General features: G+C 36.8%; 3 protein-coding genes and 3 non-coding genes across 6 annotated transcripts; 1 reads left to right on the top strand and 5 right to left on the bottom strand.

Annotated features, from left to right (window-relative positions):
* The first annotated feature begins 50,345 nt into the window (after positions 1 to 50,345).
* Positions 50,346 to 60,285, top strand: ASB17 (ankyrin repeat and SOCS box containing 17). Its single transcript, XM_016216768.2, has 3 exons — positions 50,346 to 50,746; positions 57,595 to 57,874; positions 60,079 to 60,285. The coding sequence occupies exons 1-3, from the start codon at positions 50,346 to 50,348 to the stop codon at positions 60,283 to 60,285; spliced, it is 888 nt and encodes a 295-aa protein (XP_016072254.1).
* Positions 60,286 to 66,757: 6,472 nt separating this feature from the next.
* On the bottom strand, positions 66,758 to 119,465 carry MSH4 (mutS homolog 4). Its single transcript, XM_016216766.2, has 20 exons — positions 119,231 to 119,465; positions 114,559 to 114,741; positions 110,220 to 110,380; positions 108,857 to 108,967; positions 106,935 to 107,050; positions 105,888 to 106,061; positions 103,835 to 104,007; positions 101,075 to 101,142; positions 98,874 to 98,948; positions 96,172 to 96,236; positions 94,357 to 94,526; positions 92,328 to 92,464; positions 91,223 to 91,326; positions 90,065 to 90,189; positions 88,136 to 88,336; positions 84,729 to 84,847; positions 83,272 to 83,400; positions 72,900 to 73,074; positions 71,451 to 71,539; positions 66,758 to 66,949 (listed from the first exon to the last, which is right to left on the bottom strand). The coding sequence occupies exons 1-20, from the start codon at positions 119,463 to 119,465 to the stop codon at positions 66,758 to 66,760; spliced, it is 2,802 nt and encodes a 933-aa protein (XP_016072252.2).
* Positions 119,466 to 121,916: 2,451 nt separating this feature from the next.
* RABGGTB (Rab geranylgeranyltransferase subunit beta) lies at positions 121,917 to 129,297 on the bottom strand. Its single transcript, XM_016216810.2, has 7 exons — positions 128,468 to 129,297; positions 127,449 to 127,646; positions 126,793 to 126,898; positions 125,927 to 125,979; positions 125,733 to 125,843; positions 124,848 to 124,973; positions 121,917 to 122,228 (listed from the first exon to the last, which is right to left on the bottom strand). The coding sequence occupies exons 2-7, from the start codon at positions 127,635 to 127,637 to the stop codon at positions 121,932 to 121,934; spliced, it is 882 nt and encodes a 293-aa protein (XP_016072296.2). The 5' UTR covers positions 127,638 to 127,646; positions 128,468 to 129,297; the 3' UTR covers positions 121,917 to 121,931.
* On the bottom strand, positions 127,243 to 127,314 carry LOC148092456 (small nucleolar RNA SNORD45). Its single transcript, XR_015715092.1, has one exon. It is a non-coding gene; the product is annotated as a small nucleolar RNA SNORD45 (small nucleolar RNA).
* Positions 128,074 to 128,156, bottom strand: LOC148092455 (small nucleolar RNA SNORD45). The gene has a single exon (XR_015715093.1). It is a non-coding gene; the product is annotated as a small nucleolar RNA SNORD45 (small nucleolar RNA).
* LOC148092454 (small nucleolar RNA SNORD45) lies at positions 128,688 to 128,766 on the bottom strand. Its single transcript, XR_015715095.1, has one exon. It is a non-coding gene; the product is annotated as a small nucleolar RNA SNORD45 (small nucleolar RNA).
* Positions 129,298 to 144,179: the final 14,882 nt, after the last annotated feature.

Below are 144,179 nucleotides of genomic sequence, written 5' to 3'. Positions count from 1 at the left end.
TGAAAAGTATTTAGAACAGCGCCTGCAGATTCTGCATAACCAAGAAATGATATACATACATAGGTCACAGTAAGAGTTACGAATATTGAATAGCAAGCTGCTCTATGGTCCATGGAATATTAATAAGGAGAAACTAAAGCACTAAGAAGCTCTCTCTCCTCCCCAGTGAGACAGAGGAGAGGTTTAAATGTGCTGTAGGTTATGAGGAACTTATGAAAGAATAAATTATATCCTTATATTCTAGGTTGGCAATTGTGACCTCGATTATACTTCTAGCCCTCTCTTTCCTCCAGGGGTTAAAATTTGCAGCTGTCACCTGAAGCTTTTGCACAAATGCCAATTTCGGTCTGCACACCTTATCTAAGGCATTTAGTATGAATACCTTATCTAAGTGTCAGATCCATTAGAACAGTATTTCTTTACATTATTAGAGGGGGATGTTTCAGGGAGCAGCCCCAGTTATGCATACTCACCAATACCCCCCCCAGGGCTGCTGCCAGGCACACCACGCAGACAGAGGGCACATCACACGGATCTACGTGGAGGTAGAAAAGAAAAGGCATCCGAGGCTTTCCCAGGTTAAAAATGACAGAACACTGTCTGGACAAAAAAGGCATTTCAATTCTTTTCATTTTGCAATAATTAAAATATTTTGAATGCATTGGTGTGTGTAAACTTTTGTCTAGTGAGTCAGGGCTAAATCTTCTGGATGAATATTTAAAACATGTAAAAAAATTCTTTTGTGAATAATCAGTTCTGGGCAGCTCTATACACAGAACATTTTAAATATAAGTCAAAACCAAAACCAAACTAAGCACTCAGCATTCCTTCTCCCAGAAAACTCTTCTGGGTGGCTACGTGACATGAAATCTGCTACTGGTGAGGTTTTGTACTCTAGTAGGTATGAATTTAAGACAAAAGAAAAGACCAATGCATAAAAGTTTTCCTGGCTTCATTTAGCACAAACATTATTTCAACATGGGTCTGACGGAAACATGCCAAAGGCTATCTTTTGCCACCTTGACAGAGTATACCACAAGGACTTCAGCCAGGTTCCGTTTTTTAAAATTTGAGATATAGCTGGCCAGTGTGGCCCAGTTGGCTGAAACATCATCTCACGCATGGGAAGGTGTCAGGTTCGATCCCTAGTCAGGGCACATACCCTGCTTTGGGGTTCAATCCCTGTTCCTGGCGCATGCAGGAGGCAGGCGACTGATGTTTCTCTCTCACATTGATGTTTCTTTCTCTCTCCCTCTCCTTTTCTCTCTCTCTAAAATCAATTTTAAAAAATGTATGATATGTTGGGGTATCCTCTTAAAAAATAAAAAAGAAAAAAGAAATTGATATATAATTGGCATAAAACATTATTTACACATATATACACACATATATATGCACATATATATATGCACATAACTAATATGTATAACATAACTAATATATAATATATACAACTAATCTGCTATAACACTATAATGCTATATATATATCAGGTGTACAATATAATGATTTGATATTTGTATATGCCATGAAATGATCAGCACAATAAGTCTGGTTAACATCCATCCCCACACATAGTTATAGAATTTTTTTCCTATGATGAAGACTTTTAAGATCTACTTTCTTAACAACTTTCAAAACACAGTATTTTTACCTATAGTCACCACGTTGTACATTACATCCCCATGACATTTATTTTATAACTGAAAGTCTGTGCCTTTTGACCACCTTTGCCCGTTTTACCCACCCCTGCATCCTACCTCTGCCAACCACCAATCTCTTGTCTGTAACTATGAGTTAATTTTTTTTTGTTTGTTTTCTTGGGTTTTTTTTAGATTCCACATATAAGTGAGATCATACAGTATTTGTCTTTCTCTGTCTGACTGATTTCACTTAGCATAATGCCCTCAAGGTCCTCATGTTTTCAAAAATGGCAAGATCTCATTCTTTTCAGACAGGTTGCATCTTGATTACACTGTCAGGTTGAAATTCTAAGAAGGGCCAAAGATTTGACAGCCCTCAAAATAATCCACCTGGTCATACTGCCCAAAACATAGGAAGATTGGCTGACACTATACCTACCCTGGAACCCCCTTAAGTTTGAAGGTTGGCATACCACAACTGTACATTTTCCCAAGCCCCTTTTCATCTACTAACAAAAGCTTTTATATACAAGAAAGAAAGAAAATCTTGCTAATGCTAGTTCAGTAGAAGGAAAAGAAAAAGGCTTGAGACAAGCATCCTTAACAACATAAACAGTAAAATCAGTAAAATATCATTTTGAAAGTTGCCTTTGAAAGCTGTACATCTTAATATAACTATACTGATATTTTTTATAGATGTAACCTGCCCACAAAACAGAAATTTCAGAGATCTATAAGAGCATTATCATTTGAGCAAAAGCCACAACCAACCAAGTGCAGGGACTATAAAACCCTAACTGATAATTAATACAACTGAATTCACAGAGGTTCCCCTTGCTCCAAGCAGAGACACACTTTTGAAAGAAACTGAAAGGGAGAATTATTGAAAGAAAGGAAATCAGTCTGGTCAGTATGTCAGCTCAAATTATGTAAATAGGAAAGTAAACTCTTAAATCCCCAGTCACATCTTTAGTTACATGAACAGGATAAACGGGGAAGTGTGAGGGCCCGTCCATTTTCCTTTGTTCAGCTTCAAACCCAGTTCCTAACCCCGAAGCATATGCAGCCGCTGGATTATCTTGCATTGTTCCATCCCTCTCTCTCTCAGTCCCTCTTTCTACCCCTGTGTCTCTGTCTCTCACTATCTCCGTGTGTGACTCTCTCCTCCCCTCCTCTCCCACTCGCCATCTCTCTCTTTCCAGAAATATCATCTGAATTAGTCAGAATTAAGTGATTCCTGGTCAGTATCAGATACAGATTTCAGTAAGGAAATCAGCTATAAATCAAAGTTTGGGGAATGGGGGGGGGATTAAGTGATCGTGACCATAAATTCTGAGGCGCTATGATTTTTCAAATGAAAAATTCCCCAGAACTGTTCCACGGCCCACCAGGTTAAGTTGCAGTTTCCCTAAATAGACTCCTTTATATACAGCCTTTCTTCCAACCAAACCAGGAATTATTTGCTCTTCAAGTCACAGTCTGGTGTGGGCTATGAGTATATAGAGAAGAATAAAATATCAGAATAAACTTTTAATCAAAAATATCAGCCCTGTGTATGCAAAGACAGTGGTTCTAGAGGATGTGTCCTCCCAAATCCTCTGGGAGCCTGCGCAGTGTGTCACTGCTCTAGATATTTCTCTCTCTCTTTTTAATATGTCTTTATTGATTTCAGAGAGAGGAAGGGAGAGGGAGAAAGAGAGAGAAACATCAATGATGAGAGTCATTGATCAGCTGCCTCCTGCACGCCCCCTACTGGGGATCCAGCCCACAACCCGGGCATGTGCCCTGACCTTGAATTGAACTGTGACCTCCTGGTTCATCGGTTGACACTCAACCACTGAGCCAAGCCAGCCAGACTGCTCTAGGTATTTCTGAAACTCCTTCATCATTCTCTTTAATGATTGCAGCAGATCCATATCTTTAGTTTGATTGAAGCTGCATTTTATGTTTGAAATCCATCAAACATAAAATCATTTAGAGTTAAATTTAGTGATTGAAATTAGGTAAACATTATTTGAGGTTGAAACAAAATATGACTATAAAGTTCCAGCCAGAATTTGTCATTCATCTTCTACTCCTTCCAATGTCTAATATTCTACTAAGCACAGCACACGTTCAAAAAATGCTAGTAGGAATAATAATAATAATAATAATAATAATAATAATAATAGATTTCATTGCTTGATTCATTAACTAGTTCTGAAGACTATTCTGAGAGCTTTAGAATAATCAGTGTCTCTCTAGGTATCTACTTTGAGTGAAATAGCACTAATTTTATATGTGTATATTTGTTTTTAAAAAATCTCCTTACTTTACAGAGAAATTCTGAATATGTAGCCATTGATTGGGTTTGGCCATTTGCAACAGTTTGACTTATCTAGCCTAGTTTCTATTCAGGTATTCTGGCACTCCTTTTAATGATTCAAACAAACAAACTTGAACCAACAAACTAATCTATGATTTCCATTTTTATCTACGAGAGCATTTGGCAAACTTTTTCGATAGAGGACTAGACAGTAAATATTTTAGACTCTGTGGGCTAAGCAGCAAAATTAAGAATATTATATATTATTAAGACATTCAAAATTGAGCATATTTTTTTATTATACAGATCTGCAAATGACAAGAATAAAATTCTTCTTTGGAGGGTAATATTTCACTTAACTGGAGTCATAGTTCATGCTTCCTGTCATTAAATTGACTGCAAATGTTCATTTGTAAAAACCATTCTTAGCTAGTGGGCTATACAAAACAGTCATTGGGCTAGATTTGGCCCGAGGGCCACAATTTGCCAACCCATTGGCTATGGTCACTTTTCATCACAGGGGCTGATTTAGCTCTCTAAGAAGTGGAAGGAACTTGCTATGGTCTGAATGTTTGTGTTTCCCCAATATTTATATGTTGAAATCTAAACACTCAAAGGTGATGGAATTAGTAGGTGGGGCCTTTGGGAGATGATTACGTTATGATGGTGGAGCCCTCAAGAATGAGATTAGTGCTCTTTTAAGAGACCCCAGACCTCCCCAGCACCTTTAGCCATGTGAGGATAGAAAAGGCCTGTCACCTGGAAGAAGGACCTAACTGATCACCCTCTTCTTAGACTTCCAGCCTCCAGAACTTTGAGAAATAAATTTCTGTTGTTTATAAGCCTCCTAGTCTGTGATATTTTGTTATAGCAGCCTGAACAGACTAAGACAAACCAGTCTGCATTTAATCTCAGTAAAGGCAAGAACCATTATCCTGGAAGTCCAGTAACCTTGACTGTTTCCAAGACCATCTCCTGGGTACTCTAGGACAGAGAGGGATTGGAGGGAGGTTAAGACACCTAGGAAGGGACTGGCTCTGAACACTGTGCTCAAATTTAGTATATTTCACTGAAATCAAGTTGGACCTTACAAGCAATGATTTAATTTAATTGGCAATTTTTTTTCTTTCACTGTGCAAATAAAACAATGGGAGACTTAAAATCAATGGCATGTTAGCTTCTATAAAACATGGTAATATTTCTCATTCAAAGCTGCAATTCATCTCCCCCTGGAATCTCTTCATCTCTGCCTGAGTAACTGCTTTTCTTATTAGAGCTTATGTTCTGCTTCCTTCTGTTGCCACAGAAATAGGCCCCTTTTGAAGTGCTGTCCCAGCGAAGGCCTTGGATGAACATCAAGACTCCATCAATTTTGGATTACATGGTAGCTGGGTGTGCCAGGGCCTTATTCTGGGGTAAACTTCCTTGTAAAATTAGAGTTTACCTCTAAAAAAAATTTTTTTTAAATTCCTTTCCTTTCCAAATGACAGGAGGGAGAGAATTCTTGAAGGTTAGCGCATGGAGCGTGTAACCTCTCTCCTGGATTAGCTTCCCTGGAGGGGGAAGCCAGCCTGCCTCGGGGTTGGCACAGCGCCCTGTTCCCTTGACAACTGCTTCTCCAAATTTGATGCCAAGCGCCACCTGGTGTCCGCATCCACAAAGCACAACAGACAGGCCACTGCTGAAGGGAGTCAGAAGGACACGCAAAAGCTGGAATGTCATGGACAGAACCAGGTAGTCAGGCTCAGGCCAGGCGAGGGACTGTAACCGTGCATTTGCTTTACCATGTGGCATATGAAGGCCATTTACGGGTGAGCATAATGTAACATAACAATCTCGATATAAATAAAATGGTTACTGTCGATGGGGCATCAAATAGAAATCAGATGTCCTTGGTATTAATTCTGGCTTTGCTCTTAATCAGTAGGTTGTCTGTTACGTGGCAAGCACTGTGTTAGGTACTAGGGCCTAGGATTGTGCTAAATGCTACGTTATTTCATTCTAACTTTATACTAACCTGTGAGGTAGACATTAAAATTTTATCAGGAAACTGGACTCAAGGAGGTTTTGTCTAAAGTAAGGAGGTTTCCGTGGCTCAGGGTGTCTGCCTCTCCTTTCTATTACCTGCGCAGGGAAGTGTCCTTTGGGGCAGAACTCAGAGGTTTAACACTGTAAGGGGCCTAATCCTCTTAGTCAAGGGGCGTGAAAGCAGAAGACAAGAGAAAGGAAAGCAGGAAAAAGCCTTATCAGAGGTCTCATCAAGGGCTAAAATCCTCATTTTTAGGAGTGAAAGTGTTTACTCATAGGCAAGGCTCTCCTGAAGTTATTATAAAAGTTTGCTACCAATCTTCTTTTGGCGATCTCCTGGCCTCACTGAGAATTAACTGATTTCCCGGTAAAAGTCAGGGTTCCCAGAGCTATTTGCACCACTCTGTGGCTGTCTGAACTCTCCATCTTTGTGCAAATGCCAAGAATTGCATCACATCACTGCGGCACCAGCCTCACCATTCGTGCAGCCCTCTCAGCCATCAATCTCCCCAGCACCACTCACAGAAAGGGGCTTGAGCCAGAGACGAATCACAAACATAAGGAAAGAAAAATGTATAAACATATGGAGGAAATAAAGCTCTCCTGGAAAGGGGCAGAATTTATTTTCACTCTCCGGGACCTGTCCCCCAGACTTGCAAGCCTCCACCTTCTTGAAAAAGCATCTGGAAGCTCAGAATTATTTTCATCTGGCATACCCATGAACTATGACTCTGAGAGTTTGTATCTATCTCCTTAGGACTTTTGAGAGCACTATAGGAAGAGCATTTTCTCTCATTCCTTACCATCTTCACTCTCAAGAGGTTTAGGATGAGTTTAGGCAGACCCGTGAAGAAATAATAATAATAATTTGAATCCCAGGAAAGCTTTGGAGTAAATGAGATCATGTCTATGAAAATTACGTGTAGCTGGAGAGTCCTGTGCATGTGTCAGGTTCAGTCAGGGAGGCAGAGTTCTGAATTACGGGAATAAATGATTCAGTGGAGGCGTCAGGCTTTACATGAAATATGGGAGTAACTGGGGAAGTGAGGGTCTGGAAGAGGCAATAAGAGAATGAAGCTCTGGCCCAGGTGGATAAGTTATTCCACCTCTCTTCCCCTTGATCTCCTCACCTCAGTGGTGAGGAATGGAGTCTCTAGAACCTTACTGCCTGTGTTCAAATCCTCCATCTGCCGTTTACTAGCTGAATAGCCCTGGACAAGTTACTTCACTTCTCCTGTATCTCATTTGATTTGTAAAATAAAGATAAAAACAGCTCCGGATAGGGTTGCTGTGAGAATTACACAAGATGACCCTTAGAACAGTTCCTGGAACAGGCATGCGTTCAGTAAATGCGGCAATCTTCACCATCAGGGGAACACAGTGAGGACCAAGTGGTGCTGAGCACGTAGTAAGTGCTCAGCAAACACAAAATATGTGCTATGATGATTTAGGATGCCAAGTCAGAGACATTGTACGGACAATGTGGGCAGACTGGAGGTCAAAAATGCCAGGACATGTTAGGGACACCACGTAGTATGGCTAGAGGACAGGTTCCAAGGGGGCTGATGGAAACAGGATTGGAGAGATATGTCAAATCTAAAGCAGGAAACACCTGACTGTCATGTAAACAATAAAGAGCCACTGTATGCTCTGGAGACTGAAAAAATGGAAGATGTGGTTTTTGTTTTTTTTAAATATATCGTTATTGATCTCAGAGAGAGGAAGGGAGAAGGAGAGAGAGACAGAAACATCAATGACAAGAGAGAGCTGTTGATCAGCTGCCTCCTGCACACCCCCTGCTGGGGATCGAACCTCGATCTCCTGGATCATAGGTCAATGCTCAACCGCTGAGCCACACTGGCCAGGCAGAAGATGTGGTTTTTAAAGCTTATCTGTCACTGCTTTTGTCGACTAGAATGGGAGAGGTGGGGTAGGGAATCATACCTACAGGGAGAAAGTCCAATTCGAAAGTTCCTGCATTAAACTAAAGGCAAGCAGTAATGGGGACCTGGACCATGACAGTCGGGGTGGAAGTGAGGAGTGGAGTAAAGATATGTCGCGTGGCACTGCAACTACTGGATATTGGATGCAACGAAGAGGAGGGGTCTAAGGTGATTTTTAGTTTAAGTAAAATAAGCTTTAATGGAAGGTGAGTGTTTAGCAAGTACAGATGAACCACTAAGATGACGAGGTGTGGTCTGGAGCACAGAAGAAATGTCAGGGCAGGAGATAATGACATAGGAGTCACCTGGTGAGAGAGTCGAGGTGGAAGACTGCCCGTCGCAATTTAAAATGTGTGTGTGTGGGGGGGATCAAGAAATAAAAATTAAAAAGAAAGGAAAAAATAAAAGAAAACCCTAACTATAGTATTAACAAATCTTATTTAACAATGTCTGTGTGTAAAAGTGTAAACAAATATAGACAGAACATTATGATCAATTAAGTTTTATTCAAGGAGCTGAAGGATGGCTGAACACTAGAAAGCCTATTAGTATAAGTTACCATATTACCAATTAAAATGAGAAAAAACAAATTACCATTTCAATAAATGCAGAAAATACAGTTGATAGAATTCCATATCTATTCATTGTTTGTTTTTGCTTTAAAAACCCTCTTAGGAAACTAGGAATAAAAGAAATTTCTTAACGTTGATTGGTAAAGAAGTATCTACCAAACTCTAGAGCAAATACTCTACTCAAAATTCAGAAGTTTTCATAGATTTGGCAATATGATTTTAAAATGTATATGGGAGAACAAAAAACCAAAAATGATAGAAATTTTGAAGAAGAAAGAGATTTGTCATACCTAATACCAATATTTATTATCCATCTGTGGTAATTAAGACAGCGTGATATTCACCAGAGATAAACAGAAGATCAATGGAACAAAACAGAGGCCCCAGCAACTGGCCCATGCATATCTAGGACACGTGTAGTGTAGATCAGTAGCTGAGAATAAACTATTAAAAAATAAACCATGCTAGAACAATTGTATTTTCCATATGGAGAAAAAGGAAAGTGTACCTCTACCTCACTATAAACAAAAATAAATTCTAAGTGATTAAAACTGAAAATTTTAGAAGTAAACAAAAAAGATTTTTAATATATTGACCACAGGTATTTGTGATTCTCACACAAAACACAAAAATCATAAACCATGAAGGAAAATATTAATAAACTTAAATGTATTAAAAATTGCAATTCTATCCCATCCAGGAGTGGCTCAGCGGTTGAGCATCGACCTAGGATCCAGGAGATCACAGTTCGATTCCTGGTCAGGGCACATGCCCGGGTTGTGGGCTCCATCCCCAGTGAGGGGCGTGCAGGAGGCAGCTGATCAGTGACTCTCTCATCACTGATGTTTCTATCTCTCTCTCCCTCACCCTTCCTATCACTGAAATCAATAAATATATGTTTAAAAAATTGCAATTCTAGTAAATTGCATAGAATAAAAATGAAAAGACTAGGCATATATATCTGTAAAGCATATAACTATAAAGGGTGGTGCTCATAATATTAAAAGACATACAAATTGATATGGGAAAAGATAACTCAAAAAATGAACCAATATGAACAGACAATTCTTAAAAAAGGATATCCAATGGCCAATAACATTATCAAAAGCAGCTCACATATAACCAGATGTTGAGCAACTGGAGCAGGAATCCCCACTCGGGGTGGATCTGTACATCAGCAGGACCCCTTGTAGAACAACTGCTATTTCTAGTGGACCTGAATGTGAGCTCATGCTTCACACAGCAATTTCACTGCTATGTGTAGAGCTCAAAAGGCAAGCAAGGCATTGCTCCCTGGGGCATTTGGAAATTTGTCAACTGTCACCTAACCCCAAACTATAAAATATACCACCACTCATAAAAATTCCAGAAATTAGCAATTTTGTCTAGAGAAACATGAATGCAATGGGTTGTATACATTTATCTATATAAAAGGATAACATTACTTTCTTTCTTTGTGATCTCCTAGCAGATTGCCTATGATGCACATCACATTCTGGTTTAATGTTTAATCAATAATAAAACTGTTTTATTTCTTAAAAAAAAAAAAAGCAGCTCAGACTCACTAGTAATCAGAGAAATGCAAATTAAAATCATAAGATACCTTCATATGCTCATGAAAAATAAAAATAAAAATTCAACAATTGCAAATGTGATGAGGTCATGGAGCAGCTGTAACTTTCATTGCACTGCAAGTGGGACTATACATTAGTACATCCACTTTGGAAAACAGTTTGGCATTGTCTAGTAAATCTGAAGAAACACATACCCTACTCAGTTATGCATACATACCCGAAAGAAGCTCTTGCACATGTGCACCAGGATACATGTATCCAAAAGTTCATAGCAATACTGCTGTGTGTTTTATGTCTTACTGATTTCAGAGAGAGGAAGGGAGAGGAAGAGAGAGAGAGAGACGTCAATGATGAGTCATTAATTGGCTGCCTCCTGCACACCCCTACTGGGAATTGAGCCCGAAACCCGGGAATGTGCCCTGACAGGGATCGAACCTGGATCTCCTGGATCATAGGTCAACGCTCTGCCGCTGAGCCACTCTGGCCGGACAGCAATACTGTTTTTAATAGTCAAAAACTTGGAAATCACCCAAATGTGTTTCAAGAGAAAAATAGGCAAAACTTCAGCTTCCTGCAAAAATATGAATGAAAATCTCAAACATAATGGTGTGGGGACGAATTAACCTTACCCAAATTGGTGTCTGGCCTTTGCCTTTGGCTAGTGGGAGTTAAACGCTAGGCCCTTGGAATGTCGCACCTGATAGAAGCTCTTTGCCTGGGGAGCCTTGGCCACCAGACAATCTAACAGTGTAATTTAAGGTGGGGATTTTGGACCATGCAGTATACACTTGACCTCTGGAGGGGCTGCAGAGTAGAGGCCAGCCTCGTGGGCAATCAAACACAGAGTCCCAATAAAAACTCTGGACACCAAGGCTTGGGGGAGCTTTCCAGGGTGGCAATATTCCATGTGCATTATCACACATTGTTGCCGGGAAAGTAACATAGTCTATGACTCCAGGGTGTGGTAGCTTCCTGGATTCTGCTGTATAAATTTCTTCCCTTGGCTGATTTTAATCTGTATCCATTCCTTAAAATATTCATAAATGTGAGTATAACAGGTTTCAATGAACTCAGAGAATCTTTTAGTGAATTATCAAATGTCAGAATAGTTTTGGGAACCCCCTCAACTTGCAATTGGTGTCAGAAGTGCAAAGTCTTGTGGACTCTACCCTTCTCCCCAATTTTACAATGATGTTCAGGGAAAGAAGCAAGTTACGTACATATGTTCAATATAACACCATTTATTAAAAAAAGTCCCCAAACAGGTAAAACAACGAAGGTCTTGCGTCTCCTTGTGCAGGTCATACATTGCACAGATTTCAAGAGCACTTTCTCCATCATAACCTTTGTAAACAGTGTTTCCCTAGACTCTTGCGAGTATCTGCTGCTCAAGTGAACAAGGAAGTATAATAAACCTTTTTAGTAGCAGCATAAAACATTCATGAGAAACAATAACTCCCACTGACAACTGGTTACCTCTCTGGTGGGAAAAGAGGGGAAAGCAATCCAGAAGGCTTGCACCGGGGATTCCACCTACAGCTGTACTCGTTTATTTCTTAAGCTCAGTTGAGTTCATGGGTGGTTTTTATATATATTATTCTCTATACGTTTTCACATGTATGAAATATTTCATTTAAAAAATGCGTATGTAAGGGACAAAATGAAAAAAAATCTGGGGGGTGGGAGTGGGGGTGGGGTAAGATCAGGGATACAGATATAAGGAGAAAACTAGCAGAGTACGCCATCAGAGAAATCAAAATACGAGCTTTAAATAGGACACAATGTTCAACAGTGCCACAAGGAGCTGAGGGTGAAAAGAAGGGATTTCTGGATTTGGCAATTTGATCATTTTGATCTTTCAAAACACAGTTGCAACAGAGCAGTGAGGGTGACATCCGATTGAAAAGGTTAAGGAGGGAGTAGGAAGTGATGACATGGAAACTGTGAGTGTTGACGCCACTGGAAGTTCAGCAGTAAAAGAGAGGAGGTGGGACAAGAACTGTTGCTGCAAAGAATATTGAAGTCAAGAGTCTGCTGTAGACAGAATGCTTGTGTCCCCCAAAATCCATCTGCTGAGTTCCCAATGCCCAAGGTGATGATATTAGGAGGTGGGGCCTTTAGGAGGTGATTAGGTCATGGAAGTGGAGCCCTCAGGAATGGGATCAGTGCCCTTATAAAAGGGACCTCATAGAGCTCCCTCATCCCCTTTCACCACATTAAAAAAATATGTGCTGTACGAACGGACACTATAAGAAACAAAAGAAACACATGTGTCCCCAGTTTGTGATGTGTGACATGTCGGTTAGCAATAGAGGTGTCGATAGGGCATTGCCTTGTGACCCTGTGATGAATGGCAGCAGCCAGATGAAGGCCATGGGCCACGTCACGACTCTGCAGCTTCCCTCACGTTATGATGAGTGGTGCAGAGGAGAGAATCCTAGATGGAAGCTACACAGTATTATTCGCTTCTCTCCTCCTACTTAGGTAGAAAAGGAAAGGGAAGAATCAACAATGTATTTTAGGGGGACCCCAATTAGGCTATATAACCATGAGCTGAATTCTGGTTTCGAACTAGCAGGCAGCCCCAGAGATACTAAATTTAAGCCTCTGGACCCAGGGAGGTTTCATGGATCTCAAAACCCTTTGGGGAGGGAGGCTTCAAAGTGAAGACATTATGAGCTGGAGCCTAGCCTTTGATTTTCTAGCAATTAAGGTAGTTAATTGTGACAGGAGCAATTATGCTTTACTTCTTATATGGACCAGTGACCATCTGCCTTTCCCAAATGATTCCTTCCAGCTTTATACCTTCCAAACAGTGTCCTTAGGCTCAGGTTGTGTGAATAAACTTGCTAAACCTCACCCTCGGAGCCCTAGCTGGAGCCCTCGAGCCTGTCACCTTTGACCACAAGCAGCCTGATCTGTTTATACTAATGCAATATAAAATATTATCACTGATATGCCCCAATGAATTAAATATTATAAAGAATGGCTAACACATCTATCCGCAGGGTTTTAATGGATGGGTTTGCGTGGTGGTGGCCTTCACCTCTGCCGTGGATGTGCTGCTTAGATTTCTGCCTCCAGGACTGCAGCACTGGCTTCCCCAGCGGCTGGGAGTGTGGCAGCTCAGAGTTCTCGGTGGGGTTTGCCCTCTGCTGAAGAGAATCACCTGACTCAAGGTCACTGCCTTCCTTGAGGACAGTCTACAGGCAATGACTATTCAGTGATGGGAGATGGGAATGAAGTCCTGGCACCCTCTCCCCAATTCTAATCAAACATGTACTGTTATTCCAGCTCCAGAGCTCCTGTAAGCTCAACAACAGAGGCCTCCGTTTTGATGGGTCGAAGTTTAACGTCCTGTCCCTTTCTACCCTGGAGGTGCTGATCCCGGGAGCTCACCCAACAAGCCTCCTGCATGCAAATCTCCATCTCCGAGTCAGCGTCCCGGAACCCACCTATGATAAGCTCCCTTTCACACAAAGCTCATCTCCTCTGGACACATGTGGAAATATAACTAAGCGTAGCCTTACTATCTCAGATGAATCTCATTTCAACGTCCATTTCCCACAGGCTATTCAGGTCCTGATTCCTTCTAAGTCTTTTTTCTCACATAGGTCAGGAGGTCTGTCTGTTTTAATCAACTGGATGTCTTTAGTGAGGTGGAGAAAACAAGTGCTACACACTATGCCTCCCCAGTGCATAGTTCACTTTGGAGGGAAAGCTCCAGAGGGCAGAGGCCTTTGTTCCCTGTCATGTACCAGTGCCCACAGTAGTGGCTAGCATGTGGCAAATGTCCAATTAGTTATTTGTTTGAAAGACTAAACGAATGAATGAGGTCATAGTAACACGATCCTGCCGGTGTGGACTTCAGCATTGACAAATGCTGAGCAGTACGTCTGAGCTCGCTTGTTGTTGAGCAAGCAGCTGCTGCTGACCCATATGGTGCTGGGAAAATTAGAAAAGGAGCCCCTTTCTCAGGACACCTACACCCACCTCTCAGAAAATTGCCCTACCACATGGACTTGTTAGAATAAGACACTTTACTGCCATCTGCCCCCAAACAATAACTGCCCAGATCTATAGCACCTCCGAGGTGGGCAATGTCTTCCTCAGTGTGGTGCTTTGTGCACCACACAACCTGCACAGCCACATGTGGCCGCTCTGCCACATGAACATCTATAAGTAGATTCTATATTCTGACAGTTAGACTCTAACTCACGTTTGTTTTTAATTCCTCACTCAGCTACCATTTGCCAAATTAGAGATAATGGCCAGAGTCTCAGAGTGTTTGCTGGACAATGGTCTCGGCCTCGCCAGGCTCCCCACTCGGCATGGCCTATTTTTTCAGAGAGCTCTCTTTCCACTCTTTGATGGAGAGCTATTTTCAAGAGCCATACAATTTCCTGACATTCTTCTTTGCTTGTTAAAGGCAGATTCTCTTGAGAAGTACAGTATCTTAAGTACTTAAAAAACACTGTGAATGCCATCGCCTCCCGTCTGAAACAGGCTTCCTTTCTCAGCAGCAATCTTCCCCTCTGCCCTGCTTTTCGTGGCCTGTTTGACGCCCTTTGGCCCAGACAGATGAAACAACTGGTCCGGAAAAGGTCACATTCAGTAGGCCAAAATAATATATATTTCTACATTCCCAGTGAAAAGAAAGGCAAATTGAAAGATAACATTAACCAATCTATCTCTGAGGCTCTTGAGAAAGGGACACTGGAAATGTGAAATCATGAATAGTCTTTGATCAGGGAAGCCCAGATGCCAATAGACAACCCAACTGAGTTTCTTTCTGTCTAGTTCTTTGCAAACAAAGGCCAGGAGAAAACAAAACAAAAAGATTGTAACAGGCCATCCTGCTGTAATAGAGTGTAACAAAGCCAAGGCAAATCTGACAGGAACCAAAACTCTAGTTGGCCTAATTACTGAATCGAACAGGATTTGGGTGTATAAGTAGGTCACTGCAAACAAATACCAACTTTACTTTGATAATCAGCTCAGTTCACTGGACACAACAGCTACATTAAATTTTAATACCCCTGGCAGTCAGACCTAAGTTGTTCCCACATTTGAGAACCCATTGCATTTTGTTTTTTCTTCTGTTGGAATATTTAATATGTTACATTGAATTTTCAGCTCACTCACCCACATTTTTCCCACTAGGTTGTGTTTCCTTGAGACAAGACCACATCTTGCACTATTCCCAGTGGGAGTATAATGCCAGGCACATCATGGGTGTCCACAATGCTCTGTGGGAGTTAGCTAGATATCGCTGTGGAATGAATGTTCATCTCCCCCAAATCTATATGTTGAAGCTTTAATTCCCAATGTGATGGTATTTGGAGATAGGGCCTTTGAGAAGTAATCAGGTTTAGATGAGGTCATGAGAGTGGACCCCCATGATGGGACTGGTGCCCTTAGAGTAAAGAGATTGGAGCTCTCTTTGCCATATATGAGGATACATCAAGAAAGCAGCCATCTGAAAACCAGAAAGAGGACCCTCACCAGAACACAGCAATGCTGGCACCCTGATCTCGAACTTCCACCCTCCAGAACTGTGAGAGATAAACATTTGTTGTTTAAACTTCGGTGTCTGTGGTATTTTTGCTACAGCAACTCAGGACAAACCAGATGTTTTTCCACTAGTGCAGAGGAATTAGACTCCCTTCTTTATTGTGAAATCCTGCTTCTGGGTAATAAAGGAAGAAGTGTCTTTAGCAGCACCCGGAAGGCTCAAAGGACAATGCCCATAACATGCTTTTCCCCTCATGGTGTTATTAATACATTTATAGACTTTCATTTCTCCTGAATTTGCTGAAATTCACCCATTTCTCACAAATCTTTTGTGCATTGTCCTATAATGAACGGCTCAAGCAATGAAGTGCTGGTGCCTAGAGGGAGTCTGTGACCCACAATTACTAGGCATGAGACAAATGGAGAGAGTTTTCATAACTGCTACACGAAGTAGGTGTTTAGTGATGCCACTCAGTCATGGTGCCACCCAAGTGGGGACTCTCAGAAAGAGATCCTGCCAACCAGAGGGCTTGTAAAATCCTCTGTTGTCCCATCACACTCAAGGATGATCCAGCAGAGGGACCGCAGACCCCACTGCAGAGAATATCTGACATGCAAAAACGGATGCGGTTTCCAAAACACTCCAGTATAGAACACTGTGGTCAGGAATGTAGCACACATCACAACTAACATTTGAGAGCATTTACCATAGTCCAGGCACTTTGCGAGGGGCTTGACAAGCACTTATCCTCAGAGCCACTCAGGGATGGAGGCACTCTTATTATCTCCATTTTATATATAAGGAAATGGAGGCCTATTTAACAGGGATATAATTTATCTAAGGTCACATAGAAAGTAAGAACAAAGCCAGAACTGACCTCTACTCTGTCTGCTGGGACTCTGTACTTTCAGCAATTAGCAGAAACTAAGTGCAATCAACAATGCATAACCCTACCCATTTAAGTTAGTCTTGATCTACTTTAGCCAATGAAATGACATAATACACTTTATGGCAGAAGCACTTAAGATCCGGAGTACAATTCCCCACTTCTCTCCCACAGCAAAGCCTGAAGCTCCACGTTGAGATGACAGCATCATCCAGCGCCCACTTCAGATATGGGACCAAGGATGCTAATAGAGAAGGACCGGCCTCCCAGAGACCAAGCCAAGGGCTGAGGAGATCCATGGGCTGGAAGATTCTCCTAAAAGTGAGAATGGAGCTCAGTACAGGAACATTCTCCACCTCCAAGGCAGGGAACTGCCACATGGGAGCGAGTTTTCAGAATGCTCCAGACCAATTACTGCTACGTGTCTCCCATTCTTCCTCTTACAGAATGTGAATGTTTATTAAAGTTACCCCGTCCCTGTTCTATTAGGAGGGCAAGGGGTAGGGGCAGATTACTTGTCTTTTTAGTTCACAGTGTTTCATGGGCATTTGGGGTTGTTTTGCAGAATGCTATGGTCTGAATGTTTGTGTCCCTTGAAAGTTCATATGCTGAAACCCTAACTACCAAATTGATGGTGTTTGGAGGTGGGGCCTTTAGGAAGTGATAGGTCATGAAGGTAAAGCCCTCATAAATGGAATTAGTGCCCTTAGAAAAGAGGCCCAAGAAAGTTCCCTTACCTCACCCACAATGTGAGGACACAGTAAAAAGATGCCATTTGTGAGCTAGGAAATGTGCCCTTAGCAGACACAAAACTGCCAGTGTCTTGGTCTTGGACTTCCCAGCATCCAGAACTGAAAAATAAATTTCCGTTGCTTATCCACTACTTAATTCTCCGGTATCTTATCTATAGCAGCTGAACAGACTAAGACAACAGGGGATCGGGAGCATGTTCTGCACGTAGGGGAGAAAAGAGAACCTAATATTTGATTATTAGATTATGGTAGGCATTACAAGCACTCCCAATATTTCTCTTCTCCTTTCCTTCTGGGAATATTAGAGGATTGTGCTTCCTTGTCTCTCGAAGCTAGACATAACAAATGGCTTGCTTTGGCCAGTGGAATGTGAGCAGAAGTGATGACTCACTCCTGAGCAGACGAGTTTAAGATCCAGTACATGATCATTCATGCTTATTTCCCCTGTCACAGCAAACCCTGAAACCTCAAACTGAAACAGCAACGTTGTGAGATTATAAAACTTCCACCACCCTGGGCCCCTGGATGACCATTGATGAACATTGTCCCCTGTGAACACAAGCTAGACATGTAATATTAGGGAAAAAACTCAAAACTTTGTTGTTTTAAATACAGAGAGTTTGGAGGTTTTGTTAGCATACCCCTAACCTATCCTGATAGTACCCTAAAACTTAGCTTGAAGGGAATCCTGAAATTAGAAGTTAATATCCCAGTTCAGACTACACTGCACAGGAGAAGAGCAGTTGGAGACATACAGAAGAGAGCCAGAAATGAACCCAAACTCTTTGTTAGCCAAACGAATCAGCACCTGCTGCTTGGTGAAGAAGAGATGAAATAGACACTCTCACGGTTATTGTAGACGCACATTTATAGTAAAAGACATAGAATTTATGGAGTCAGTCATTAGGGGGAAAAACAACAACAACCTTTATTCATCTTCAAAAAGAACTGAGTTAAAAATCCCCAGAGAGGACAACCAGGCAAGGAATGTCCAGAATAGCAGTATTAATCATAATGCAGTTTGCAAACACTTTACATCAGCATCACTAGGGTCTGTGTTAAAACTCCAAATCTCTGGGCTCCACTGTTAAAATCCACTGCTATCACAAATTCTGTTTCAAGGAGCCTTATTTATTTCTGTCCTGGTATGCCACATAATATGCTTTGACTTTTCTTAGAGTTACATAACTCCCAGCCAAGTAATCCAACAATGGCTTTCAGTCAATAAGCACTCAAGACCATTAAGAATTCCTTAGGCGTTAATGCCTAAGCTAATACTAAAAACTGAATTATAACCATCTGGCCTTTGAACGGGCATTCTTGGTGGGCTTAGAGAGGGAAATACCCATAATTACCAATGAAATTGGTATTTGAAATATCTTTTGGTATTCTTGTCAAGAATTTTAAACACCAACCATGTTTTTAATTTTAAGCATTATGTTGGGTGTTAGGTAGACAAAGATGATGGTCTCATCTCTCAAGGAATTCCATGGCACGTAAACAAATATAGTCAGTTCTCATTATTCTCCATTGTTTTGGTCCATAGAGGGTGGAAGGAAGCTGCCAGCGAGGAAGTAATGCTGTAGAAAAGACTCAGTCTTTTCTATAAGACAGGATTTGGACTTACAGATAAACAAGAAGAGGGCATAGTCCAGAAACAGGGATATGTATGTAGGAAGAATAGGGGACTGAACAGGCTGGAGAAGGCTATCCTGACAGGCCTTGTATTCCACGCTAAGGAGGTTAGATTTTATCCTTTGTAATTATCAAAGAATGATATCCTGGTTAATTGAGTAGACACTAACAATTCGCATTTCCCTTCTATTTGTCACATTGCTACCCTACCACAAAGTACCGGGAGACTGTCAAGGATTATCTTCAGAATGATAATTGTTTACCCCATCCTTTTTGTAATTTCTCCTGTTTAAATTTCACTTCCTAAACATGGCTTTCCTGAAAGCTGAACATTATGATTTATTCACTGGGTAATTTCACATTTAGGAGACAATGTTTTGGCAATGTTTTGATTAGATGGGAATCCAAAACAGGAAAAATGACATGAATCAATATCTGTTTAATCCTCAGACAACTACAACTCAATCAAATAAAGCCAGTCAAAGGGGCTATGATGTCTACCACATATCAGTAGTTTGCTTTTGACTAAACCGGGAGTGAGTTTCTGTGCACCTGGAGTAAACGAGTTCAATTCAAACCAATTTAAAGCCTGGACAGGTTAACCGGCCTGCAGATGGAGTGGAATTTGTGTTACTAAGGGGACCCCGTGGATGTTGGTAGTGTAGTTTTAAGTGCCTGGAGTCCTTTGGTTGCACTGCTAGCCTTAGACAGTGTTCAGCCACGCCTGCCTTTCATTCACCACATGGAATTGCCACAGTTGCTCAGGTGCCCAGCTGTGGTCACCAGATAGCAATTCAGGTCACTATCATCCATCACCTCTTTTATTACTGTAGTTCCTTAATTGTCCTTCTTTATGCTAGTTTCACTTTCTCTCCCATCCATTCTCCACACTCCTGCCACAGTGATCGTTTTTAAGTGGTAAAGCCAACACATCACTCTGCAGCTTGAAAATCTTCACACCTTCCTTAACGTGGTTGCAAGGCCCAGCTTGCTCAGGTTTCCCTTAACTCTCTCATGAATCTCATCTTCACACTCTGATTGAACTATACTGGCTCATTTAATTAACATTTGCCTTCTAAACCATGACCTGTCCTGCCTCAGGGCCTTTGCACATGCTGCTCCTTCAGCCCAGAACATTTTTCTCCATTCTCCACCACAAATTCCTACTTATTTATTCTGTCTGATGTTAGACATTACCTCTCCCAGAAAGCTTTCCCTGACCATCCCATTACTCCCTCTGCCCCACTGGGAGTCCCACCATTCCCTGTATATTTCTCTTAACAAAGCACAGATCATCTTGTATTTTCCTTTCCTATATACTTGACTATCTTCCCAGGTTAGACTGTGAGCTTTACCAGAGCAGGGACTGTTACCTCTTATCCCTTGTATTTAAAGAGCCAACACAGTGCCAACACTGTGTTCGTTAATATTTGTTGAATGTTTAAGTAAATGAATAATACTAGTTTCTTCCTTTGAGGAGACAAAACACAGGATTTAGAATCTGGAAAAATGGGTGTGAGTTCCAGTTCTACCAGCTACTGGTGCATGATCATGGGCAAGTCATAATCTTTCTGAGTCCCAATTCTTATCTGCAGAATAAGGAAGACAATGACATCTATCTCACGAAATTATAACAGTGGCTGGCAAAAGCATGCATAATGAGACACTGTGAGCTACATTTCTTAAACATGTTAATCATTACATATACAGAAGATATACATTTTTATTGCTCAGAAGATTAATTTTTTTAAGCACTAATTTCATTTAAAGAGTTTAATTTGGTGATGTGGGTGCAATTTTATCCTATAAATAAAAATCATTTTACTGTGACTAGATTAGGATATTAGGACTCTCATGAAATGCAGCAGGACATTGGAAATAATTTTTTTTAAAGGCTAAATAGAGGGAAGCTGTTGTCAACTCTAAGCTTCCAGGAGTCACTGAAAAATACACTTTGCAAAAAAAAACCACCCAACTCTATCCAGTATTTCTAAAAGAAAGAAAAATGGCTCATGAAAACTTCATTTGCTGACACTAAAACAATAATTTATAGCCAACCCATTTTCTTTGTGGTCAAGAGGAAAACTGGACATTGCAGATGCTCTCAGGACATGCAGATGATGGGCATTCTACTCTTTAGCTCATTCAACCATACAGAGCTTTCAGCTCATTCCTTCCACAGACCCTGCACAGAAAGCTGTGTAGGCAATAGCTCAAGGCAGCTAAGGGGGGTTATTCTTATTGAAAACAGACACTGTTGGCTTTCAGATCACTTCCAAATCTACTTCTTTTTTCAGTTTTTAGATCAGCAGTCATTGTTAAAGTTAGAACAACTCACTGGTTTATCAACATATGACCTACCATTGAACTCCAACATGAAACAACCAAGTTGTTCAAATAAAACAGGGACCTACTCGAACCAATTCCTGTTCCTAGACCTCAACTGTAAATCAAAGTCACTGCAGCAGGTGAATTTTTTTTCAGTTGCTCTTTTTACTGAATTACAAAGATAATGGCTGACAGCCTAGAAAATATTTCTTCAATTGTTTCCTCTGAGCTCTGATAATGAGGTGGGCAGGCCCTTGGTTCCCCAGTCGTTTTAGGATTATCTCTGCATATCTATGCTGCTTCATCTCTCCTTGGGTACTTGCCCCTGTGCTCTCAGAGGACAAACCATCCATCTTTCTCCAAAGCGTATCCTTTCCTAGGAGCCTTGTGCTACTTTGTCTCTAGGGAGGAAGAGAGAATCAAAAAACTTGTAGATTAATTGACCTTGATCCCACACTATACCTCCTTCAGTAGCATCTTCAATAGCTTCATGGGTCCTTATTTGATACCTTGAAACATGCCCCAGCTTTCCCTACCTTAATATAAAAAAAAAAAAGTGCCATGCAGCCAATTCATTTCAACCGATGCTTAGAACTTAGATATGTTCAAAGAACAATGATGGCATCATGGGGAGCATCAAAGAAATAAGATAGTCTCTTCCCCAAAGGACCTTCTGATCTGGGCCAGGAGATGAGACACATACGCCATGTGAAGAACTTTAACTTTATTACATCATTTAATTCTCACAGCAATCCTACGAGGTAATGCTATTTATTACTACTCTTCTCATTGTAGATAGACTAGGAAACCAAGGCAAGACAAGCTTACACCTCTTTCCCATGGTCAAACTATTAGCAAGTGACGGAGCCTGGGCTCAGACCTAAGCAGTCTGGTTCTTAATCACTGCTCTCTGTAATCTCCCAGGAATTTAAACACACTTCATACGGTTGTTAAAACAGGCAAACACCTGCCAAGGACAGCTTGTTGGTATGCTTTAGAAGACTTGGCTCACCAGCATGAGCAGATCTTCAGCAAGCACCTTTCCACACCAGGGGGAGGGGAGCCAGGATGGGTGTGATCAGGAAAGTGACCCAGCAGCCCCTTCAGTGTTGAGTGTGAGACACTGACAGACGGCAACCAGCCACTATTGGTGCTCATGGTCTCACTACTGCCCTGTGCAGGAAACACCCCTCCTGATGGGTGTTTTCATTGGTTCTACTACAGCCTAAAATGTTTTCTTTTATAACTGTGATGCAGTGGTTACTTGGCAAAGGTAGAGAAACCGAATTGTGTGGCACCATTTCTGAGATGATGCAGTTTCTAAGGGTTACCCAGGCGACAACAACCCACCTTCACAGATGGATACCCCTCCTCTTGGCTCCCATAACACCCTTTGTGCCCCCTTCCCTGCGTTATAATTTTCTGTGTCTCTGTCTGTGTCGCTTACAGGATGCTAAATTCCTTGGGCGCGTCGGGACAAGGTATTCCTCGTGAATCCACCACCAGCTCATACACAAAAGGCTATTCGTTGTATATTATCTTGTACTCTTTCACTGCTGCCTCTTTGGAGCATGGTTCATTTCCTCAGTTAAACCATATACCTTAAATGGAGGAGAGTTTTGATTAAGCTGAGCTCCGATGAAGTCAGGAGCCCAAGAGGACTGCCCAAGGGGAACACAGAAGGCATTGCGAGTAGAGATAATAGCACTGATATACGGGTAGAGAAGAAAGCACTGGTGTAACTTAGGTAAGGGTGATCGGCATTGTGCTCAGTGTGGTTGGAACAGACAGACTATATCAAGCAGAAAATGAGACAGGAACAAGGCTGTTCTTACCATCTAAGAAAGCAGAGAGGGAGCCTGTTTTCTACATGTTGTGAATTGAACTACTCCAGGAAGGTGTCTCTGACTGCAGTAAATGCCTCCTCCATGCCATTGATGCCTAAAATTAAAGCCTTTCAAATAATAAAGCTTAGTAAGTTATGAAGGGGATTGGTAAACAGAGCACAATAATTCTTATAGTCTTTGTATCTCAGTGCCTATGAGTTTATCACAATCTTTGCTGAGAACACAAAATGTGAAGATGAAAACACATGAGGTTTTGGGGTGAAAAATAGGAGGCCCGGTGGCAGAGTAGTAAAAATATGCACATAACTAATTCCATAGTTCTGCCTGGAGTCCTGCCCTATCAATGAGGCTGGGGGTTTGTGGGACAGTCTTCAAAGACCATTTATTCCCTGCAAGGCTGTATTTTAGTTACACATTGCAAAATCTAGTTTGTTAAGTCAAGACTCCTTTTACCAACATTTCCCCACACTCCACAAAAAAGGAGGCAAATACCCCAGTGCTGAGTAACTCAAAGGGGATAAATCTTTTATTTCTATCACATAGCACAGAGAAAGGAAGTACACTTAAATGATTTCTACTTTGTCTCAACTGCTTTTGACCTTACATTAGACCTGCTAGGAGCCTTTTTTAAAAAGGCACTTCAAGGACAATGGAGTTCAGATCCGGTTTTTCTTTCTCTGGACAATATTTATTAAGAACTGAAACGACAGAGACACTGTCAATTTCTCATTTTGGTTGACCTTGCCATTTTCTAAAGACATCAGCAGGAATAAGGTATATCTCTGCCAAAGGTAATATTATTTTTGCAATAGGATATGTTGGAGAAATTAACTGTCTAGTGACTTACAGTTTTTCATCTTTATATTACAAAACCAAGGAAAAGAATAGAGAATAATACTGGCCAAATATATCCTCATTTAAAGTCCACTCTGGCACTCTCACTCTCAAGTTTTCTAAACGAACAAAGGTTTATGTTAACAAACTAATAATAATCCTTCCATAATACTACCAGCACAACTAGTCATATAAACAATACTAGCTATCATGGGTCTATGTGCCAAGCAGAGATACATTCTTTGGTATTCATTTTTTAAAAATTTAATTCTCACAAAAACCACATATTCCAAACCTTGTTCTCTCCTTTAAACACTGTCTTTGTTCAGTCAGACACTTGGAGCAGAGTCCCTGTCACTTAGAGTTGTGTGTGACAAGAAGTTGCATCGCCTCTCTTTTCCCTGATCAGAAACCAGAATAAGTCACAGAACTTACTACACAGGTGGGAGGGTTAGTTTCATGTGTTAACTCGTCTGGGCCACAGGGTGTCCAGATATCTGGTTAAATATTATTCTGGGTGTGTCTGTGAGGGTGTTTTGAGAACAAATTATCATTTGAATGGACAGGTTGAGTAAAGCACATTGCCTTACCTGATACTGGTGGGTCTCATCCAGGCCTGAGTAGACCAAGGGGGCTGACCCTTCCTGTGTAAAAGAGGCTTCCTCCCGCACAACTGCTTTCAAACTAGGACAGCACTTTTTCCTGCCTTCAGACTCCGACTAAAACATGGGCTCTCCGGCCTGTCCAGTAACCCTGCAGATCTTAGGACTTGTCAGCCTCCATAACCACGTGAGCCAATTCCTTACCATCTCACTCTCTTTCGCATATATATGGTGGGGCAAAAATAAGTTTACAGTTGTTCATATAGAAAATAACACAATAATTAATAAATAATAATAGAAGAATAAACTCCGTGTTTCACATACTCTCAATTGCAAACCTACTTTTGCCATACCCTCTCTCTCTCTATATATATGATGAAATCAATTTCCATCATAGATGTGTGTGTGTGTGTGTGTGTGTGTGTATTCCTATTTCTCTGGAGAACACTGACTAATATAATAGTGTAGTAAGATCTAAATGAGGCAAAGAAATGAAGTATTTACTGAGTACAATGCCTAGCACATAGTAGCACAAACTACTGTGCAACTGCCTCTCAGTAATAGTCATGACACACAAAATGTTTTAACCTTTTTATGAAGTGAAAACATCCCAGGGTTGTCCTCATGGACTCAGATCACAGAATGAACATGACAGTATCGATCCTTCTTGCTTACCATTCATTTCATATGCCTTTGCTGGTTGAAGTATTTGTTTTAAAGAAACTACAGATTGGGTGATTTGAAGATCTATCTTGGGTTAGTTATTAAATCAATGCTATCAACGTTGGTTTATTACAGCATCAGGAATTTAGAGGCCAACTACCTCTTTTTTCCTTGACTTTTCTCATATAAAGATATTTCAGTCCTTCATCTTTTGAAGTGGTATTTTTTTGAAAGAAAGAGAGTCTCTGAGAAAAATAGCCGTTCAATAAATAAGCTATTCAATCAATACAATGATACTAACCTATATCATAAGAGTGACAGCAGAATTACTATCTATAAAATATTCTTGTGAGAGGTATGCATGAGGAACATACAGAGAGAGCATGATGTAAGTTGTTTTATATGACCTCTTCCTAAAGTAAATCTTCCAGGTAAAAACAGAAGAGTGGATACAGGGATCCTCACAAGAGCAATGAACTACCTGGACACAGTAAATTTCCTTCAGAACCTCGATTCAGTTCACGGTGTATTTCACACTTACTCTGTGCCAGGCACTGTGTGTGGTACTAGGCACATAAAGGCGAGTGAGGTGTGCTCTCTGCCCTCAAGGAGATCACAGTCTAGATTCCATTCAAAGTAGAGTCCAGGGTTTAATGAGGATAGGAGGAGGTTGGTCAGCTCTCCTGGGAGCTAAGGATAGGGTGAACAACGTGGAGAGAAAAGGGGGAGAGGAAGGAAGAGGGGTCTTATGGAGAAGGAAAGCTTATTTAAAAGACACCAAGCATAGCAACAACATGCAACATATATATTCAGTCGTTCCTAAAATCCTCCTCACAAAGTCTTGTCCTTTAGAGCATCAGCTTAAAACCTAGGATCACATCGTCTCTACTAGATCCAGGTGTAGCATCTAGTAGAAATCCTAGTTTTCAGACTCCAAATCCAGCATTTTCTCACAATAAAAAACTGAGTTAAACACACGGGAAAGTCAATTCAGTTTATCAGTGAATGAGCGATCTGCAAGCACAGCAGTATTTCCTAGCAAACCACAGCCATAAAAGCTCCAGCTGGAACAAACTGCCCAACTCCAGAAATATAGGCACATAAAAACAATACCTTACCTGAAATTAGAAGGAAAATTCACAACGCTGCTGAACGATAGACAGTCTTGTCTCACAGGGTGTCTTCCTTGACTTTACAAAGAGCAATATTTTCATCCATCATTCTTATGCTGACTCATTTTTTCTCATCCAGTAGATGTTGTCTGTGGACATAAAAAGAAAAAGGTTAGTCACTAAACAAGTTTATCACATTTTAAACTTTTTTCAACTTCTTTAATGACTATAAATTTGAATCAACATAATCCCTGTATTGAAACATGGCATTGAAAATTACAAATATAAATGCCGTAAATCAAGTATATGATTACTAAGGACAACTTAATTAGAGAAAGGTTTGCATGGTGTTGGATAAATCATAAAGGGTGGTAAACATAAGCCAGGAAGAATTCTAAGAAGGATTCCAGAGCGAAGCAGTAGGATACTGAAGGCAAAGAGTAGGGATGACAAGATCATACATAGAAGATAAAAATCAAATAAATTTTGTTGAGGCAGAAAGGGGATTCCTGGAGACCATAAAATAAAAGGTGTTTTGGAACCACCAGGTTAAGAAGTTTATACACTATTAAGCTACCAGGAGTACTTAATCCAAGGAGGTAATGAAAATGATTAGAAGACTTCTCTGGCTGCTATCAATAGGCTGCATGTACATTTAGGAGATTCAAGAGTATAGACATTGGAAGTCCAAGAAATATAAAATTTAGCAGCTGGGGGGGAAAAGGGAGTGATGTGGTAGTCACCACCTTAATCAAGAATAGGGGGGACAATCAACATAATGTACATACTGGTATGGGTCAAAACATATTTCAGTAGCATCTATGGAGAAATCTTGTCCACAATGTTTATACTGAATCTAATGAAGTTAGATTATAGAAAATTTAAGATAAAGAAGTTAAGTCTCAGTACGAGCAAACAATTGGACAAATTCAGAATGTGGGATATTCTATAATCATCATGGAAACAGTCTGAAAGAAGGAGTTGGAAAACAACTCCTTCCAAAGTCCAAACAGACAAAAAATTAAATGCAACGTATGAACTTCTATTGGATTTGTATTTTTTAAAAAGCTCTAAAAACATATCTTAGGATTTGGGGAAATGCGCATGTGGACTGGTAATCAGATGATTTAGAGATAAGCTGGAGAAGACCTTGAATTAAGTGGTATAACATATTGACTTCACAGAACAGGAAACTAAGGCCCAGAGAGTTTACAAGTGACTTGTCCCAAATTATATATTTAATTAACCATAGATCAAGCTTAAACCCAGGTTTTCTCTTTCTTAATATATACACTAATAGAGGCAGATGCTATTTATACAAATCATGCCTATTATATGAGGAAACAAAAATAACTAACCATATAGGAAATAAGGAAAGAAATGCTGGTTCTTGGATCTCTTTTACCACTGGCTTTTGTGAATTTGCTGGATGGGTGTGTGAGAGCTAACTTGTCCCCTCAGTGAGAAGCATCGCCAGCCCTGATCTTTGTGGTGCATCCATGTATTGCTCACTGCCTTTTCAATCCTTTAGAATTAAACTAAAAGACTTTTACTCTACTGGTCCAACAATTAAAACCACAACTGAGAAACCACAGCAGAAAGTACAAAGGCTTCTATCTTGTCCTTCTTAATTATACAATTGTATGCTGCCTCCCAGAGACATCACATGTAATGAAATGCAGAAACAGAAACAAAGAGGTACAATCACCACAGCCTAAAACTCCTGTGGTTTGTGTCCATGATTGTCTTTCTTCCTCCCTTCCTCCACAGCTGATATTTCATTCTTTTCACTATTGTGAGAATGGTCATTTGTACATAAATCCATACTCACAATACCATAGACGTACCCATACATAGGTAGACCCCCTCCACAACACACAAAAAAGCCTAACATAATTAACAAGATTCTTCCTTTTTTTCATTTTATTAGAGAGCTGACTAGAGCTATGTTTGTTTGTTAGTTACCATCTTGTATTTTTGTTTACTTGCTTGCTTGTTTTGAAAGAGGGAGAAAGCTTTTGTTCCTCTGTTTGGTTACAAGACAATTGTTAGAAATACATGCATCCCATCCATTCTCATTTACACACTGAAATGACAAGAATTGACAAGATACAGCAGTGATGTTCCACAACAAAAAAAGCTTTTCATTTCAATATACTTTTTGACCAAATATTTTATTTTTAAGACAAAATTAGCTTTAAAAACATATCCAAACATATCGATTTTAGTTTATGTTCTCTGCTAGATATTGCCTAAATAGTCAATAAATACTGGTATTTCTAAAAAGTGACCTGGAGAAGTAGAAAAAAGAAAACAAGAAGCATAAATAACATGCAGGCTTCCTACTCAGCCCTCAGAAGGTTTAGTCATAGATCTGCAAATATTTAAACTTCCCACTTATCTCAGAAATCTGTCCTCTGATCTAGTCTCTCATGCTGTGATTGAGTCCCGGGTATCAACTAATTTAATTGGTCTGAAAAACCAAATCATAGTGGTTCTCAGCTTCATTATAGAGATGAAAAATATAAATTATCAAATAGCCATACAGAAACTCTGGGTGATAGAACTAAAATAAAATAAAAGAAAGTGTCATTATGTTGGAGAAAAAGGAAATTTAGGTACAAAGTTTAAAGCTAGCTAGAGGCAACCAATTTGTCCAACACCATTTTTTCATGAAGCAATAATGAAAAGATAGTGGTGCTCTATGATCTGCTGGAACTGAAGAAGAATTTTCATAAAGCAAAATGCAAGAATAACAGTAATGACAGGACATTTTCCCAGTGAGGAAAAATGTTGAGTAGGATGCTTATTATCTACTTGATCCAGGTGAAGAAATTGCCATATATACAGATCCTACAGTGATTCGTAGGCAGTGGCTAACTGTTTGGCTTTATTGTCAGGGACTTGGAAAGAACAGGATTAGAAGACTAATCATAAGGAAGTCTAAGACAGAAGTAAATGAATAAAACTTTAGTAATGGGAATCATGTAAAAGTGCTTGTATCCTGCGTGAATGCATACCAAAGGACATACATTATAGACAAGTCCCTCAATAATCAGCTGACAAAATGAGACACTTCGTGTATGACAGTCTTTTCCCAGCTACCTTTGTGCTTGCTCGAAGGGCCCATGAGCAAGTGGCTATGGCGAAAGATATGGAGCTCAAAAACCTGTATTTCCTTTCATTGAAGCTGACTTGGTGTGGCGGGTTTTATTTTCCTCAAGATGGAGACAATAAAATATCAGATCCCACATGCTCTTCATATAATGACTTTGACACTTTCCCCATCAAGTGATGGATCTATGTCTCCTCCCCTCAAACGTGGGAAGAGCTTTGTGACTGCTTTGATAAGCTAAGTACAACAAATGCAATACAATTTGACTTCACAAGCTAAATCAAAACAATGACATGTATTTCTAACTTGTCCTATTAGAATGCTCAGCTTCGGAGCCCTAAACCACTATGTAACAGGACTGAGGCCACCATTCTGTGAGGAAGCCCAGGCCACAAGGAGAGACCATGTGTAGGTTTGCCAGGCAACAAACAGCTTCAAATGCTGGGCATGTGAATGACGATATTTCCAGGTCACTCCAGCCATCAACACACCCTCAGGCTGTAAATCTTTCCAGGTGAGACCCTAGGCATTGAGAAGCAGAGAACGGCCATATCTGCTATCTAAATATTAGTGATCTATCTAAATTAATGACCTACTACCTAAATTAGATTGTGACCTATCTAAAATTCCTGATCCATAGAACCTAAGAGTGTCATAAAATGATTGTTTTATACCTTTAAGTTTGAGGGTGGTTTGTTAGGCAATAATAAGTAACTGGGACAAAACTTGAAGCCTGGAAGTAGAGATTTCCATACCAAAAACCTATAACATGTGGCACTGACTTTGGGATCAGGCAAAAGCTGGATGGTTGTAGGCGAGTGTTAGTGCAAGTCTAAAGGGCTTAGAGGAGGCTTTTCATAAGTGCACAAAGGATAGTAAGGAAAATGCTACTGGAATCTAAAAGAAAGAGAAATCTGTTTATGTAGTATTGGAAAGTTTGGTGATGTAGTAAAGGAAGTATATGTAAAGAATTTTAAAACATAGCTAAGGAGATTTCCAGATAGAATATCAAAAGTTCTACCAGGTTCCTTCTCACTATCTTTGATAAAATATGAAAGGAGAGCAATAATAAGCTATTAAATATAATATAGGACTCGTCAGGTTTGAAAAGAAAACTCTCTCTATCCCTGGTAGTTTCTAGGCTAAGGTCAAATCCAGAGTAGGGCTGTATGATCATTGTTAATACCTCAGAAAAATCCAAGGCCATATCTCAGAGAATCTTTCAAAGAAAAGGCTCCTAAGAATCTTAAGAGTTTCCAAGAATCTTAAGGGCTTTTCCCATAACAACCTCACAGGAGCCCAAAATAGAGAAGGGCTTTTCTCAAAATGATTTGTATTTGTGGTATGATCTAAAAAAGTGGGTTATAAATTGATACATAAAAATTCCACATGACTTACCAGCTTTAATTGAAAGGGAAAGAGACAGTGAGAAACAAAAAGAGGTGTTTGAACTACTATGAACTACTTCTACAGTTGATGTCCCTGGTGTCCATCTACACCTGTGAAAGTCCATTCATCCCTGAGCTCCACACTTCAAAAATCCTTAGATCAGGTGTATCCTAGGTTGACTCAGTTGCAAACACAGACAACTTCCTACAGAAAAGGAAGGGTGACTCAAAAGGCAGAGGGACTGGAGCCATGACTCCAGTGGCAGAGCCAAGTCATGAAAAACCACTTCGAGGCAGTACCACTGAGACCTAGTCAAGGAACTGGCAACATGTGCCTGGCTGGGAGTCAGAATTGCTATGGACCAGTGACTGTTGTGAGCCTTCTGTTTGTTTACCTCCTTTATTTGGAAGGGGGTCTCCTATGTCTCTCCCACCATTGCATGTTGAGTGTGTGTGTGGGGGGAGGGATAAATAATCTTATTAATTTACATGTCTTCAGGGGAACTTTATTCAAGGAACCACACCCAAGGAATCTCATCAACACCTGAGCCTGACTAGGTGTTTTGAGCTGACACTGTAATGAGATAACAGCTGGGGATAATCCCAAAGAGAGGTGGGCAAATGTTGCACATGGGAGGGATGTAAATTCTGACTATACAATATGCAGAGGATTGACCTGATGTTTCACATGGATAAAATCACATACCAGTAAATGTTTAGATGCAACTGCACATCATGTGGGTTCCATGTCCAGTTCCTAGTACATTTCTATTCCATAGGTTTCTTAATTTACTAAGAACATTGTTTTTACCACAAGGCTGTGTTTCTTAATAAAATCTGTTTTGTATCACTATTGTTAAACCAAATAATTTTATTTTTAGTGAGAAACTTTAATATTAAACTTATAACATTCAAAATATTAGCTGTTTCAGCTTTGGCATAATAAATTCCTAAAAGCTCCACTCTGATTCCATGAATTGGATGAAGAATTGAACTATCATTGAAATTCACTGGTTTTGTATTTAAATCATCTGACATTAATATAACATTGTAAGCATTTGACTATTTGTGAAATTCTTCTGCTAATAAAGCCAGCATGTTCACATTCTTTAATAATTTATCTGTCTCTAATACTATTTATTCACTGATAAAATGAATTATCACTTTACTTTTCATAGCTACACATGAAAAGTTTAAATAAAAAATGAGCCAGAAATTATTTTAGAAAAATTATTTTTTGATCTAGATGAAGAAAGTATGCTTTCTAGGGTGATGTATAAATGCACATTCTGAAGGTACATTTGTAAAATCATCAGCTTTGGATACAGTCTTCTTCTATGTTCTAACCTTTGAACTAACTACTAACCTTATAAATAGAAAATACTGCTTCTTCAGCAGATTTGTGTCTCTTGGTTTTCAAGTGACCAGACGTGGCCTTCATGTGGGTTGTTAATACTGACATTTTGAGCAAAATACATTCTGTTCATCATAAACTTCTTTAAGAAATGGATGTAATTTTTTATTAAATAATGCATGTACTTTAGATCATTACTGCTAAAAAAAGTGTATTGGAAAACACAACACTGTTCATCAAATTATAAAATAATTTCATTATACAATAAATGACAAAACAGCTATAAAAAGAGTGTTCAATGTACCTTATAAGCTCTAGAACAGGACTGTTTAGCTCTATTTTCTGCACATATTTCATGCACATCCAACTAATAATGTTCCATATTTCCCACTGACTCTACTTACTAATGGCCTGGTAGCCTTGTGTATCTTGCATGTTGTTGCACAAGCCACATCACAAATGGCTGCAATACCAGGTGTTGTCAGGAACGTCATGATTAAAATACTTATATCACCACATGCAGCTAGAAAGAGTTACCTGTTTCTAGGCCACAGGCAAATAGATTTAACCTATGTGTTAAAATGCTTCATTTTATCAGTGAGCACCATTATGTTGTCTTTGAAAGAGAGGTTTAGTTTTTGCACCTGGGAAGGGTCAAGACACAAGTTCAGGTTATCTCTGGTCATCTTTCAAATTTCAACAAATGTCAAAATGAGAAATCTGTTAATTGCACATACATCTTACATCCTACTAGACAAGACTATGGCAGTAGCTAGAAGTGAAAAGTGGAGATCTACTGCCACAAATCAGGTTCCCCAGGCAGCAGACTAGGAGATGAAGATAGGCACACAGAAAGTTTATAGGAGTGTGTTTTGGGATCAAAACGTGGTAAAAGGAGTAGCACTGGGTAGGAGAGCTAAGCAGCAATGCAGTCACAACAAAGGCCCTGTCTGATCCCCAGGGGAGCTTTGGAGCTGGGATGACTGTTAGGATTGTCTAAAACTGGGAAAGAACAGGCCTTTATACCCCTGCATCTATCAGTCATTGGATGTGGTATCCAATGTGGGATCACATTTATCAGTCATAGAACGAGACAAGGTGACTATCTGAGCACAAGTCTTGGAATTAAGTTAACAGATTTTACAAGTAAGTGTTTAGAGAATAATTAGTTGAGAGCTGTCAGCAGCCAACCACTCCCAGTAGCTGGAGAAGTGAGTGTATTTGTCTTTGGAGGAATCCCTTGGCATCTACTGCTTCTCCAAACACAGCCTATGTTATCTTAATGCAATTATTTATAACAGTGACTCATTAAAAATGAAAAACCTGAAACAATACTAAACTGGACAGGAGTCAGGATAGCAGGTGTAATTCAGCACTGTCCTAGACAAACTGGCATGTATGACCAAGTTCACCCTCTCTCCTAGTTCTCCTATCTTTGGAGAAACTTTGACCACATTTTGGTCTCTGTTACCCAGTCCCTTCTTCTGCCTACCTCTTAAATGTTTGTTTTCCCTCAAGGGTCCAATATTTGTCACCTGCTCTTACTGCTCTATGTTCAGGTCAATGTTGTCCATATCCATAACTTCATTCATTCAAAATAATTTTGAGTGAATTTTGTTTCAGACTCTGTGCTAATTTCTGGAGGTTTTTTTTTTTTTAATAAGGTCTCGTCTATATTGATGCATAGAGGTAAACACATGGGTCTATGGTAGTATATAAGAGATTCATCAAAGGATACCAAATCCAAATCATATGAAAAAGTTTAGGGTCAGGGAAGACTTTATGCTTTACGAGACATAAGAGAAGAATAGAAATTAGTAGGTGAAGAGTAGGAGAAAATAATTTCTATGTAGAGGACATAGCATGGCCCATTCAAGCAGGTGAAAATATTTCGGCATGAATCAGGTTTATAGGGATGCAACAGAAAAGATGCGACTAAATAAAGAACATATTGAAATTTGGAACTTTATCTTGAAAACTATGATACTCAAAAAAGGTTTTCAGCTTAATAGCATCATCAAATTGCATTTTGGAAAATCAAACTGGCAACAACGTGGAATGTGGAAAATGGTTTGTATTAGACAAGATGTAATAACTGAGGAATCCAGGAAGAAAATATGGGGCTTAATCTAAATTAGTTCAAGTGATGTTAGAGAAAAGAGGACTGATTGGAAGATAAAGAAATTTAATATGTAGGAAAACCAGATACTGGGTAAGAAAAACAAGTAGGTGACTCAGGTTTCTCACTAGGGTAATGGCCAGGTAGTAGTGCCACTCACTAACAAAAATAATATAGAACAAGGAACAACTTAACGAGTAAGAGCTGGTGAGTACAATTTCAACTTGTTGTATCTGAAGGGCTTGTGAGACATCAAGAGATGATGTATAACAGCCATTTGCATACATACAATTGGAGTTCAGAGAAGAAACGTGGGCTGGAGACATACATTTTGGGAGGTCAGTACTATATAGGTTATGTGGAAGACATGCAGGAACTAAGACTAACTAAGAAAAGTCTTTTGAGTGAGAAGAGAAAGATAAATTAATCAGAGGGGGACAACAAAATGTATGGAGTAAATAGAGGAAGGAACGTTTTCTGAGACAGCTAAGCATTCAGAGAGATAGGAAACATCTCAAACTGAAATACCATGGAAATCAAAGAATTTGATTCAAAGGGGCTGGTTGGAAGAAGATGGGAATGATAAAAATAATCCAATGAGGCATTAAGTTTTATAATAGATTTTAAAATGTCCATTGATTTAACAGCAAAGGAAGCATTAAAAATCTTGACAAGAGTAGTCTCAGTGGTGGGAGAGGTCAAGGTGCAGTTGATGGAGAGCGAATTAAAGAGGGGACATTGTAAACAAGAACATAAGACACACTTTTGGGGATGCAGAAAGGAGAAGGGATAGGAGATAAAAAGAAATGTAGGGTTGAGATAGGTAGGATTTGTTGTTTTTAGGACAAAGGAGACTTGAATATGTTTATATGCTGAGAAATAGCCAGAAAAGAGAGAAATTTTGAAGACACGTGAGAGGAAAATGATACTTGGGACAAGGTCACTAAGAAGAAAGGACACAGTTGAGCAGAATATCATTAAACAGAAAGGCTTTGGGGTGGTTAGACAAAGGGTCAGTGCTGCTATGGGTCAAATGGTATCCTTAAAAAATATATGTTCTAAACATGGGTACTTGTGAATGTGACCTTACTGGAAGTAAATTCTTTGCAGATATAATAAAATTAAAACGAGGTCATGCTGCATTGGGGGGGTGGGGGGTGGAGGAGGCCCTAATCCCATGACTGAAATCCTTATCAATGAAAATTTAGACACAGACACAAAGGAAAGAAGGTCATATAAACATGAAGACTTTTTTTAACAAATATAATATTTTGGTTTGAAACTAAGTTTGCAAATTAATTTATATACTTCATAGAGTTTGGCTAATATTCAATTTTGGGTTCAGGTCTCTATTTAACCAGTGATGCTGACCAACAGAATAATTTCTTGATACCAAACAACCAAGTCTCAATAGCTTCACTTATTTTATTCCCTGGCCTGGAAAACAGGAAAGAATTGTCATTCATAATATGATTTGGGCATCATGTAACTGGCACTAACTTTGTAGGTACTGATAGTGATTGAAAAGTTTGTTCTAATGAGTAATTTAATCTCTCCCCTGTAAAATCTTATTGATTACCATTGTAAATTATTTTGTCCTGTGTTTTCATTACCTCACCCAGATGGTCATATATTCAAAAATAAGAGAGTTCAAATTAATAACATTTTACTCTAGTCGTTCTTCAATATTTTTTAGTCAATTGTTTCATGACCTTCAAATTATTTGTAATGCAAATGAAAGAATCTCAGAAGTCATAAATTGGATTCTGACCTCTTAAATTAACTTCATTTAAATAGCTCCAATAACAAGAAAGAGCAGACCTTCTTGCTTTGGGGGCAAATAGAATCACAATTTGAAATGTCAGTTGCCTCAGGCAGGCACATCACAGTTGTGTTTAAACACAGCTTAAAGCTAGCTTCACAGTGAATTATAATAAAGTCACTAAAGGAATCTCTTTTCATCTATAGTAGAAAAAGGAAACTAATTTTAGTATTACTTAAAATAGGGAAAATTGGTTAATGTACATAATATCCACATTTATATGACAGTTTTTCTCTTAAAAAATCTAAAATTTATAGTTATCCAATAATTGAAGTAATTTGGTATAATATCAGTATATATTAATGTGATGAAAACATAGAGATACAAAATTAGTTCAGTAACTATTTTTACAACAGTGATGATTTGTAGCTAATGATTACCTAAGGGGGGCAAGACAAAAGCTTTCTGAATTCTAGAAGTATAAAACTGTGAAAGTAAGTAAGCCATCTCTGACAAAGTATTTTTAAAAAGAGGATCTCTCCTATTTTAGGTTGATCCAGCTAAAGATCCACAAAACATTCCAAGGTCAGGCCAGTAATATCTTCTCAACATAAATTCTTTATAACACATATCGTACCTTAATGTATGTGCTAAATATTTCTTAATCCAAAAAAGGAAATCAAGAGTACAGATAGAGACAATTTAGAAAGTATCAAGAATGTAACTGAGACCAATATGGCTGGGGCATAAAAAAAGTCCTACTTGGTGTACTGGAGAGATTTCCTTTAAAGTCAGTAGCAAGGCAAAAAATTCCACTAACAACAATTATTTAACACTGACTTAAATTTTAGCTAGTACAATAAATAAGGCGGAGATCCAAAATATGATGTATGTTATTGAAACCGGACACAGTGGGTCCGGGCTGCCTGTTGTTACTTCAGCCAGTTAAGCAGAGACAAGGTTGAATCATACATAAGTGTTTTATTCCATTATTGCCGGCAAAATGGGAGAGCAAAGGGATTTGTCCACATAAAACCTGCTCTGCCCTTCCTGTGTTACCTGACTGGCTATATAGGGATTAGGAAGAAAGGGTGCATGCCAGGGGGAAGGGGGTGGGGAGGATGGCTGCAGGGTCTGTGGTCCCTGTGTCTCCTTCCAGGATCTTGAAGTCCAATTACAAGGCAATTAATTTTCAATGGTATTAAAAGCCAGTTCTGCCAGTTCCTGGGACCCAAGAATAGGAGAATAGTCAACATTCCTGAGGCAAACTCTTGGAGAGGAGTTAGGCGCCAGACACAGCCACCAAATCAAAGTTCATCCTGTCCTTTGTCTGTTCTCAAAATGCATTTTCTTTTCTGAGCAATGGACCCATCCAGGCCCCAAGGTGTCTCATCTTTTTATAGCTCTGTTTTTTCTTCTTGCAGCACATCTTCCAGTTTCCCAGGGTCTGCAGGAAAACTTATCTATAGTTAGTAAGGTGAATAATCATTAAACAGCTATGGTCCTGTTCCTATTAGGTGCCTTCCCCCCTTTCACAGTCACAGTCTACAGAGCATGATCAACATCTCGGCCCCAAACATTATTATTCATGAAGAGACAGATTATTTTTATTTTCAGATGATGCTATTATCCAACTAAAACTGAAAAAAAAAAACGAAAAAAAAAAACTGAAAAATAAATGATTAAAACTAATAAGTGAGTCTAGTAAGATACCAGTTAACAAAATAAGTACGCAAAATTCAAGAGTTTTTCTAGACCAAGCCAGTTTTGCTCAGTGGTTAGAGCATCAGCCCACGGACTGGGGCATGTACCTGGGGCACACGTGGGAGGCAGCCATCAATGTGTCTCTCTCACATCTATGTTTCTCTCTCTATCTTTCTCTCCCTTCGGCTCGCTCTGAAAAGCAATGAGAAAAGAAATATTTCCTCGGGTGAGAATAAAAATTTTTTTAAAGTTTTTCTATATGCATCCAATAACCAATCAGAAAATATAATTCAAAACCTTGTTCAGAATACAAAAAATATAAAATACACAGGAATAAATGTATTAAAGTCTTAAATGAAGAATATAATGACATTTTATTGAGTGACCTAAATACTGAAAAGATTTTTATTTTCCCCCCATTAATTCATGTGCCAAGTACATTGCCTATCAAATATGGGAGAACTTGACCATGATATGAAAGTGATTTTGAAATATTAACCATAGATAGAAAAGAAACTTGAACTATCAATTATTAAAAATATACCACAAAACTAGAAAATTGTTTTGTGAGGTACTGACTTCAATAGACACAAATAGACAAACCTAATAAAATAGTTCAGACACATTCATTCATAATATCCATATGTATGGTATCTGATAAAGGTAGTAGCTTGGTGATAAAAGGATCACAAAGTTCAATTTGTTGGATATAAAGCCAAATCTCTACTACATGCAAAACCAAAAGCGTATTCCAACAGCACTGAAAATAACTAAATATGTGAAATGAAAACATATCAAACCTAGGAAGTAATACAGATTAATAGTCATATCATCTTGCGAGATGGTGAGATAAAGTCTCTAAACTTAAAAAAAAATTAAATGCTAAATAGAACACTGACAGATTACACTTCAAAACATTTTAACAATTTTATATATCTCAAAAGATTTTTAATTAAGTAAACTTGAATACAATTTCACATATATAAAAAATAGACATTTTTACAAATGAATGAAAAAATCAAATGAAAAACAAATACCCCAACAATAAGGAGGAATAGGCAATTCATAAAATAATACATTCAGCTTTTCAACAAGCATATGAAAAATAATGAGTCATACTATGATTCAGATTAATGCTAAAAAAGAAATTTGATAGGGAATATTTAATTGTTGAAGGTTAAAGTTTTTTTATAATGCCCAGAATTGGTTCAATTTCAGTGTGAAAGGAATCTTCACACACTGCTAATAGGAATACTCATTGATAAACCCTTTTTGAAGACTGTGGTAGACAGAATAATGGCCCTCCAAAATATCCATGTCTTAATCCCCAGAGCCTGTAAATATGTTACCTTATCTGCCTAAAAGGATTTTGCAGATGTGATTAAATTAATCGCCTTGAGATGGGGAGATTATCCTGGATTATCCAGGTGGGCTCAATGTAATCACAAGGGTCCTTGTAAGGCAAAGATGGAGACAGGAAAGTCAGAGTTGGAGAAAGGAGACAGAATGACAGAGGAAGCAGAAGTCAGAGAAAGAGATTTGAAGATGCTACACTGCTGGCGTTGAAAATGGAGGAAGGGGCCACAAATCAAAGAATGCAGGTGGTTTCTAGAAGCTAGAAAAGGCAAATTCGCCCCTAAACCTCCACAGAAATGCAGCATTGCTGACCCCTTGAATTTAGACCTCCAGAACTATAATACATTTTTGTTATTTTAAACCAAGTTTGTGGTAATTTATATAGCAGCAATAGGAACCTTATACAAGAGCAATGGGATAACATTAAAATTATACTTATTCTAGGATAGCAATTCTACATCTAGGAATTGATCCTAAAGATGTTATCAGAGCCTGGCCAGCGTGGTTCAGTGTTTGAGTGTATACCTGTGAACCAGCAGATCACAGTTCAATTCCCAGTCAGGGCACATGCCCAGGGCACATGTCGATGGCGTGATCAGAGGCAGCCAATCAATGACTCTTTCATCATTAATATTTCTACCTCTCTCACCCTCTCCCTTCTTCTCTCTGAAATCAATAAAAGCATATATTTTTTAAAAAGACGTTATCAGAGAGAATACAAATAGCTAACTATGTTCACTGCAACACTGTTTAGAGTAGTCAACAATTCGAGGTCACCTAAATATTAAATCATAAGGGATATATTAAATAAAGTATTACACATTCTCAATAAAAATATTCAACACTACAGTCACAAGTCAGCTGCTGGAAAAATATCTAGATAAGTAGAAAAATTGTCGCAACATTTTTTAAGATAGTTTCCAAAACTACATTGTTTCGTGTTGATCTCAGTCTATATCAGTAGTGATGCTATTGGCTAGGAATGCCTGGGGGCACTCACGTGGGCCTGTACTACTTGTGGGATCTCCCATAAACATATCCCCAATGGGAGCCAATGTCGTGGCTTGACCAGCCCTTGTTTTTACGATTGCAAGACATGCTTCAGCAACAACCATCAGGGAACACTGAAGACAAGGTTTACTACTCACAGGTATTGGAGGGTACATGGCATGAGGTTGCAGGTAGAGAGGGAGAAAGTTCTGACTAACCTGGGATTCTGCCTTTACTGGGTTGAGGGTGGAGTGCCTAGGGTGTCCAGGGTTCACTCTTTATTGGTGAATTTAAAACATAAGAGCGGGAATTAGGGTGTGGGAAGGGAAAAAAGTGGGATCTCTCAAGGGGTCAATTATCTAGGTCAACCAGGGCTTTCTAAGAGGGAACTTCTAGATGTTTTGCTAGTAGCTGTGTCATAAAGCTGGCAATAGATCTTTTCGAGATGAATGTCTTTGAAACTGGTGGCCCAGCAATCAAAAGCTTAATATCAGGCGCTTACATTACAATAAAAAAAATTTATTGTCAGGCACTCACACTACATACATATAGTACAGTACCTAGTTTTAAAGAGATATATATCTGATTATGTTCAAAATATTTATAGTTACCTCTGGGTGGCGAAATTACAGGTGATTTTTCTTTATACTTTGATAGAGACTAATTTTACACTCAGCAAGATTTATACAGGTACAAAATGATTATATACATACCTACTTGTCAAAAGAGCCTATGCAATATAATTACATTCATAAATATCAGTATCAATTATTATACAGTGCGTAATAGCCTTAAGGCATAAGATAATTGTGTTTTCCTCCATGATAAACAATCCCAGCCTCCCTAATAATTGGAGACTTATTTAGATCAGCTCTACCTGTATAAGCAGAACCTGCCAATGGCACTTGTCTGGTTCCACTACCAACCCTTTCATGACTGACATGTTTCCCCAAACTGGACATTAATCATGAAAGTTACCTGACAGCAAATAACCAGGTTTGTTAAGTTGCTAGTCTTAACATTATGTGTAATCAGTTGTCTGGCCTTTGACTGTTTTAAAGCACATCAGCTTTATAAACTGCTGTGTTTTGTCCTTTGATACTCAAAGGCCTTTTTTCACTGCATGGTTATGATTTGGATAGGTGGGACTCTCATCAGTTAAACAAGAAATACAACTGACTCCTGAACAACGGGTTTAAACTGCACAGGTCCACTTATATGTGGATATATTTTCAATAAATATTGTAGAGGAAACAAGATGGCACGTAGGTAACAGCTGCCCCCGCCGCCTCCCGCAGCCGCATCAAAATTACAACTAAAACACAGAACCACCGTCACTCAGAGCCTCCTGAGACCTGGCTGCACAGAAGCCCCACAACCAGGGAGCTGAAGCAGCACCGAGACCAGGAGGAGGGGCGGAGACGCGGGCGGATCGGGGCTGAATAGGAGACTGCCACGGGCCCACACCCGGTGCCGCGGTTGAAACCCGGGAGGGAATCTTGGCAGTGGGGGATTCCCGGAGGAGGAAGGGGTCCCAGCCCCACAGCAGGCCCCCAGCCCAGGGTTCCGGGGTCAGGAAGCGACATCCCACAGCTTCAGGCTGTGAAACCAGCGGGGACTGTCGCTGAGGGTCGCGGAGGCTGCGAGAGCCCCAGCAGCTCCTCTAAAGGGCCCGGCACGGACTCACTCGGACGCTCCCTCTGAGCCCAGCGCCGGGCAGCAGCCTGAAAGGACCCGGGACACTCGGGGAGGAACTAACCTGCCTGAGATCCGGGCGAGAGGCGGAGGGCGGCTTCCTCCCGGGCAGAAGAGCCGGCGGAGGCCATGGCTCCTTTGGCGAGTCCTCCCCGCACACAGCCGGCAGGCAGGCGCCATGTTTGAATCGCCAGCGCCTGACTCACACCTTTGGCCCCGCCCCGTGGTTCCCGGAGGCCCCGCCCCTCCCCACCTGCAGCTCATCCAGGCCATTTCCAGGGGCTTTTCTGTGCAAGTGGCCTCTCCAGCCTCATGCTTAGGACTTTCCTAAAATCTCTCAAACAAGCAGCAGCGGGCCCCATACGGCTTGATAAGCGGCCCCAGGCCTGGCACTAGCAGCAGCCTGCACTGGCTCATAGCTTGGCCTCTCCTGGGCACCTCCAAGCCCAGCACAAGTAGCAGCCAACTAAGGTTTGCTGAGTAGCTCAGGCTGGGTGGCCCTGGGCAAGGCACTGGCACAGGCTGACTTTGCACCTCCAGGGAGGCCCCAGAGACAGTGCACCTGGAGGTCAGGCTCGACCACACTCGATTACAACCCTACCACATCCACGAGTGACACCCAAGGGGCGCACTTGGTGAACACCAAAGCTCCACTGAAGTAAATCCTGCTCCATAGGGGTGCCTCCAGCACAGCAGCTCTTTGGCTGTAGTTGCAGCTGGTCCTCACAGCTGATTGGCCTGGGGGTCAGTTCATTCCAGTAACCAAGGCTCAACTACAACAGGACAGTGCACACAACCCACACAGGGGAGCACCTAGAAGGCCCAGCTCAGGTGACTGGGAGGCTGAGCCACTGGACCCTACAGGATACCTACTACACAAAGCCACTCTACAAATTCCAGAAGACATAGCAGCTCTACCTAATACCTAGAAACAAACACCTGGAAGCAGCCAAAATGTGGAGGCAAAGAAACATGTCACAAAGGAAAGAACAGAAGAAATCTTCTAGAAGAGTAACTAAATGAAATAGATCCAAGCAAGCTAACAGATACAGAGTTCAGAATAATGGTTATAAGGATGTTCAAGGATATTAGTAAGAGTATGACGAAAATAATTGAGAAAATTGATGACATAATAAAGGATCAATTTGAAATGAAGGCTACACAAACCAAAATGAAGAATAATTTATAGGGAATTAACAGTGGAGAAGAGGAAGCTGAGAATCAAATCAGCTATTTGGAACATGAAGAAACAAAAAACACTCAACCAGAAGAGCATAAAGAAAAAAGAATCCAGAAATATGAAGATAGCATAAGGAGCCTCTGGGACAACTTCAAGAGGCCCAACATTTGTATTATTGGGGTGCCAGAAAGAGAGGAAAGAGAGCAAGAAATCGAAAACCTATTTGAAAAAATAATGACAGAAAACTTCCCCTACCTGGGGAAAGAAATAGACTTACAAGTCCAAGAAGCACAGAGGGTCCCAAACAAGAGGAACCCAAAGAGGCTCACAGCAAGACACATCATAATTAAAATGCTAAAGGTTAAAGACAAAGAGAATCTTAAAAGCAGCAAGAGAAAAGCAGTTAGTTACCTACAAGGAAGCACCCATACAACTGTCAGCTGATTTCTCAACAGAAACTTTGCAGGCCAGAAAGGAGTGGCAAGAAATATTCAAAGTGATGAAAAACATGGAACTACAACCAAGGTTACTCTACCCAGAAAAGCTATCATTTAGAATTGAAGGTCAGATAAAGAACTTCTTAGACAAGGAAAAGCTAAAGGAGTTCATCACCACCAGACCAGCACTACAGGAAAAACTGAAGGGTCTTCTTTAAGAAGAAGCTAATGAACAAAAGAATCTGATCAACTAAGTAGATCCAGAGACACTGACGCATGTAACAGACAATCATATTTCAGAGGGAAGAGGGAAGGGGGGTGGAGGGTGGGAGGAAATTAATCAAAGAAGTTATATGCATATATGCATAGCCCATGGACACAGACAATGACAGGGTGAAGGCCTGGGGAAGGGGTAAGGGTGAGGTGGAGGGGGTTAATGGGGGGGGAATGGGACACCTGTAATACTTTCAACGATAAAGATAAATTAAAAATAAATAAATAAATAAATAAATATTGTAAATGTATTTTCTCTTCCTTATGTTTTTCTTGATATTTTATTTTCTCTAGCTTCCTTTATTGTAAGAATACAGTATATAATACATAGAATGTACCAATCATGTATTAATCCACTGTTATCTGCTGTTTATCCTATCAGTAGTAGGCTTCCCGTCAACAGCAGGTTACTACCAGTTACGTCTTTGGGGAGTCAAAAGTTACACATGGATTTTCAATGGCATGGGGGAGGGGCAGTGTCAGCTCCTCAGTCCCTATGTTTTTCAAGGGTCAACTGTATATGTATATAGGCATAATCATGAACTTAAAACCAAAGGAGAATGATGATGAATCAAAGAATGAAAATTTAAACCACACACTTCCTTTGGCTTAGTGGACTGTAAATCCCTCTCTAAATGATGTAATGCTCAAACTGAAGATTCATAAATAGAACAGATTGGTAAAACAATAATTCAAATAAAGGGGTAATGCTTTTAAAGGCATTTTAACACTTAAAATCAATTGTGTTACTGACATAGGAGTATAAAAGCTATAAAAAATGTTCTGAGTCCCAAAGTAATTCTTGGCAACTGCCAATATTTTCATTATTTAGTTTCCTTGGGGAAAAAATGAACTTGAATAATGTTGTCTGAGCTTGTTACAGAAATGTCTTTATTAAATTATTGATAAGTATCATACCCTTTTCTTTTAGAGGATGGAAGGGAATAGCATAATAGAAGAAATATCCATTAAAAAGTTTGGTGATTTTTCTAAAACTCGAGCCAAAAACATTGTCCATTGCACTTTAAGAGAGTGAATATTCTGGCATATAAATGATATCTCAATAGAAATTGCTCATTATACTATTAGTGTACATTATGAAAAGGAACCACATGATAGTTGCTTAACAAAAGATCAGGAAACTTTAATTCCTAAAAATCTAAGAATGCAAAAATAATATTAGGAAAACCTAGAGAAATATATCATTAATTTGTCACTTAATTTTTTCTCTCTTTAAATATCAGTTCTCACTTGACCATTGCTTAAGTGCTACATCCCAATAATTTCATATTTGAATTTTCAAAAATGCTTATTTATTATGATAAATGGTTGATAGAAGATACAGATGTAAGGGGTGACATCAGCAAGATGGTAGTTGTCCATATTACACGGAACAGTCTACAAATTCAATGCAATCCCTATCAAAATTCCAATGGCATTTTTCACAGAAATAGAACAAGTAATCCTAAAATTTGGGAACCACAAAAGGCCCTCAATAGCCAAAGCAATCTTGAGAAAGAAGAATAAATCTGGGGTGTCACACTCCTTGACTTCAAACTGTACTATATGGCTGTAGTAATCAAAGCATACAGTATTGGCATAAAAACAGACATAGATTAATGGAACAGGATAGAACACAGAAATAAAAATTTTTTAGTATAAATTACAGGGATTAGACCTCAGATTTTGTATTTTAAAGGGCTAAAATTTCCACCTATGTGCATATTATTCTTCTACAGGTAACCATATTTCTAATAGGCTTAATATAAACCATCTATGTGTTTATTTTAAATTTTTAATTTGTAATTTAAATTACAATTTTTAATTGTAATAGAGTCGTGCACTACATAATTATATTTTGGTCCATGACAGACAACATATACAACAGTGGTTCCATCAGATTGTAATAAAGCTGAAAAATTCCTACGGCCTAGTGATGTCATAGCTGCCCTGAATGTCGTAGCACAAAGGTTCCAAAAACCGACAAGGCTGTGGTTGAGACAGCAAACGCTTGGTCGAGGGTGACACTGAGGAGCTCCTAGAGGTGTTTCCTGAGAAAGTGACTAATGAGGAGTTGGAACTGGAACAGGCGTGCAAAGCTGAAGAAGGGGCAAAGAAAAGGAAACTGCAGCGGAAGAACAACTCCCAAGAAAATTCACAGAGAGAGGTTTAGCAGCAGCTTTTGCAGATCTCCACAAGCTCCTGAAAAGGTTTGGAAAAAGGGATCCCAACGCCAAAGGGTTTTCATTGCTAGAGAGGAATGTGCATGGTGCCTTACCTGCTTGCAAGCAAATTTATGATGAAAAATAGAAACAAGTCAAGCAAACCCCCATAGAAATATTTCTGAAAAAAGTGACACCTCCTCAAGAAGAACCTCGGGCAGGTCCTTCAGGAGGTAGTCCAGAAAAAGGCATTGTTCCCGCAGGAGATGACAGCTCCATGTATGTTACTGTCCCCAAAGATCTTCCAGAGAGACAAGATGTGGAGAGGAAGGCTGCGATGCTGATTATCCCGTTTCTGTGTAGGCTTAGACTAATGAGTGTGTTCATGTCTTAGTTTTTAACAAAAACATTTCAAAGGTAAAAAGACATTAAATTTAAAAAGTAAAAAAAAGCTTATAGAATAAAGGTGAAAAGAAAGACAATATTTTTGTGTATCTGTGCAATGTATTCATGTTTTAAGCTAAGTTTTAGCATAAAAAAATCGGAAAGTCTAAAAAGTTTATAAAGTAAAAAAGCTACAGTAAGCTAAGGCTAATTTATTAAAGAATAATCTTCTTAAAAATTTAGTGTAGCCTAAGTGTACAGTGTTTGTAAAGCCTACAGTAGTGCCCAGGGACGTCCTAGGCCTTCCCACTCACTCGCCACTGGGTCATTAACCCACGCAGAGCAGCTTCCAGTCCTGCAGCTCCATTCATGGGAAGTGCCCTATAAAGGTGTGCCATTTTTTAATCTTTTATATCATATTTGTACTGTACATTTTCTGTGTTTAGATAGATTTAGATACAAACACTTATCACCATGTTACAGTTGCCTACAGTATTCAGTGCAGTAACGTGCTGTACAGGCTTGTAGCCTAGGAGCAATAAGGCTGTGCATTCATTCACCTAGGTCTGTGCAAGTGCTATGATGGTCAGGGAAAGCACCTAACGATGCATTTTCCAGAATGTATCCCTGTCGTGAAGAGTTGTGTGACTGTACTAGATATTTTGTGGTGTCTGCCTCCCCTAGCCACAACTGACTAGCCTGAGTGGTAGACATAGTCCCAAGGACAATTCACATATAAGCTGGCAAGGGATCTATGGCCTAAAAATAGCCTAGCTCAAAAATTTGAGTTAAGAATCTGAGTGGCTGTCATGAGACAGAAACAAGCCTGACAACTGTAATGCTGTGCAAGCCAAAGATCTAAGGGAGCCAGAATTGTGAGTTGAAGTGTTTCTGGAATGTTGCCTCAATTCCTGAAGAGAAGAATAAAGTTCAGTTTGCCATGTATTTTAAGATAACCTTAAAATGGACACAAAGCTATTAAATATACATTTAAGCCATCATATAGTATATACATGTTCTTTTCATTCTACCTTTGGAAATACACACTGTCCCTACCCATACTAAAAAGTCAGGAATTCCTTCTTCTTTCAGTTCTGATTTTACTTTTGTTCTTTTAAATATTTAAATTAATATTAGACATTAATGCTATTGAGAATAGTCAAGCCTGGCAAAGAGCTAATATAAACTTTATAGGACAAATAGAACTTTTGCAAATAATAATTTATATAATTATGTAGAAATCGTACTACTGAATCCATGAAAAGCCCATTCTTATCTGCTGACATTTGTTTTAGTTTCCTGAGGTTGTACAAACAGGTCCCTCACCTATGACTTACAGACAGAACTCAGCTCCAGGAAACTACTTAGCCGGCCAAACCTGTCCCTGGACCTCCCCTTACTCACTCTCATAGTCCAGTACTATGGTGCTACATCCTTTGTGCTTTCCCGATCCTTAAGTCATTGCTCTAAGACGTTCCTGATATGCTGCTTCCTCCTTAACAAAATGCAGCTGTGCTGAGCCCAGCCAGATTATAGGCTTATGCATCTAATAAAAATGAATTTACTTAAAGGATTAATGAGCGATAATGGTTTCAAGAGTAAGCCTTCCATAATGCCTAGGCCTGAAATGCCCTGACCTAAAGGAACAACCTAGCAGGAATTTCAGACAGCATTTGGGACCTATAAGCTTTCGGCCTACTCACAACACATAGAGGCCAACATGCAACCTAAGCTTAGGTTATTCAATCTTAAGTACTAAAAAACATATTAAGACATTTATTTTAAGTCTCAGTTTTTGAATTATATGTATATAATATATGGAACATATTTCTTTAAATCAGGACATTTATTAAAGATGTTAAACATATTTTCAGTGTCATTAGACTTCTAATGATTTTACTAAGGGCTTTCCATGAACAGAAGATGTATAAGCTACACTCTGGAGCAGCTGTTACGGCTATACCAAAGTCGGGAGGCAGCTGAGCACAGAGACAAAGGACGTGGACTGTGAACTCAGCCTTGGTCCAAATCACTGCTACTCACTAGATGTATGACCTCTGGCAAGTGTCTTAACCAATCCAAACCTCAGGTTCCTCAACCATAAAACAGAGATAACAGTAGAAAGCTATGAGATTAAGTGAGAAAGTGCATATAAAGCGCATCTAATAGCATCTAACTACGTAATAAGTCAGCATACGTTAGCTATCATTATTAATCAGTAGATTGTCTACTGAATATGTCTTTGATGTTTACCTTTAGTGACTATAATTTAAATTTTTAAAAGAAACTAGAGCAGCACCAATTTTGACTAAGTATGTTCTGGTTATTATATTCAAAGTAGAAATGAATTGATTGTTTTTTCTTATTACAAAAATAAATACCCTCACTGACATTCGAATCATAAAGAAATTATAAAGAAAAAATCACTCAAGTTTATATATGCAGAGATATATATTATTACTTCAGCAGTAACACTTCTTTCCAAGAGGGATCAATCTACCATCTGTTTATTTCCGGTTTTGAAATAGTTTAATTGTAGAGCTCTTGTTGCATGATCTTTATTCTATTAAACCAGCCATACCAATGGCTAGGTAGCTGTGTTTTTGGAGAAGCAGAGAGAGTAGAGGTGAAGCTTCTGGCATCATCCTGTCTGGGTTCAAATCCCAGCCTTACCACTTACTAGATGTATCATCAGCTTCCTTATCTGTGAAGTAGAGTTATTGTAAGGAAAGGATTAAAGGAGTCAATATATAAAGTACTTAAACAGTGCCTGGTACATAGTAAGTAGTATGTAGTATTATTATATATAGACATACAAAGGTACCTAGATATATTGTTATATAAATAAAAAGCAGGTCATAGAACCAGTTACGTATAATATTATCCAATTTGTATAAAAAGAACAAACATATAATAAAGTATCTATTTATATATAAGCATAAAAATATTTGAAAGGTTATACACAAAACTGCTAAGGTGATTATCACAGGGAGGGATTTTTAATGCCTCTATAATATTTCAATTTTTTACAACCTTCATGTATAGTATTAATAAGAAATCAAGAAAAATAGTTCAATTTAAAAATATATATTTTGAGGTGGAGAAAATAAAAAGAGAAAGTATAGGAAAACAACAAAACTCTAGGTTTTCAGAAAGATGACAACAGTTATTTTGTTTTCATGCTATGCTGAGAAAAGAGCGCTTAGAGTTTGTAGAATTAAGTGTAGTATTAGTGGAAGTATATTATAGTAAACCAAAAGTTATAACTTCCTTTAACTAAAGAGACATCATTTATGTGATTTAAAGAAAAATATGCATAAGGAAAAAGAAACCATTTCAGTACCTTTAAAGTTGCTCAGAAATACACCTACGGTGTTAAATTTAACAGAAAGGTGACTGAAGCATAAACTGCTAAATAAGAATAAAATCATACTTCCCCTTTACTTTACTGGGGCAAGGATACCGTATAAAGCTTGAAGTACTTTTAGTGCCCAAACCGTATATATTCTGCCTCATTTATATAAGAAATAATCTCTATAAAATTTAACATTTTTAAATAAAGTTTGCAAATTTTGTTTTATACTGTATGGCATGATTTCTCTTTGAAAATTAATATAGTGCCTATTGGCCCATTACTTTACTTGCCTAAACCTCAGTTTCTTCAACTATAAAACAGGGCAAATATTCTATGAGTTGTTAAGTGAGAACATGCAGTACTCATGCAGAACATGAGAACAACCGTACTTGGACTTCCTCACTCTATCATCTTTGTTTCTGTGAGAGCCTAAAAGAATAATCGATCTGATTAGTAATATTATTTTGTTTAATGTATAGACTGAGCTTGTAACACTTGATAAACATACATACTAGCTTGAGCTGAGTTCTTAGCAAGTTAAGAATATCATATCTTAGCCCCCACACATGCCATTTCTGTCCAATATCTCTCTCAAGTGTCACCAGTTACATATAACATCCCAACTTTCTGACCTATGCTGATGACAGATCTCCACCTATTGTGATGTCATCCAGTACTTAATGGTAATAGTTCACATGGCATCTTTTCTGCCCCAGTTTAAAGGGCACTTCCTGTTTGTGGACTGAAGCCTACCACATTAGCAAAATATGTAACTGCAGGATTACAGTATGCCTTCCTGTGATTTTATTTCTATATCATTGCCTAAGCAGCAATGAGTAAATCTTCTAAATTATGTAGAAAGACTTCTTGTCCAAGAAGCAATATATTCTGCAATCTTGTTGACAAAATTGTTAAAAGACCATCCTTGCAGTTTTTGGGTCAGTGGGGTTATCACTGTTATGAACCTAGAATTTACAGAACTCTGGCAAAAATTCTGAGGTACGTTGACTTGGATGGGTTTGACATACTCCTTACAGATTACATTGCATTTGTGGAAAAGTCAGGATACCGTTTTGAACTGAATTTTAATCTTGAATTCACCGAGATATGTGTGAATACAATTCTGTACTGGGTTTTTGCCAGAAAAGGTAATCCTGATTTTGTGGAATTGCTTCTGAAGAAGACAAAAGACTATGTTCAAGACAGAAGTTGTAACCTGGCACTGATATGGAGGTAATCATCTCACACGTTTTTACTATAAAAGGAGGAAATTTCTATTTAGGAGATTATACAACTATTTTTTTCTAAAATGAATGTGCATAGTGACTATATATGTATGGATAAGAAATCCTGACTTAAAAATGCTCATTCATTTGTTCACTCCTTCATTCCTTCCTCTTTATGCAATAAAATTGTTACCTATATGTACATTATTCTGTACCAGTAAATTACTAGTGGTTCTGCTTTGTAAAGCTTACATGTTAATACTCAAGGTAATGCAATGTTAGACAACTTAGATTTCTCTAAGTAGACAAAGACATTGTTTTGTGTAACACTGTAATCTCTTCTTTTTAAGAACAGTGTTAATGTATATCTATAGTATGTACATAAATTGATTTTTAAAAAATAAATTGACTTTCAAAGAATAATTCAGTATATACACACAAGTTCACTTAGTAATACTTATTAAACACACTTATTCCCTCTTTATATGTTAAACATCGATAAATTTTACTCCAAATTCCCCAGAATTGAGCACAATGAAAGTCTAACACCTGTTTCAGTTTTTTATAGAACCAAACTTTCACATAGTCTGAGCATGTCAATCTAGCTAATATATACTACTGAGGATCTTGTAAAAATAAATCTCCAGTGTGACCTCTCTGTAGAGTCCATAACATAGAGTTTAAAGTTACTTAGTTTGTACTAACTCCAATTTACTCTTTAGTTTTAGGCATTAGTTTGATTAGATGTGCATTTGTTCATTCGTTCGAAAGTATCTATTACCTTTCTATGTATGATGCACTGTACTAGGCATGATGACAGAGCATGTATACAATGAAAAACAGTAAGAGAAGGTCAGTTAAGGACTAAACCAATCTAGATTCTGACTGAAGCTGAGTTGTTCTAATTGTGCATCACTGTGATATTGGAGAACTGGACTGCTTCTTGAATGATCACCCAAGTACAGGAACTGATAGCTGTGGGATGACGTATCAGTAATAAAACCCCAAAATAACACTTTTGGTTGTTTTAAGGACTATTATATTTGTAACTATACCATAAATCAGTAGCTTCTAACACAGAGTGTACTAGATGAGCTAAGTAATGTCTATGTGTATCCCAGGCAGACCCATGAAAAAGAAAAATGGAGTAAAACAGAAGAAGAGAGGGTTAAAAAAAAATTAAATTAAATGAAGGGCAAGACGGGAAAACTGAAAGGAAGAAAAACAAAAGAGAAACAGTGGGACATGAAAGAGTGCCATTAACAACTGTCCTAAGTGACGGTTTTAAAATTAATGAATTTTGACTTAGATGCATCCACAAGGTGCACACATTGAAGGCCAATTCTACGAATCACATCATTTGGATCTTTCAAACTCATAGAATTTTAGATTGGAATGAAGTTTAAGAATTTGATAGCAAACCCCTCAGGCACAACCCCTTATCAAGCATCCCTGTTTAATGTTCATCTGATCTCTGCTTGGACAACTCTAGTCGTAGTGAGTTAACTATACCTTGACCTCTCAATTGTGAGCTCCAGACTCCTCCTTTATTAGGTTGTCTGCTTGACATCTCCACAATGCATCTCAAACTTAACAGAAACAAACAATTTGCCTAGATAATTGTAACAGACTCCCGTAAGTCTTCCAACTTTTGCTCTTCCCTCTCAACCTCTATAATTTAGTCTTGGCTCAGAAACCTCAGTGATCTTATAATATGAAAAATAGGTCATATTGCCCATACTTAAAATCCTCCAAAGTTTTCTGACTATAAGTGGGATAAAATTTAAACTCAATACTCTTTTTTGTTGTTCATCCTCACCAGAGGACATTTTTTTCCATTGATTTTTAGAGAGAATGGGAGGGAGGGAGTCAGGAGACTGGGGGGGAGAGAGAGAGACATCAATGTGAGAGAGACACATTGATTGGTTGCCTCCTGCACATGCCCTGACTGGGCCGGGATTGAATCTGCAACCCAGATATATGCCCTTGACTGGAAATCAAACCCACAACCCTTCAGTGTGTGGGCTGACATTCTAACCACTGAGTCACACTGGCCAGGGATCAACACCCATTTTTTTAAAAGTCCTACATGATCAGGCCCCTCACCATTTCTCCCCAATTCAACCTCACGTCACTCTCTCCTTGAACACTATATTCCAACCACTAGAACTTTCTGTTTCTGGGACATCAAGTTAATTCCTGCTTGATGACCTTCTCTTTGCCTGAAAAGGCTCTTCACTCAGATCTTTCCACCATTAGCTTCCTTGTCGTTGTCAGCTTCTAGAGGCTGCCTGCATTCCTTGGTTCATGGCCTCTTCCTCCATCTTCAAAGCCAACATTGTAGTCATATCTTTACTGGCTATATTTCCGTCATTTCCTGACACTTCATATAAGGACTCTTGTGATTTCATTTCACCCACCTGGATAATCTCCCATCTCAAGATCCTTATCTTAATTACATCTGCAAAATCCCCTTTGCCATATTGAGAGGCCATAATCCAGCCTTCCACAGTGATCATGTCACAAACCTATCAAGATTATTATAGCCCTGGATAGTGTGGTTCAGTTAGTTGAGCTTCACTCTGTGCACCGAAAGGTCACTGGTTGATTCCTGGTCAGGGCACATACTGGTTAGGGAGCTTACCAGAGGCAACTGATCCATGTTTCTCTCTCACATTGATGTTTCTCTCTCTATCTCTCTCCCTACATCTCTTTCTAAAAATCAATAAAAACTAAGTCCATTTTGGACATAAGAATTTGCATTGCCTAGTGGATATCCAGGTAGAGATGGACTATAGGTGGCTAGATATATAGTGTCATCCTTGATGTCTCTCTTTCTCTTACGTTCCACATCTTATCTGTCAGGATATCTGTTGGTCCTACCTTCAAACAACATACAGAATATGACCACCTCCATTGTTATGACCCTGTATCAAGCTAAGTGACTTCCCTCCTTCGATTCTATAACAAATTCTCAAAAAACATATGATCATGTTGCTTTTTTACTCAAAATCTCCAGTGGCTCCTCCATTACACTTAGAGTAAAAGACGAAGTTCTTACAGTGATGTACAAGGCTCTGTCTGACACGGCATCCCAGTACCTACCATTCCCGCCCCACTCACTCTCAGCCACACTGACTCCCTTACTCTTCTTCCAGCACTCACTACATGCTCCTGCCTTAGGGCCCTTGAATATCCAAATGGTGAACTTCAGCTCCCCCCTCTCTATCCAAATGTCGTCTTTCAGCCATACCCTCTCCTATCATCCCATTTAAAATTGGAAAATGCCCTCCCTGCACCCTCCTGCTCTTCTATATTTACTGTCCTGCTCTACTTTTTCTTTTCCCACGGTACTTATCAAACCTAACATATTATAAAATTTGCTTGCTTGCTATGTTCATTTGGTATTGTCTGTTACCCCCCACTACAATATAATCGAGAAAGGAGGCATCTTTGTTTTGTTCATTCATGTATCCCCAGCAAGCAAAACAGTGCTGGCATACAATATGCATTCAATAAATATTCATTGAATAAATTATTAGACAGTAGTTGAAGTTACAGTCACAGATGAAATTGCCTGAGAACAATTAGCAAATGAAAATTAGTCATAAGGCCGTATCTATTTAGATGCTGAGGGCAGAGAAAGAGAAACCAGTGAAAGACGATTGAGAATAGTCAAGGAGGTAAATGCATAACTTGCAGAAAATGGTCCCACTGAGTTTAGAGAAAACATGGTTTCAAGAAAGTCAACTGCATTAAATATCAAAGATAAACTTATTATAAGGAAACATTTAGTGAATTTAGCAGCTCAAAACCAAAGGAGAAATTGTAGGAAAAAATTAGAAATAATTATTATAGCTTCAGAACTAAATCATTCTCTGCATGTCTGCATGGAAACATTATGCCCCATTTCATAAGCATGTGTGACAGGTTTTCAGATACAGAGGGTTCAGTTCATTAACCTCACATTTAAAATTGATACCCGCTTTGCTTGCCTCACTCCATCCGTATAAGTACTATTATAATTAACTGTCAGTACAGATTAAGCAAATTTTAGTTTACAGTAACGTGCTCTTTAAACATGGGGATTAATCATATGTCATTTGGGTACAGATTTGACTTTTAAATCTCATTTTAAACCTATTTGAGTTTTAGTTAGGTTTTCAATGTTTTTGGTACAAAATATCTTCTAAAGGTAATATCAATCTTAATATCTTAAAATCAACTAGAGCCAGTTGTGTTATTTTTTGTCCCTTAAGTCCCCTGAATTTCCATATTTATAGGACTTTTAGGTCAAATATCTTAAGAGTTAGCAAGATGAATAAATTAGATTGCTTTTGAAAAATTTAAATGATTGCACTTAACTAAAAATCTTGTTAGGTCTGAAAGCTACAGAATAGATTTAAGGAATATATATATATATGAGAGAGAGAGAGAGAGAGAGTCAGTCAGGGTAATAGTGAAAAAACTCCATTACAAATTTAAGCATCTACAATGGGCCAAGCACTGTTCTAGGCATTTAAGGATATAACCGTGGACTAAAACAGACAAAAATTATTGCCCTGTGTAGCTTAAATTTTTATAGGTCACCTTGCTCACCCATTTATTTTTGAAGATGATAAAATGAAAGATTAGAAACATTAAGCAAATTGTCCAAAATGGTAAGGGCTTAATGGAAATATGCATGGAAAACCAAGAGGAGGGTCAGGTATTCAAAGAAGACTTCACAGAAGAGCTTATCAGACAGGGTCTTATACAATGAACAAGACAGAATCGAAAAGGGAAGAAAATAACATATGCAAATCAAAGAAATGTGAAAGAGTTGGATGCAGTGGTGTTTTGGGAAAGTGAGTACTAATTAGCAGGCTAGGAAGGCAAAAGGAGAAGTCATTTAGGAGTTCAGTTTGGGATGTGTTGGAAGCATTGTGGAAAAGATGAGCTGTCCCGTGCGATACTGACCGAGAGACGATTCTAGGGAGGGTGCATATATTTATTGAGAGAGAACTGGGAAGGACAGACATGGTACAATGGGCAGAGTTATGACGAAAACTTGCCTCTTCGTTTCTAAAATACTGCTCTGCACTACACCATCCTATTGTTTTTGTTTAAATCACAAAATCTTGTCATTTCAGGGCTCAATGAAGCTTTGGAGATAAAGTAGTCGATCTAGTGATTTTCAAACTACTTTTTAGAGCTCCTGACAGGGAGGTCTCTAGGACCCCCAAAGACACTTCAAAAAGGAAACTTATCTAATACAAATTGTTAATTTTATATAGCTAGTTTAGGTATAAAAATCCTCCACTTTTGGTTTATGTTTGTAAATGAAACATTTTTTCCAATTTTGTTATTGGCAAATACCTACTAATCTTTTAAGTCTTGGCTCCACCGTAAGCTAGAGGAAGTAATTGCCCTTCTTCAGTGCTTCTAGAGTATCCCAACTATGCTTCTATCATAGCAATTATAACCCTGCACTATATTTATTGAATTACTTGTCTATTTCCCTTACTAGACTGTAAACATCTTGATATCAAGAACTAGATCTTTCATCTCTGCATATCTATTACTCAGTATGCTCTGGACAAGCAAGTACTTAAATAAATTCATGAATGAATGAACAAATGAATACATAAATGCACAAGAAAACTGAGACCCAAAGAGGCTGACTTACCCAACATCATATTAGCTACTTAGGAGAACCAAAACCTAGAACCCAGAACCCTTTAATCTCCATTTTTATGGCATTACACCATGTTGCCTCCTGTCTTAATTAAGTATATGTAACCTTAAAATGCCCCTTTTGAATAACACTTTCGTTGCTCTGCATAATTGTCCAAAACCAGAATTTATAGTTTGTATGGTGTTCTGCAGAATATATTAGTATTTTATTAGATCAATCAAGAGAATTCCAGAGACAAGAAGCATGAATAAAATTACTCTTTCTTTAGTCCTAAAAGCCATGTTAACTTGGCCAAACTAAGGCTTGATAATATAAAATCCCCTATGGTTGGTTCTACTATGTCCTATCTACATATAGAGGACAATTCAACAGCAAACAAATATCTTGATCACCCGTGGGGGCGGCGAGAGGGATGCAGCTGATTGATGTTGATGTTTCTCTCTCATCAATGTTTCTATCTCTCTCCCACTCTCCCTTTCTCTCTCTCTCAAATCAATTTAAAGAAAACTTTACTGAAGAAAATAAAATTCTGCCCTTCAGGGACCTGATATGGTATTTACATTTCTTAAACCAATTCTAATACCAATTCTAATTTTCTTAAAGTGAAAAAACGAAAAGAATTTTAAAAATAGAATTAAAATAGTTGCACCTATACCTTTTTGTCCAATATTCAAACTCAATTCAAGCTCACCTCTGACCTGTAATCAAGAACAATAAAAGCAAACAAAAAGATATTAAATGGTCACATAATTCCGTTTTATTAATAAAGTGAAATAAAGAAGAATCTTTTTCCCTTTTCCATTTTAGATTTTTCAGAGCCACATTAGTTTTATAATGCTTGTTCTAATCACAAAAGATTTCTTAAATGAGAAACAGAATTGCTGTTACTAAAAATAAAGCTTTCCACACATTGTAAATCTCTTTTGTTCGTTCTTAGAAGTGTAAAGAGGGTTGAAATATGTAGTAGAAGTTTTCTTATTTTTTAACTTTCAGTTTGGTCTAGATTCATAGAGCAGAAAACTAAGACATATTCTATAAAAGGTAAAGTTACATTAGAAGTTAAGACATTTAATATATAAGTTAATGCTATTATTTCCCCACTACTGTTAAGACAAAGTGTTTACCACATTTCTTAATTCTATACCCAGTGAGGTTGTGTTTGTTTGTCTGATCCACAGGACTTTCACACCAGTATACTGCCCAAGCCCACTAAGTGGCATCACGCCTCTACTTTATGTAGCTCAGACAAGGCAATCCAGCATCTTAAAAATACTGCTGCAATATGGAATCTTAGAAAGAGAAAAAAACCCTATCAACATTGTATTAACAATATTGCTCTACCCTTCAAGAGTGAGAATAATGGTTGATCATGAATTGGTGGACATCCAGGAAGATGCGAAAACATGTTTAGTGTTATGTTCCAGAGTGCTTTCGGTCATTTCAATCAGGGAAATAGAGGTAAGCAAAACATGCTTCTTTGGATCTGGGCTCAAATACTGATCGATTTTAAGATAAAATTGTTAGGTAAGAATGAAGTTAATTTTTAATCTATGGATTACATCCATTGGAAAATTAATCACTGAGTGTATGCTTATAAATTAAAAACACAAAATTCAAATTTTCTCAAATATTAGTCCTTTACTTCATAATTTTGTCTTCTAAATATAAAAGAATTTCGAAAGTTCAGTTTATAGTTTATTTTAGTAGTTACTAAGTGGATGTATGTTATTATTGCATTCTAATTACATAAAAGCCTGTTTATTAGGACTTTGATATCTCTTTAAAACACAATAAATGAACATTTTAACAGAATTTTTCCCTCAATAGAGTATTTTAAATGAGAGTTACATTTCTCTCACAACTACAATCAGATTTTTTGTAGTCAGGATACACATTTTTTCTTTTCAAAGTCTCAAAATAATTTTGAGCATAAAAATATAAAGGCTTACAATGTTTGTTCACTCAAAAATATCTATCCCTCAGAAATGTGTAGGGCTTCTCCTTGATAAGATTTTTGGAAATAAACCAAATTTAGAGAGAGAAAAATCAGCCATATGGAGGGCATGTTTACTCCAACAAAATGAACTGTAAATTTCAGCAGCATCATATCATGTCTATTAGGATAGCAAGAAATAAGTCTGCTTAAGGGAAAGAAAGCTACTCCTATAAAATTAAACAAGTAAAATTACCATGGACTTCAGCAGTTCCCCTTACCTTTAAATGTGTGACTTCAGAAACAAATCCCTTACAAATATAACTCTGCTGGTTTTTTGTTTTTGTGGGTTTGTGGTGGTGGTTGTTTTTTTTGTCTCGACGGTGTATATTAACTATGCCTGGGACAACTGTAAGGAGAGCAAATTGATCAAATAATTTTGGTAACCAGTTTTTAAAGCAAAAACAATAAAAAATTTCTGCATCTTCAGTAATGTGCTTGTCTGTGTCCAGTGTTAGTCCTGCACAATTATTACAGAACAAAACAATTCCCAGTCAATTCCATGAATGCTATTCCTGAGGTACAATCACACTAGAAAATTACTAGGATAGAGTGAGTTGATCAAAATCACCTGCCTGCGGGGCAAAAAAATTATAGCTGGGTTCCAATCACTATTCATACTAGATAGTGTTTAAATAGTCAAGTATTGAATAAATAATGAAAAATTATACTTTAAGCGAGAGTGTCATATTGTCTGTAGGGTATGGGTTCTACTGGAGAAGTGTCTCTGCAATAAAGCAATGCTTTTTACTACTAAGTCAACCTACTACTCTTTGGCTTCTAGAATTAAATCTCTAAAAGGATATCTTAAGTGAAACTTTGAAAGTTATCTTTTTGTATGGATGGGGCTCCTGTCAGGTCTTCTCATGGCTTAGTAGTATGAAGTTGTACTCTATAATGGTTGGAATCATTTCAGGGAACTTTTAGGATTTATGTTTTCTGTGCCCAACCCCAGACCAACTAAATAAGTATTTCTGAAGTAGAACCTTAGTGTTGGTATATTTTAAAGTCCCCTAGATAATTCTAGTGTATATCCAAGTTGACAACACTACTCTAGAAGCTGATAAAACATAAGTGTATTTCACCAGTCAGAGGAAGACAAATACCATATGATCTCACTTATATGTGGAATCTAATGAACAAAATAAACTGATGAACAAAACAGAAATAGAAGCATGGGCACATGGAACAGACTGTCAGCTCTCAGAGGGGAGGGAGGAGAGGGGAACTGGATGAAAGAAGGTGAAGGAATTAGCCAAAGAACATATATGCATTACACATGGACGCAGGCAAGAGTGTGCTGATGGCTGGAGGGAAGAGGGGGCAGGGGCTGGGTAGAGGTGGGCAATGGGGAAAAAAATGGGGACATCTGTAATAGTGTCAACAATAAAGTTAAAAAAACTTAAGTGTATGATCTACCTAAAATTAAAAACATATAGATTCACATTTGTAAGAATTAGTGTGTGTCCTAGACACATTAAAGTTTATATATAGTTGTAAGAATGAAATGGGAATAAAAATACTTGCATCAGGTGAAAATTCTTTAGAAAAAATATTATAAGGATCATATAAATTTAAGATATATTTTATTAACTTAAGTAAAAATGTTAATAACTTGAACTAATCCAATGATTAACATCACGAAATGAAAATGTTTCCTTTTCCTCAGACGCAGCTAAGTTTAGGAAGACGTCCAATTATTTCAGATTGGTTGGATTACATTCCTTCAACGAGACACAGAGATCCATGTGAACTATTACATCTTTGCAGACTAACCATCAGGTCACAACTACTGACCAACAATATGCTCCCAAATGGGATATTTTCACTTCCGATTCCTGTTCGTCTACAGAACTACCTGAATTTACAAAGTTAACAAGTGTTTTTCCTGAGTTCTTTAAGGATGCTCACCATTGTATGGATTAGAAGTTAATAAACTATTAACTTCATGCAAATTTTTATTGCATTTAATAGTCCATTAGAAACTATATTTTCACACGACACCCTAAATGAACCAATTTTAAATCAACAAATGGCTCTGCCCATTACCTTTCTATACAGTGGAAGAAATATATGCATTTTATTTTTATATTTTATATTTACCCTTTTAGTCCATTCTTAAGCATTGTTTTTCCTTATAGCGTTCTTGTTACTTGTGGAAATTTGGTCATGTTAATGTTCTGAATTCTGAAGCTCTTCTTATTAGCACGTAGTAAGGTAAATATTATTTTTATATTATGCAGTCATATTAACATTTATTTACTAAGATCTTTAAACTAAAATGTTATAGTTGGTAGTAGGAAATAATCAAGGAAATTAAGATGTAATCCCTTCCTTGAGAAGAATTTATAATTCTGTAGCAGCTATAGTTGCAAATACAAGGTAAAGAATTAGTCAACTAAAAGATAGGGGTTAGGATTGGAATGACAGAAATGGATTATATTTTAAAATAACTTGCCTTAAATTACAATATGGAGCTTTGGTGTTTTGGCATGTAATATACCTACATACTAGTCCAGTAGTATTTTCAATTGAGATATAATTATCAAATAACCTAAGTTTCATGTGTACATAATGATTCAATATATGTATATATTACAAAATTATCACCACACATAGTTGCAATTTTTTTCACAAGATAAGAACCTTTAAGATCCATTCTCTTGCCCTGGTCGGGTAGCTCAGTTGGTTGGAGCATTGTCACGTACACTGAAAGGCTGCAGGTTCGATTCAGGGCACATGCCTACGTTGCAGGTTTGATCCTTGGTAGGGTAACACGTGGGAGGCAACCAATGTTTCTCTCTCTCTCTCTCAAATCAGTAAACATATCCTCTGTGAGGGTTAAAAAAATAATAATAAAATAAAAGATCTATTCTCTTAGCAACTTTCAAGTATACAATAGAGCAATATTAACTGTAGTCACCATGCTACATATTACATCTCCAGGACTTCTTTATTTTATATCTGGAACTTTGTGCCTTTTGACCACTTTCACACATTTCACCCACCCCTGAATTATATGCATTTTGATGCAAATAATAATAATTTTGATCCATTTTGCATCAAGATGAGATTATTATCAGTTAAGTATTCATGTTCTTTGGTTACAGAGAAACTTATCTTCTAAAAAATTAGAATTTTACTACAATTTTTTAATCCTTTACTTTTTGACTATCTAGGGTACTAGACTTTTCTCTATTTGATCAAACTGTTACATCACAAATATGAAAATTGGGAGACAATTGTCTATGTCTCTCTCATGTTTCCGCCTGTCCTACGAGCAAGACACTGGCTGTCTCCTTCCTGACCACGTCTTTAAGGATGTTTGTATAGTGAACAGCATTGAAAGGCAGAGGCAATGTCTCCCTCTGAGCAAAAGGCAGGTTGCTCGGTATCTAGTATAGTATAGGTAATGTCTTCCTCTGGGGAAAAGGTCGAGAATGTTTGCTTGAAGCTCATTGTAAAAGACTGGAGTTTCCGAAGCTTGGGGTTCCTAAGCTGTAACACAAATGCACTGTGCGCACATCTGCACGGCCGACTCCATGTCTCAGAGGGTGGGATGCATCGAGCCAACACACACATGGCCATGGCGCTCATGCTGCATGCTGAGCCACTACTAATCAAGTCTTTTGTTTCTGACCCAGGAGTTTTTTGTCTTCTGACAGCAAACATCAAACTGTGTTAAGCTAAACTGCTAGTTGCAATGAAGGTAAATATCTCAGACCCTTTATAGTTCTTCGTTTTACATTGAGGTGTAAGTGACATATATTACAGTAGTCTCCCCTTAGCCAGTTTCGCTTCCCATGGTTTCAGTTGCCCACAGTCAACTGTGAACTGAAATAGTAAGTGGGAAATTGCAGAAATACACAACTGGTAAGCTTACAAACTGCACGCCATTCTGAGTAGCATGAGAAAGCTTGTGCTCTCCTGCTCCATCCTGCCTGGGATGTGAATCATCCCTTTGTCCAACATACCCCATGCTGAAGGAGCCACCTGACTGTTAGTCACATGGTAGCCGTCTGCGTTATCAGATCAGCTGTTGTGGCATCGCAGTGTTTGTGTTCAAATAACCCTTGTTTTACTTAATGATGGCCCCCCAAATGCAAGAATAGTGATGCTGGCAATTCAGATACACCAAAGAAAGGCTATAAAGTGCTTCCTTTAAGTGAAACGGTATGGATGTATAGAAAAAGCATAGTATATATAGGGTTTAGGACTATCGGCAATTTCAGGCATCTACTGGGGGTCTTGGAACATATCTCATAAATAAGAGGAGGCTACTGTATATTAGCTTTAGGTATACAACATGATTCAATATTTGCATATATTACAAAATGATCACTGCAGTAAGTCTAGTTAACATCTGTCATCATACATACTAATGCCTTCACAGTTCTTGACAGTGAGAATCTGTTCCCCACCTCATCACTATGTTTTGTGGGATACATTTTAATAGATTATGTCAGATAGCCATTCTCACTGCCTACTTACAACCTGAGAACTATCAAAATTTTTGGCAATTCATAGGAAAGGGGTATTCATTCTGATCTTATAGTAAGATAAACAACAACAACAACAACAAGATATGATTTAGCCCTGGCCAGTGTGGCTCAGTTGGTCTGAGCATCTTTCTGTGCACTGAAAGGTTCAGGGTTCAATCCCAGGTCAGGGCATGTACGGGAGGCAACTGATTAATGTTTCTCTCTCACATTGATGTTTCTCTAGCTTGCCCTCTCCCTTCCTCTCTCTCTAAAAATCAATAAAATAACATCCTCAGGTGAGGATTAAAAAAAAACCCTATATGACTTAAGCTTCTAAAGAACAGAATGGAAACAGCAAAGCAGCAAAATAACTACCAAAATAGTCTTAAACAATCTGGTCTCTTTACTGTGGTTTAATCACCCTTCACCAAATCACTCATGCTATCACCCAGATGATCTTTCTAAAATGGAAATCTAATCCTGTATCCCTCCACCACCACACACCTTAAAACTCTTCCGTGGTCTACAGGGGAAATTCATATAAAGCACCCAGATTCATCCTGTTGCCACTCTCATATGCACTCTACCCCACAGCTAAACCAAACTGCTCACTGTTTCATATCTTTTTGCTTTTACATATGCTGATCCTTCTACCTAAAATGCTCTTCTCTACTGATATACTTTAATATCTTATAAACTCCCTTGACTCACAATTGTACACTTTTTTGTGCCACTACCCTTTTTGATGTTCTTCTATTATTGTTCTTATCACATGGTGTTCCAACTCTAAAATATAGGTGTGTTTTTTCTTTACTATACCTGAAAAATCTACCACAAGGTCAGACATCTTTTTTACCCCTAGCACTTGGTGTGCTGTCTATTCCATAGTAAATATTATTTAATTTTTTGTTGTGGATTTTAAGAATAAGACCTATTGTAAAACTTCTATATGAAGGGAAAATTTTTAAAATGTGCTACCAGAAGGGTTAAGCTAAAAGGCATTTAAAGATAATTTAGTAAGAAAGAATGATCAGAATAGTTTAAAATTTTTTGAAGTGCATTACTCACTGCACACCTATTAGAATGGCTAAAGTTAAAACAAAAAACAAAAACCTAACAATATCGAGTACTAGAGAACATGTGGAACAATTGGAACTTTCATACATGGCTGATGGTAATATAAAATAGTACGGTCACTCTGGAAAATAGTTTGACGGCTTCTTATGAAGTTAAACATATACTTATGACATGCTGGAGCTATTCCACTCCTATTTAACCTAGATAAAAAACTTAACACACACAAAAATCTGTACATGAATGTTTGTAACAGTTTTATTAATAATTACCAAAAACTAGAAACCCAAATGTCCTTCAATGAGTGAATTGATAAACTGTGGTACATACAAACAATGAAATACAAGTCAGAAACAAAAAGGCACAACAGCATGGATCAATTCTAAAATAAATTATGCTGAGTAAAATAAGTCAGCCTCAAAAGGTTATATGCTATATGATTTCATTCGTTGGACATTAAGGAAAAAATATATATAGGGAAAGACTACTTAATTATTCCCAGTGATTACTGGGTTAAATTTAGAATCGGAAGAATTTGGGGGCGATGGGACTGTTCTATGTCCTAACTGTGGTTAGTGGTTTCAAGAATCCATAAATGTGCACCATTTAACCAAAACTGTTCACCAAAAAATTAATTTTACTGTATGTAAATTTTAAAATAAACAAATACATTGCTTCCTATGCATGGAAATAAGCTGCCCTTTTCCTCTACTCCCACATCTCTTACCCCTAGACCTAAAAAAATATAACTTTATGGGAGGAGAAAGGTAGAACAGACGAAAAGAATGGCTTTGAGGTGGAAATTAAAGGAGTTTGTTATGACATTATGGACATTTATCTTAAAAGGCTGGATTATGAGATAACAATCTATACTTTTAGAGAAAGGTGAAGAGATCTAGAGAGTACAGGAAATAGGCCTTAAAATTTAAAAAATGGATTGTCTTCCTAGTATTCACCTCTTTCTATAGTACATGACATAATAATTATATCGTCATGTACTTTGCTTTTTTGTTTCGGCTACACACAAAAAAAGACTGAAAAGCAAGTTAATTTTAAGAAGATACAAATTGCCTCAAAATTCTAAATCTAAACTGAAAGAAATTAATCAGTTGGCTGCATCAAAAGCTCTATAAGATGAAACATTCCTTAAAAGTCTGGTGGAATCTAATATTTGGGTTAAATCTAAAGAGAAGTTAATACAACTGAGGAAATGATATTCAGTATATTTAATACCTCCTCTTGTCTGTTTTTCTTATATACCTGCTCCCCTTCTGCCTTTTATTGCTTCCCCCCTTTTCTTCCCTACCCTCCCAAATAATCTGCATGCCCTCTTCCTCCTCAGTGCCTTCTAGAAGTTTGCCACAAGCTTAAATTATCTAACTACTTTTAAGAATGACTGCATAAAATATTATTCATTTCAAAGACAGTGAATTAAAATGTAGCTAATGGCCAAATTCACATACTGTGGTACTCTCTTCCTAAAACAGGACAATGGGGAATATAAGTAGTCTAAAAGCACATTGAGTATATATCAAATGTAAATATTAACACTAATTTAACATTTACTCTTCCAACAGTATGTCAATCAAATTTTAACTTTTTCAATAAATCTGGCTACTAATATGTACTTAGAATGCTGGAAAAGTGTTTAATAAAGTCAAACATATTAATAAATTTGTAAGGTAAAATATACATGTTAACAAAAAATAGGGCCCTAATCAGTCTGTGAATAATTTTTTTTTTGGCCAAATTACTATGAATTCTGAAGACTACTGAATGTATACTCAAGTTCCAGATACTTAATTGTCCAAGAAAAAGTAACTTCTCTATCCAATGCCTCTGGGCTGAGATTATGTAAATAAGTCATCTAATGTGATAGACTATAGAAACAAGGTGTTTGAGAAGACAACAGCTCTTTCCAGTTACTGAACAACTGACAGTCTTCCATTTTCTTCTGTCCATTTTATGAAACAACAATGGCCTTTGGGTAAATTCTAAAATGGTAGTGTAAGCCATATGCCTATAGAAAAACAGTTCTATAAAATGTTCTCTGTGAACCAGTAACTGAGGTAAACAAATCAATATTTACTTTCTGCAGCCTTGGTTAACTCACCTAAAATGGCCAAAAATGAAAACTTGAAAAAGAGAAGAGGTTGGTGAGTAGAAAATGACACAAATGGCTATCTGGAAAATTGGGAGGGTCTGCGGTGGGGACTCCCCTTCCAGAAACGCTCTCTGCATTACGAAAGATCTATTTGTTTATTTTCACTCTTTAGAAATATAATGAATGTCAAAAAGAATATTTTAAAATTCCCAATATCATTCTAAGTAACTTCAGAAGGATTCAGTGTTAGAATTTTGAATACTAAGCAAAAAATTATTGAGACATAGGGTACTATTGCTTCAGAATAGAGTGTAAAAAACTCATGTAAGTTTCCAGACATAAAATGAAAGTTGGTTTTTTAAACTAGGATATTTATAATAACATCTTAAACCATAACTTTATAAGTATAAATAAACTTAAAACAATAATGTAAGTTTTCACAAATGACAAAAAGTATTACCTCATACTTTTTTCTCCTAAAAATCAGTCCTTTAAACAGTTCTCATTGTTAGGTAATAATAAATATTTTCTTATACAGAATACATAGAGAGCGATAATTCTAAGGTTAATATAAAGTAATTGTTAACTAAAATATAAAATTTAGCAAATATTTTGCTCCTGGGAGAAATGAATTCTAGGTTTCTCATATTAACATATAGTATTTCATTTCCATAAGATGCGACTTGTTGTTATTCTTCAGTATTTCCTGAAACTTGCTCAGCCTTGGGACAATCTGCTTCATACTGCTTTTTGAGATTACTTAAATATATTCGTAAACTGTCTGGATCCAACCGAGAGTTTCTAGCAGTTTGAACTAGCCTAGTAGCTAGATGGTACACAGCTCTCTGTCTCTCCATCTCGGGGGTACTCCTTTGGTTTTGCTGTTAATGAAAAAAATAAAAAATAAAATAAAAATAAAAAATTAAAAAATAAACATATATATATATATATATATATATATATATATATACACTAAAATATGACTACCATGACTCTTATATTAAGATTTTAGTAATTTTCTATATCTTTTCAATAGAAATGTAGAATTCAAGGGTTAACTAATCCCTTCGGATAAGTCAATTTCATCCAATTAGCAAGGAATATACCAGAAGAAATAAAGAAGTATTATTTTCTTATTTTTGAGAATAAAAGTTCTCATGAGGATTTACAACTTTATGGACAGATCCTTATAACCTTGAAAATCACCTTTCAATGAAAAAAAGAAAAGAATCTGCTAAGTAGGTCAACTATCTCAATACAATACCAAAAAGTAATAGAAAATCCACCAAAATTATGTTCTACAAACACTTTCTCATTTAAAAAGCATGGGAAAAAAGCACTGCTCATTGCTATGCAGTATTCATAATTTTAATTGTTACCCAAGAGTACCACTCTGCTATCTCCTATTTTAATTCCCCAACAGATAAACTGGTGGAAAGAATGGGTCATCAATAAACTGCTTGTCCCTCAAGGGAGTTCATACATAGAAACTGCTAGAGCATAAGAGAAAATACTGCTTGAGGGGTAAATTACAATTTAAAAATAAGGAACATAATTAGCTGCTTAAAATTATGCCTTGATTCTTAACAAATTGCTTAAGGATACCTAAGAAGTAATGTTTAAAATGGGAATTTTCTCATACTTTGGAAGACCTCTACATATTCAGTCCTTGAGTAGTAGTACTTCAGGGCTGGAAGTAGAGCTGGGAAGTTCTTCGTTCACTGCTCTGCCTGAGCTAGATAGGGGAATCAGCATTTTCAATGTTAACTGTGTATACAAAGTCTTAGTGAGTTTCCTTTTACTAAGGGAAATAAAATCCCTCGACTCTTTCTTAATAGCAAGCAATTCCAGATATTTTTCTACTATCACTACAGGAAAAATGAATATGATTTCATTAGTAGAATAAGATTACCGTATATTTACCCATCAGCAAATTTAATACATTGATCAGCTACCAGTTTATTTAAACAACAAATAGTTATTGAATATCCATTATCATCTATATTCTGGGCCCCAAGCCTTGCGTATATATCTATAGGAGATATAAAAATGTTTACCTGACATGACAATGAACTCAAGATCTGTCTAACAATGCAAAAGACATGTTTATAAGCAACCGATTAACATAATTATGGTAAGTCCCATAAGAGAATACAAAATGCTCAAAGGAAGAAGAGCTCACTTCCAGCTCAGGTCAAGAATAGCTTAAATATTGCCCAGCTGGTGTGGTTCAGTGGTTGAGCATTGACCCATGAACAAAGAGGTCCCCAGTTCAATTCCTGGTCAGAGCACATGCTTGAGTTTCAAGCTCGATCCCCAGTAGGGGGTGTGCAGGAGGCAGCCTATCGATCTCTCTCTCTCTCATAGATGTCTCTATGTCTCTATCCCTCTCCCTTCCCCTCTCTCTAAAATCAATAAAAACTTTTTTTGTAAAAAAAAAGGGGGGTAAGAATAGCTTAAATATGATAGGGTATTTGGAATGAATCTTGATAGAAGAGCCTAGAAGGAAGGGCATTCTGGACAAAGAAAACACCTAAAGCAAACACATTAAAAGCATGGTACAGTTATATAATCTTATTAGCCAATGTCCCCCCAATAAATGTAATTTTAAAATATGAATAAATAAATAAATAAATAAATAAATAAATAAATATAAATAAATAAAGCAAGCAAGCATGGTACACAATCAGGCTAAAACAATGAAATGACAAGTAATTCAATGGGGCAGAAATGTAGGTTATATAGTTAAGTAATGCTGTGTAAGGTTGCAGTAGTAAGCATAAGGAAATTATAAAGCAGCAGTTAACAAACTTCAGTGTGTTTAAGAATCATCTGAAAGAAAAAATGAACAAACAAATTCATAGACACAGACAACAGAAGGTAGTTACCAGAGGGGAGGGGGGAAGGAGAAAAGGGAGAATGAAGACGGTAAAGGGCGTCAAATATATGGTGATGGATGGACACTAGACTTGGTGCAGAGAGCACACAATGCAATACACAGATGATGTATTATAGAATTGTACATTTGAAACATATACAGTATTACTAACCAGTGTCACCCCAATAGATTTAATTTAAAAAGAATCATCTAAAGACTGGTTAAAAATGTACATTCCTGAACCACAGGAGACCCCTGAAAATCTACGATGTAGTACCCAATATTCCAGGCAATTCTAATGTAGGTAATTCTAAGACTATATTTTAAGAAGTTATGATAGAAGACTTTTAACACTAGGCTAAGAAGTTATACTTTTATTTGGTAAGAAACGGTTTAAAGTTTCTGAGCATGAAAACAACATGATAAGAGCTACTTTAGGAGACAGTCTGGAAGTATGTAGGATGGGCTGGAAAAGAGAGAACCTACTACATAGTCCTAATGAGAGGTGATTAAGAAGAAGGACTCATAGATGACTCTGATGGGCCAATGGAAGATTTGAAAATGATGAGATGAGATTTTACAGAAGATGATAAATTTAATTTTAGACCTATTAAAGAATATAAACATAAATTAAGATTTCAATAAACATGGAGAAAATACAGGGTAGGGAAAAAGTAGCTTTACTGTGCCATTGTGGCATTCTTTTGAGTTAATAAAGCCATTGTAATATTCATAACCTGCATATCTTTTTCCATACTCACAACTATAAACCTACTTTTGCTCCACCTGTATATAGATTCAGAGTAAAAAAGAAATGAAAATGGAAGCTGAGAAGAGGGTGAGATCACCAAGAATACAGAGTTTTAAACAGACAGGGTAAAATCTTAGAAATACTTCTATTTAATAAGTGGAATGATAAAAAGCACTGATGATAAAGAAAAGAAGTAATCGAAGAGGGAAGAGAAGAAAACTATCCAGGGGAAAACAATTCCACCGTAGCCAACACAGGAAAAAAATTATGAAAAGGAAGAATGGTAGTGTTGAATGCCACAGAGAGACCAGGAAAGAGAAGTGCAAAAGGCCATAGATTTCATTACTTGGTATTTAAGAGGAAACTTTCAGTAGAGCGATGACAAGAAGATCCAGTTTGCAAGTGAGAAATGAAAGAAACAAGTATAGAGTATTCTTGAGAAGTTAGCAGTAAAAAGAAGAGAAATATAGTTTGAGAAGTAAGGTTAAAAAAGAGATTCCTTAGGGAAAAAACTAAGCATATTCATAAAGAAAGAAAAGCCAGTCTAAAAAACACTAAGGATCCAAAGAGGAGAAAGGAAACTGATTAAGTAACATCTTAATGAAGTTGGAAAGAAGGTAGAAGAGTTAACTTAAATAGGTTGAAAGATAATCTCTTCTTTTGAGATAAGAGGGAACAAAAATGGGTAAAAAAGGAAATTCCAAAATATAATTTTTTAAGGGGAACAGGTTCAAGAACTCATCAAGATCACCTTAAGTCTCAAAAAAAGTACAGGAGGTGAATTCTGTGTGGAGAGGGAGGTTATTGAGGGCTTAGGAAGAATAGAAGTATTTTGAAAGAGTTACTGTGAAGAAACCATACTGATCAATAAAAAGGGAAGGAAAAAACTAGTAAAATACTCAACTAAGTTAAAATATATGCATTTGTAGTGGAAAATATTAGCCTGTCTTGAGTATATTTTGAGCATCATTTGGAAAGCCAAAGCCTAGAACACTATTAAAATAGGTGCCCATAATTGAAGTGGTACTTCAGAAGTAGAGCACTGACAAAATTACTGATGAAGGGATTCAAATGGGGTTAATTAGGAAAGTAAAGTCATAAAGGCAGTCTATTACCTCAAAAGACTGAAGGAATGCAATAAAAGTTGGAGGCAGGTTAAAAAAGTATGAAAGACATAGGAAACCACTATTACTGAAGAAAATTTTGTACTGCTCCTAGCTCAGTTTACTGAACACGCTAGATTCTTAAAACAATTAAAAAATATTTCCAAATTTTGGATCAACAGATGTGAATTGTGTTGGAGCTACTGCTTCCTAGCAAATAGCTTAACCTCTGTGAACCTCAGCTGTAAAAATTTGAGTTAAAATAATACCTTTATTTTTATCTTTTAGTAGACAGACCTAACTGCTTCATGAAGAGTTATGAGGCTTACATATGATGATAGAAGAACTTTAAAAACTATAAAAAAGATTTGAAAATTTTGTGCATACAGTTTTTACGTTTAATGCTTAGTTTACATAGATTTATTTTCTCATCATAAAGTTAACGTAGCAGTAAGTGTTGTAGAAACTGAACTGGGAAAGGTTGTAATGAACCAAACCAAAAAATTTTTGAGAAGTAAAAAACTATTTTAAATATTTTAATTATTAATATGAATAATTATATATTTAAATCCAAGGCCATTGTAAACATGTACACTAGAAGCATTTTCTTGAATTTGAAAAACAATTACTATTGCTAAAAAGTTTCTTACCAAAATTTGTCTGGTAATTTGAGTTGTGATTTCTTTAGCATCCAAGACAATTGATGGTGGGAGTGATGACACCTCTGCAGCTTTTAATCCTAAAATTATAAACAATGGGGCTTCAATATTATTATTACTGGTATCATTGTTTCCTTGTAACCAGCATTAATCTTTTCTTCACAGATTTAAACTTCCCTTCTCAGACACTTCTTACTACTTGAAAATTCTCAAAATTAGTTTTCAAAAACTCAACTTACTAATTATAAGATTTAATTACGTATTCAAGGCATAGTAGACAAATTAGATCAATTATCTCTCAAGATACCTCTGAGATACAGGAAAATATGTTATGGAAAGGAAAAGAGGTAATTAGAAAATTGAATAATAGTAATAACATTGACCAACTACAAAAGCAGTTGGTTAACAGGTCAAAGTATATATAAGTTTTGCAAGGGAAGAGAAAGTTTAGTCACAGAGATGACCGTACAGCTGAATATTCCTCTATCTAGAAGATCAATGAGAGGGGAATTTCTCAGAAGATATAACAGTAGGTGATTACTCTTCATGCAAATTCAAAGTACCAACTAGTAGTCTCATGTTCTCAGAGCTTAATTTTATTGTATAAATGCCATATATGCTTTCTACTGTGTGCTAACAATTTATTTTATTTATTCTTTAGAATAATAGAAGCACACTAACTTTTACTCAGAAGTTAGTAATTGCTAGGCACTATACTTAGTTCATATTTGATAATTCATTTAATCTTCACAAGCCCACATATATGGAAGATTATCCCCATTTAACAGATGAAATTGAGGCTTATAAAGATAAACATCTGATAGAAATTAAGCTATCTATTTGATTTCCTATTTCAAATGGCCAAAAAAAAAAGTGCTTCCCTTCCCCCCTTACAAGGGTCACATTTATAGCTAAAATAATTTTTGGAGCTTTATATGTATACGTCAATTGAAAATTCTCTGAAACCATGAGATTTCACACATGTTAAAAACAATGTAGATAGGAAATATGTAACCAAGTTTATGAATAGCATATGCTTTGGTAATATACCCCATTTTAAGACTTTAGATTTAATGATCAAGTTCCCAACTTCTGAAAAACAGAGAAAGAACCCTGTCACCTAAAGAGCATGTAAGAAATACATAATTTTCAATTCATTATATAACTTGCAAATATAAACTAAACTACATTTTTCTAAGGATAGATACTAATACTTCTGGGGCCTTGAGGTGTTATAATTCTACATAGCTACTGGTTAATATAAGTTTAAAAATAAGCTTAAAATATATTAGTTTGACATAGAAAACAGTCTTAGAGCATATAAGCTCTCAAAAAAATGAGAAAGTTACTTAGACTGACAGCCAAGTAAAGGGGAAAAGAAATTTTCTCTTATGAGAATATGTAGTTTCAGTACATAGATATAATTTCTACATGTAATACCATAATTCTTTTCTTCTGTGAATCCTTTAGAAAGTTTGTAGGTATACAAGATTGTGTCTTTATTCCTTGAGATATTCTTTACATGTTGAACTTCAAAATGCATGTTTTCTACATTAGGATACAGGACATCTATATGGCATAGTTCCAAGAAATGTGTGGCAAACAGTGTGAATGCCTAGAATATAGAATAATGAATTTCAATACTTTTTAAATGAATGAGAAAATTCTATTTTAACTACTTAAACATAAAATTTAGTTCAGTTTTCCAAGTAGCTTAGCAGAATGTAGAAATAAAACTAATAATTTTAAGGCTAACATGGTCAATTCATTTTTAAATGTTTTAAAAGTTTATATTCAATGAAGAATATGTTTATACATACACAATTATGTTACATATGGGAAAGGGAACAAGTCCAAAAGTGGAATCCTAGAAAAAAGTCTGAAGATATTGAAAAAAATGAAGCTTATCAGAAATAAACCTATTAGGTAATCTTTTTTTTTTTTTTAAATATATCTTTATTGATTTCAGAGAGAATGAGGGAGAGGAAGAGAGAGATAGAAACATCAATGATGAGAGAGTCATTGATCGGCTGCCTCCTGCATGTCCCCAACTGGGGATTGAGCCCGCAAGCCGGGCATGTGCCCTGACCAGGAATCGAACCATGATCTCCTGGATCCTAGGTCGATGCTCAACCGCTGAGCCACGTCTGGCCAGGCAAGGAATCATTTATTAGAGAAGCAATCCACAAACAAAATCATAACATTTCCCTCAAATTAAAAAAAAATACTTTAAAAGCATCTTCTCTCCATGTAAGTAGTTTCTGAACAATGGAATCAATGGATTGTATTAGGTACTTGAAATTGCAAAGCTTTTTAAGTTTTTATATTTGCATTATATTTGGGTTAGGTATTTATAGGGGAAAAAAGGACTGAGAAAATTACTTAGGACAATGATTCTCAAACTTTAGTAATTCCTTGGGGAGCTTGTTAAATATGCAAATTCTCGGTACTTATCCCCCTGAAATTCTCAATCAGAAGCTGTAACAAGGGTCCCTAGGAAACTGTATTTTCCCTTAATACTTTAGGTGATTTTGATCGAGGTAGTTCAAGTGTCTTATGACCAGACCATGGTTTCTTACCCAGAGTTACTAAAGCAGATAGGAATTTGAATAGTTGACTATATTTTAAGATATTACCAGTGAGAAAATAAATAGGTTATCAGTGGAGAATTAAAATATTAAGACATTAAAAAGAAAATGTTTGACTGGCAAATGGTTATCCACTGTGGAATGAGGGTGGCAAGGGAAGGAGTAATTTTGTATATGACAGAAAAATGAAAAATACCAACTATCTACTGACCAAATCCAAGGGGAATGTAAATAACCAAATTTATAAAGCAACAGGAAAATATTTAGAAACCCAATAAACTATTTAGAAGTTAGGGACCATGTTCATAATAAAATAATGTCCTCAAAATTTATATATCAAACCAATGTATTATGGTAACTTTGTAAACTCTTTATATTCAGGTTAATTCAATATAACAATTATTTGGGGCCTATATATTGCAAGGATTGTGCTTGGCAGTAAAATTCTAGGTTTGAAAAATAATAACTAACTTTAAGTTCCTTAAATGTAAGTAGCAATAATTACAATTTTATTAAATTTTTATAGTAAAAAAAAATTGTTATGAACATAATATTTGTGTGTCCCCCATTCAAATGTTGAAATCATAACCCCTGTGTGATGGTATTAGGATGAGGGGCCTTTGATTAGGTCATGAGGATGGAGCCCTCATGAATGGGATTAGTGCTCGTATAAAACAGACCCCAGAGAGCTCTCTTGTCCTCTCTGCTATGCGAGGATACAATGAGAAGTCAGCAGACTGCAGCCTGGAAGAGGATCCTTACCAGAATTCAACCATACTGGAAGTCTGGTCTTAGACTTCCGGCCTCCAGAATTATGAGAAGTAAATTTCTGTTTATAAGCCACCCAGTCTATAGTATTGTGTTATTGCAGTCCAAACTAAGACAGCTATTCAAAAGGATTACTAAAAGCATTATTCTCAGCTATTAAACCTCAGAAATGGATATTGTATTAGTCAGGGGTCTCTCAAGAAACAGAACCAAAAGGAGATATATATATCTCCTACTATATGTGTATATATGTATATGTATACATATATATAAAGATTGATTGATTTAAAGGAATTAATGATTCCTTTAAACCATGATTTAAAGGAATTAGTTCTTGTAATTATGGAGGCTCACAAATTCCAAGATCTACTACAGTAAGCAAGCTAGAGATCCAGGAGAGCTAATGGGGTGGTTCTTATATAAAGGCAGACATGCTCAAGGCCCATAAAAAGCCAATGTTTCAGTTCAAGTCTGAAGGTGGAAAAGAACTAATGTCCTGGTTTAAAGGAAGACAGGCAGGAATAATTCCCTCTTGCTCCTGAGAGGGTCGGCTTTTTTGCTCTATTCAGGCCTCCAACTGGGCCCCACTCAAAACTGATTGAGTGGGGCCCACCAACATTAGGGAAGGCAATATGCTTTACTTATTCTATAAGTTCAAATACTAATCTCATCCAAAAGCACCCTCACAGATATATCCAGAATAATGTTTGAGCAAATGTCTGGGTACTCCATAGCACAGTCAAGTTGATACATAAAATTAACCATCACAATAATATTGTATGTCAATTATAATTGAAAAATAAATTTTTAAAAAAGAGAGGGGCAGAGGGAGAATCTTTAAAGGATATCTAAAAGATATGTTAACCAGTCACAATTGGTGTGTCTTGTCTAGATCTGATTCAAACAAAAAATTATAAAAATTCATTTATTAAACAATTAAAATTTGAACACCACTTGTATAATTGATGATATTAAGATATATTATTACTCTCTTTTTAGTGTGAAAAAAAATCAACCATCAGAGAAGTTCAACCGTTGCTAATCTGGCATCTGTATACATCTCTTAAAACCATACTTATTCTCCAAATAAAGACAACAAGTTCATACTTCTGCCTAATATGAAACAGCTATCCTATCATATAAAGTTAACAATACTTAAAGAAACTATGATATAAAGTCAATGCATGTTTATTACATGGTAAGAAAATAAGAGAGGGAAGAAAACAAAGATACACACAAGCATAGAAAAATAAAAGAGAAATACCCATTACTCATGAGTATTACTATCCTTATCCACAACTAGTCACATGGTCATAGCTAGTATTTAAAATTGCCTTCTTTCACTCTCCATTTCATATTCCCTTTGACTTCAGTAAGCACCTCAGCTGGTCATGGTTCTTTAGCGGAGTGGCCGAAACCCTCATTACTGAAGGCTCTGGACCATTAGTAGTCATGCCTGGATTGGGTTGCTCTAGATAACTGACCATAATCACAAGGCATGGTAATACTACAAGACACCTTAAGGGACCTCCTATATTCCAAACGTAGTCTTTCTTACCTTCATTGTGGAGCAGTAATCCAATTTCCCTTTGACAGGACCAATAACTACAGCCAACATAGTAATTCTCTTCTACACTTGTTGATTCAGAGGTATGAAGACCCAAAGTGGCCAGGAGGCAGTCTTAACTTCCAGCTGAAAGGAATCATTGTTATGTCTCTTGGCAGAAGCAAGTTCTCTCTTTGGAACTAAGATCTCTAGGCCAGCAGAGCATGAAATCATGGGAATAGGAAGCAAATATTTTGCTAATGGGGCACTAAGGGTAATAGTAAGTGGTGCTACTCTCACTTCTTGATTCCTAGGCCCATGAAACTTATACAGTGGTATCTCAGTTTTCAACTGTCTCTGTCGATGAACATTTCGGTTTACAAATGCCATAAACCCAGGAGTAAATGCTTCAGTTTCGAACACGCCTTGGAATTCGAACATGCCACACGGCTTCAGCTAGTGCAAGATCCTGAGGCCTAGCTGTCGGCCGTTGAGCCCTTGGTTTTCAGATGTTTCAGAATTCGAATTGTCTTCCAGAATGGATTACATTAGAAAACTGAGATACCACTGTATATGGGAGAAATAGCATCATATATTAGACAATGACTCAGTGCATACACAGGTTTCTGGAGAACCTTGCTATAGCCCCACAAGATATTGCCACCTAGCTGGCACTGAAAATGAGTCTTCAAAAGGTCATTTCACTGTTCTATCAAGGCAGCGGCTGGGGAACATGATAAGACCAGTGAATTCCATGAACACAGGCCCATTGCTGCACTTCATTTGCAAGGAAGTGAGTTCTTGATCAAAAACAATTCTGTGTGGACTACCACAATGGTGGATAAAGCATTCTATTAAATTCAAGGGTGGTAGTTTGGACAGAATATATTCAAAGAAGGCAAATCTGTATCTAGAGTAATTACCTACTCCAATAAGAACAAATTGCTGCCCCTTTCATGATGGAAGTGGTCCAATGTAATCCACCTGCCACCAGGCAGCTGGCTGATCACCTTTGGGAATGGTGTCATATTAAAGGCTCAGTGTTGGTCTCTGATGCTGACAAACTGGGCACTCAGTAGTGGCTCTAGTCAGATTGGCCATGGTGAGTGGAAATCTATGTTGCTGAGTCCACGTATAACCTCTATCCATGCCACCACAGCCACTGTGTTCCTGAGTCCATTGGGCAATGACAGGAGTGGCTGGTGAAAGAGGCTGACTGGTATCCACAGAACAGACCATCCTAACCACTAGATTATTAAAATCTTCCTCTGCTGAGCCACATTTTGGTTGAGTATTCTCATAGAACACAAATTATCTTCACATTTTTTTCCTATAAGAGAGATTTATCCACGTACCTCTTCCCAAAATTTCCTTGTCACCAATTTTCTAAGCATGTTACTTCCAAGTCCCAGCCAGACCATTGGCCACAGTGCATAGACTGGTATATAATCACACATCTGGCCATTTCATGTTCCAAGCAAAATGAACAAGTAGGTACTCTGCTTGAAATTCTGCCCACTCAGACAATTTCCCTTCACCACTGTCCTTCAGGGATGTCCCAGAAAAGGGAAGTAGTTCTGCACCTGTCCACTTTCCAGTGGCACCTGAATATTGTGCAACACCATCTGTAAACCAGAACAGTCTTCTCTTCCTCTGTCAATGGATCATAGGGGATTCTCCATGAGGTGCAGGCTGAGAGAAAAAGCAATGTAGCAGATGTGGGGACCATGAGCATTTAGGCCATTTCTTCATGTAACTTACTTATACCTTCAGCACTGACTTAGGCTTGATCACCCATAATCACTTCCATTTGATAATGGAGTGCTGCTATGCACACCCAACTTTATGGCTGGTGGGTTAGATAATACCCAGTTCATGATGGGCAGTTCAGGTTGCATAATAACTTGGTGGCCCATGGCTAATCATTCAATCTCTACTAAGGCACAGTAGCAGGCCAAGAGTTGTTTTCCAAAAGTAGAGTAGTTATCCACAAAGGATGATAGGGCTTACTCCAAAACCCTAATGCCCTGTGCTATAATCAACCTACAAGGCCCTGCCAAAGGTTCCAAACAGCATCTCCATCTGCCATTAATACTTCAAGCACAATTGGCACTGCTTGGTCATGCAGCCTAAGTAGCAGAGCAACTTGCACAGCTGAACCTCTTGTAGAGCCTTCTTTTGTTTTGGGCCCTACTCAAAACTAACAGTTTTCAGGTCACCTGGTGAATGAGCCAGAGTAACACATCCAAATAAGGACTACGTTGCCTCTAAAATTCAAAGGACAATTGTCTCTTTTACAGCTGGAGGGTCTGAATGTAAAAACTTATGCTTCACTTCAACATGGGGATATCTTAACATGTCTATATGACTGGATTCTAGAAATTTCACTGAGATAAAAGGCCCCTGTACTTTTGTCACATTTATTTCCCCCATCTAACACACAGGTGTCTTACCAATAAATCTAGAGTACTTGCTACTTCTTGCTTACTAGATCCAGTCACCATAATGTTATCAATTAATGGACCAGTTTAGTATGTTGTGGCAGGTTAAGTGATCAAGGTCCTTGCAAACTAAATTATGACATAGAGTTAGAGTTGATATACCCATGAAGTTGGAGATGTATTGCTGATATTGCCAGCTAAAAGCAATCTGCTTCTGGTGGTCTTGATTGACAGGTATAAAGAAAAAAAGCACTGGCTAGACCAATTAGCTGCATACAAGGTATCAGGGGATGTTTTAATTTGCTCAAGCAATGAAACCTCATCTGATACAGCAGCTGCAATTACAGCCACCACACAGTTAAGGTGACAATAATCCACTGTCATTCTTCAAGATCCATCTGTCTTCTGCACAGACCAAATACGTGACTGGAATGGAGATGTGCAGGGAATCACCACCTTTGCATCTTTCACCTCTGCACTTCTTCCCACAGGACAAGCTGGGAATCCACTGGGCCCAGTGTGAGAGAGACCTGAGCTAAAAACTCCATTTATCACCTGACTTCAATAAGCCCCTACTAACTGGTAGACCACAGTGAGTTTTGGGTCTCCTGGAATTATAGTCAGTTTAGATCCAGTGGCCAATAGTCCTCAAAATGTCTGATTATTTCCTTTCCCCCAATTCAGTTATCCTGGTAAAATGGCATAAGTCCCTTTAGAAAAGGCTGGGAGAACGATTAAGAGAATAAATTTTTGGCAGTGTACCAGAATCCTTCCTCAAGGGGATCTGGCTTCCCCTTCATTTAAGAGGTTCTAGGTCTATAAACTGGCTCAAGTCTAGAAATGCTTGAGGGGCTATGACTCTCTGTTTTTATGATTCAAGACAGACTTTTGTTCACTTGACCTAAAACTTTTGTGCTTATACAGTACAAGTAAGAATTTAATAAGCTTCCTATCTATTTCACTTCTAGAGACACCATGATCAACTAGCCAATGCCACAGGTCTGAAGTTCAGACTATTCTGATTGCTGCTTTGGCTCTGCTGTTTTGGTAGCCTCACCAACTTTGCCTTTGGTGGTTGAGTGTCATCAATTGGATCTTACCACACTGAGATCCAGTTACTTCCTTGTATTTAGGGTTCCAAATTCAGTGACTGCACTTTCCACTGCAAGGTCTGGCGTACAGAGAAAAGCAATAACAGAGCTCTTCAAGGATGCCTGGGCTCTCCTCACAATTTTTTTTCTCAAAGTCATGGTGAAAGTTATGTTTTTTGGACCTGTCCAGGGCGGGTAAGTGGGTCTTAAATGATAAATCCACAATAACATCCCAATTTCCCTAAGCTTTTGAATCCCTTCCTCTGTGAATGAAAAAAAAAAAGGGGGGGGGTGATCTATGGAAAGTAACCTCACAGGGCATCTGATCATAAATTCCTAACTGGGCAAGTCCTGGTGAGTAGTTTTGCCCCAGGACTATAACTTCTTTCATGAAAGATTTTAAGCCAGCCCTGTCTATTGTTCTTGTGCATCTAGGTTAACATACCTTTGAAATATCAGAAGTAATACCCCTAGAAGGGGGTATTAACTCTCAAGAAACTACATAATTTTAACTATCTTGTAATCCAATCTCCACCTTGCTTTTTTCCCCACCTCCATGTAATCTTCTTTATGTTCCCCCCTTAATTTCAAATGCATAAAAGAAACTGCAAAACTTATTCCCCAGAGCACTTGGGATCTTGCTCCCCAGCACATGTCAGTTTGGCTCAAATAAACTCATAAAAATTCTCTACAGGTTTAGACATTTCTTAAATCGAGATCTCTACATTAAAACAAGGCAGTCCAACACTTCCAACTCACCATGGGCAACCTTTTGGTTCATGTTTCAACCAACCAACCAAACATCCCACATTGCAACATTAAATGCAAAAGCTCTGCCGAGTGAGTCCGTATCAATAAATTCCGTTTGATCCAACTTTATGCTCCTTCTATCATTATCCCATATCCTTAATATCCAGTTTCACACGTTCCCCAGATTTCTATCTGCATAAATTAGAACAGTCAAGTAGTTTTTTTGACATATAGTCAGTGTACCAACTCATGGACCATACTTTGTACCTCACCTTTAGGGGCCTGCTAGGACCTGCATCTAGTTATGGTCTAGAAGCAAAGAAGGTTGCTAGGAATGGATCCTAAGGAAAATCAACACTGTTTTACATGACAACTGCCTTAGGGGAGGCCATTACTGCTTCTTCAGGATCACTGTTAATCCATCAGATGGGGTGTCGAAGCTACTCCCACTGAGGCTAGAGAAGCCTCTTCTGACAAAAACGACTCATCAGAATTTCATCAGGGTCTTCCCACATGTCCCCATTTCAACTTGCAGGATCCCATTTCTTCCTAATCAATGTTCTCACTTTAATAATAGAGTTGCTACCATGTGGCTAAGAATTCAACCTGCATAGTAATTCAGCCAGTCATAGGATGAGATTTGGGTTGGATTTTCAGTTATCTCAGTCCTGTGGCTACAGGAGGTAAGAGACTCCTTCAGGGCACATATAGAAGCTTTCAGGTCATTTATATAGAGATTTATGCAGGCATTTGAATTCCTAAGCTCCTTCTTTTCTTTCCCCATTTTGTCCAGTAACATCAGGAGCAACTAGCCAATCTCATATTTGTTAGTTTGCCAAAAATATTTGAAAGTATCATATATAGTCACCCAGCTCCTTGCTCCTCATAAGTGGTTGATTAAGAGTATCCAATGGTGATATTTTGCATATTTCTATTGCCAGGTCGTGCTATGGATTACCAGTGCTTTCTTTACTGCTGGAACTAGAGTCATTAGTATCTTAATTAATCATATTAGAGAGTCAGTTTCAGAAACCCCAGAACCAATTCAGAAAGCTCCTCCTTAAAATTATGATCCTTTAGAACCACTCTTGATACCAAAATCTGTATTATTCAAGTTTTCCCTAAGAAACAGAATAGATGTGTGTGTGTGTTTAGAGGGAGAGAGAGATTTATTTTAAGAAATTGGCTCATGTGATTATGGAGACTGACAAGTGCCCAGATCTGCGATCAGTAAGCTGGAGATTCAGGAGAGCTGATGGTGTAGTTTCAGTCCAAATGTTGGCAGGCTCAAGACCCAGAAAGCGCTAATATTTGTTTGAGTCTGAAGGTAGGAAAGAACCAGTATCCCAGAATGAATGAAGGCAGACAGGCAGATGGAGTTACCTCTTATTCCCAGGACTTTTTGTTCTATTCAGGACTTCAACTGGATCCCATTCAAAACTTACTGAATGCGGCCCACCTACACTGGAGAGTGAAATCTCCTTTACTCATTCTACCAATCCAAATACTAACCTCATCCAGAAACACCCTTACAGATACACCAAGAATATTCTTTGATCAAATGTCCCTGGGATACTCTGTTGTCCAGTCAAGTTAACATAAAATTAGCCATCACAGACACTAATTAACTTTTAATCCTAACAACTAATATACACATCTCTCTTATATGAGAAGTTCTAATCGAGTGACATAGTTTCAGAATTACAAAGACTAATGTTACCCAATAATGTTACTTTTGACTCATCACATAACTTTAAGTATAAAATAATATTTTTCTCATTCTATATAATAAATCATTATGAACTTTCATTTAAGGTCTATTAAGGTATAATAAATCATTATGGACTCTCATCTTAGGGGTATTTTAAGGTACTTTAAATGTGAAAAAATATTTTTATTTAAGTTTTTTTTCATATCTGAATATATATGAGTGATGATCTAAAACGTATTTGACAAATTAGCTTAATAGAGCAAAAATCATAGTTTGTTTTATATAATTGATTTGTGGGGGAAAAACACATTTTCTTTAAAGGAATGAATTCTCAGGTAAAACACACTTTTCATAAAGTGACCTCTGATGCCTAGTTTCATTTCATGCTGTGACATCATAGTCAATGTTATTACACGTGGAGACAATTATTAAAATGCTTTCATATTTTGCAAGCAACTAGTTCTAACATTATTTGTATTTCTTAATTTCCTCCTTTCCTTTATGTTATAACTATCCTTCCAACCATTCCCACTTCCATCAGAAATAAAGTAACAAAAATGTAAATGCTCTAGTATTTATTACCTAAAATTGTTTAAAGAGCTATTTGTATGCCTGTAAAATCTAATCATGAAAAATATATATAGGATACATCAAAAAAGGACTTGCCTGGCCTGTGTAGTTGAGCATCTTCCTATGATCCAGGAGGTGTCAGTTCAATTTCTGGTCAGGACACATGCCTGGGTTTTGGGATTGATCCCCAGCAGGGGGAGTGCAGTGCAGGAGGCAGCCGATCAGTGACTCTCTCATCATTGAGGTTTCTATCTCTCTCTCCCTCTCCTTATCTCTAAAGTCAATTAAAATATTTTTTTTAAAAAGGTCTCAACATTAATATACTTAAAACAAATAGAGAAGAATACCTTTAAGCTCAGCAGATATTCGCAAACTGCATAACAAATGCCAATTCCTTCTTCTGTATTAGTACCTCTGCCAAGTTCATCAATTAATATGAGTGATTTGTCATTAACATTATGCAGAATATATGCTATCTGAAAAATATAATTTCATCCTATTCATTATAACCAAATGGCTGTCACTATCATAAAAAAAATGAGGAAAAATCCAGTCTCTTTATTAGTTCATCTGAAATATATTTTTATAGAGAAATTCAGCTGAGCAGAAGCTAACATACTGCTTTCTAAAAATCTCATGACTAATAATTCTAATAGAATAGCTGATATGTATATAGACATAAGCATAGGTGTATCAGACAAAAGAATAAATAACCAGCATCTAAAAATATTGATGTTTTAGATACAGTGAAATAAGCAAAACAATGAATTAACTGTTTAAATAAAGCATAAAGATGGTCATTTTCTTCTCCATAAATGACTAATCATTTTTCATAAAATACTCAGAACTGTATCCCAAACTTATTGTAACTTCTCCATAGCCTGTATATATGGAAAGAAAATTTTCGGAAAAAGCATCCAATCAAAGTCCACAGATTCCTGGTTAAACAAGTAAATTTAAATCCATGCCCAACAAAGACCAAGACTTTAACAGATGTTCCTTCTCCACTGAAGATTATTAATCTCCTTCTCAAGAAACAGAATTCCACCTTTATTATGTAATCACACAACAGTAACCTTCATGGCCATTTTACCTTGCTATGTATGGGTCTAAGCTTCTTGAGAGATAGGACTATTTAAAAATATAACTTAATCACCTACTATACTGCTATATTCTCCCATAGATATTCAATACATACTAAATAATTATATAAACATCATATACTGTGGGCAAACAATAACTTTATTCTACCTACAGAAAATTAGCCAACTGTATAGTGATCCAATAAGTCCTACCTACTAAAGATAGGCCAACAGCTATACTGAATTCCTTTAGCCCTTCAAGCCAACTTGACATTTGCTCAAATCAGAAATAGGTGATGATAAATACTCTGTTACAGGAAGTAAAAATTCTATAAGAGCACAGAATATAGGATGATTTTTAAAAGACTTCTAACACAGTGATCTTTTATAGAGGAACAATAGATACTATGTAAAATGTTCCTGAACAGGTCATCACTTTCTGAGAAGACGTCCATGTATCCCATAAGAAAACATGAAAGTACATTTTTATCATTAAAGAACACTAGCTTTTTCTTTAAAACTGTTTTTCAATAAAACATTCATTGCCATTTCCACATAAGACAGAAATTAGGAAGCTGTCTTTGACTGCCCTCTGGCTCTTGTAGGGTAGTATATGCACATCTGCATGTTTTAGTTTAAGAATACTTTCTTACATGATGATTGACCGACCATTAGTGGCAGAATTTAATGTTTGTAACATAAGAAAAGTTTAGTTTGGGTACCTCTTTCATTTCCTTCATAAAAGTTGATGAATTTGTTTCTATATCATCATCAGTACTGATTCTTGTAAAAATCTGTTCAGCAATTCTAAAGGAAGAATATTCTGCTGGAACATATGATCCTGTAGAATATAAGATCAAAGTAAACTGAAATGTTTTTGTAAAATATTAGTACTAACATTTTGCACTTTCCACCACCTCAGATTATTTACTAGCCTATCTAAGGATTATGTGGTGGAAATATCACTGGATATGGAGTTAGAAAACATGGCCCTAGCTATGTTATTTATTGTATAACCTTGGGCAGCACTTAAATTCTCCCAGTCTTTTTCATATATAAAATAGAATACTTGCCCTATCTATTGTCCAAAGTTATTTGGAAGTTCAAATAAAATCGTATAGACTCAAGTACATTAGAAAGGTTTGTTATAACTGTGATAAAAATTTTAAGTAATAGTTAGATGATAAAGAACATTCAAAGTATAAAAATTTGAGGAAAATGCTTATAAAGCTAAAGTTGATAAAAGATAAAATCATTATTGAAAAAATATATTAGAAAATATCTGTTAGTAGAAATGTACAGAAATACAATCAGAATGAAAGTAAAATATTTAATTTTTTTGAAAGTTGAATTTTCATTTACGAGACTGTTTCTGCCTGAGAAGTTATCAAGCTAACCAATCTAAAATATTCATCTTTTGAAAACAAGTCTATCTGATTAATACAATTACCTCTAAATGAAATGGCATATAAAAGGCATTCTGAAGTCATAAGAAGATAAAAATATACAAAAAGTTGAATGGGAAAAGTATCAAGTATACAGAACTCAATATAGACAAAATGGTGAAGTAATGGGAGTAAAAAAACACAGCCAGACTATTCCAGGGTTTAAAATAAAGTTAAGGATGAAGAATGGGGTCTATTTCTGAGAAATAAGGAGGAGTAGCAAAAGAAAGCAAAAATCAGGATTCTTCTACTAATAATAATAACAGTAATGATGACTGCCCCTCAGAAAACAGATTTCTTAAATATAATTTATAGGATTATCAGAAGGTGTAAGTGGGAAAATAAATGTGAAAGTACCAAGTACAAAATACAGCATATATGACATATGTTTATGTTTTCTCCTCTCTCTTACCTCCACCAAAAAGGCTCCTAACATTTATCTAAATTATTACAGAAGCCTCCTGGCTGGTATTTTGCTTCTGGTCTGGCTCGCATCTAACCATACATCAACCAGAGTGATCTAAAGTCAAATCCGATCATGCCATTCTCTTGCCTAAATTTCAATAGCTCCCTACAGATTTCTGGATGAAGTTCATTCTCCTTAGTTAAGTTCCTAAGGCCCTTCACAATCTGACCCCTGCCCATCTCTCCAGTTTTATTCCATGCTACTTCTCACAGCCCATCTTTGTTCTACAAAGCAAAGGAACTACAAGGCCTCTGGATTCCTTATAGTTCCTTGGGACTATTATACTTTTTTTTTTTTTTTTTTTTTACTTCTATGCTTAAGAACATGTTCTTAATCTCTGCCTGAGAAGTCTCCTTCTTTCTCATACTCTTCCCTTGAGTCCGAATCATTTTATATACATTATTTCAATCTTTACAACTATTCTCAGAAGTAGGTACTATTAGAATTTTCATTTACAGACAGGAAAACTAAGGAGGTTAAATAATTTGCCTAAGATCACATAACTAGTAACTTGAAAAACTAACTGTAGTTCCAAAGCCTATGTTCTTAACTTCTATGTTTTTGTTTTTTAAATCCTCACCTGAGGATATATTTTCCATTGCTTTTCAGAGAGAGTGGAAGGGAAAGAGAGAGAGGGAGAGAGGGAGGAGGAGAGAGAGGGAAGGGGAAGGGGGGGGAGGGACAGAGAGAGAGAGAGAGATATTGATTGATTGATTGATTGATTGATTGATTGATTGATTGGTTGCCTCCAGCATGAGCCCCAATCAGGGCTGAGCCTGCAACCGAACCTGGGACCCTTCAGTCCACCAGTCGACTCTCTAACCACTGAACCAAACCGGCTACGGCAACTTCCATGCATTTCAAATCCTACTGTTTCCTTTATGATGGGATCATATGAGATATTATATAAACTTTTAGATATTTCAGAGGTTTAAGATAGACAGTGAAAAGAGAAGTATAATAATTTTCTTCAAATATGTGAAGGGCTATTATTAGGGCAGACTAGATTATTCTGTGATGCACAGAAGATAAGAATTAGGAGTAGAAGTTAGAGTAAGTCAAATTTCAATTCAATATAATGAATGCTCTCACAATTAGTGCTGTCAATAATTGGATAGCTTGTTTTTTAAAGGACACAGCTCCTCATAACTATTCAAACACAAGTAGGATTATGTTACATATGAATCTGTATTCTTATAAGGAGAGGGAAATTAGCTAAGATGTTCTTTTAATTCCAATAAAACTATAAACTCAATAAAATATTTATCATTCATTCATTCATCTCCAATTTTCTTTCTCAGTAGTAAGGGTAAATCAGCAGTGTACCATTAATGTTATCATTGTTGTATTTCCCTTACAATCATTACTTTAGACCAGGATTTCTCAAACACAGCACTTACTAACAACTTCGGCTGGGTAAATCTTTCTTGTGTTTGTGGAGGCGGAAGGGGAAGGGAAGCTGTCCTGTGCATTGCAGGATGTTTAGCAGCATCCCTGCACTCTACAGTCCCTTCAGTTGTGACACCAAAAATGTCTTCAAATATTGCCTAATAACAGGGGGAGAGGGGAACCAAATCACCCATGGTTGAGAACCACAGCATTAGGACCAATCCTCTAATCTCTGATTCATACTGTGTCAAGGAAACCCAGTTTTCAGAGACAAGAATTTGTGCCTCTACACCAAGAAATATGCAACAATGTTGGGTCAGTGACAGCCATTTATATGCATGTGTGTGCACATGTGTGTAATGTATCAATTGCTGTGGACAAGTTATTGGTATCCCCTTAAATTAAATAAGGGAAATGCTTATCTGACCAATGTTATAACTTCGGAAAAATCTTATATGGGTTATTAAAGGCAGCAGCTTATCCTACTTATTTCACATTTTCTCACAACAAAGTTTTGTTTTTGATAATTAAATTATTCAATTTAGTAATAATTGATTCAACATTAACAGTTATAGTAAGGAAGTCTCTACGTCTGTTATATTCCACAAAATTTTTATTATAATCCAATCTAAAACTAGATAAAGCTTAATAAATACCAAATCCTAAAAGTTATGGTCTACATACTAGAAACTACTATATAAATTTTTAGGTAAGAAAATCTACCGCAAACTGTTCTTGGGTTAATCAGATACCAGGATCTAAAATATCAGGCACAAAACATTTTAAATGGGAAGCAGAACTGATAACTATAAAGTAGGCCACAACTTACCAATCTGGGCCATAATCTGACAAAGTGCAATCTGTTTTAAATATGTGGATTTTCCACTCATATTTGGTCCAGTTATGATCAAAAAATTACTCCCCTCCGTAATATAGGTATTGTTAGCAACAGGTTTTTCCACAGATATTCTTTCAAGAATGGGATGCCATCCCTGTTTGATTGCTAAAGTATCAGTAAACTCTGGCCGAACTAAAGAAAAAAATAGAATGATTTTTGAAAGATTAGTCTATATTTATACTTAAAGATTTTGAGGTGTGTGTACACTGTGACACCTTGGTGATTTTACTGGGGTCAATTTTGAACAATAACATTAAGGTATTATTTTATCCCAAATAACATAATTATATATATCCCTCTAAATTATAACTGACACACTCTAAACACCATCATTTTAATTCACTTCCAGGGAACTCTTGGATTTTGTTCCCTGTCGTCCTAGGCTCCAAAAAAGTTCATAACATTTTCAGATTTATCTGTATTAAGAAGAATCAACTAGCCATTGATACTAATTTTAAAATAACAATCAATCACTGGTACTACAAAATTGCACATTACTTAATCCCCACCTTAAGCATTATTTCAAATCTGGCATACTTAGCTTTTCAAATGAGGTATAAACATAGAGTGAAACTAAATATAAAAATAATTTTATGTCCAAACCCTTATAAAATTTTATCTAAAATGAAATCTCAGAGGCTACAGAAAACACACACAAAAGGTAGTTAATTTATAGAAACAAATAATGATCAGGTCTCTATGGATATTTTTGAGGTAAAGGGAGAAGGAAGGAAGGCGGAAGGAATATAAAATGTTGCATTACTCTAGATGAAACACATGGATAAACTTGAAAGCATTCATTATAAAAGTGAAGTTGGTTAGAAAAAATATTTTTAATTACTTTGAAATATTTTTAACACCAAAAATTCATTATTCAAGATGGTCCCTCTCAAATTAAAATGAAGCATCATCAAGTATCTTAATAGTTAAGAAAACTACTATTAAGATTAGCTGATCCCTGAGGTAAGTCCTTGATCCAAAAGGAAATACAAAAGATTGAAAAGTTTGGGCCTATAAAATACTAATTTAAAAAGTTAACATTTACATAAAAATTTAGAAATATTTAAAAATATTTATAGTCATTCTCATTACAAAAAAATTAGCATAATATTTTGGAAATGTTACTGCTGATTATAGGAAGACATTTTAATGTTATTAAGTTCATAATTATTTAACCTTAATTATCACATACTAGTTCTGCAAATTTGTGTACTAGAGTATGGTTATTATTGATAAGTTAAATAAGAAATTTCAAGGGGATAATTTGAATTATTCATTTAATATTAGAAAATTGCTTAACACTTATATTTAAGGACTGTACAAAAATAAATTATATAATTCTTTTTATATATATTTAAAGTTTCTTTATCTTTATTCTTATAAATAATATATTATTATAAAATATATAAAGTTATGTAATCCTTGATTCTAGGATGCTCAGATCTAAGAAGCTAGTTTAGAAAATGCTCACTCTGGAGGTTCATTTCTCTCGTGTCTATTAGTATTAGTCACACTGCTTTTCTAATGAGTCTTCAGATTGAAACTTTATAAATTTAGATCATTGTAATTTTCACCAAGGAAACAGCTCTGTAGTCTTCCTTATTTGGGAACCTTTAAAATTTCTTGCAGATTTTTGGGTTTTTTTCTGATTTGTCAATTTCTCAGTAAATAATTTTCTGACTTTTAAAAGAAATTTTAAGGGCAATTTCACTTTTTCTATTTTAAGTAAGTTTAGAACCAGAGGCAAGAGACTACATTTCAGATAAAAAATTCGAAATATTCATAATTGTTATATAAAATTGCTTGAATGGAAAACAAATTTTAGTATGCAACATACTTATTCCAAGGAAAGTAACTTACCATAGTCAGAAAGAGTACAGGCATGAGCAAATGACAGTAGCATATCCAGCATTGACACAGTGTCTGCCAGTTTATATAAACAGTGAATATGTTCATAAATTTCACTAAGCAGTTTGCACACTATCCTGAAAGAACACGTTTGGGAAGATAAGTAATGCTTTTTAAAGAGGGCCATACAATCTAACTGTAAAACAATATTAAATGCATTGCCTGAAATAAAATAACATTCACATTTGAGTTGTACACTACAGAGAGTCTATTGTTCTACTGTCACTTTGTAGACAGGAGGAAATTGAGGCTCATACTCAAGGTCACAGCTACTTAGTAGCAAATAAGCCATCTTCTGTGTGTTAGCAGCACGTTTTTGAAATTCATGGTTGCTTTTTATTAAATCTTAATGAAATAAACTTTTATTAATAAAAATATTTTTATATATAGGTTAAGTCTTCACTATACTTCAACAGATCCCATCTGCTAATTTTATGATTTTGCTTATGTTAAATTCACCACAAAAGCTATCATGTATTTCCTCTCACCCATATATTCTCTCTCATACATAACAACATAATTATTTAAGCTTTTATGTAGCAGAGTTATCATAATTGTACATAAAAGGTTTTCCCTTACAAGGAAAAATATGTTCTCTAAACGTACTGCATCATATAATTTTTGTGGTCTAAACCCTGAAATTGTTTTGAAAGCCCAACATTTCTCTTCATCATCTCCGCTCACCAATTCTAAATGTCCTATTCCTTATTTCTAGCTGTATTGCAACTGTTTCATGAACAGCAAGAGACTGGCATTACTGTGATGTTGCTGTCCAAGGAGTAAAGCATGAGAAGTTGAAGGGCTTACATACCATAAGAAGAGAGTAAACTAAATGAAACCCAAAATAAACCCAGGATGTGCCAAGTTCTACATTATGGTGGAAGTATCAGTAGTAATGGGGATTATCTGGCCAATTAGATTTGCCCAAAAGTTTCTCTGAGATTCACTGATCCCAATCACAATGATAGTTTTAATTGTTTGTACAGGAAATGTTCTTTCTTTGCTAACATTTATTATGCAATCAGACAAAAAGTCAATTAACGAAGTTTATTATAGTCCCTCAAATTAAACCAATTTAATTCAATATGCAAAAATTTCAAATGCTCTTACATATAAGTCATGTGATAGATTTCTCTCAAAGACTCTTGGCATCTTTCATTCATTTTAATTAAATCTGCTGATGTAAAGCTATAAGAATTTTTCACTTTAGAAATCTGTTAGGAAATAAAAGAATAAAAGTCAAGATACATGTACACTCCTAGGAACTAAAACATACAGATCTTAAACAATAAAAATATAGGTATTTAGGTTAGTCACTTTAATTTTTCATATACAGTTTCACAGAGAAAGTCCCAAATAATGTTTGTGAATGAGAAAAGGAAGATCACATCTAAAATTAAAGCAGAATTTTTTAACTTAGTCCATCTGATATGACTGTTTTTATAGGTCTTAAAATGACCATGTAAAAATGTTTAAAAACTACATCTTATAAACAAGTAATACACATGATACACATCAGTAGTCTTCACTCTATCCCTGACCACTGTTTTAGGCCTTGCCCCATAACTGAACGTCACACAATCTCTAACCCCATTACTAAGTCTCAACCCATTCTTCACTTCATCCATCCATATTACTTGGTAATACAGTATATATTTTAAAACCCTGAAATTTAAATGGTTTGTTTTTGTAAAAAGTGACTCCCTGGGAACAGAGAAAGTAAATATTAGAGTAGGTTAGATTTTCCCAAACTGGTGTATTATGTAGGAGTTAATATGTATACAGGGAAAAATATTTCCCTGGTCCAAAAGTTTGGCAATATTGGATTAAAATAAGTTAAGCAGATTTCTCTACTTCAGTCCTTTTAAACCTTTAATAGGCAAATGTGCACTAGAGAACTACCTAAAATGAGATGGTACAGTATTTTCTAAATTTCTTTGATCAAAAACATCCTTTGGACTTTCTCCATTCTCCTTTTTTACCCATACCAAGCTCCCAAAACTGTGGGAAGCACTGTTTGGTATTTCTCTAAAAAAAAAAAAATCTTCTAAATCACTGTTAGATTGTACAGCTGCTAGGTGGGTAGGTTAGAGAAGCAGCAATACACAGGACATTCAGAAATTTGGCATGTAAAACTCAAGGAGTGCCTGAAAATATGTAAATGTAATCCTGAAAAATCAGAACAATAGTTTCCTAACCAAACTCTAGAGTGTACCTTAATAAACTCTGAAGGAAGCTGATCATTGGGTAGGGCTGTGCAATCTATAGTCATCTGGATGAAAAATCCTCTAGCAGAGCTAAAGCTTGCCCTTAAAGGAAGACTGTATTTTTCTCCTAGCTGCGATATCATCCCTAGTGACCAGAAAAAAGAAAAACAAAACAAAGAAATTTTAATGAGAAATTATCTTTTCTGTTTAAAAATATCACATTCCTTTTTTCTTCTTATTTTATATACAAATAGGTCTTGTTATACTTTTAAACCCTAAAGATTTTTAACATCTAAAATATCTAGTTAAGTATTCTTTTTAAAAAATTGTACAGCAAAGCTAGTCATTTTGATTAGTATTTTGAAGGTAAAAAAATTGTAAAAATTAAAATAAAAAAATAAAACCAAGACTATTTTATACTCTCTGCATTAGGAATGTTAGTTTTTGGCTCGTTATTCATTCTATTTTTTTCAAAAGAAAGAGAACATATAAATTATTATAATCATTAATTCACAATAAGAAATTCCTCTACAAAACAGTTTACAAAATATTCCGAAATGAAAATTGGTGATTCATCAAATAAAATTCAAAAAGAAATCCAAATCTCTCTATAAACTTCAAACTCACTACAAAGTTCTGAGTTTATATTTTTAACATGATAACCATTAATGGTTTAAACAATACTTAAGAAAACTAACATCTTTATTCCAAAGCAGGTGCTCCAACAATTTTCTTTCTTTTATCAGTGGTACCATCATTCTCAGGCAAGAAATCTCAGCACCAATGGCTACATTTCCCTTTGCCATGCCCACATCTACTCATTAACTCTCATCAATTCTTTCTTCAATCTTTGCATTTTTCTCCTCCCCATACACATAGCTCTCAACCTAAATAATGCTTTAACTTGTAATAGTTTAAAATGGTCTCCTTGTCTCCACTGCTCCACTCAAATTCATTCAATATACAGAATCTTCTTGATCAATTTTGCTCCACAGAGCATCTGAGTGTCTCTTCATTCTCCTTGGGGAAAAATCCAAACTCCTGGCCTTTAAAGACTAAATTCTGGTCTCCAGTCTACATTGCTGACCGTATCTCTTACTAGTTCTGTAAGAGAATGCCCTGTTCAATTTTAACAAATTTCCTCACGAACCCTTGAGGTTTACTCATGCTTTGTGCTTCAGTTTGTACAGTGCTAGTGGGTGGAATTCCTTCTGGCTATTCTGTCTACTAAAAACAGTCCCATCCTCTATGCTTCCACAACCAGTTACTCTCTGGCCGCTCTAACCTGCTATATTTTTCTTTGTATCTTATATTGATGTAAGATTTTAAGATATAATCAGATATATGTCATTGATAAATATCAATATTGATATATATAATTATATATACACACACATACACCCATGTGTATGTGTGTGTATATTTTTTAATTTTTTTTGTCTGTCTCCTCTACTACAATATAAGCTCCATGAAGACGGACTTTGTCTTGTTCACTATGTATTCCCAGTCCCCAGAACAGTGTCTACATTTACTAGCTCAGTAAATACAGAGGTGGGCGAAAGTAGGTTTACAGTTGTTCATATAGGAAATAATGCAATAATTAATAAATAATACAAGAATAAACTCTGTGTTTTGTGTACTCACAACTGTAAACAGACTTTTACCCACCCCTGTATTTGTTAAATTATTGTACTGGCTCAAATGCCCCCTCTTCTAGACAAAAATGGGATCTCTTCCTCCACTGAAACCCTTTAGTACTGATAGCCTGCATTTTTTATGTAGTTTCTACATAATGTTGTATACAGGTACTTCTATATTTAACTTTGGAGAAAAAATAGACATAACACTTTGTAATCTTTATTTTATATAAAAAAATGTTCCTTAAATGATAATATTTGTTAACTTTACCTGTTTTAATAACAAAAAATAAATTTAAAATATGCATGGCAGGTTATCACAAGCAAAAAAGCATAGCATATCTAAGAAGTTTGTTTTATTTATAGAAAACAAAAAAATATGCTCAAGTTATTAAATTACCTGCTATGTCATCTACAATCTCTGTATATGTTCTTCTAGCTATGTCGAGAAATTCATTTATGTTAGACCTCACTGCATAGCACTTCTGAGTCCTCATGTTCAGGCATCCTTTCATGTATCTTACATCATCATTAATTACTGTTTTAATCTTTTCAAGTATGATTCCAAACCTAAAAAAGAACATTATGGTTAATAAGCCAAATACTTATAATTTATAATTTGAGTAACAGTTAATAATAGCAAATAACATAGTTTCTTAAATCACTGTTGAAAATTATGTTGAAAATAAATAATTAAGCAATATATATATATATTTAAATTTACATGAGTTAGAACTGCGACTATGTCAATTTTAAATTACTTTGTTGGACTAGACTCTTAAAACAATATGAGGCCACCAAGAACAATTCTACAACTGCTAGTAAACAGATCTCCCAAATAATACATACTGACTGTGCCCATGAATATAAAATATATCCCAGAACAACTATTATAAAAATGCTGGCTTCATGCTCATTGACTCAATAAACATTTACTTATACCATGTATTAACCACTGTGTTAGGTGCAAAGATTCAAAGGAGGATTAACATATGGTCCTTGCATACGGGGCAAGGGAGACTAAACGTAGTACTACAAGACAACATAAAAGTGATTAAGTACAGTGCTCATGTAAACCAGAAGTCTGGTAACACCTATTTCTCTAACCTTTTGTTTTATTCTGTTCTATATTTTATTTGTAATTAATTCAGTTTTATTATAAACCTCAATTGGTAGCCTTACATAAGATCTGAACCTTAAATCAATGGAATAGGAGTTCTTAAGTATCACAAGTCTTTTTGGTCAAGAACCAAGGTGCTACTGCTACAAGTAATATTAACTGTATTTAGATCTTATTCAGTATTGATGTCTACTATTTTTTGGTTATATTAGGCCCTTCATGCTTCAACAAGATAGAAAAAATATTTTCATATTTGCAAGTCTTTCCAGAGAGAATGGATAAAAAAAGATATTTCGTATGATTTTTTAAAAAAATATATCTTTACTGATTTCAGAGAGAGGGAGAGGGAGAGAGAGATAGAAACATCAATGATGAGAGCACCATTGATCGGCTGCAGCCCGCAACCTGGGCATATGCCCTGACTGGGAATCGAACCCCGATCTCCTGGATTCTAGGTTGATGCTCAACTGCTGAGCCACACCCGGCCAGGCTGCATATGATTTTTTAATGCTATTCTAATTGTCTATTAACACAAATACTCAATATGCTGTTACGCTGCTCTAGCCAGTTTTGCTCAGTGGTTAGAGCATCGGCCCTCAGACTGAAGGGTCTCAGATTCGATTTCGGACAACGGAATGTACCTCAGTTACAGGCTCAATCCCTGGCCTATCAGGGCAGGAACTGGAGGCAACCAGGCAACCAATCAATGTGTCTCTCTCACATTAATGTGTGTGTGTGTGTGTGTGTGTGTGTGTGTGTGTGTGTCTCTCTCTCTCCCTTCCATTCTATCTGAAAATCAATGGAAAAAATATCCTTAGGTGAGGATCATATGTGTGTGTGTGTGTATGTATATATGTATATACACACATATATACACACACACATATATATATGCTGTTACTCTATTTATTGGTATTTACAAGATAAAATGTATAGTTAGAATTTTGATGAATAGTTTGATGAATAGTTTAAAGGTTCTCTTAACCAAAGCTCAAGTAATTGTTTTGCAGAATATAACTGGAGTCCTTAAAATCAGTTACAATCAGGAAGAAAGGGAGAATCCTGATATTTTATTAACAGATGAGTGACAAAGACCTCTTATCTTCCAAGGAACCATAGTAAGCTCTTAATAAAGGTGTGTTACAGTTCTTCAGAGCAATCTATTAAAGAATAAAATAAAAATAGTTAAGGATAATAAACTATGTCATTATTCACACATAGCATTTTACATTTGTTCAGTACTTTAAAGCTTACCAAGTGCTTTCTTGCTTCATCTTCTCATATATATACTCATAAAATACATTTTAGGTATGCAGGTGAGAACAGATGGTATCTTTCCATATAAAGAGCACAAGGCCAATAAGTGGCCTCCACTGATTCATTATTATGGCTTTTATTTTTCTGGTCTCCCAACTAGTTGTTAACATCCAACTACTTATTAGAAGTAGGTACTTAAACAGCTATCATTGTACATCTGGAGTACTTTACATATATTTCCAAATTTTGTGCTAAATTTCCATTAAACTAAAAAAGTGCTCTTATATTCAAAAATAGAGCAATTTCTCCATTTTATATAGTAAAAGTAGGGATTTTATTTTGCCTAATGGAAACTATAAGTGGTCATTATTTGAATAAACAGAAAACAGGAGGAGAGAACATAAACTGATATTTTAGTTTACTATGAGGCAATAGCAATAATATTTTTTGCTTATGAATACAAAATAATATTTATACACTGATAAAAACTAAACATTTCAGGAAAGCATAAGGAAAAACACTTTAATCACTCATACTTCTACCACCCTTCCAAAGACAAATAATCTAAATATTATGGTACATTTCCTGTCACTTCTTTAAATAAAAAATAAATTATCATTGCATGTTCCTTTTCTCCCCCACTTAATATTATATCATAAGCATTAAAAAAAAATTATAGAAAAATTTGAAATAATTCCTAATATGTATTCTACCCTGTGGGAAGCAAAGAGTCTCTTCCCCTTGTTATTGGAGTTCTATGTTAATTATAATTTATAATATAAACAATGCTGCAATCACCATCACTGGGTATAAATCTTGGTCAACATTTCTTAAGAGTTCTTTTGGACAGATTTCTAGAAGTAGTATTATAGGATCAAAAGTCACATGTTTCAAAATTTTCCTCTACAATATGTACAACTTGTATTCCTACCAGCTATGTCTCACTGTTCTCACTGTTCTCTCATTAGCATTAAGTTGTACTTTGATTTCCATTTGGGGGTCATTTTCCTTATTTCTACTGTTATTCTAGTATTTTCTTTAAAAATTACACAAGTTTTATGATGCAGAAATTAGTATTTTGTCTATTTGCTATAAATTTTTCCTATATTTCTTTGGCTTTTACTTTGCCTTTGACATATCAAAATTTGAAATTTGTTTCACTAACTCCATCAATTTTGGGAGAAGTCTTATTATTATACCTCTTTCATTCTAAGAAAGATGACAATACTTTTGATATCTTTTACCAAAATGCTTTTATTATATATATTTATCTGAATGAACTCTATAAAAATACTTCCACATTTATCATTATTTTTTCTTTTAAAAAAAAGCAGTTCTTTTGTCATTTTAATTTTAAAAATCTTTTGCACAGGATAGTATTTTAAAATTGATGAGAACATTGCCATTTTGTGACCATAAAAGTAACAATTACTTCAGGTAAGAGTTGCAATAAATACTAAAATCAATGAGTGAAAATCTGATGAGAAACAGAATATTTTTTACACAGTCCCAAAGTATCTCTCCATACATTACTTATAACTCTGAAAAGAAAAAACTGATCAAAGTTAATGTCACCAAGCATAGGGAAATGACATCATGAGAAAGATACTATTTTTTTACCCTAGTCAGTTTGGCTCAGTGGTTAGAGTGTTGGCCCACTGACTGAAGGATCCCGGGTTTGACCCCAGCCAAGGGCATGTACCTCGATTACAGGCTCGAATCCCCGGCCCCAGCTGGGGTGCCTGCCAGAGGCAACCAACAGATGTGTCTTTCTCACATTAATGTTTGTTTCTCTCTCTCTCTCTCCCTCTCTCTCTCTTTCTCTCTCTCTCCCTCTCCCTTTCCCTGTCCCTCTCTCTCCCTCCCCTCCCCCCTCTACTCTCTGTGAAAAGCAATGGAAAAAATATCCTCAGGTGAGGATTAAAAAAGATACAACATTTTTACAGAGTATTACTGCCAAAAATGCATAAGCTGAATTTAACCATGAATAAATACACAAATTGAAGAATATCCTATAAAACAACTGACCCTTTCCCTTCAAAATATCAGTATCATAACCGACAAAGAAATGTGGAGAAAATTTTTAGTTTAAACGAGTACAAAAAAATATGATATTAAATACAATGCATGATCCTGGACTAAACCCTATAGCAGGGGGCAGGGGGGAATCCATAAAGAACATTATTAGGAAAATTGGAAATTTTGAATATGGGCTATACATTATATAACAGTAGTCTATTAATGCTGCATATCCTGAATTTTATAATCATATGTGTTTATGTAAAAGAGTATCTTTGTTCTTAGGAGACAGACACTTTAGTATTTATGTATTACATCTTATTCTCAGATAGTTCAGTAAGAACAATAATAGTAAGCATAATATGTGTGTGTGTGTGTGTTGTGCATGCAAAGAGAAAGAATATGGGAATTAATTATACTATTATTACAACTTTCACTAAGTTTGAAATTTTTCAAAACAAAACGTTTAAAAATACTGATGTCTAAACATGTTTTGTACAATATAGACACATATAAATTACCTTTAAAGGATCCACAAGTTCCAAGGTATGTTTTAGGTATATTAAATTTGTTATCTTTGATTCAGCTGCATTAACCTATTAACATAAAAATCCAAATGTAGATACCATAAATATTTAATACAAAAATGGGTTTTCCTCTAAAACATTCTACACTTTTCGCATTTCATTCACCTTTTATATATCAGCTTAGCCAGGATGCCTGCCAGCCTAAACAATGTTTAGAAATTACTGACCCATCATACTAAGACTAGTGCACTAGTCTCCAAAAGTCTGACAATGAAAAGAGTTCACCTCCACACCCTAACCAGTATGGCTCAGTGGTTACAGATCAGCCCTTGGACTGAAGGGTCACAGGTTCGATTCCAGTCACGTACCTTGTTGGCAGGCTCGATCCCCAGCCCCGCTCAGGGTATGTGAGGGAGGCAGCCAGTTCATGTGTCTCTCTCTCTGTTTCCCTCTCCCTCTCTCTCTTTCTCTTTCTCTCTCCCTTCCACTCTCTGAAAAGCAATTCTGAAAAGCAATGGAAAAAAATATCCTCAGGTGAGGATAAAAAGAAAAGAAAAAAGAAAAGAGTTCATCTCATTAAATCCAATTTTCATTTCTATTTAAGCTCCTTGGTCCACTACAACCCATAATAGTGATAGGAGACACAGTTCAATTCTGAGCAGCAGTAAGAGGCTAGGATTAAATGAAAAAGGTACAAAGAGTATGTGTGGATAGATGATATCTGAAAAGCTGAATCCAAACATCCCGGATAATTACAGAACACTAATTTCCCCCACTGGTTACTGTTTGTTTAAATAAAACAATTTTTACAATTCCAGTGGTCCAAATTAATTACAGTTTTTCAGAATAAAGCAACATAAGCATTCTAAGTTTTATAAATAAACTTTTTATAAATTAACTTATAGTACTATCTTTAAAGTCGAGCAGTGGTATTAAACCTGGGGAAATGAGAATGTTCTTGTGGATGGACTAATTTATCAGTACTTACAAAAACTTTTAGAATATTACTATTAAGGTATAATAGTAATTGATATGGCACTGTTTCTTTTTGAAACCTTCTGACCTTTATCCCTATTGCACACACTGTATCTGAACTATTCTGTGACCATGTGGGTCAATTTAGAAGAAATACCAAAATGTAGGCTTGTAGCCCTAAAACAAGTTATCTCATGCTCTCTTATAATGGATCTCTGAAACTAACTAGAAGATTAAAAATAAATAAAATTCACCAAACAGAAGACAACTATCATCACTATTACCAAAGGAGAATATCTTCCAAAAATAGGCAAAATACCCTTATATAAGAACAAGGTAAAAGAACTAAATTTAACAAATATCAATTTATAATAGTTAGTGTAACTAAGAAACTGTGGTATCAGCACAAGAACAGACAGATACCAATGAAACAGAATAGACTCTAGAAATAGATCCAATAATACATGAGTATTTGACTGTGTTAGGCTAACTTGGTAGTTTGCAAGTAGTGTGAATATCAGATCACTTCTTCTAGTTTTTGATAATATATGCTGTAACTGCTTTTTTTTTTAACCTAAATCTCATGCTGGATCATTAATTACTTTGGCTTAGTGACTTATTTCTTATAGTCCTCTTGCACAAAAACCACTTGTTGAATAAATAAAAAAAGGAGCCATGTACTATAGATATTGTTATATGGCGGTCTGAAACCAACTGAGAAAAATTAAAGATATTCAAAATGAAGCAAAAAAACTTGGATAAAACTTGAAAAAATTTGTTTAATATTGACATTTTCAAATATTAAAGAAAGAATTTGGATATTTGTAATGAAAAACACAAACTTTCTTAATACAATACATTAAATAGTATGGTCATAAATACTGTATAGAAAGAAAAGACGTTTGTGTTAATTCAAATAAAAACTTTTAAGCATTATTCTCAGTAAATATTTATGATCAGGAAATTGCATTTTCTAAAGTCAATATTCTTAAGGGGAAATAAAATAACTCATCTTAGGCAAGCAATTCCATAATGGAGATTTTCAGAGAACACTTGGTTTATTCAGAAGTTTTTGCGTTAAAAGGCATAAAAAAAATCTAAATATTAATAATGAAGCATTTTTCCAAAACATTTCAATATTTTCCAATTGTTACACTACATTAAGACAAGTTATATCACAATGTATAGTAATATAACATATAATGTATATATAAACATACCGTGTCTTGTTTTGGAATTTGGACTAAAACAGAAAGAAGCTGTTCTGTATCAAGAAATCTTGATATAACTGAAACAAAAAAATATGAGCATTTGAACTTTGTTACAGCTTAAAATATAGACTGTAAAATATCCTAAAATAATAAAATAGTTTTACCTGCAAATAGTACTTGCTTTGTCTTTATTTATCTTATATGTGCCAGGAATAAAACAATAAATTCTAATGGTCATTTCTTAATTGTGATTACTCACAATCTGTCTCCCAAATTTGAGACTGATCACCCCTTCCTTCTTGAAACTCTACTTCTCTGGCTTTTAGATGATGCTTATCATAATTTCCTTCCAACTTTTTTGATCTCTAACTTTTCTTCCTGATACTTAAAAATATTAGTTTAAAAGCATAGTTAAACCACTAACTATGTAACCTCCCAGACTATGTAACCTAACTTCTCATCTTTTAAATGTGAATAATGACATCTACCTCCTAGGGTTGCTGTGAGGATTAAGTGAGGTAATATGTGTAAATACCCCGCACATACCAGAGCTCAAAACTGTTATTTTGTTCTCCTCAACTAATTTTCCAGCTTAAAGTATTCTATAAAAGTTTATAGATAATTATAATCTATTCCTTTTAAATATCCCCACATTGTTGTTTTTCCCTTAACTGTTTAACATACAGTTCTTTTAAGAATGCACTCACCTCTTCATACTTAAAATACAGTAAACTACAGTAACTATTTCTTAATGACTCGTGGTTACCATCATCATTGTAATATATGACCTCAAAGCTTTTGTGTAGACTTATTGATACTTTACAAAGTGGTCTCAACCTGTTATCCTTTAAAAAAAATTTTATGTGACTTGCTTCCTGTTCTAACTGTCAAGTCTTCTGATAATTTTCAGTTTTCCTACTTCTAACACTGTGCCCTTTTCTAATTTACCACTTTGATGTTAAATTAATGATGTTGAAACTGTTTTTAAAAATTAGAGTAAATGGGCTCAGTATACTTATACTACTTTTATACTGTTCAATCTGACATAATACTATTATGACATTTTACATGTGATTCCACTAGACTCTTAATGCCCTCACTTAGACTGGCCTTTCTCTTTTTCAGTCTCTTCCTTCTTGCTTTCCCCAAATCTATCATAACAACCAGAATAATGTTTCTAAAATAAATATTTGATCATATTATTCTTTCAGTTTAGAACTGTCAGCTCCCTATGTCCTGCATGATAAAATCCCAATTTCTTAGCATTATATAAAGGCCCTTCATAAGCTAGGCCCAGAGCTCATTTCCTGCAATTCCCACTGCTTCAAGTCACAAACAAATATTGGCCATACCTTAAATACAGCAAGCTCTTTTATATCCATGTAAGCATAACTGCAGAAGCTAATGTTAACTCTACCTTTCCCAACTTCCCAGAAAAACAAGTGCACCCTAGAAATTAATGACTGTTCCAGGTCACAGCCACTAGGACTTATACCAGATCTTTATCTCAGCTACCACACCTAGAAAATATTTTTGTTACCCCTATGCGCATCAACAAACCTTATACAGGCATGTTTCCTTTGTCTTGAGTATCAGTTCTAGGATCCTCCTGTCATCAGAGTCCTACTCATTCCCTTAAGACAAAGCTGAAATATTGTCTCTGAATCCCACCTGGATTCTATCTTTATTCCAGTTCCTTCTTCTGTGTTCCCATAAAATACTCAATTATTATTTCATTTACCACACTGCATCATATATTTGGAGGTCTGTTTCCCTAACATGAATATAAGATCCTTGAGAACAGAAACTTGTAACTTAATCTTCCTTATCTTTTTATCCCTAATACCTATAAAATACCTACAATAAAATAGGTACTGGGTTTTTTTTAATGAGGTTCACATTCTCATATTTTAATAAACTGTAAAAATTACTCTCCCACCCTGCTCTATGTTCATGCTCCCCTACTTTTTACATGTTACGATAAATTATAAACTGTCAAGATATAAAAAACATAGAAATGACTGAAGCTTGACTAATATTACATGATTAAATGACTGAATATTCCTGGCACTTATGTATTATACAGAATGCCAGGTATAGGTAGGCCAACAAGATGTTGCTGTGAAAAAGAAAAGGGTTACCAGTTAAAAATGGCTTTCTTGTACCTTTCCCAAAGTTTCACTAAATACGTTAGAATATATAGAAAAAGTGAATATATTCAACAACATTGGAAATGTATGGTCACAGTCAAAATAATGCCAGAATTTTGAAGGAACTATACAAATTAAAGTATATTTGGAATTGGACGGAGGAAAAATTGTTCAGGATATAAATGCCTTCCAGATTTTCATGTGCCACTTCAGTTCATACTACCAGAACACCAGGAAGGATGGCTGGAAAATGGGGGCATAAAAGACAGACCATGCTCCTAAAAACCAGAAACTAGACTAGGAACAATGCACATAAATTGTCTTGCCACCTAGAGGTTTAGGAAGAACATTGCCATGCCAGTGAACAAACAGTCAGGTACTAAGGACAATTCTCTTACCTCATGTTATGGATTGGATTGCATCCCCCCAATAAGGTATTTTGAAGTCCTAAATCCCGGTACCTGTGAATGTTGCCTTATTTGGAAATTGGATCTTGGCAGATGTAATCAAGTTACGATAAAGTCATTAGGATGGGCCTTAATCTGACTGGTGTCCTTATAAGAAGACAATGTATTTTTCTAATAATTTGTATTTATATAATTAGAGGATATTCATTTACCTGACTGAAGTCCAAAGAAGAGTTCCTCATCTTGAAGTAGTTCTTGAACACAATCTAATCTCATGTTAATGGTTTCAATATCAACTAAAGGTTCTAATATGTTAGAACGAAGTCTTCTACCCCCTCCAGGAGTCTTAGTGTAATTTAGAACACCAAAGAGAGTGTGATTATTCCTTTGAAAACACAAGTTTGAAAATTTTCATTAAGTATACAGAAGAAAAATTCTAGAAAATGTCGATTTAACTTCATAATTAAATACTCCTATAATCTACAGTAGTGATTCTCAAACTTTAACATGCATACAAATCACATGTGTATTCTAATTCAATAGATCTGGGATGAGACCTGAGAATCTACATTTCGAATAAGCTCCCAAGTATGCTGTCAGTAAATGAACCATACTTTGATTAATAAGAATCTACAGTACCTTCTTACACTTAACAATTTTTTCATAGTTCATTTACCATATTCAGACTAATATAAAATGTCCTAACCCATGACATTTCATTAATGATAGGAAGATATCAACATTAATTGATATAATAAGGATATAATTTTTCCTGTGATGAAAAGCAAATAATAATAATAATAATAGTAATAATTTATCCTTAAGTGGGGGAAAAACTTTTACATTAACAAAATGAGCATTTCTTTGGGTAGGCTCTCTGTTCCCTTCTGCCTCTCTTCTCATTCAGGTACACCTATTATCCTTATGTTGCTCTTTCTAATGGAGTCAGATAGCTCTCACACAGTTCTTTAATTTTTTTACTCTTAGTTTTCACTCTTCTTCCTCCTGGGTCATTTCTAAGCTTCTCTCTCTCTTCCATCTGGTCTGCTCTACTTTCAGTGCTTTCTATTGCATTCCTCATCTCCTTTATTGAGTTCTTCAGCTCCAGAATTTCTGGTTGGTTCTTTCTAATAGTTTCAATCTCTTTGGTTAAGTATTTCTTCTGCTCATTGATTTTTATTCCTGAGCTCATTGAACTGCCTTTCTGTGTTCTCTTGGATATTGTCCATTAGGACAGTGCTCAATTCTGCTATGTGTAACTGTTCAATGTACTTTCATCGTTTTGTTTCATAACTGCAATGTTGAATTTTCTGTCATTTAAATCACTGTATTCCAGGACTGAGTTTGGTTTATAGAGACCATTTTCTATGTTACCAAGTTACCTTGGTTGGTTCATGGTATTTAAGGTAGTAAACTCTTTTCTTATTTAGAATCTATTTTTCTCTCAACAGTTTAGCAGGCTGATAGGTAGGGTACTTTCTTTTCTGCTATGCTGCTTGGGGAGTTTCAGAATTCTTTACCAGGCTCTGCTGGGGGGTGGGGTGCGTGGCTGGGGGTGTAATCTTGCCATCCTGTGGCTCTGCCCATTTCCAGTAATGGCTGTTACCCTGTTGCATTGTTTAAAGCCTCCCAGCTTTCTTTACCAGGCTCTGCCAGGGAGTTGGAGGCAAGGAGCAAGGCTGCAATCTTATAGCTCCACCCCCATACCAGTAATGATTGTCAGCACTGCTGTGTTGTTTTAAGCTTCCCAGCCACCTGTACCTGGCTCTACCTCAATAGGGATAGAGAACGGAGATGTCTTTTCTCAAAGAGAAAAGGTTTCTGCCCCTCTTAGTGAAGCCTGACTTCTCCTATGCTATTGCTCTTGCTGGAGTTGTAGTAAGCTCAGAACTGCATCAGCAGCCACCACCCTTGTCCTTCCTCCGACCTGCTTCACCAAAATGCCCAACTTCAGATGTCCCAATGCATGGGTCTTTCAAGCATGTTTGTGTGTTGAGCAGGGAATCATTTGTTAAATTATAGTTGTCTGATTTGTTTTAAGTTTAAGGGGGGAAACAATGGAGTCCTCTCACTCTGCCATGATGCCTGTGCCATTTCCACAAGTATCTTTTAAAACCTGATTTTGGTGAAACATCTGAACAGTTCAGCAACAATGACAATCATTCTCCATCAATCAATTTTTTTAAATGTAAAGTAACTATTCATAAAAATATGGCCTAATAAAATATACTGATACATTTTATAAGAAAAAATGGGTGATCTTACCTACAGTCTTGATTATTTACTAGTAATTCAAGGTTTTGGGCTGATGATGAATCTATCATGGCTGTCTGTTCACTACCTTGGAAACAAATCTTCAGTGATTTTGGTGCATAAACTGAATTTTGAATAAATTCAACATATTTTAATAAAGCTGCAACAGCTGCAAGGCAGTAATACCTGTAAGATGACCAATAATACATCACTATAAATCTTTATAATTAAATATATATATTGCTATAAAATGAAATATCTATTTTACCTTAATATTTGAAAAATTATTTGCATAGCACTGCTCAAATTCAAAGAAAAAAAGGACATTAAGTATTCCTGATTTTTTTAAAACTATATATATTACCTCTAAAACATAGAAGTTGATAAAAATGGACAATTTTCTGAAGTCTGATACTTAAGGGATATTAGATGCCAATAAATCACGTTAGGAGTTAGCATTTAATGGTAATTCATGCCAATTTTTGATGTACCATTCTAAGTATTCAAATAGTGTTGAAAGAGTCTGAGCTTTAAAGGTAAAGTCAGGAGGGTCCAATGTATAGGAAAGTACGTTATGATCTCAGTGAAGATAGTCACTGTGATTAACTGAGTATGCAAGTGGTCAAAGAAAGTATCTGTTTAGCATGTTCTAAGAAATATCCTTTCCAAAAATATCATTCCCTGTGTCATGCTGAATCTTTTGGGAGTAAAGATATGAAGTAACAGAAACACAACTTTAATTGTGTTTCACATCTGTGCCCTCCAATTTCTAGCTTACTATAGCTACTTAAGCTTTTCACTCCAAAGTAAAGTGAGCAGCAACCATTAGGGCAATAGATTATGACTAATTTGGAGAAATTCTATATAAATTAAGTTAGAAAGATATGCCTTGTGTGTAAATTTTAGTTAAATATTCTACTATTTCAATAATTACTTGGTTGTATTATAAGCCAGGCACTTTTCTAGGTAGAGAATACAGCAGAGGACAAAACAGACAAAAGACCTTGCCCTTGTGGAACTCACACTAAAACTTATGATTTTCCTTAAGTCATGGCTTACTTGGACTGAACCTCCATCAGGACAGTGCTGAATTCTGCTATGCATAACTGTTCGATGTACTCTAATCCTTTTGTCTCATTGAAGTATTTCCTTTGGACAGTAGTGAAATTTACATTCTGAAAAAAAATTTTAATTTCAAAATAAATTTTAAGTTTCATGCACCTACCCAAAACTAGTTTCTTTTTTCCCCAAAAAACTGGCTTCTTAAACACATGTCTGTACACAGCTTAAATACTATATAAAGTTTATTTTTAATGTTTTCCAGAATTAAATTAAGTTTTCTTATTTACAAAAAAAAGAATGATCATCTGTATTGTTAAGTGAATTATAGTACAGCCTGTAGCTCTTATTAGAGCATACTCACATGAAATTTAACTGAATATGTCAGGAACCATAATAAAAAATAAACATAAGAGTTCCTTTCAGTAATTTTATTCTATAGCAGCATCATCACACAGGTTTACAATCAGCCTGATGTACTCCATCATAATTGAGTAGAGTAGATCCTTATAATGTGCTAGTTGAGGAAGATGAAAACATCAATTCCACCTATCAAATCTATGCAGTGATATCTACATGAGGTGAATTTCATTTATTTAAAATAAAGAAAAGTCAATAATAGAATTTTTTTAAAAGAGAAAAAACAGCGAGCGTGAAGTTGTAGAGCAGGGGTGGGGAACGTCCTGCCTGAGAAATCATTTGGTCTGGCCCTGACAAGGCAACTGTAGGCGGGACTTGAAATTCAATAAATCTAGGAGCTTTTGTCATACCTAATTTTTAAATTGATAATTTTGTATGGCCCTCAAATGATGTTATAAATATCCAAATGGCCCTTGGCAGAATAAAGGTTCCCCATCCTGCTGGAGAGCAAAAGGTATATACTACTTTGAACAAAAATAGGTAAGAATAGTAATTTAACACTGGATTGTTAAAAAGCTATGTAAGACTGGAAAAAAAAATCTGTTATTTATAACCAATAACTTAGCATGCTTAATCAAAACAAAATAATGGAAGTTGGAGAGATTTACATTAATAAGGGTGATGGAAAGAAGTCAGAAAAAATGAATGAAAGAAACAACAGATAAAGAGACTTGTCTAATAGAGACAATAGATTTACAAGAGGGACCATTTCTAACAATGAATCAAAGACAGCTGAGCTACCATAGGATCTCTAAGAGCACCAGAAAAAAATCTTACGTGACTGTAGATCCCGTATATTAAAAACAATAAAGAACTCATTGAACCCTAAGTCTCAGCTTGTTGCCAAAAGTGTTAAAGATAAGTCTATGAACATAACAAAATACAGTATATTGTGAAAATAATTTGCACTCATCAGGAATTAATCCAACTGCAATGCTGCCTATTTGGTTTGGAGCAACAGACCCCTTCCACAAAAAAGGGAGATTTACAGCCCAGCTGACACGGCGCAGTGGTTGAGCATCAACCTATGATCCAGGAAATCATGGTTCCATTCCTGGTCACAGCACATGCCCAAGTTGCAGGCTCAATCCCCAGCAGGGGGCGTGCAGGAAGCAGCCGATCAATGACTCTCATCATTGATGTTTCTCTCTCCCTCTCCCTTCCTCTCTCTGAAATCAATAGACATATTAAAAAAATAAAATAGGTCAAGGGTCATTTTTACTATATGTATTAATAGTTCATTAGATTAGAACTCGTGTTTCGTGCATACTTCAGGGTACTAAATACAGGATGGGGCAAAAGTAGGTTTACAGTTGTTTGTATGGAAAATAACACAATAATTAATAAATACTAATACAAAAATAAACTGTTTTGTGTACTCACAACTGTAAACCTACTCTTGCCACATAAAGTTACTGAAAGTATTGTTCCTTAGAATAATATTACAAAATGGATTTTAAATAAAGATCTCTAATGTTACTATTAAGAATAAAATCACTTACCTTGAAATTTTCTGTGATCAGAGTAAACAACTTAGTTGAATTCCCCACAACACAAGCAGTATTTGACATTATTATTTCCAAAGGTGATAAAATTTTGAGTTTAGTGATCACCTAAAATCATTTGGATAATCAATTTCTTAAAAGTAAGCTTAGGATTCCCTAAAGCAAAAATGTTTCATAATTTTTTGAGAGAGAAGTACTTAAAATTACTTCATAGAAATATAAAGGTACAACTGTCCTAATTATATACTTCAATTAAAGTGTATTTCTAATTATTGTATATTAAACATATATCCTATACAATTACAAATATAAAATATTATCATAAGCATAGGCTATATTTCACTCACAATAGTTTGTAACAGCTCTAAGCCCCAAAATTAATTTGAATTTATCAAATACATATTCCTAAAATAAGATTTTAAAAAATAAATTGTTCTAACATTCAATAGTTTAACTATGGCGACAATCAATATGACCTCACCAACACAGCTTAGAAGTTGAAAAGTAAAAAATCAAAGATGAGAAACTTCTGCTTTATGACTTATGCTTTTTGAACTATTCTAGACACAACAATACTTAATCAGTTTGACTAACATTCTTGTTTTATAAAAACTTGTTTCCTATTCTTTTGAAATTGCATGAAAATGTGAAATAACCAGAGGTGAAGGTAGTAGGCAGTACTAATATCAGTTAGGTTGTTAGGTATATTAAAAAATGTATTAAGTAGGAAAAGGAAGCCTATATATATACTGGGGAACCATAAAGGAGAATTAGAGAAAGGAATAAAAAAAAATCCCACTAAAAATAAAATAGTATATCATCTTTTTTAATAATAGTAATTGGGTCAAATAACTTTTTAGAATACAAAGAGTTGGAATAGACTACCTCTGCCTGTTAAGTCACACAAATTCCCATGATAATAGACCAGTAGCCCAAATTAATGAGTAATAGGAAGAAAAGGCAAAAAGAGATTAAATTATGACTGACCTAAGAGACCAGCTTCCCTTAACTCTCAAAAACAAAATTCAAATACAGTTCAGTGGAAATAACACTTTCGAGACAGCACTGTTACATATATCATCTTTGGAACAAACCCAGGAATTATTAAAGATAATAATTTTAGAAACTAGTATTAACAACAATTTGGAATGTTTAAGTAATAGCAAAGCATTATTTTTAGGAGTAAATATACTAAAAATATATCAAATGTAAAACAATTTTATTTTAATTCAGACTAATATTAGTACAATAATGAATAACCTATATTCTACCAAAAAGTAAACTAATTAGGAAGGTACTGACTTGAAAATCTACCTAGTGCCCAATAGGTCAATCATTTTCTAGGATTATAAATATTTACCTTTGCATATGTTGTGTTGTCTGCAAACTGAGATAATATAATTTGTGGGCTCTTTAAATCAATACTTGCCATTCCTATTTCACCTCTGGCAAGTCCTCTCCCTTCTACAACAGCTACAATAACTGATGGGGAGTGTGCAGAAACTGCAGATGAGGATGTAGCTGCTAAAAAGAAATTTTTTTAATGTATAAACATTAATAAAAGTAATTTCTAGGTTTTTCTCATAAGACCTCAAGGCATCAAGTCTAGGACATGGCTATTAATATTCAAGGAAATAATCTTTTTTTACTCATCAAAAAATAACTTTTCACATTCAGACAAAATAAAAATGTTAATTCTCAAAGTATTTCACCAAAACTTAACTTCATTCACATTTAGAAATAATTTATACACTGTTTCATTTTGCATTTTATTGAAATACAGTCATAAAAGAAACACTGAATTTGGAATAAAAACAAACCTCTAGATTATTTATTTTACTCTGTCACTTAAAAGCTACATAAATTTGAGCAAATTATTTCATAATAAATAATCATCAATCACAAAATATAATGGAATAACTGCCCTGGCCTAACTCAAGAGCTGACTGAAACAATCAAATAGGAGTATAGCCCGGCCGTGTGTGGCTCAGGGGTTGAGTGTCGACCTAGGATCCAGGCGATCCGGGTTCGATTCCCGGTCAGGGCACATCATTGATGTTTCTGTCTCTTATCATTAATGTTTCTGTCTCTCTCTCTCTCCCTCTCCTTTCCTCTCTCTGAAATCAATAAAGATATATTTAAAAATAATAATAATAATAATAGGATTATATATATTATACAACTATAAATTCCAATTACAAGATATCTGTGTAATGGTGGATATTTTATTTCTTAATATGCCAAGAATGTTCTAAATTCTTTACTTGGATTAACTCATTTAATTATCATAAGTGAAAAAATAGTATGAGGTGATGCTGGAAAGACTGACTAGAGCTTTCTCATGCAGTCCTTCATAAAGTATGTCAAGATATTTAAACTTGATCTTATTAGCAATGGGGAGCCAAAAATTATTAGAAACCATAAGAATACAATAGCAAGGTGGCTATTGTAGGCTAAATTGTGCGCCCCTCCCCCGCCAAATTCATATGTTGAAGTCCTAAACTTCATGTTCAGTGGCACAATGAATTCAGAATGTGACTATACAGGGTGGGGCAACAGTAGGTTTACAGATGTGACTATGGGGAAAAGGGAGTTTATTCTTGTAGTATTAGTTATTAATTATTGTATTATTTTCCATATGAACAATTATAAACCTACTTTTCCCCTACTCTGTATTTGGAGATAGGGCCTTCAAAAAGGTAAATAAGGTTAAATGAGGTTATTAGGGTGAGCCTTAACCCACTATGACTGGTGTCCTTATAAGAAAGGATTAGAACACACAAAAAAGAACAGAGGTGCCATGTGAAGAGACCAGAAGAAGATGGTCATTGTCAAGGCAAGGAGAAAGGCCTCAGAATGAAAGCAATCTGCTGATATCTTGAACTTCTAGGGTCAAATAAAAAGTAAATTTCTGTTATTTAAAGCCACCAAATCATTTTGTTATGGCAACCCTAGCAAACTAATATAGTGGCTGACCATAAAAAATCAATTAAAATCAATTGTATGTCTATAGATCAGCCATAAAAATTTAGAAAGTGTAATTTTTAAAAGAAACTATAATCACCACAAAAATTATAAGATACATAGAAATAAATCTAACAAACACATATAAAATCTACATGTAGAAAATCATAAAACTTTATGGAGAAATGTTAAAATAAGGCCTAAGAAAGTGAAAAGATATCCCACACTTATGGATAAAATACTCGATATTTCAATTCTCCCCTTAAAGGATCTATTGATTCAGTACAAATGCAATTTCAATTACTATTTCAGTGTGTTGCCTGTGACACTTGATAAACTGGTCTAAAATTTATATGGAATAGCAAAAGGACAAGAAGAGTCAAGACTCTTTAGTGGAGGATAGGCTGGGAGGGCTGTCCTTATAGACATCAAGATGTAATACAAAGCTAAAGACAGTGTGATACTGGCAAAGACATACAATGACTCATGGAAGTTAAAAGAGAGGTAGAAACAGAACCATACATATATGGGTCTATGATATATGAAAAAGGTGGCATTCCAAGTCAGTGGAGGAAGGATATTCAAGAAATAGAAATTATCTTTATGGAAAACATGAAATTGACCTCTTACCTCATAAACAAAAATCAATTTGAGATATATTAAAAACTTAAATGAAGTATGCAAAACTGCAAAACTCTTGGAGGAAAATATAGAATATTTTTCTGACCTGGGACAGGAATAAAGTTCCTAATCAATACACACAAAGCAATAATCATGAAAGAAAATATTGATAAATTTGATATTAAAGGGAAGAATTCTGATTTCTGCTTCTGGTAATGGTAGACAAAGTTATTTAAATAAATTCTCTTGATGAAAACAACTCCTAGGTAAAATATAAATATACAAACACACATGCAAAATGCATACAAAATATAAACAACAAAAATACAAACATACAAAAAAACTTCTTAAAAGCATTAAAGAGTTTCAGGAATACTTGTGTTTGTGTGTCAGGACATATATGCCATGAAGTCATACTGATACTTTCAATTTAGCTTTAAAAAAAAGTATTAGCCCTGGCTGGTGCGGTGCAGTGGTTAGAGCACTGCCCAAGCACCAAAGGGTCAAAGGTTCAATTCCCAGTCAAGGGCCTGTACCTGGGTTGTGGGTTCGCTCCCTGCACCCAGCTGGGAGGAATGTAGGAGGCAACCAGCAATGTGTCTCTCTCACAGCAATGTTTCTCTCCCCTTGCCCCCGTTCTTTCTTCCTCTGTCCCTCCCTTCCACTCTCTCTGAAAAGCAATGGAGGAAATATGCTCTGGTGGGGATTAACAAACAAACAAACAAACAACAAAGTATTAAAGAGCAGAAAGATATTGAGGAATTTCTGGGCCTATATAAAAAAAAAAATACAAGAATCCAGAGAGGTAAGTCCAGCAAAAGTGGACAATTTTCTTTGAGGCCACTTGCCTATATATAAGTGTGAAAGCAAAAAAAATAGAAAAATAGATATACTATATAAGCACTAATAAACAGAAAGGAGTTGCTATAAACTTTAAAGCAAAAAGCATATCTAGAGATGAAGTCATTTTATAACAAGATATAACAATGCTAAATATTTATATTTCTAATAAAATAGCCTCAAAATATGCAAACAAAAAATTATAAGAACTACAAGAGAAACAGACAAGTCCACAATCATAATGGGAGATTTTAACATATCTCCACAAAAAAGTCAATAGCGACATAGACTTAAACAACATAATTTTAAAAATTACCTAGTAGACATATATATAACATAATTTTAAAAATAAAAAACCATTACTTTCAAGCAGATCAGAACATTTACTCAAAAATGTGTAAAATTAAGAATTTCTATTCTTCAAAGGGCATCAAAAAGAAAGGAGGAAGACAAGCTACAAACCTACAGAAGCTATATACAAAACATGTTATTAGCAAAAGATTTAGTATTCAGAATGTATAAATAATTTCTACAACTCCAGAAAAATAAACCTAAAGAAAAATGGGCAAAGGACATAGTCATTTCACAAAAAATGAAGGCTATATGACCGAAAGTACACAAAAAAATAATCAACCTCATTTATAACCAGGAAAATGCAAATTCAGGCTATAGGTAGTATTTTACAACTGCTTGACTGGTAAATGTTAAAAAATCTGACAATACCAAGTGTTGAAACGGATGTAAAATAACAAAAACTCTCATACATTGCTAGTAAGAATGTAGCTGGTAGAACCACTCAGAAAAACAATTTGTCATCATCTTGTAAATGTATATACATTCACATGCCCAATAATCAAGAAATTCTACTTTCCCTTAGAAAATGCTTACACATTAAGACCTATTTCACTCATTTTCCCCTCAAGAAAATCTAGTAAATTTAGATAAAAGCTAAAACTTAAGTATTTTTTTGAAACCACTCCATAGTATTATCAGAATCAGCTTCTAGACTGAAACATCATATATAAAAGGGACATCTTCTTCTTGTGTTTTGGCAGAATGGTTAAAATAATGTAGAACTGCATTTATTAACAAACTATTGGAAACTATGTAGCCTTATTAACCTCGTCTCAAATTATGGATATGGATAAATTGATGTATTTATCATTCATATCAGGTACAAAACACTTCAAATGAATTTAACCACCCTATTTTATAATTTAAAAAACTTTTAAAGTTTCAAAAAGTTATCTAGATCAATATTCCACTCATTTTACCTGAATATCCCATTTGCGGTGTCCAACTTTTATAACCTGATCTCTGGGGATTTCCAGCAGACAAGGGAGTTTTTAGTGTTTGAGGATAATTATTGTCTCGTGCAGAAGATGAGTTTGTACCAAAATTAAAATTTGATGCAAATATGTTTTCTGCATAAGATCTTCTGTTTCCAAAGAATGACCCTAATTCGAAAAATTAAATGTCAGTTCTTAAAGATTCAGAATTATGCAACAATTAATCCCTACAATTGTACTATGTTCAAGTCTATAAAATATGTTAACAAATTTTTAAAATACATTTTAAAATACAAATTTTTAAAATACAACAAATTATAACAAATGACATTAGTGATCAATTAATCTTGTACTAAAACATAAGGAAAATTGCTTGCGAATATGGCTTTTGCTTCTACAAGTTCATGACCTTCTAATCTTCAAATATACCATATGTGTTTGCTTTATGGACCATTTTTCTCTGTTGACTTCATTGAAGTTCTTTTCCCACGTAAATGTATAAAATTTTAGATTCACTTGAATTCATTTCCTTATGTAAGTACTTAACCTGTTAGTATATTACCTACTTCACAGGATTGTGATAAAACTCAAAATAATATACAAAAACGGCCTAGCATATTGTCTTTTTAAAAATAATGAGGCTCAGCCCTGCCTGGTGTGGTACAGTTGGTTGGAGCACGGGGTTCAATTCCCAGTCAGGGCACATATCTAGGCTGTGGGTTCTATCCCCGTTTAGGGCACGTACAGAAGGCAACCAATCAATAGTCTCTCTCACAGCGATGTTTCTCTCTCTCCCTCCCTCCCTTCCTTCCACTTTCTCTAAAAATCAATGGAAAAAATGTCCTTGGGTGAGGATTTACAAAACAAAACAAAACACTTGCTTTTAGTTTCCTTTCCCAGTTCCTTTTTCCTGTCTCTTAACTGACGGCTTCCCAAGGTTCCATATTTTTTACCACCTCTCACACATCAACATTATACATTTTCTTTGGGCATCTCATCTATTATCTTGGTTTCTATTAATGTCTATTTCCTGACAACTCTCAAGTCTTCATATACACCCCTAACTCCTTTCTTACACTGTAAACCACAGGCTGTCAAACTTTTTAATAAAGGACCAGATAGTACAGGCTTTGTGGGCCATAGGATCTTTCACAATCACTAAACTCTTGACACTATAGCAGGAAAGCAGCCATAGAAAATATGTCACTGAATGAGCATGGCTGCATTTCAATAAAATTATATTTCTGGGTACTGAAATCTGAATTTCATGTATTTTTCACATGTCACAAAATATTATTTTACTTTTTTAGCCCTTTAAAATGTAAAAACCATTCTTAAGTCAATACCTGCATTATTCAATGTAGTAGCTACTTACCACATGTGGCTATTTACATTAAATCAGAAATAAATAAAATTTAAAATTCAATCAGTATTTTCCCTTCAAAATTTATTATTTATTACTAGTTGTGGTCAACTGTACTATCCTGTAGCCTGTCACCCAAGTCATAAACTTAGGAGTCATTCTTAATTCCTTTTGCATCAATCCTAACAACTAATCCATGACCAAGTATTATTGTTTTTTCTTTTAAATATCACTAAAATTTCTCTCTACCTCCACTCCTATTAGCCCATTTTAGGCCCATGTCTTCTTCAGGACTTTTGCTAAAGTCTCCTATGTCTCCTTGCCTCCAGTTTTATGCCTCTCTAATAGTCTTCATATCTCATTCTGAAAAAGAAATTTCACCATGTCTCCCTATCTTACAATTCGTCAGTATTTCCCCATTACTCACCATATGATAAAATCTGACTCCTTTGTATGATTCCCAGCAAGAATCATATGACACACTCAAACTAGAATTATTTTAGGAGAGTTTGGTAAAGGGAATTATTTAAAAAGGTAATGGAGAGGGTGGAAGGATATCATCATAAAGAAGTGTGTAGAACTAGAACAAAGTTTGCTCCATTACCATCTCTAGGCTTAAAGGAGCTAAGGAAGGGAGTGGTTACCAGAATCTGGAGACAGAGTGGGCTGCGTCTTGTTCTCAGGTTACTTTCAGACTTTAAGCTCATTCCTCTAATTTCTTTGACCTCTATTTTGCTGTACCTTCTTTATGTTCTCCCCTCTGAACTCAAATACGGTGGTAATTTACAAATCTGTATCTATCCCAAGTTTCTCTTTTTAGCCCTAAATCCATATATTCAATTGCCTTAATATGAATATACAGATATATCCCAGAGGTTCTTCACACTCAATATGTCCATACAGATTTATCATTTTCCTTCTAAAAGTTGGTTCTCCAACAAAATTCCTCCCCCCCACCCCCCCAGGAAACAGTACTACCATTTATCCAGTCACCAAAGCCAGAAACCTGTTGTTGGCATAGCAGACAAAACCTATTTGCTTCCCGGACCAAATTTCTACAAGTACTCCAAGTTTATGTCAGATCACCCTCCTGCTCTAGCCAAACAAAATTATTTGCAGTCCTACAAACATGACATTCTATATCACACTTCTGAGTCTTTGCACAGGGTTTTCTTTCTTAAGAATATTCAGTTTCTTTTCTCTCCTTAGCTGATATTCTTTGTCCTAGTTATGTTTCAATACCAACTCAAGTTGCACTTCCTCTATAAAAATTTTTTGTTCCCCTTTCTTATAAACCTCAAAAATCTCTAAATACCTCAAATATAGTTCTCTTATAAGTTTATTGATTGATGTTTAAGTCTGTCTTCCCTACTGAACTATAAGATCCTAGGTAGGACAGAATATTATTATCCTTGTCTCCTAACATAACTATTTCACTTGTCAGGGTCTTGGATCCCTCTGTAAACAGAGATTTTAAAAGTTTAAAATAAAAGACTTCGCAGAATTATTGTGAGGATCAAAAATATCAAATGCCTAGTAAGGAGATGGAACAGAGTGGGTACTCATTAATTAGTGGGTGTGATTACTGTTGAAAATATGTGTGAAAAACCATTTCATGAAGAGGGGGATTATAATGACAATGAACATGCATGCTGCCTTGGTAAATCTCCAAGAAGCCCAGTTCAGTTAGAAAATAAGGTAAATTAAGACATGATGGAATATAAGGCTGTAAAGACAAAACAGACCCCAAATAGCCTTGGTTATCCTGTTAGAGTTTGATCTTGTATCTGCAAATACAGAGTCACTGATTCTTTAAGTGGCAAGGGATATTAGATTTTCATTTTCCGTATGAGTCTAGTGACACTAAACTTGGAAAAAGGAATACTTAGGAGTTTGATGCAATAATTCAGACATAAAATAATGAGGGCCTGTAATGGCACTAAGATAGAAAGGAACAGAATTATTTGAAAGATACAGACAGGACTATATTTGGATGCTGTGAGTGAGGGAATAATTGAATTGTTGGAGTCTTCTTAGTTTAAGATTTAGGCAACCCAATGATTGAGATAAGGATCGTATTGTGAGTCTGAAGTGTCCATTGGTCCCTCACTAGAAACTCCAGAAGACCGTTTGAAACACAAATTTGGAATAGAGATGAAATCAGAGCTGTGGTGATAATCACATCCAGGATGAAATGGCCTAGAAAAGAAAATGAAAACTAAGGACAAACCAATAATTAGGAAACTAACAAAGGTGAGTGCAGTTCTCTGGAACACTTGGGAGAAAATTGGGAGTAGAGTCAAGGAAACCAAATTAAGAGAATTCATGAGAAGACCCATGAAGAATATTAAACACAGTGGAAAGTTCACATGGGGTGAACTGAAAAGTGACCGTTGGATTTGACATTTGTTACCATACCATGGGGTTGCAATGGTATGTGAAAAGACAGGCATGGTTTTGCTATGGAGTAACTAAATATAAAATAAATGAGTTGAACCCACCTTGAAGGAGATGCATTTTGTAATAGTAAACATACCATTAACCTGAATTCAATAAATGTTAAGTTTAATCTATTTTCATTACATCCTAGAAGGCTTGGAGCCTTAAGTTCAGGAGCCAAGAGGTTCACCACTCCTATCACTAAACTCTTACACAAATTCTGTCGTTTTGTCACATACAGTTGACTGTTGAACAGGGGTTTGAACTATGCAGGTCCTTATGTGGTTTTTGTTTGTTTTTTTTTTCAATAAATACTACCAATGTATTTTCTCCTCCTTATGATTTTCTTAGTAACATTTTCTTTTCTCTAGCTTACTTTATTGTAAGAATACAGTATATAATACATATAAACATACAAAATACATGTTAATTGACTGTATTACTGGTGGAGAGGCTTCTAGTCAACAGAAGGCTAGTAGTGTAAGTTTTGGGGGAGCCAAAAGTTACACAGGGATTTTCGATTGGGTGGGGTTGGTGGCCCTAACACAACACCTCCCCCCCCACACACACTGTTCATGGATCAACTGTATTTTGGCGGGGGGGGGGGCATGGTTAGGGGGAAGAAAGGGCATTATATCAGATAGTTCAGCCTTCCTCGGAACTTACCCACCCGTCATCACAGCCTTGTAATAAAACCAATTTGCATAGTCAGCCTTTTAGTCACTCAGCGCACCCCCGTTCTCATCCTCCAAGCACCACAACTGCCATTTCTCTGCTAACCACCAACCACCGCTCCCTGAACCTCCGGGAGCTGCAAGCCTCTACCCCATGGGGAATTCACCAACCACTCCTTGCCTTGAGCCCGCAGAGCGCTGGGCAGGTGACCAGCGAGGCTGCTGCTGCTGCTCCGGTCGCCCGCGGCCCCAGACGTGCCGGGCGGGGTGGAGGCAGAGGCCGTGGCTGAAGGGAGGCTCCGAGGTGTCTCCTGGAGTCCGAAATCGTAGCGGGGCCCTTGTGACAGAGACCCTGTGGGTGACTGGGAAGCCGCAGGGACCGAAGGTGAGGTTGATGACATCTCCGGCCTCAGCATCCTCACGATCCTTAGGCGCCCGTGAGGTTTCCGACCGGCCCCTCCGCCCTCTGACAGACGCCACGCGGGAAAGGGCGGGAGGACGGCGCGCGGACGCACCGAGTCGCAGGGCGCAGGCGCCGAGCGGCAGCGCGCAGGCGCGCAGGCGCACAGGCCTCCAGCTTTCCACCAGCGCACGGCGGTCCCCACCGACAATGAACTCCCGGCGGTTCGCAACGCCGCCGCCTCCCACGGGGTTTGGTTACGAGCTGAATCTGAGGCACAGCCCTCCTCATCCTGCAGGTTACCACCTGAATGGAGTTCCTCATGGCCCACCGATGACCGCGGTAGCCGCAGGATTCACGCAGCACCCGATTTCTTACACCAAGGCTTCATTTAACATTCCCCACATACTCCCAAATACACTAGCTTCTTTTTAATGCTCACACTTTGTAGTACAACCCACCTAACATTGGTCTTGTGGCTAAATACAGGAGCCATAACCTCCTATATTATCAGTGAAGCATCCACACGGCTGTAATCAGAGCAAGATTGCCCTTCAACCAGTAAGCACATGGTTGTATGCACAGTAGAGTAAGCAGATGGTTGTATGCACAGTAGAGTAAGCACATGGTTGTATGCACAGTAGAGTAAGCACATGGTTGTATGCACAGTACAGTAAGCACATGGTTGTATGCACAGTAGAGTAAGCACATGGTTGTATGCACAGTACAGTAAGCACATGGTTGTATGCACAGTAGAGTAAGCACAGTTGTATGCACAGTAGAGTAAGCAGCAGTTAAACAATGGATCTTTTGGGACAGTTTTAGGAACTGCTCCCAATCTCAATTTCTACTACTGTGGTTTCACACAGGTAATTTAGTTAGGAGACTACACAATTTCTAACTCAAGCTTCTCAACAAACAACCTTTGGGAAATTAAGTTCTCTATCTGTTCGGTTTTCATGAATATGGAAATCAGAGATAATAGGATTGAAAAAGAGTGAAATACTCTGGATACCATTAGGCAATCATTTAAAACATTGAATTCATGCAATTTAGTATCCTAATAAATCAGATATTCACAGCATAGTTCACTAAAATGCAATGACTGTAGACTTCGAATCTTCTCCAAACACTTCCTATGATACTATTTAAATAACTGTTCCATCCAATGACCTCCAAGCTTCCAGAAAGACTAGTGAATTGTCAAAGTGCTACTGTATACTCCAAGAATCTAATTCAAGTACCTATATGCAAGATGTTAAAATTGACATTGATCAATATAAGTGAACCATCCCTATGCATTTGTAAAACTTTTTATTGTTGACAAATGACTATTACACAACCTTGTGTAATGTTTTTGAGAAATTTCAACTTCCACCTCAAGAAAAATGTTCACAGAAACTTTTTCACCAAGAATGCAAAACTAAGAGAATAGTTGTGCTTATTTTAGTATTTCTGGAGAAAAAAAAAGTATACAGAAAATACTATGGTAACTATTGTCTTCTATTTCCTTATTGGGAGGGAGGAAAAAGCCAACAATTCGTTGGTAGTCAGTAGCTGGCTTTGACATAAAATATTAAAAATTAGAATAAAGTGTAGTCCAGATTGCAATCCTATCCTAAGATGGTGAACTGTCCTTTACCTAAATTACTCTGTGACCAAGTCAGAGTACTGTAAGTGTATGAAATAACTACCAAATTCAACAACTATTTACTTTTTTGTGCATCTTTTAATTCATATGTGGGGCTTATCAATTTTTACAGTTAACAATCTCATCGACACAAACCAATTTACATGAACTATCATTACATAACATATGAAGGGAGCACGTGAGAAAAATCAAGTAGAATATAAGACTTCTTTAACCAGAGTTCTTACAGACTATTGTTAGGGAAATTTAAATACTTTGAAGCATAAACAAAATATTGTACTCAGAGTATCAGCATTCTAAAAGAAAATCAAAAGCTGAAGATAGGTCTTTATTTTACAATATGTATAATTATATAATTTATTAAAATTAATTCATATACAAAATATTAACAAAGTCATAAGTTTTATAAGCATTTCAAATACAGAAATGTTAGGATGACAAAATTATACTCAGCAACTTTTGCATCAATGAATCTAGCTCACTAGTTCAGGCTGAACATTCACTCTCCGGAGTACTTCTTCAGGCATGCAAAAAACAGGACTAACAGGTTTAATCTGTTCTTCTCCCAAAAGTGACAATCCGGCAATTCCAAATAAAGTATGAAAAGGATCTACCTATATAAAAAAATGAGAATTCATAGAGTATTACAAAATCAAAACTTCTAAAAACCCTGTTTCTGAACAACAGGATACTGGAGCCCACTGTATTTCCTTTACTTAAATGTACGCTTCAAGTTTTCTTAATAAAAATGGCTTTAAATTGTGTTGTTAACCTATTTTGGAAATGTGATGAGAAATTTCTATAAACATGTTTTATATCCTTCGTATAGTCTCAAAAATTACGGGAAAAAAGCACCCTGCTCTTAAAGCAACATTTGGAAATACTATACATTTCTAAGTTTAGAATAGCTTTGAACCATAAAGTAATGCAAAACATTGAAATGTAACTGTTACATGAACATGTCAGAAATATACTTGCCATATCTCCTGGCCTGTCTGCAAATCCTCCAGTTTCTTCATCTTGACATGCCAAGATGAAACTTCGGAGTTTCTCTCGATCAATCCAATGAAGCCTTCCAATTATCTTTAGGGAAGCCAACACCCACCATGAATAGCACACATCTGGTAACTAGGAAGAAGAAAAAGCCACCAAGTTGCTACAATTTCATTCTCTAGTCCACACGTGGGTTGGGGCGGGGAGGAGTCAAGGGATATACTGACATGCAGTGTTTGAAACGCTGAAATTCATACACAGAATTGCTTAGAATCAGATAATCACTGAAAAAACACTCCAACCCACAGAATGCCATGCTATGTATTTCACTACTTCCTGACAAACATCCATCTACTTATATTTCTTCTGCAATGAATGTCCCTTACCCAAGAAGCTTGTGGTTAAGGCTCCTGAAATCTATGGTGATGTATGCTGCATTTCCCCAGATAGAGTATTTTCAGCAAGTGCTGTCCAGGTAGCTATCAGACCTGCTTAAAAATCATCTAAAACCTGGCCCCTCAAAATAGAGTTTTAAGAAATGCAGGGGATCCTGCCTGAAACTGATAAAGAATCTTCATCAAGATCCTTGGGTGATTCATAGGCACATCATGGCCAGCAGGATAGAAGGGGGGAAAATAGGGACATCTGTAATAGTAAATACAGGAAAACAAATGTCCTACATTATAAAATGCTGGTTCCTGTCAATTGCCACCCCCACCCATTTTCTGATTGTTAAAGTTGCCTAGGTTTTCCATAGGACCTTAACTAGAAACCACCTGAGGTTATTTTCCTACCACCCCACCCCCAACTTACTTAAAAATACCAAGCAAGCAGAATTAAACAAAAATTATCAAAGAACCACCACACCCTATCATATACTTTTAGGTCATGGCCCAGCAAGATACAGCTTGAGTCAAATCTAGACTACAACCAAAGAATAGTTGCCGTTTTTTTTTAAAAATTGATTTCAGAGAGAGGAAGATATAGAAAATAGAAACATCAATGAGAGAGAATCATCCATCGGCTGCCTCATGCACAACCCCTAATGGGGATTGAGCCCAAAGCCCAAGCATGTGCCCTGACCAGGGATCAAACTGTGATCTCCAAGTTCATGGGTATAGGCTCAATCACTGAGCCACACCAGCAGGGCAAAAACAGTTTTTCAAAAGGATTTTTGGACAGGATAATCATATGAAGTACAAATGTGTCCATAATTTTACTGCAACACAGCCATACCAATATATTTCTTACTGTCTATGGAAGTATTTGCTTTTCAGGGTAGTTTAGCTGCAACATACCACATGGTTCTACAAAGCTAAAAATAGTTACTATCTGGCCTTTACAGACCCAATTTGGAGAATATGTGAGCTAAACAAAACTTGACTTATGAAGGAAAATTAATTCCCTCCTTCCAAATCCAAGTGTCAAAAATTAGAGGTTTTCTTTGGGGGGAAAAAGATAGTGAAAAGTTTTAACAATTTTTAAAACACCTCTTTGATTTGGCAAACCCACTGACCCTTCACACCCATAAATCAACATGGAGATCTTCTATACTAGATAAATGTGTTCACATAAGCCTTTTAATGCATGACTTATTCCCTCGTATAGATCCAGACATAAAAGGTTTGAAAAATTAGTTCACTTCAATGCCTAAAAAATGCAAAGCCTTCCGAAGGATGGGGGGGAAAGACCCTTTAAGAATTCATGCCCTGGCCAGTGTGGCTCAGTTGGTGAGCATCATCCCGTAAACTGAAAGGTCATTGGTTTGATTCCTGGTCAGGGCACATGCCCGAGTTGCTGGTTTGGACCATGGATGGGGTACGTGTGGGAGGCAACATATCCATACCTCTCTCTCCCTCTCCCTTCCTCTAAAAAAAAAAAGAAGTCAATCAGAACATATAAAAAATTCAGATTGTGTGAATATAAAATATAAATATAGTTTAAAGCTAAGAATATATACCATTTTTGTATTCTCCTTTATATAACTCAAGACTCTACTTCAGGACAGGAAAGACCAAAAGACAGATTTGTAAAACAAGCAGCAGAAGATCCATGCACATCTTTTCTTCAAAAGTATCTTTTAGACAGAGAAACTTTAAATGCGTATTACTAAGTGGAAGAAGCCATTATGAAAAGTCTACATCTACATAATATCAGCTACATAACATTCTGGAAAAGGCAAAACTATAGAGGATAGTAGAGATCAGCGGTTTCCAGGCATTTGCGGGAGGACAGAAGGGTGGATAGGTGAAGCACAGGGGATTTTAGGGTGGTGAACTATTCTGGATGATGCTACAAAGGCGGATACAGGATATTATGTATTTTTCAAAACCTACAGAACTGTACAGTATAGAGTGAACCTGTATGCCAACTATAGACTTTAGCAAATAATAATGTATCAATAATGGTTCATTAATTTTAAGAATGTACCACTCTAAAATAAGGTAAGGTGTTAAAATAGGGGAAACTGTATGTGGCGGAGTTGAGATGCTCCATACTACCTGCTCAATTTTTATGCAAATTTAAAACTTCTAAAAAAATAAAATCTATTAATTAAAAAGTATCTTATTTTTTCAAGGTTTATCTCTCCACCTCTATTACTGTTTTTTTTTTTTAGTTTATTGGGATGACATTGGTAAGATTATATAGGTTTCAAGTGTACATTTCTGAGATGTAATATTGAAAAAGTTAAGACGTAGTAGTACTCACTGAAGATTATAAAGCTCTTAGAACAGTTTGTCTTTAAAACAATACCTTCTCTGGCCTTCCATTCAGTCCGCCTGAAGGTAACTGTCGTTCACAAAGCCACCAACCGAGTAAATCAGAATTTACTTGATGCAACTGATTAGTAATAGCCAGAAATCCTGTGCAACAATAGATCTAAAATTACAGACATAAAGTACATGTGTATAATAGTTTTCAATAAGTGATAAAAACTACTCAATTAAAACTCCTTTTTATGTCTAAAAACTTACTGATAATTGAACAGTTAGAACTGTAAACATGCAAATATCACATAATTATTTGAAAAAAACCTAAGCATACTATTATTAGAATCCAATTTTGCAATGAAATACTACTGTCAAAACTTCTCCATGACTAAAATCATATTTTATTTCACAACTATTTACATATGTACAATGTTCTCTGGTACAAGCAAATAGTTGTGTTCAGGACAGATAGAAACGAAATGCTTTCCACTGCTTAGTTAAAATCTAATGGAGCCCTGGCCAGGCTGTCATCCAGAAACGCCAAGGTCTCAGGTTCAATCCCTGGTGAGGGCACATACAAAAATCAACCAATGAATACAAATTGATGTTTCTCGCTCTTAAAAAAAAAAAAAAAAAAAGATCAACAAGTTAAAAAAAATAATAATTAAAATGAAAAACACTAATGGAGAAATCAGAATGTATTTTTGGTAATTACAAATCTACTTCTGCTTGACTGGGTCTGAGTTTCACCAACAGGGGAATGTATACAAAGCAAATTATTGTAAAAAAATTGTCTTCCTTAACCAGCAATTAAGCAACTATTATGTAACATCACACATTATACTACATTTGGTCAGATTAACTTTGTTAATATTTAACAGACACTAAAATTGCCATTAATGTATTATAATCTGCATTAGTGAATTACCTGCCCAGCATGGGACTCAGAACCTGGCCTACAACCAAATCCACCATCAAAGTTCATACATGATAAAACAAATTCAATTGCCTTTTCCACATTAATAGCATCCAGCTTCCCCTATAAACAAACAAAAAAATATGCTCATTAAATTCAAGTAACCATGGACACTAATTAATCCCAATACAACAGTCTTAACTTACCAATAGAGCCAAAGTTGCCACCGCACAAAAAGAGAATCTTGTATCGATTTCTCCTAAAAATAAAAGGAATCAAATCAAAACTTAAGTGTTATTAGAGGCTTCTGATCATAATATACACAAGTTACTTTGTACAACTACCATGGTTAAAACTTAAGATTTACTTTTAGGTTGCCAGAAGCAAAGCTAAATCTGAAGTGAAATCACCTTACTTCTAAGAAAACTAAGAACTATAAAAATGCTTTGTCAAAAATACAGAAAATTATCTTAGGTTGCTTCTACAGTGCCCATAAAGGGAAGGTAAATAGTCAAAAGGACTAGTCCATTCCTAATAATAAACTTACCCTATTATATAAAAGTAGATTTTCACATCCCATGAAGCAGCTGGTCTCTCCGGCCTGCACTGTATTCAGCCCTAAAGTAGAGATTATCTACATTTATCAAGTAAAATACTATTCCCTCCCTCCACTCAAATATTCAGTAAGTTTGTAAAGTTTTTGAATATTTTCCCCTTGCCAGTAAGCAGTTTTCTAAACTTTACAAACTCACCAAATATTAGGGAAAAAATTTCCACCTACCTTATCTTTTAGACTGGCCCCCTCTGTTCCAATGCTCCTGTATGCTGACATAACTAGCACAGAGCATGCTGGAACTTCCAGCAGACTATTAACTCCAGATAGACCAGCTGCTTAGTGGGACCTGAAAAGATGAAAAACTTAAAAAAAAATAAAAAATCTTTTATAAATTAGCAAACCTCCAATTAATTGTACTTAAAAATAAAAAAATATGCCACAAAGCTTATTACTACAATAAACACCAAAACATTGTATTACTGGTATTTTGGGTAGCATAGATTAAACTGACATTACCCCAAATATCTCCAGCAAAAGAACCATCTTCTTTCTGCAGACTCTGAACATATTCCACAACTTTATTTACGTCAATAACATTAATACTATCATACAGAGTGAGAATCTGTAACCAAAAAAATCATGTTAAATAAATACATCTTCAACCTTGGTAAGCTGCTTCTAATGTTCTTCCTCAACTACCTTTTAAGTCAAGCAAGCATATCCTTGTCTATGCATATTGTGAACTTTTCTCAAACATGCAAACTATCTTTTATGCAATAAAATTATAGCATTTTCAACAAACCCAAACATCTAAAAGCACTTTTCTACAAATATTGTAACTTCAAATTAAGACTCTTAAATAGCCTAAACTTACTTAAACTCTTATTTGTGGATCTTCAAAATTAAAACATTTAACTCCGAATAGTGATTTTCAAATATTTACATACACTAAACATTTTACCATCCAAGGTCTCAGTGTCATTTCATAATTTACATCAACTTTGAATTCAGCTAATACATGCCATCACATCATTGACCTTGTAGAAGAGATTTCATTTGCAAAACTGAGGGTAACTTTTTGACATACTCATTTTGTCACCTTCATTTCAATTTTCCCACTATCAGATAAGAGTATACACTACCAAGATTGCCAAATTTTAATCAGTATTTACCTGGACAGCACTCAGTGTATACAAAAGATGAGGATCATGTCCGATACTAGCACTTATTCCACCACACTCGTGTTGACAGGACTTAATAAATGTCAGAATTTCTTCTCTATTCATTCGATGTAGTTGTCCCATGAGATCCATTACAGTGAGACCCCAATAGATGCCACTCATTCTCAAATACTCAGACATACAGTATTCCTAAAATACACAATTACTTTAATGTGTCAGTTTAAATTGATGCTGGGTTAGAAACTGAATACATAAACATTTAGCCCATCAATGATGAGTTTAAATTTGTGGCTCTCAAATTTCGGGATAGGGGTCCCACTACCTGAGAAGCATATGATAAACAACTGTGATGGACTAGTATCAAGAAAAAGATGTTACCTTTTTCAAGTTTGGGGAGAACATTGTATTTAGTGACTCCATAATTACAAGGCTATGGGAACCTATCATTTAAGAATTTATCAATACTAGGCGTTTTCCAAGATGATAAATAATCCAGATGTTTGTATACTACAGGGAAAAATATTTCCTTTCAGGGGAGTTGTTCACTACTTTTTTCTAAGATTTTCCCAGAGGAAAACTATCCTACATTGTTTAAAACTCAAGGTAAGAGTTTTTCAAGGTCTCAGCGTAATTCTAGAGCTAGTGTTTATTACACATCAGCAGTAAACTCAGGTAATACATGCCAACACATCACTGACCTTGAAAGTATTACCTCAAGTACAAAAGTTGAAATCTATTCTGTACCTCAAACCTCTTATAAATCTGATTGGGAGGGGAAATACTTTGTCTGCCAAGGTCTCTAAATAATTATTGATAAATTCAGATATACACTCAACCTCAGATATCCAAAGGTATTCCTCACTGCACTTCATGGACATATCTTCAGTCCTTGGCTATGCAGGAGTTGGATACTCTATTTAAGAAACATGGGCCATAAATACTAACCTACTGCTTATGTAGGATAATCTTGACTTCTTTGAAATAAATTTTTAACGTAAAATCATACATACATAATCATCTTTCTTTGAGCCATAGGATGCAATATAATCTGCATGCTTCTCCAATAATAGAGTGTCAGGTGCGTCTGACTTGATAACAACATCCTTCTGTGGTGTGCCCTTTCAAAATAAAAGTAGTGATTTCATAAATTTTTACCTTTTAATGTCTGACCCCAGAGCACAGTCAATATACATCTGAACTTAAAGCTCTTGGAACGACTCAGGTATTTTTCAGGTCTCAGAGTAATTCTAGAGCTAAAGTAGTCGTAATCAACTTTCGATTCAGAATACATGCCAGCTCATCACAGACCCAAAAAATTACCTTTATCTGTTACCTTTTCCTTAAAGAGTAAAACAAACACCAGAGAATATCAAAGCTTCCCAATTCAGGACAACTTATGGCTTACACGTGGCAGAAAGCAAGCTGCAGCATTAAAACAAAAATCTAGCTAGACAATAATTTGCAATTAAGCTATTTAATGAAATTTTATTAATCCTTAGGAACTCAGGTTTCAAAGCACTTTCTACGCACCCAAAAAGTTATCCCATTGCTCAAGCAAGCAGTCCCTTGGGCCTCACCCTCTCCAGCTTTAGTGAGTTTCTGCATTTGCAATAACCCCCAGGGGATGAGGTTGCTATTCTAACTCTCCACAATTATTTACAGCTTCGTGACTGAGACCGAACTGTATTCATACAAGTAGGTCATGACAATTACCAAAAAGTAGTAAATTCCCTTTACATTTCATTTAAAATTTACTACCAAAGATTGAGCCATAAAAAAAATACGTATGTGTATGTATATCGAAGGGAAAAAGTACAGCCCACTGGCCTGGTTTTGACGGATTAAGAAATCGGGCCTTTGAATTCTGAGGCCGGCCGACAGGAGGAAGCCTGGATAAAATTAAAGGCGGCAACCGCGCCCGGGAGGTCCGCAGAAAACGCTGAGCAATACTTCAGCCTCTCTGAGCCCCCAGGAAACCTTCCAGGGCCCGTGCCTTAACCCAACCATTCTCCACGACTTCCTAAACCACGCTGCTGAATACTACCCTATCCGGCCTACTCCCCGACCCGCCTGGCCTGCAGCGCAAACCTCTGCCACACTCACCATGTCTGAGAACGAAAAGAGAACTGGGCAAGTTCTCGGGCGTATTTAGGAGGCACGCGCCTGCGCAGAAGCACCTCCCAGGTCCCCTACGCGCCCGACTTAGTTGACCAAACGCCAGCCTGTTTCATGGCTGCCCGAGGACCCCACCGACTGCTTATAGCTGTCCTCGCTGCCTGTGCCCAAAGTCTCTGTCCACCCCCTCCCCGTTTCCTCCTCTCATAATCGCAGCGGCTGGTCCAAGACAGTTCTAAGTAAAATTTAAATATCTCATTTACTTTTAATCATTTGTTCTTAAGACTCTTTGAACTCTGAAGATCTGAAATGGCTGGTAATTAGTAGAGATCTTGCAGGTAGTGTTTAATAAATGTCTTTTGAGTGACTGTTGTTGAAATGTTCACGTTCCCCTCCAGTTTGCCTCGTCCATTCTGGGTTTGGCTCCCTCACCTGTTCCCGCTCCCCCCACTTTTCCTGAGGAAGTGCTAGTAGCTGAAGTATTTGGGAATTTAGAGAAAGGAAACATCTCTGTGCCTTTTAAGAGCTCTCCACGGAGCTCAGATTTATTAGGTGTATTATTACAGCTATTTTCGTTTGTGATTTCTTAGGTCTTACATATTTAAACATTTTTGAGCACCCATTAGAGAAACTTGGCACTCCATCCCCTTAAAATGAATTGCATTCATTTACTATTTGGAGAAGGGTTTCTGACTGTGACATATGTGAGCTATCAATAATTGAGAGTGTTGAATCTACGACGATAGATTTCATTGTTTCTCCCTGTTATCTTTTATTTGCATTTATAGCTTGAGGCTCCTTTACGAAATGCATGTACGTTTTGAATTATCTATTTCTGCTGAGCTTCCTATCAATAAATCAGATAGGGGAGGGGTGTGGAGGCGTGAGAGAAACCAAGGCAGGGTGGCCTAGTCAGATCTCCTGGGAAAAGCAATGTTCAAAATAAGAATAATACAAGAATCAGATCCAAAAATTAAGATTAAGATTGAGTCAACACTTGCTGAAGGAATAAAAAATAAACCTCACTTCCTTCTTTATACATTTATTCAACAAATAAGAATTGTATGCCAAATATTAATCTAGGTTCTGGGAAACAATGGTGAGCAAAATGGAAATATGTATAGGTGTTACTGGACTGAAGGGGTCCGTTTCCCTGCATTCATCAAAGCCCAATAAGGCATGAACAGGAGCTTGTAAGGACTTATTAAGGAGATAATGCCATGCCTGGAGTCACAGGTAGCTCATGCTCAAATACCTGGCTCCCTGATGGCTTCTAGGGCATGGGTTACATAGAGGAAAAATCATTAATTATGGTGACTAAGGGAGTTAGGGTCATGGTCTGTACTGGTCAGTGCTAGAGGGGGAAGGGGATAATTGATCATTGCATCTGGTCCTGATGTCAGCCATGCCATCACATAGTCTGGTTTCACAAGTATCCTGTCAGTGGGTGGCGTCCTTCTGGAGCTAAAACACAAATGAGGCCTAGATGTTACCTCCAGTTTGACCAAAACTCTTTCTCTGTGGTCGACAAACCTGAGGCTTTGTTTCTAAGACTCCTGGATGCTGACCAGAACCTCACTGGCTTAATGATTAAGCAAGGGAGAGGGAGGTGGAGGAGTTAGGATGCTGAGGCCAGTTTGAGTCAAAGGAAAAAAATCAAAATCAAAGGGCAGATTAAAGAAAATAATGTCCCTGTGTGTGATTACACAGGGAACATAAGTTCTAGCAATTCTTGTACAATAATAAATTCAACAATTCTATTTCTAAGTATTTCTCCTGCAAATATACAACCTTGGGTATAAAGTTGTGACAGGATAGTAAGAAGCTAAGAAAATTCCTGGGCAAGTGGAATAGAGAAACTGAGGCAAGAAAATTAAACAAGGCCAAACAGTTTGGGCAACTTGCAGCCAGCTTGTGAATAGAAAGACCTTATCGTCCCCAACCAAGGACACTTGAGAGCAAATGGTTAATATCTCTCCTCCCTAACCAAAAAATGCATAGCTTAAATCACCCTGGAACTGCTAAAGCAGGAAGGGAGAAGAGGGAAGGAAAAATGGGGAGTTACCAACTAAATGAAGAAGCCAGCCACCTTAGGACTTGCCAAACAGGATGACCAGATGTATGAACAGACATCCTAAGGTAAGCCACAACAACGTAGCCGAGGACTTTGAAACCTAGACTGCTATGCAAGACAGCTGGCAGAGGAACCTTGAAACCTATAGGGAGAAGGATAGTAAACCCCTTGAACCCCCACCAGGCACATACTCAGATTAGCTGGGTGGCCCACTTGTGCTATATGCCAAGTGTATTTTTAATAAATTTACATGCCTTGCTTTCTTAATAAATTTGCTTGCTCTGCTTCAACACTGCTGTCACTGGTCTGAAAACTTTCTTATGAAACTGACAAGAACCGAGGAGGGGACAGCCCTCCCTCTCCAACTTAGGGGGCTGTCAACTTATGTGCAAGAATATTCATAGCTGCAGTCTTTGCAATAGCAAAAGGTTACAGATATTTTAATTAACCATCGAGGGTTAAATAAACTACAGTATATTCATTATGCAGCCATTAAAAAGAACAAGGAAGCTCTGCATACATTGCTTTGGGAAGATCTCCAAAATATATTAAGTGAAAACAAAACCAGAAAATGCCAAACTATGTATAGTATGCTACTATTTGTGTGGGAAACAAAGGAAAAAATATATATAGATATATTTGCACATGCACAGAATTGCTAAAAGCAGTTGCCTACAGAAGGAGAAATGGCTGGCTGGGGACAGGATTTAGAGAAGGATTACTTTTCACTGACTATTCTGGTACTTTTGAAATCTGGTATGTTTTTGTCCCTTCAAAAAATAAAAACATCTCCCTTCCAAAGAAAAATAGCTACAAAAAACCAATAGTGATTAAAAAACAAATTCATCTCCACCTCTAGACCTGTGCTGACCAATATAGCCATTTGGGGCACTTGAAATGTGGCCAATCTGAACTGAAATGTGTTTTAAGTATAAAATGCACACTCTATTTCAAAAACTTAGTAATAAAAATAAAGCAAAATATCTTATTAACAATTTAAAAGTATTAATTATTTAAATGATATTTGGATATATTGGGTTTCATAAAATATATTCTTCAAATTAACTTCACCTATTGCTATTTACTTTTTTAATTTGTTTGTATGTGAGAGAGCCCTAATCAGTTAAGATTTTAATGACCACTGAGAAGGAGAACAACTCTTTGAGATCTGGGCCCATAATTTTACTTTTGGCAGTGGATGAAGTTGTAGAAATGTTGTCCTCAATGTGTCTGTATGTCTATAATATGTCTATAATTACATATCTATAAAATACTTTCCTACTTCTGAACAGCATAAATTAATAAATTAGATTATACCTCATATTAAGGAACTCTGTTCTGATTGGTTTCTAGAGATAAATAAGTACTTATAAATAAATAGTCCTCAAATTAACAGAAAATTTTAAAAACTAACCTCTATACTTTGAATGAGCTAGACTTTAAAGAAAAAAAAAGAATTCTTACAGAAATCGCTAGCTCAGAAACATTTTTCAGGTTCATGTAATTAAGATGAATCTTTGGACAGATCAGAAAGTTTTAGTAATTGGGGTTAAAGAAAAAACAGCTATGTGTCTTTTTCTCTGAATATCCTTAAGTATAATACAAGTATAGTACAATATGTGTAAGTACAGTTTATTTTTTAGTGAAGAGACTAATTAGTCTAAATTTCCTAAACTTTTTATATTGGTTATATTGGTGGAATTAGCTAACCTAAATCCTACATAAAGTTTGATTTTTAAAAATGTAAATTTGGGTCCCACTAAACTGAATCATTATTCTAACAAACTCTATTTTATTCCAACAGTAATTATGTTTTGAATTATGTCAGATTGAAGATAATTTTTAAGATCTTTAAGAAATTTAAGAAAAGATGGCAGCGGACTGAGTGGTAGCTACACTGATACTCTCCTCGGACCAAACTGGAATTGCAACTAAAATATAGAAAACCCATCCTAAATAATCAACTGCAACTGAAGATGAGCTGGAGAGCACCAAGGACGAAAAGTGAAGACTGCATAGAGACCGGTAGGAAGTGCAGAGACACAAGAGGGCTGGCTGGGCTCCCCCAGGCAGCAGCTGAAGGACCGGAGGGATAGCTCAACTGTGGGGGGTTCCCACTAAGGACTCTGGGGCCTAAACCCCAGGCTGGGCTTCCCAAGAGTGCCAGAACTGAGAAAGGTGCCCACATAACATGTTTGTGAAAAGCAGCCACATTTCTGTCTGCCAGGGAGAGACTGCTAAAAATGCAGGCACCTTCTTAAAGAGCCAACACAAAGTTTTGTGTGCAGCCACTCAGGGCAGAGTGGACCTGAGCTGTGTGAGGAGAATCTGGGGTTGTGGGGTCTGGAGATAGAATTCAGAGGGCACCCCTCTGTATTCCTGTACTGAGTCATTCCCCATACTACAGAGAACATGTCAGGTGTGTGTCAGGGAGGGGTCTGTAGGCCTTGGTGTTCTTTCCATGACCCTGACCATCTTGCCCATGTGCCCGATGGTAATCCTATACAAGGATGATCCAGCATAATGCAACTGCACATGTGGCTTAGTCTTATGTAATAATGATTCAGCATAGTACAATTGCACGTGTGACAGCACACTGCTTGCCATGGTCTATATAACCAGCACTGTACACAATAAAGGAAGGTACTGTTTCTCCTGATGTCAGCTCCACCCGCCTTCTTTACACTGGGGATCTTGTCTCTGAAACACCCCTTGCAGCCTCCCTCCCCCAACAGGACATCTTTCATAGGCAGACATTTACCTTCTAAGCAGCTTTTGCCTGAGAGCAAAGCAATTGCCTCACCCTGCTGGAAAACCTCGCCCTCCCCAGTGGAGTTTCTACAGCCTGAGTCTCATTAAGAGAATCAGATTCATCAGCCTATAGGCAGAGGCAGAACTCAGAAAGCTTTGAGTCTTTGTCTGATCTGCTTCTGGACCCAGGCCTTGTAAAAGCAGATTTTGGTGTGCATCTTGGTCCTGTCCAACTGCACCCAGCCCCAGCAGAGGAGACCTCAAGCAGAGGGCTGTTGATAGGTCCAAACAGGTTACTCAGGGCCAGTCACAAACTGCATCTGACATCAGCTTGCACCAGAGACCTTCCAAAAAGACTAAGAGTCCTAGCAGATCTAACTAATACATAGAAACAAACCCAAATAGGCAGCCAAAATGGGGAGACAAAAAACAAGCCCCAAAGGAAAGAACAAGAGAAGTCTCCAGAAAAAGAGCTAAGTGAAATGGAGATAAGCAATCTATCAAATACAGAGTTCAGAATACTGATTGTAAGGATGCTCAACAGCATGAAAAAAGATATGGAAACTATGAAGGAAATTAAGAATGACAGCAGAAATAAAGAATATATTGGAAGGAATAAACAGCAGATTAGAGGAAGCTGAGGATCAGATCAGTGAATTAGAAGACAGGGTAGAAAAAAAATCACGCAATCAGAGATCCAAAAAGAAAAACAATTAAAAAACAGAAGGACAGCCTAAGGGAGCTATGGGACAGCATAAGACATAACAATATTCGCATCATAGGAGTGCCAGAGGAGGCTGAAAGTAAGCAAGGGTTAGAGAATCTGTTTGAAGAAATAATGGCAGAAAACTTCCCTTACCTGGTGAAGGAAAAAGTGATACAAGTTCAAGAGACACAGAGAGTCCCAAGCAAGAAGAATCCAAAGGGGCCCACTCCCAGACACAAGAATTCAAGACAAAAGAGACTATTAAAGGGAGGAAGAGAAAAGCAATGTATCTACAAAGGAGCTCCCATAAGGCTGTCAGCTGACTTCTCATCAGAAACTCTACAGGCCAGAAGGGAATGGCAAGAAGTATTCAAGATAATGCAAAACAAGGAACTGAAACCAAGACTGCTCTATCCAGCAAGACTAACATTCAAGATAAATGGTGAAATAAAGAGCTTCCCAGACAAACAAAGGCTAAAGGAGTTTATCACCACCAAACCAGCATTATAAGAAATGTTAAAGAATTGTAATTAGAGAGAGAAACATAGGCATAAACAATTAAAATGGCAATAGATAAGTATCTATCAATAATAACCTTAAATGTAAAACAAGTCTCTACAAGTTCAAGAAGATCGAAATCATATCAAGCATCTCAGATCACAATGGCATGAAATGAGAAATCAACTACAGTAAAAAACACTCAAAAACATTCAAACACAAGGAGGCTAAATAGCATGTTATTAAACAATTAATGGGTTACCCATAAGATCAAGAAAGAAATCAAAAACTTCCTGGAAACAAATGAAAATGAACACACAACAACCCCAGATCTATGGGACACAGTGAAAGCAGTCCTAAGAGGAAAGTTCATAGCAGTACAGACCTACCTCAAAAAGCAAGAAAAAATTTTAGTAAACTATCTAACCTTACAACTTAAAAGAATTAGAAAGCTCCCCTGTGAAGCCTTCCAGACCAGGGCTTTTGTTTGCTGGGAGTTTTTTTTTTATTACTGCTTTGATTTCATCAGTTGTTATTGGCCTATTCAGGTTTCCTGATTCTTCCTGATTCAGCTTTACATGACCTCACTCATATGTGGAACCTAGTAAACAAAGTAGAGTGAGGAACAAAATAGATCCAGAGACATAGAAACATGGAACAGACAGATGAATCTCAGTGAGAAGGCGGGTTTGGGGGAGTGGTTGGGGAGAGATTAATCAAAGAACTTATATGCATATATGCATAACCCATGGACACAGACAATAGTGTGGTGAAGGTCTGGGGGGGGGAGGGGCGAATGCAGGGTGGAGAGGATCAATGGGGAAATAAGGGGGGATATCTGTAATACTTTCAACAATAAAGATAAATGAAAAAAAAAGAAATTTCAAATCTTGGACTGATCTTGAGTGAATTAATAATTATTGCATGACAAGTTTGCTTCATTGATATACTATTGAATCATTGATTACTGGAGCAAAATTTTAAGTTTATATACATTTGCTTCTTATTTTTATATGCTATGTTTGTGCATTCAGGGACAGTCTCAGAGAAAGGATCAAGTGTTTTGAACTATTGAGTTACTTTAATGAAGCCTCTTGGGTATAGACTTCCAAGCTGACATAGCTTAGACAAATTTCACACCATACCAGTGGACCGAGAAAGTATTTTTTGGATTCTTTAGTCTGAAAGCATATGGCTTCTTTTTTTATTTTATTTTAAATATGTCTTTATTGATTTCAGAGAGTGTAGGAAAAGGCCAGCAAACAACAAACGAACTCTGAAGGAGTTGGTTAGCAAGCTGCCCAGAATCGCAGATGTCTCCTTGAAAACCAGGGAAACTGAAAACAGATCCTCATAGTTCAGGGAAGCTTGCCCCCAGGAGAGTTAAGGCCTTAAGGAAAATGCTAAGCATTAGCTCAGAACAAAGCTACTTGCTCTTGTGCATTTTGTGGTTTCTACTGATCACTATCTCTCACACCTGCTTTTCTGTAGCTCACAATAAAAATGGCTGGATGGTGAGGAGGGTGGTTGCAGCTCCTGCAGAGCCTCAACCCTCTGCATCTCCACCTAAATTCTACATTCTCGGTGTCTCGAGTTTCTTCGCATCCGGAGAACACAACAATTGGTGCAGTGAGCAGGGTCCATAGTGACAGTCTTGTAAGTCACGGGGAACCGGAGAGGGATATATGTGCTAGAAGGAAAGTGACACTCCTGGGCAAGAGGAGGCAGAGTCATGGGGAACTCCCCATCCAGCCTGCTGGCGAGCTCTGGGGTAAAAGTGAAAGAGAAACAGTTTAAAAAGTTATTCACGGAGGTAAAAAGACACTGTTATTGGTTTCAACTGACAGGTAAAGCACGATTAAATCTGAAAGTATGGAGACAAGTTATGCAGGCTCTTAGAAGAGCAAAGCAGTTAGGGGACCCTGTTCCTATGGGGGTATGGTCATTATGCAATTTAATCTCCACGGCAATTCCCCCGTTTCAGTCGGACTCTGAACACAGTACAGACTATGAGAGGCCTGTTTTTGATTTTTGATGGGGAACACAGGGACCATGAGTCAGCGGGAGACACGAGATCAGCTGCTTCCTCCCCTACCGATAAAAGATGAGACAAAACAGGGGGAGGGCGCTGAAATCTCTGGGGAAAAGTTCACATCTGACTCAGAGTCTGATGCTTGGGATGAGGAATTGATCATGATCGAGATATCTACCGTGTCCTTATCGCTCAGATCCAGCCACTTGCTGAACAGGTTGATGCACTGCACATTCCCACGGGGAAAAAGCAACCTGATCAGAGCAGAAATTATAGTCCTCCTGAGCTAGGAACCAAAGCCCAAGTTCCTACCCGTTCTCTTCTGAAGCCAAGTGCCCCTCCACTCCCATTCTCTCAAATGCCTGTGGGGCGGGTACAATTCACCTTTCCAGTGGAACCGAATAATCTGATGGTTCAAAAGTTGTTAAATGATCAAGAAGGAGCTCATGCTGCTGGGGATAGTGATGACTTTTTACAGTTCATGGGCTTTCCGGTTACCAGACAAGGGTTCGGTCCCCAGCCCAGCTTTCCTCAAGGAGGAACAAATGTTAATTTTATGCCTGTTGAATATAAGGTTTTGAAAGCCTTTAAAAAGGCCATCTCTAGTTATGGAATGCATTCCAGCTATGTTACTGGCTTGCTTAATAATTTTGCTACAGAACATAAGCTTATTTCAATGGATTGGGAGACATTAGCTAGGACAAATGAATGCCGATCTAAAAGAGATAAACAAGGGAATGTCCTGTCGGGAAACTACAGATTGGGCCCCAAGACCCGGGGCCCGGGGGGGGGGGGGGGGGGAGGAATAATATGGGCTTTCAACAGTGCCAGTCTCAGGGGGAAATCAATTACTCCTCCATGCCCGCACCAATGTTTCAGAACTAATGCCTGCTACCCAGGGGAGCACTGCACTGGACCTTCCCAGTGCGCACAATGTTACACTAGTCCCCGGTGCAGGAGTTCAGAAGTTGCATACTAATGTGTTTGAGCCTATTCCTAAAAATACTATAGGACTATTGTCAGGTAGAAGTAGTTTGACAACACAGGGAGTTTTAGTGCACACTGGAATTATTGATTCAGACTGTTTAGGTGAAATCTTGGTCATGATCAGTGTATCCAAAACTACTAATATAGGTGCAGGGCAAAGAATTGCAAAATTGCTTATATTACCATATATTAAAGGGAAAGCTGCACCACTCCAAAGACAAGGAGGGTTTGGAAGCACAGGCAAACAGATTTTCTGGCATACTGTCATTAATGATATAGTGCCCAAAATGAAATTGAGAGTAAATAATAGGGAATTTGAAGGATTGTTGGACACAGGAGCAAATGTGTCTATTATAGCTTATCAGAATTGGCCAAAAGAATGGCCTTTGCAAACGGTTAGGGCTCAATTTACTGGAATCGGCATACTAACCAATGTATATCCAAGTACTAAAGAATTACAGTGTGTCGGGCCAGAGGGATAGATAGGACATTGTCAATTTTATGTGGCTGAAATTCCTTTAAATTTGTGGGGAAGAGATTTGTTGACTCAATAGGGAGCCACTTTAGAGATTCCTACTTTATCTAAACCTGAAAGAGAGTTCATGCTTAATTGTCATAGTTCTGCAGCCAGAATAGCATTTCCAAATTTAGAGTAGGGGCCCTTATACAGCGCTTCGCTTTACAACTCACCTGGAAAACGGAACAACCCGTCTGGGTGAACAGTGGCCCCTTTGTCAAGAGAAATTAGAAGCGCTGCATGACTTAGTACGGGAACAATTACAAGCTGAACATATTGAGCCTTCCTCTAGTCCTTGGAATTCCCCTGTGTTTGTGGAAAAAAAAAAAAAAAAAGAAATCTGGAAAATGGAGAATGTTGACTCATCTTAGAAAAGCTAAGTTGAGTGTATTCAGCCCGTGGGCCCTTTACAGCCAGGAAATCCTTCATCAGCTTTAATTCCACAAAAATGAAGTATCATTATTGTAGATCTAAAAGATTGTTTCTTTACGATTCCCTTGCATCCCAAAGATAGAGAAAAATTTGCCTTTACAGTCCCTATACTCAATAACGAGATGCCTACTGAGAGATATCAGTGGAGGGTTTTGCCACAAGGCATGTTAAATAGCCCTACTATGTGTCAACAATTTGTGCACCTGCCCCAACAAAAAATCGGAAAAGCTTATCCTGATAGTTTAATCTATCATCAAATGAATGATATTTTGTTTGCTCATCCAGAAATACCTGTTTTACAACAGATATTTAACTTGGCTCAGCAGGAATTGACAGAATACAGGTTAATTATAGCTTCTCAAAAAATTCAAACTATAACACCCTTTAAATATTTGGGTCAGTTAATTGAGTCTATCACAGCTCAAAAGGTGACCATTAGAAGAGATAGTCTAAAAATGCTCAATGATTACCAAAAATTATTAGGAGATATCAATTGGCTATGACCATCTTTAGGGATCCCTACATATGCATTGACTTATCTCTTTCAAACTTTAGAAGGCCCGCCAGAACTAGATAGTCCATGGGAATTGACCCATAAAGCAGAAACAGAATTAAACTGGATCGAAGAGCATGTTCAAAGGGCTCAGATACATCATATAGAGTCAATGAAAAATTTCCAGTTGCTAATATTTCACACTCCATATTCTCCTACAGGATTGCTAGTACAAGCTGTAAATATTATTGAATGGGTATTTCTGCCACATCGTAGTCAGAAGAAAATGGAAGAATATATTTCAAAAATATGTTATATAATTATCCGAGGTTGCAATTGTTTAAGAAATTTAACTGGGAGGGGCCCTGATGTAATTATTGTGCCATTCAATAATGCACAATAATTGCATTGTGGCAATTAAATGAAGATTGGCAAATTGCCTTGTCTGATTTTCTTGGAAAAATTTCTAATCACTATCCCAAAGATAAATTATTTCAATTTCTAAAGAAAACACAATGGATATTATCTACTATAGTTCAAAAGGAACCCTTTAAGGGACCTACATTTTATACAGATGCTAATAAAGCTGGAATGATTGGGTATTCTGGGGAAAATATTTCCCTAGTAGTAAAAACCTCTCTAACCTCTGTCCAGCAGGTGGAGATATCAGCCATTATCCTATTACTGCAAGAGCAAGAACAAATGCTTAATATAGTTACTGACTCTCAGTATACTGAACTCAGTTAAACATATAGAAACAGTCACTATTATTGAGGATTCCTCACCAATTAATTTGTTATTTTTGCAACTACAGCAGTTAATTCGTGCATGTAAATGCCCACTCTATATCACCCATATAAGGGCACACACCCAACTTCCTGGACCCACAGCAGCAGGTAATCATGAAAAAGATCAGAAATTGATTGGATCAGTTTTAAAAGCCATAAAGGCTCATGCCTTGCATCACCACAATGCAAGGGCCTTAAAAGATGATTATCATATTTCCTGGAGGCAGGTTCGTCATATTCTGCATCATTGCCCTATCTGTCCACAAATCCAAGGGCCGTGAATGCCAGAAGGGGTAAACCCTCCAGGCATTGCTAGTAATGATTTGTGGCAAATGGAGGTAACATGTTTGTCTGAGTTTGGAAAGTTACAATATATACATCATACTATAGATACTTATTCTGGATTAACTTGGGTGACCCCCTTACCTAATGAAAGAGCTGATGCTATTATAACACATCTTCTTGAGGCTTTTGCAGTGATGGGTCTTCCTAAAGTCATTAAGACAGACAATGGACCTGCATACCTGGCGGGCAAAACGTAACACTTCTTTTCTAAATATCATATACAGCATATCATAGGCATTCCTTATAATCCACAGGGGCAAGCAATTATTGAACGAGCTAATAGTACCCTCAAGGAGATGCTGCAAAAACAAAAAGGGGGAATAGGGACTCAGTCACCTAGACAGAGAATTACAAGAGCTCTTTTTACTATCAATATTTTGAATAAAGACACTCAGGGTGCTACTGCATCTGAGAAACACCGGACTCGTGAGAGTTCTTCAGAGGTACATCAACCTGTGTATGTAAGAGATGTCCTTATGAATACCCGGATCCCTGCCAAAGTTTTGCGGTGGAGCTGTGCTTATGCTGTTTCCACGGGTCAACAGAAGTATTGGACGCCCGTAAGGGAAATCAAGATTAGACATGAGCAAGCGAAGGAGGAGTGAATTTAACAACTTAACTCGAAGCATGTAGAAGTTAGATCTTCATGCACAAACCATCACTGTCCCTTTGCCTCAAACACAAAGGGCTACGGTTCCTACTTGAGGCCAACTAAAGAAGATGAATCAGAAAGCTCAACAAGTGTTGCAAGAGGCTGGACAGCCAGTAAAAGCAACTACCCTTTTCCTTGCCGTGCTTGCTGTTATTTCCACACAGGTAACGCCTATCCAAGCAGAAAACCACACTTATTGGGCACACGTCCCTAATCCACCCCTAAACAGGGGAGTAGGTGGTGGGATTCTACTATTCCTATTTATACTAATGAAACATCGTGGGTGCCAGGACCTTCTGATACTCGAGGCCCAATAGCTCCTCATGAAGAGGGGATGATTGTTCCCTTTTATGAAGTAGGAGTAGAGGGTCTACCCACATGCATAGGAGTTTCTGAGCATTGCTTAAAACTACAGACTGCTGCCTGGGTGTCTATAGTCCGAAATTCTACTTGGAAAAATGAAAAATCGAGGAAATTACTCTTACTCCAGGGAAAAACTTTTAGTGGCAACACCAGCAGCAGCAGCTGCCCTCTCCTGAATGGCCACCATGCATGTTACTACTACGGCAGCATCTTTGAGTGATTGGGTACATTGGGAACAATGTAGAGGTGAAGTAGCTCGGGTTCTTATTAACACTTCCTATGGGAGTGTCATTGATTGGACCCCTCATGGTTCTGCCTGAGCAAAGGGTCAAGGTTCAGACTTACAGTGATGTTCTGATGGTCATGGTAATATATCTACACATGCTAATGGCACCATCCAATGGCATGGGGGAGGCATGTCTGCAAGTGCTCCTCATCTAATCGGTGGGCACTTTCAGCCCCACCTATGGAAATTGATGAATGTATTAAACCCTATGTATGCTTGGAATGGGCATATATGGCAAAACATTACGACTAATCAAACTCAGTCACAATTTACAAGAAACTTGACGTGTTGGACACAGCTTGTGTCCGATTGCCATATCTTATAATGATTGGGCAGGTATTATGGAATTCTATTAACTATACTCTGACTTGTCATAATTGTTCTTTTTATACTTGTGTGAATTTCTCCACCCCCTTTAATAGTTCTTTACAGGACATTTATCTGCTGAAAGCGCGTTCTGGGATATGGATACCAGTCCAACTGTCCCGTCCTTGGCAAGATTCTCCAACTGTGATGTTGTTTCATCAGTTGGTAGAATATCTGAAAAGAGGCAAAAGAATGATTGGCATGATTATTGCCCTTATCATGGGGCTTGTAGCTGTCACTGCCACGGTGGCAACAGCTGGAGTAGCCTTGCACCAAAGTGTGCAAACTGTACATTGTATACAACAGTGGCATACTAACTCTGAGCAGTTATGGACGTCTCAGAGGTGGATTGACTCAGAAATTAATGCCAGACCAGGAGATTTAGAACAAGCTGTAGTTATGTTAGGATATCAAATAGCTTACAACGTCAGATACATCTTAAATGTGATTGGAACACATCTACCTTTTGTGTCACTCCTATTCCTTGGAATCAAACACACTTTCCTTGGTCTGTAGTATGAAAGCATTTGTTATACCACTCACATAACATGACTGAAGAAATTGGGGAATTACAAAAACATATTTCTACTACTTTTCAAAATCAACTACAACTAGTTTCTGGGACTGATTTAATACAATGGATGCAGGAAGGTTTACAAAAATTAAATCCTCTTAATAGTCTTAAAGCAGTGGGAGGAGGTGTGGCTGGAATTTCCATTCGCTGTTGTGTTGCTTTTTGTCTCCTACACATGGTCTGGATTGGAGCTCGCTGATCACAAAACTTAATCACCAAAGGACAGCAGAAGGCAGCTGCCTTCTCTATCCTGGTTCATCAAATTCAGCAAAAACAAAAAGGGGGAAATGTAGGAAAAGGCCAGCAAACAACAAACGAACTCTGAAGGAGTTGGTTAGCAAGCCTCCCAGAGTTGCAGATGTCCTCTTGAAAACGAGGGAGACATTTCTGCCAGGAACTGAAAACAGATCCTTATGATTCTTGGAAGCTTGCCCCCAGGAGGGTTATGGCCTTAAGGAAAATGCTAAGCATATAGCTCAGAACAAAGCCACTTGTTCTTGCGCATTTTGTGGTTTCTACTGATCACTGTCTCTCACACCTGCTTTTCTGTAGCTCACAGTAAAAATCGCTGGATGGTGAGGAGGGTGGTTGCAGCTCCTGCAGAGCCTCAACCCTCTGCCTCGCCACCTAAATTCTACATTCTCGGTGTCTCAAGTTTCTTCCTGTCCCGCGAGCACAAGAGAGAGAGATAGAAACATCAATGATGAGAGAGTCGTCAGTGATCGGCTGCCTCCTGCACACCC

Source organism: Miniopterus natalensis, chromosome 9 (genome assembly GCF_054644295.1).
Source record: "Miniopterus natalensis isolate mMinNat1 chromosome 9, mMinNat1.hap1, whole genome shotgun sequence".
In the NCBI taxonomy this organism is placed as follows: Eukaryota; Metazoa; Chordata; class Mammalia; order Chiroptera; family Miniopteridae; genus Miniopterus; species Miniopterus natalensis.
The sequence above is the reverse complement of the archived record's forward strand: the minus strand, read 5'-3'. Positions and strand labels throughout refer to the sequence as shown.

What these genes read in the sequence shown, in the direction of transcription:
- MSH4 (XM_016216766.2), bottom strand. Translation starts at nt 119,465, where the DNA reads ATGCTGAGGCCGGAGATGTCATCAACCTCACCTTCGGTCCCTGCGGCT. An exon ending in CTGTACTCTTTCTGACTATG is followed by an intron (nt 88,337 to 90,064) that starts GTAAGTTACTTT and finishes TTTTTTCTTTAG; the next exon opens with TTCGGCCAGAGTTTACTGAT. An exon ending in TCAGATTATGGCCCAGATTG is followed by an intron (nt 84,848 to 88,135) that starts GTAAGTTGTGGC and finishes TATATTCTACAG; the next exon opens with GATCATATGTTCCAGCAGAA.
- RABGGTB (XM_016216810.2), bottom strand. Translation starts at nt 127,637, where the DNA reads ATGTCTGAGTATTTGAGAATGAGTGGCATCTATTGGGGTCTCACTGTA. An exon ending in TGGCAACTTTGGCTCTATTG is followed by an intron (nt 125,844 to 125,926) that starts GTAAGTTAAGAC and finishes GTTTGTTTATAG; the next exon opens with GGGAAGCTGGATGCTATTAA. An exon ending in CTGAGTCCCATGCTGGGCAG is followed by an intron (nt 124,974 to 125,732) that starts GTAATTCACTAA and finishes CTGTAATTTTAG; the next exon opens with ATCTATTGTTGCACAGGATT.
- ASB17 (XM_016216768.2), top strand. Translation starts at nt 50,346, where the DNA reads ATGAGTAAATCTTCTAAATTATGTAGAAAGACTTCTTGTCCAAGAAGC. An exon ending in AACCTGGCACTGATATGGAG is followed by an intron (nt 50,747 to 57,594) that starts GTAATCATCTCA and finishes TCTGATCCACAG; the next exon opens with GACTTTCACACCAGTATACT. An exon ending in TTTCAATCAGGGAAATAGAG is followed by an intron (nt 57,875 to 60,078) that starts GTAAGCAAAACA and finishes CCTTTTCCTCAG; the next exon opens with ACGCAGCTAAGTTTAGGAAG.